General features: G+C 45.2%; 1 protein-coding gene across 1 annotated transcript; it reads left to right on the top strand.

Moving 5' to 3' along the window:
* The first annotated feature begins 6,212 nt into the window (after positions 1-6,212).
* Positions 6,213-55,712, top strand: LOC137372312 (melanoregulin-like). Its single transcript, XM_068036128.1, has 5 exons — positions 6,213-6,544; positions 36,714-36,876; positions 41,527-41,617; positions 52,438-52,598; positions 55,387-55,712. The coding sequence occupies exons 1-5, from the start codon at positions 6,456-6,458 to the stop codon at positions 55,462-55,464; spliced, it is 582 nt and encodes a 193-aa protein (XP_067892229.1). The 5' UTR covers positions 6,213-6,455; the 3' UTR covers positions 55,465-55,712.
* The last annotated feature ends 88,467 nt before the right edge of the window (positions 55,713-144,179 follow it).

Here is a 144,179-nt window from a genome sequence, read left to right on the forward strand (position 1 = left end):
CAAGTCTCGAGAGTGCTCCCCATTCAGCAGCTCTCGATGCCCCAAGACTCAACCCAGAAAGGCCCACAGCAACTGAAGGTCACAAAGCCAATGGGCAGGCCTGCCATGGGCAGATAAACACACAGTGTCTGGGCTGAAGCTGATCAATGGAATGACATGCCCATGCTAGCATGCACACACGATATACACATGCAAATAGGGATGAAAAAGAGCAGAAGAAAAATAAAATGGAGACGTTTGAGGCAATATCAGAAGAGTTCTGGTTTACTGTGCTTTTGTAAGTAGTCTGGCGGAACCCAAACTGAACATTGGTGATCAGGTTGATTAAGTGCTGCTTGATAGCACTGTTGATGACACCTTCCATCACTTCACTGATGATTGAGAGTAGACTGATGGGGCAGTAGTTGGTTGGATTGGATTTATCCTGCTTTTTGTGGACAGGGCACACCTGGTCAATTTTCCACATTGTCGGGTAGATGCCAGGTAGCTGAACTGAAACAGCTTGGCTAAGGCCGCAATTAATTCTGGAGCACAAGTCATCAGTATTAGAGCCAGGATGTCATCACGGCCCATAGCCTTTGCAGTATCCAGTGCACTCATCTGTTTCTTGACATCACATCGGAGTGAATCGGATTGGCTGAAGACTGGCATCTGTGATGCTGGGGACCTCAGAAGGAGGCCGAGATGGATCATCCACTTGGCACTTCTGGCTGAAGATGGATGCAAATGCTTCAGCCTTGTCTTTTGCACTGATGAGCTGGGCTCCCCCATCATTGCGGATGGGGACATTTGTGGAGCCTGCTCCTCCTGTCAGTTGTTTAATTGTCTACCACCATTCGCAACTGGATGTAGGAGGACCTCAGAGCTTTGATCTGACCTGTTGGTGTGGGATCATTTAGCCTTGCCTATTGCATGCTGCTTCCACTGTTTAGTGTGCTTGTATTCCTGTGTTGTGACTTCACCAGGTGGGCACCTCATTTTTAGGTATTCCTGGTGCTGCTCCTGGCATGCCCTCCTGCACTCTTGATTGAACCAAGGTTGGTCCCCAGCTTGATGGTAATGGTAAAGTGGGGGATATGCTGGGCCATGAGGTTACAGATTGTGGTTGAGTACAATTCTGCTGCTGCTGATGACCCACAGCACCTCACGGATGCCCAGTTGTGCATTGCTAGATCTTTTCTGAATCTATCCCATTTAGCACAATGGTAGTGCCACACAACACGATGGTGGGTATCCTCAGTGTGAAGACGGGACTTTGTCTTCACAAGGACTGTGCGGTGGTCACTCCTACCAATACCGTCATCGACAGATGCACCTGCGACAAGTAGAATGGTAAGGATGACGTCAAGTAGGTTTTTCCTTCTTGTTGGTTCCTTTGTAACCTGCTGCAGATCCAGTCTATCAGCAATATCCTTTAAGACTCAGCCAGCTCGGTCAGTAGTGCTGCTACTTCTTTGAAGCCACATTGAAGTCCCCCACCTGAGTACATTTTGTGCCCTTGCTACCCTCAGTGCTTCTTCCATTTGGTGTTCAACATGGAGGAGTACTGATTCATCAGCCAAGGGGAAGGGGGCAGGCGGTTTCCTTGCCCATGTTTGACCTGATGCCATAAGACTTCATGTGACCCAGCGTCAATGTTGATGACTCCCAGGGCAACTCCCTCCTGACTGTATACCTGATAATTAGTTGAGTTGATTCTATGATTCATGATGAAGGAAGGAAGGAAGGAAAAGAAAGAAAGGAAACAACAACAACTTGTGTTTATATAGTGTCCTTAATGTAATAAAATGTCCCAAGACACTTCACAGGAGAGTTAGTGAACAAGATTTGTTATGGAGTCACATAAGGAGATATTAGGGAGGATGACCAAAAGCTTGGCCACGAGGTAAGTTTTAAGGAAAGTCTTAAAGGAGGAAAGAGCGAGATGGAGAGAGGTGTAAAGAACTTTAGGGAAGGAATTCCAGAGCTGAAGGGACAACCACCTATGGTGGAGTGATTAAAATTGTGGATGATCAAGAAGCCAGAATTGAAGGATTGAAGAGATCTCAGAGGGTTGTGGGGCTGGAGGAGATTACAGAGCTAAGGTGGGGAGAGACCATAGTTGGATTTGAAAACAAGAATGTGAATTTTAAAATTGAGGTATTGCTGGATCGGGAACCTGTGTCACACATCATCCTGACTTGGAAATATAACTTTGTTCCTTCACTGTCGCTGGGTCAAAATCCTGGAACTCCCTCCCTAACAACACTGTGGGTCTACCTACAACAGGTGGACTGCAGCAGTTCAAGAAGGCATCTCACCACCAACTTCTCAAGGGCAATTAGGGATGGACAATAAATGCTGGCCTAGTCAGCAATGCTCACATCCCAAGGATGAAGAAAAAAAATATCCCTCTCCTTGACATTGATTCAGTAGAATAACCCTGAGCCGGTTGGTTTTGAGGATTAATCTCGAATTGATGCCAAAAGAGAAACGATATTAACAGATGGGTTTCGTTTTCGCTTGCTTGCCAGGACATCAGTTTGTCAGTCCCACTATTGCTTGTGTCAAGTGATACTATCTTAGCTGAAATGTGCTTTTTTTCTTTCACAATGTGACATGTCACCATTTTTGTTCTTTATTGTACAGTTTACTCTCTTCATGTTTCGTAACACTCTCAGTAAATGGAGCTTGTCTGCTGTGATCCCCAAGCTTCTTGTTTGTTGTCATCTGCCATTACAGAGTTACTTGCTGCACAAACTTACAATGATCCCACTTGCAGTAGAGTCTCAAGCTACCTTACTTTGATATTAAACGTAGCTGAGATTTCACAGGGTGAAATAACTAAAATGGTCATTGCAATGAAACGGGATTCTGAAGCACAAATGTCAATGAAATACCACGAAGTGTATTATAAATACAAGAAAAGTCTCAAATGGGTCAATTATCTTTCAGAAGAATGTCTGTTTGGTATAAAAAGAACACCTTTGATAATTGTTGGAACAGTTCTGTCTCTGCGTGGTAAACTATGCCATAGGGGAGCACGATTTGTATTTTATGTTTTAAAGTGTTGGTAACCTGATCACCAGCATGAACAGGGTAGTTAGCAACAAATGCCATTTTCAGACAACTCCCATTCCACTTACAACAGGTGGGCTGGGGGTTTAAAATTGGCCCTTGTGCCTGTAAACATTTGTTCCACAAACCTTAAATTCAACAGATGGAGAAGACTTTAATCTATCAATGGGGTTTAAATTGAAACCAAAATTATATGGCTTGAAAGGCCAGTGTCAAACTCGCCGTTCCAGTTAATCCCTCCAACAACCTTTATTCAAATGTACAAATTTATAATCTGTCGTATTTGGTATCACAAAATCTACAATCCTTGCTAGTTCCTTTTGTGAAATGAAACTATGTATAAATAGCATTTAAATCTGAAGGAAATAGCAGTTGGGCGTTCACAGAAAACGACAGCAGTACTATCAAAAGAATGAATGGGGAACAAAGGCTGCATACAACATAAACCTAACATTCCTTTATAGCTGCTGACGTATGTATCATGTGAAAGGAACCTGCTCGTGGAAGTGAGAAAGTTTAAATGTGAGTTGATGCTTAAAGGGAAACTCCAGTGCAGTACTGTGGGAGTGCTGCACTGTCAGAAGTGCCACCTTTCAAATGAGATATTAAAGCTGTCTGCCTCTCAGGCAGATCTAATAAATTCCTTGGCACAACTGGAAGAAGAGCAGAGGAGTTCTCCCCAGTGTCCTGGGTCAATATTTCAACCCAAATCACTAAAAACAATCTTCTGGTCATTACCATATTACTGTTGTGGGAGCTTTTCGTGCACAAATTGGCTGCCATGTTTCCTATGTTACAACAGTGATTATACTTCAAAAGTATTGTCATTGGCTGTAAAGTGCTTTGGGAGCTCCTGAGGTCATGAAAGGCGCTACAGAAATGCAAGTCTTTCTTTCTCTTTATCTCACTGTGAAAGGTCTGAGATCGAAAGGGACTTTTTAAGTTTCTTAAAGTTTTTCTTACACTCAATATATGAAACAAGTGCTCTGTTTAAATTGCTCAGCGAGCAGTGAGCTTTAAGATGCAGTAGCATTGTTGCTCTTGTGATTGTGCAAAGTACAGAAAGGGCAGTATAACTCGAGAGGCTACCATATGCACTATAGTCATGGGGGTGTGAGACCCTCGCGAAGAGTCCATTTGACACTACTTTAAGTCCACACTATAATCTGACAGATCACAGTAGCACTGCAGTGCACCACTACATTTGTGTTCTTAGTATGTCATTGTTGATTTCCAGAAGAGAAATTCTGCGCATAATGTAGCATGAAGCAATGCTCCCTCTAATTTCCCTTTACTGTGCATGGCCTGTTTGATTCACTGCATGGCCCCTTTAAGATTGCCATGCTGCCGCACATCTTAAAGGGACCGCTGCTTGTGCATGGCCTATTTGTCCCATGCGTGGCACATTCCTGATTGCTGCACAGCACCGTGACATAAGAACAACAGAGACATGTGGAGAGGAGAGAGCTTATCCTCCAACTTACTGAAAGCAATGCCATGGGGAAGACCACTAGCGTTTAGTTGTCTTTGTTGGAAGCGGTATGTAGTAGACTGTCAACAGGAGGCTCGCAATATTAGCAAGGCCACTCCAACTGATAGAGAGATGGTGCATACAATAGCTGTAGCAGGCGTGGAGTGTCAGGACATCGCAAGGGAGTGACACAATGATGGATTTGGTCATTTTCAATGCAAATGACACTCCATTGACCAGAAACATAACTGGACCAGCCACATAAATACTGTAGCAAATCAGAAGGTCAGTATTCTGCAGTGACTAACTCACCTACTGATTCTCCAAAGCCAGTCCACCATCTACAAAACACAAGTCAGGGGTGTAATGAAATATTCTCCACTTGCCTGGATGAGTGAAGCTCCAACAACACTCAAGAAGCTCGACACCAGCCAAGACAAAGCAGCCTGCTTGATCAGCACCCCATCCACCATCTTAAAATATTCACTCCCTCCACCACTGGCACACAGTGGCAGCAGTGTGTACCATCTACAAGGTGCACTGCAGCAACTCACCAAGCCTCCTTCAACAGCACCTTCCAAACCCACGACCTCTACCACCTAGATGGACAAAGGCAGCAGATGCATGGGAACACCAGCGCTGCATGTATCCCTCCAAGCTGCACACCATCCTGACTTGGAACTGGATTGCTGTTCCTTCACTGTCGCTGGGTCAAAATCCTGGAGCTCCCTCCCTAACAGCACTGTGCGTGTACCTACACCCCAAGGACTGCAACGGTTCAAGAAGGCAGTTCACTACCACCTTCTCAATTAGGGATGGGCAATTAATGCCGCCTTGCCAACGACACTCACATCCCATGAACAAAATGAAATTCAGCTGCAGGTGCCCATTGCAAAAGATTTCATTTAACCTCCAGCTCCCCCTAATTATTGTCTTTAATGGTAGTCATCAGAAGTAACACAAGACCAATAACAACTTGCATTTAAAGAGTGTCTTTACCATAGCAAAATGGCCCAAAGTGCTTCACGGGAGGGTTTTCAGACAAAAACTGACACCGAGCCACACAAGGAGATATTAGGACAGGTGACCAAAGCTTGGTCTAAGGGGTTGGTTTTTCAGGAGCATCTTAAAGGAGGAGAGAGGGATAGAGGTGTAGGGAGGGAATTCCAGAGCAGCTGAAGGCACGACTGCCAGTGGTGGGGTAGACAAAATCAGGGATGCACAAGAGGCCAGAATCGGAGGAATGCAGAGATCGCAGAGACTTAGAAGTCTGGAGAAGATTAAAGAGATAGGGAGGATCAAGGCCCTGGAGGGGATTTGAACACAGAGATGAGAAATTTAAAATGGAGGCATTGTCAGACCGGGAGCCAAAGCAGGTCACAGTGAGCATAGGGGTGATGGGTAAATGGGGCTTGGGGTGGAGTTTGGAGTTAGTAGGTGGGCAGCAGATCAAGATAAGACCCAAAAAAATGAGCAGAAGTGATTTATAAAGATGGGCTATTCCAAATGGTCCTATGGACTTCCACTCCAATCCGATTGGATCATTCTCAGATGAAATTGCAAGGGGCAAACTACTTTCGGAATGTGAACTTTCCATGTGATTCCCTCCTTGTCATTTCTAGTCAGTTTCAGTTTGGCTGCAGCAGCAATCTGCGACTGCGCCCTTTGTCACATTGCACATTGGACCCTGCAATCCTATCAGTGCCGGAACACAGCTGGGAAGCCGGGTTTTCAGACCCAGAACACAGTTAAATCCCTTTTACAGACACCTCGACTTCTTGCGGGAGGGGTGTACCGTCCTCTTAAGTGTCTGGATCTCAGCTGAGTGACAAGTATTGGCAAGTTACTGGGAGGCACAATCTTTCCTGCCACTCTCTTAAGGAGTGCATAGCAGGAAATCAAGTATTTTAATTTTAGTTCCGCGAAGATGATGGGGCCGAGAGAGTTTTTGTGCTCGATCTGTTGCTGTCAGTGCCTGGGTGCCATGAAGACACAAGCAAAGCAGCCGCTGCTCAGGTACTGTAACGAGTTAGGGAATGTCTGTCTGCGCCCGGAAGCATGGTGTGACAATGATATCAGAGCAACTTTGTCGCATTGAGTCCAGTATTACTTCGCTGGGACTGTGAGGCGGGCCAAAACTTAATTAAAAACTAACTCTTTAACCTCCTGGAAAATCCATTTGATTTTCAATCTTCATTTGCCCAATTGTGTTGGATTGGTAGCTCCTAGTTGGGGTACTGGATTGCAGAGATGATTTTCGAATCGAGTTAAGTTAAATTGAATTGTGTATTTGCTGAGTGTGGGGTTTTTATTTTAAAATTCTAAATTAATATTCTGCTTCTCATAAAAGAACGATCAGGACAATTGTCAATCAAAGTGACAACAAGGACTTATTTCATGAATATCGTTAGAATCACAGTACAGAAAGCACCCAGCTCTGTGAAGGAGTTATCCAATTCGTCCCACTCCCCTGCCCTTCTCCTCCCTTCCCCCTCCCCCTGCGCGTTTTTCCCCTTCATGTATTTATCAAATTCCCTTTTGACTTTTACTATCAAATCTGCTTCCACCACCCTTTCAGGCAGCATATTCCAGATCATAACAACAGCACACACTGGGAATCCAACTCAGGACATTTCTAGGCTGAGCTATTAACTGCATTAACCAGCTAAGCTAATGGATGCAAAGCTAATTTTTAAATCGCGTTGTTAAATTGCACTTATGTTTAGTTCAAAATGAGTGCTCTGCTTCTTTTAAGTGAGGGAGCTTGATAATGGACAACCAGAGTGATAAGAACTGATATCATGGCTATCAGGGAACGTCATAAAGCAAGGGCAAAGCATAAAACCAGATCACTATCATTGTAAATCACTCTGGGCCAATTGTTTCATCTATCTCCACGTCACATAGCTGTCACACATGGTTCAGAGTGGACCATTCTCGCCTCCTGAATCAGAAGGTTGTGGGTTCAAGATGCCAGTCCAGGGACTTGAGCATATAATCTAGGCTGACACTCCCTGCAAATAAAGTAGCTAAGCATACAAACATCAATGAAGAGCAGCACAACTGTATTAGCAAGCTAGCAAGAAAAACAGTATGCAATGTCAATGTGAATTACTTTTGTTGACAGAATACTGAGTTAGCTACACCATGTGCTAACATTGCATTAGCATGTAGCCAGCCAGCTAAATCATTACACAATACAAACCAGGACTATGAAAAGAAACTTTATGTCATTCAACCAGTAAAATAGCAAATAATTTTCCACACTGGAAAAAGCGATTAGCTAGCTGTCCTAGTTAGCCAGCCAGCTAATAATAATAAATTGAATGCACTTTAATGTTTTCGATTCCGAATGTACCTCACCAGCGCAGCTACATTGAAGTCCTTTGTGCTCATTGTTGCAGTTGCAAAACATAGACAAGCATCAACCCGACAGTTCTCCAGGTGATTCCTTGTGGATGTTTTGATTTTGTTCAAGTGGCTGAAGCCTCGTTCGCAGCAACATGTATTAGGGCTCAGTGTCAGTAAAAGAAGTGATAGTCTTGCCAGTTCACTGTATTCATCCTCACTTGACTTAAACAAAAGACACTATAATTTGGTAACAACTCTGCCACAGTGGTCTGAGTTGAAAAGTGTTTTGACAGCCTCATCTTCACAGTACAATGTATATTGCATTTCAACTTTGCTGGAGCCAATGTGCTTTGAATTTCTGAGACTGGTGGCATTTGGTTGCAGAGGTCCATGTAAAGCATGCATTTCACCAGTTCTTTTTCAGGAAATCTGGCCTTGAATGCCCATTCAGGTTTTTTTGCATATTCAATAAACATTGCTCTTACCTGGACAATCTCCGTTTCTGGCAAGTAGTGCTGCTCTTTACATTCCCTCAGCATCTCTGTGTCCTTGGCACTGGGGATAGACAGGTAGCTTGGAGATACAAAAGATTCCAGTGTAGAATCTTCATTTGAAGGCTGTTTAAACGGCTTCAAAATGTCCTAGAAGTTCTTCTCCAGAGAGCAGTATGAGTTGTACAGATCAGAGTTCTCTTTCTGCAGTGCCAAATTCATTGATGCAAGAAGTGGCAAAACCCAGTTCAAGAAACTGAGATACAGAATGGAATTTGGAGATTGTAGCATGTCATGGATATTCTGGCAATTTTTTCTGTAATATGGTGATTCCTGCTCAAATGCCTCACTCTCAAAGTAGTGCACTAGAGAATCCCGCAGTGGCTTGAACCTCACAACACAGGCAGTCGAACCTAACCAGTGAATTTTTTTGTAGCCAACCAGACTTGAGTATTCCTCTTCATTCAGCTCACAAATCTCTCTAAATTCCTTTTTTTCTGGACAGCTCCCCTGAAATGTCTATGTATTGCTTTTATCATGTCTTCCACAAGGTATGACTGATTCAGCGTCGTTAGACGTTAAAGCTTGGCAACATGTCATTCAGTGCTGGATGAATAAATCTTCACATTGATCTTTCAGTCGCCTTGAAACACTTTCACGTTGGACTAGCATTACAGATGGCCGTCCGATGTAAATCCCACAATTTTCTCTACCGGGTATTTGTTTTGGTTATTTTCCAAACAACCAATGCTGGCTGCACTCAGATTTTCTGCACAGCTATTTCAATTAAGCTCAAAAACTCAGAGCAAATTTCCCCTTTGTCAACATTCACAAAATAATGGTAAATAATAAACTGACTCTTGTCACTGTAGTCAGCGCTCTCACCACGCATTAAGTTTACAAATGGAGCATCTATGCAGCTTGAACTGTTTCCCTGTAATTGTAGTAACCTCAGTCCTCGGGGCTTCTTGCCACAGTTCTTGCAATGCACTACAGTCTTTGAAAAGGAGCAGACTTTGGGTCTTTTTTTTTAGCAATTTCATTGGAAATGACACCTGCTGAAAATGGCAGTTTGGTTTTTGCTAAAATGTAGGCAAGGCAAAGATCATTCTGTGTATCTTTGAGATCCTGGTTAACCAAGGTGGCCTTTAACATTACCTGGCCTTCTCTATTGGCTTTGGTTTCCTTGATGAATCTATCCTTCTCCGAGCTCGACACGTTTGCAGTCTTAGACACTTTTTGCACCATTTCTCAGCATGGTCGCGAGATACCGTTCACTTGAGCTGTTTCATTACTTGGTCACATCTTGCGCACTCCATAAAACAATCTGTAGGTCTTTCAAAAATGAAATATTCTCGTTCCCAAGCTAGGTTGAATGATCTTTTTTTCGAATTCGACCCCATGTTTTTGCACAGGTAAGAAAAATAAGGGAAAAACCTGAACTGTCATTAGTATCCAGATATCTATCAATTTCTGTCTTGAACATATTCAGTGACTGAGCCTCCACCACCCTCTGGGGTAGAGAATTCCAAAGATTCACCACCTCTGAGTGAAGAAATTCTGAGACTATGTTCCCTGGTTCTAGACTCACCAGCCAAGAGACAATGTGTTCTAGTCCAAAAGTTCAACGAGATATGACTGTGTAGATTGATGTCCTTTGCAGAGTCTAACACCAGAACCTGCGTAATATCGCTGAGGTCTTTGTGAAACGGCTCGTTTACTCAACTTCTCATCCTCCTTCTTTCTATTATGTTAAACCAGTATTTTGGGGGAATTTCTGGTTTGTTTCGGATGGAGGTGCTTTTTTTAATAAAGGAATTGTTACCTTATGCAATAAGCTCTGGATCACTTGCTCTCCCTCTTTCCAGCAGGTTCTGTCTCACACACACCCCCACCCAGGACTCTGTCATGCCCTCTGCATATTTTATTCTGCGACGTACTTGAGCCAAGCCTTCTTGTCATTTTCTGTTGGTTTGTCAATGATGTGATCATGAAGCAGCTGATGCCCTGATGATCCCGGTCATTTCGAATCATTTCGCTCCTGGTCATTTTAAATGTCTTGTTCCAAGCCTTTATCCGAGTTTTAAAGGCTTGGAGAAAGACATTTAAAATGACCATGGACCTCAAAATGTTTACCACGGCCACAGGTGTCCACATTGCTGACCCTGGGCCAAATCCAAAATCCTGTAGAAACTGTCTTCCTTACATTTGCAGCTGAAACAGTATCAAAACAATTGTGCCTGTCCGAGCTTGGCCATCCATTTGTTTACCTTTAGTTCTGGTTTGTGACTGGCCGCTCTACCTCCCCCAGTGGCTGGAGGAGCAAGAGGGCAGCACAGAATTGCATCATGGCCTGTGTGGGTCAACTGAGATACTCAGGTCTGCCAGTGACCAGAAAACTAGGCCCATTCTAACTCTATAGAAAAGTCAAGTTCTGTTTATGTTGCTTTTGAGCAGGTGGAAACTTACCTGACTTCAGACAGTTTATCTTATCCCAGTATCACACCTGATCTTATACCCGATTTCATACCCTGTCTCACAGTTTATCTTATCCCCTATCTGGTCCCATGTTTGGGCCTATTGTATACCCAGTTTGATGTCATATACTTTATCTTATCCCATGACCTATTTCATACTTTAGTCCATAGCGAATCCCAAACCCTATCCCATACCCTTTCCCATGCCATATGCCGAACTCAATCCCAAACCTTATTCTCTACCCTATTCCAAATCCTATCCCAGTCCCTATCCATTACATATCCAATGCCCTGTTCTATAGCGTAAACCATCACTGATGCAATGCTCTATTTTAGACCCTATTAATATTCTATGCCATGCCTTATTCTAAAGCCTATCCAATGACATATTGTATACCCTAACCCACCTTAGGTGGAGAAGAATAGGAAATTAGACACAGGGCTAGCACAGAGCAAACAGGAGCACCTTTTGACTTTGAGGCCTCACATGGTATTGTTTATAGTGGAGTGAGAGAACAGGTGATTTACAATATTACCAAGAATTCTGCTTTCATCCAAGAATAACCATTGCCTGAAGAGGAACTCGCTTCACTTGAATTTCTAGTTAGATATTTCTTGTGCGCATTGTAATGTATCTCAATTCTAATTTAATTGAGGTGTTCAAATTAGCGCCTCCAGTAAAGTAATAGAAAAGGAATTTCAAAGTGATGTGTTAGGCATTCATACACTAATATTTTAATTTCAAAGTACCATGCTTTTAGTATTGCTAATCAGATGCCGCCCTAGAATGAGGCATATTGCACATAACAAGAATAATAACAACTACTTGCATTTATATAGCACAATTAATGTAGTAAAACACCCCAATGCACTTCACAGGAGTATTATCAAACAAAATTTGACACTGAGCCAAACAAGGAGATATTAGGGCAGATGAAAGAAATAGATTTTAAGGAACATCTTAAAGGAGGAAAGAGAGGTAGAGAGGTGCAGAGCTGTAGGGAAGGAATTCCAGAACTTAGGGCCTTGGCAGCTGAAGGCATTACCGCCAATGGTGGAGAGGTTAAAATCAGGATGTGCAAGAGGCCAGAATTGGAGGAGCACGGGTGTCTCAGAGGGTTGTAGGGCTGGAGGAGGTTATGGTGGGAGGGACGAGGCCACGGAGGGATATGAAAACAAACATGAGAATTTTACAATCGAGGCGTTGCTCAACCAGGAGCCAATGCAGCTTAGTGAGCACAGGGGTAAGGTGTGAACAGGATTTCCTGTGTGTTAGCATATGGGCAGCAGAGTTTCAGATGAGCTAGGCTTGTATTGAAATAGCCAATAGAGGTAACAAAACAGAGTACAGTACAGCAACACCAGGAAGGAAGGGTTATTCACTGAGGCACAGCAATATTGGCAAGGCACTGTGTGCACTGGCAAGGCACTGTGTGCTGCACAGATATCTTAAAGCTAGTATCTTGGATGAGGCTACTAAAGGCATGTGACCATTATGAAGATAAGCCACCATTTGAGCAGTGTAGACTTAGAGGCGATGTGATAGAGGCCTATAAAATAATTCAAGGGCAGGATAGCGTCCCTATTGATGGATTATTCCGGTTGGACAGACTGGGGAGGACCAGGGGGTACATGAGTCTGAACTGTGTAAGAGTAGGAATTGACTGGATGTTAGGCAGTCCTTCTTTTCCCAGAGAGTAATGAACCTCTGGAATACATTGCTGACTGGTGTGGTGGCTGCTGACTCTTTGTACGCCCCCAAGAGAGCTGCTTCATATAGAAGGTAAATGTCTTTTTGGATACCACTTGGTCTCTTGGACTGGTATTTGATCATCTGAGGTGATAGGTGAGAACATTTCATGAGTATTTTTCCCCTATTGGTCCTGGGTTTTTCTCTGGGTTTTTTTTTGCCTCTTTCTGGAGATTACACGGCTGTGAGAGGCATGGGGGTGGGGGGTGTAGGAAATGTTTAGTCATGTCATTCCAGGCAGCATGCTGAGAGGCAGTCTCAGTGGGGCAGCTGGTCTTTTCCTGCTTGTCAATTTTCTATGTTTGTATGTGAAATGAACAGCAAAGCAACTGAACAATGAGGAGAGAACAATCAGCAGGGAAATACCCAGAGAGATGAATCCAGCTGAAAAGTCCATTATCTTGAAATGGAACTTCTAGCCTGCAATGTTATTTCAACTTCTGGGTGGTTACATCCTTCACATTCTCTCCAAGGGCCTAGCCCCTGGGCTGTACTCCCACAATAAATGCGTATTCTCCAGTCTCTCAATCATCTGGCCATTACCTACAGGTGAGCTTGGACATTGAACGTTAGCAGGCTATTCAACCATGTTGTTGAATACACCCGAGCCCGATCCTGTCCTCACCCAATGTCTGTGCCGACGCTTCGAGAAAAGTGCGCAGGATAGCAAACCGTATTGGCTTTTCCCTTCCCCAACTGAGGTGCACTGGGTCCAAATATAATGGTCCTTTCATTGGCCTAAGGTCAGCTAACCAATTCAGACTGGTGTACCTTCTATAATGCTCAACTGGGCCTTTATAGCTCTGCAGAGATCTCCTGAGCTGCTTCGTAACACTCATCGTTCGGAATGTGCAGGACTTTTCCAACAATCTTGTCAGACCTGAAAATTGTCGGTTGTTTTGAGCCTTGATAGTTTGATACAAGGAAGTTATTCTAAATCTTTGTAAATCACTAGTTAGACCTCAGCCAGTGTATTGTGTCCCAATCTGGGCACCACAGTTTAGGATGTCATGGCCTTGGAGAGGTGCAGAGGAGATTTGCTAGAATTGTATCAGGAGTGAGGGACTAGAGAAGCTGGGGTTTTTCTCCTTTGAGCAGAGAAGGTTAGGGAGAGACTTACTTGAGGTATTCAAAATTATGAAGGATTTTGATAGAGTAGGAAGGGAGAAACTGTTTCCACTGTCAGGAAGGTAAGAAATCAGAGAGAAAAGATTTATAATAATTGGCAGAAGAACCAGTGAGGAGATGAGGAGATAAAAACAGAAAATGGCTGGAATGACTCAGCAGGTCAGGGAGCATTTGAGGAGAGAGAAACAAAGTTAACGTTTCAGGTCGATGACCTTACGTCAGATGAATTTTTTTTAAAGTGGCAAGTTGTTATGATCTGGAATGTGCTGCCTGAAAAGGTGGTGGAAGCAGATTCAGTAACAACTTTCAAAGGGAAATTGGATAAGTACCTGCAGGGCTGTGGGGAAAGGGCAGGGAGTGGGACTAATTGGATAGCTCTTTCAAAGAGTCAGCAGATGCGCACTGGGCCGAATGGCCTCCTTCTGTACTGTAAGATTCTATGATCCTCTGTATTGGAAGGGTTGATCAGATTGTAAATACCAATGCCATTTCTATGAAGCGGTATTGCAGGAATGATTGCAAGTCATGTTAGAACTCTATATGTTGCTTTACCAAGTGGCAATAATGGGTGAGAATGTTACAATTGTTTGGGGATTAGAGTTTAAGCTTCTTGTGAAACTGACTGCGAGAAACAGTATTGATTGGAGGAACATGGCAAAGATCCAACAGCCTTTCAACCACTCCTGTTTTTAATTTGAAAAGTTGATTTGTTTGTTTTATGTTTTGTTGAAACTTCAGTATAAAAATGGAACAGGTATCTCATAATAAAAAAGCCTTTGCAGGTAACTCTGTTATCCTGGGAAACCATATAGTAAGACACTAAAGATTCTTTACTTCTGATGAATTAAGCTGGAGCCGTCCAATTGGCAGCTGACATGGATTACTGGTTGGTTCCCATGTTCTAATCTAATTTTTAATGTTAAAATAGAACGTTATTAGTTCTTAGCTATCAAGGAGGATTATGGGGGAGGGGGGTGGCGCAGGGGAGGAAGGGGGATTGAAATGCTGATTGCAGACAGCAACAAAAGGGTTCAAAGAACCTTTTAAACAAGTCTATTGCAGGAATAGGTGAAATAACTTATTGTAACTCAACCCTAGTGAACTAATCTTTTTGTTTCATGTCATCTATATGTTGTTATATTAATATTGCTGTATATACTGCTGCCATATTAGTTATAAATCACATAAAATAATGGAGGAGACCGAGAGGGGATTATTTGAAATATGGGCTACTAAGTCTCAGGATGCCTGGATTAAGTCCCTGTTTTAAGTCTGCCCCAAAATCAGAGGGTGGAAGTCTTCCATCTCTCGACATACTTTGTTCAATCACATTGGGTTGCCAATTCATGATAAATCAGCAGACTTGGAGATCAATGCTTAATATATATATGTGCCATAGAAATACATAGAAGTTACAACAGAGAAACAGGCCATTCTGCCCAACCAGTCCATGTTGGAATTTACTCTCCACACAAAGAGCCCGAATCACATTTGCCCACCTTGATCCCACATCCCTTCAAGCGTCTTTCCTTCATCCATTTAACCCATCTAACCTTGAATATTGGCGTTTTTTGCTGTCTCCACCCCGAACCCTGAAAGTGAATTCTACAACCTTACAAAACTCTGATTAAAGAAGTTTCTTCTGCCCTCTGTTTTAAATCTTGTGCATTCAATCTTGTATCTATGGCCCCTCTTTCTAAACACCTCAACTACTGGAAAGGGACTGCTTCGATCGATTCTGTCTCGTCCCTTCATAATGTTAAATGCTTCTATCATGCCTCCCCTTAATCTGCCTTGTTCTAGCAAAATAACCCCACTTTTTCCAGTCTTTCTTTATATTTGTATTTCCTCATACAGTCCCAGAGGCAGCTGTTTATATTGGCCAAGAAGTGACAACCATTAACCATTTGATATAATGTCAGTTTCAAAGGTGTCAGATGTAGCGTCTTATGTGTTCCATTTTATTATGGCAGAAATAGCTGGATTAAGGGTCTCTGACACTTTAATGGATTGTTCTCTTTCTTTTTCACACTGATCATTGTGAAACTTTATTTCAATTAAGCTCATAATGCCTCAAATGCAATTAGGAGGATTCATTGAATTACAGGATTAAAATTTAGCCTCTTTGGTCAATAGTTTCTCTGTTGAGAAACCTCTGCCACTCAAAGCGAATCTGCAACGATATTTTTTTCAAAATTAGTCTTGTTGTAGCTAAACCTTTTGGGCAATATTAAAACAACTGGAGAATATCCATTTAACCAAGGGATGTTACTGCAGCTCATTTGTAGCGAGTGAGATGTGACCTGGGCCAGGCTGTGTGTCATGGGTTTCATTGTGTTATCTTCAGCAGCACAATTAGGTGTGTGGATTCTAGTTCATTGAAGATCTCTAAAAGGTTTATTAACAGCTAAACTAGCATATGCAATACAGAGCAAACTATTTACAGAACCTTTCTCTCAGGTGTTACAGTTGCAGAGAGACTATGGCTTCTAGTCACATGGCTACATCTTGGTACATAGCTCATTAGCATACTGAGTTCTGAAAGGGTCATCACTTTTAAGGTGCTCATACAACACTGTGAACAATAAACTGCGCAGGGAGAAGAAACAGGGACAATGTCACTGAGCAAAAAATGGTTCCAAACATCTGTAATAGGATCATGCCAGCAGATTTAGTCAACGACCTGTCTCAAAAAGCAGGACAAGTCCCACCCGGCCAATTACCGTCCCAACAGTCTACTCACAATCATCAGTAAAGTGATGGAAGCTGTCGTTCACGGTGCTATCAAGCGGCACTTACTTAACAATAACCTGCTCAGTGATGCTCAGTTTGGGTTCCGCCAGGGCCACACAGCTCCTGACCTCATTGCAGCCTTGGTTCAAACATGGACAAAAGAGCTGAACTCAAGAGGTGAGGTGAGAGTGACTGCCCTTGACATCAAGGCAGCATTTGACCGAGTATGGCATCAAGGAGCCCTAGCAAAACTGGAATCAATGGGAATCGGGGGAAAAGTCTCCGCTGGTTGGATTCGTACCTAGCGCAAAGGAAGATGGTTGTGGTTGTTGGAGGTCAATCCGCTCAGCTCCAGGACATCACTGCAGGAGCTCCTCAGTGTAGTGTCCTCGGCCAATTAGCTTCAGCACCTTCATCAATGACCTTCCCACCATCATAAGGTTAGAAGTGAGGATGTTCGCTGATGATTGCACAATGTTCAGCACCATTCGTGACTCCTCAGATACTGAAGCGGTTCGTGTAAAAATGCAGCAAGACCTGGACAATATCCAGGCTTGGGCTGATGAGTGGGAAGTAACATTCATGCCACACAAGTGCCAGGCAATGACCATCTCCGACAAGATAGAATCTAACCACCTCCCCTTGACATTCAATGGCATTATGATCACTGAATCCCACACTATCAACATCCTGGGGGTTACCATTGACCAGAAACTGAACTGGAGTAGCCATATAAATACCGTGGCTACAAGAGCAGGTCAGAGGCTAGGAATCCTGTGACAATTAACTCACCATCTGAATCCCCAAAGCCTGACCACCATCTACAAGGCACAAGTCAGGAGTGTGATGGAATACTCTCCACTTGCCTGGATGGGTGAAGCTCCAACAACACTCAGGAAGCTCGACACCATCCAGAACAAAGCAGCCCACTTGACTGGCACCCCATTCACAAACATTCACTCCCTTAACCACGATGCACAGTCGCAGCAGTGTGTACCATCTACAAGATGCACTGCAGCAACGCACCAAGGCTCCTTAGACAGCACCTTACAAACCTGCGACCTCTATCACCTAGAAGGACAAGGGCAGCAGGTGCATGGGAACACCACCACCTGCAAGATTCCCTCCAAGCCACACACCATCCTGACTTGAAACTATATCGCCGTTCCTTTACTGTTGCTGGGTCAAGATTTTGGAATTCCCTTCCTTACAGCACTGTGGGTGTACGTACCCCTCATGTATTGCAGCGATTCAGGAAGGCAGCTCACCACCACCTTCTCAAGGGCAATTAGGGATGGGCAATAAATCCTGGCATAGCCAGCGACACCCACATCCCATGAACAAATAAAAAAAAATTTCTGGCCCTTGAAATGTAGGTTGGAGACAATCTACTCCTTGGGATCTGGAGAGAGAGAGTGGGAGAGAGTTTGAGTTGTTTCTGGGCATTGCCTATTATACAGTACTATCCTATTTTACTGACCATTGCACATAGCAGGCAAATCCCATGCATACCAAGTAGCATCCCAGTCAAATTGTCCTGCAACCTCACTAAAGCCACACTATCAGAGAACCATAAAACCATAGAAAAATTACAGCACTGAAGGAGGCCATTCAGCCCATTGTGTCTGTATCAGTCAAAATCTTGCCACCCGATCTAATTCCACCTTCCAGCACCTGGTCCATAGCCTTGCCGCACTTCAGGTGCATGTCCAGGTATGTTTTAAAAGAATTGAGGGTTTCTGCCTCCACCACCATTCCTGGCAGTGAATTCCAGATGCCCACCACCCTCTGGGTGAAAAAGTTTTTCCTCATGTCCCCTCTAATCCTTCTACCAATCACCTGAAATCTGTGCCCCCTGGAAATTGACCGCTCTGCTAGGGGAAACAGGTCCTTCCTATCTACTCTATCGAGGCCCCTCATAATTTTGTACACCCCAATTAAGTCACCACTCAGCCTCCTCTGTTCCAGGGAAAACAACCCTAGTCTATCGAATCTTTCCTCATAGCTGCAAGTTTCAAGCCCTGGCAACATTCTTGTAAATCTCCCCTGCACTCTCTCCAGTGCAACTATGTTCTTCCTGTAATGTGGTGACCAGAACTGTATGCAATACTCGAACTGTGGCCGAACCAGCGTTTTATACAGTTCCAGCATTACATCCCTGCTTTTATATTCTATACCTTGGGCACTAAAGGAAAGCATTCCATATGCCTTCTTCACCACTTTTCCTACCTGTCCTGCCACTTTTAGGGGTCTGTAGACATACACTCCAAGGTCTCTCACTTCTTCTACCCCTCTCAATATCCCCCCGTTTATTGTGTATTCCCTCACTTTATTTGTCCTCCCCAAGTGCATTACCTCACACTTCTCCGGAGTGAATTCCATTTGCCACTTTTCCGCCCACTCAACCAAACCATTGATATGTTTCTGGAGTCTACAGCCATCCTCTTCACTATCAACTACTCGACCGATTTTTGTGTCATCAGCAAATTTCCCAATCATGCCTCCCGCATTTAAGTCCAAATCATTAATATACACCACAAACAGCAAGGGACCCAACTCTGAGCCCTGTGGAACGCCACTGGAAACAGCTTTCCATTCACAAAAACATCTGTCGACGACTACCCTTTGCTTCCTGTCACTGAGCCAATTTTGGATCCAACCTGCCACATTCCCCTGTATCCCATGGGCTTTCATTTTACTGACCAGTCTGCCATGCGGGACCTTACTAAAATCCATATAGACCACATCCACTGCACTACAAATCATCCATCATCCTTGTTACTTCCTCAAAGAATTCAATCAAGTTAGTAAGACATGACATTCCCTTCACAAATCCATGCTGACTATCCCTGATCAGTCCATGTCTTTCTAAGTGGCAGTTTATCCTGTCCCTCAGAATTGATTCTAATAATTTACCCACCACCAAGGTCAGACTGACCGGCCTATAAGTATTTGACTTTCCCTCGCACCCTTTTTACACAATGGTATAATGTTTGCAGAGCTCCAATTCACTGGCACCTCACCCGTATCTAGTGAGGATTTGAAGATGATCCTCAGCGCATCCGCTATTTCCTCCCCGGCTTCCTTTAACAACCTGGTATACAATCCATCCGACCATGGTGATTTATCAAGTTTCAAGGATGTCAGACCCTCTAGTACTTTCTCTCTCATTATGCTCATGGTATCTAATATTTCACAATCCTCCTCTTTTACTACAATGTCTGCATCATCCCTCTCCTTTGTGAAGACAGAGGCAAAAAGCTCAATAAGAACCCTGCCCACTATCATCTGCATCCACGCATAAGTTACCTTGTACAACTCTGATAGGCCCTACCCTTTCCTTAGTTATCCTCATGCTCTTAATGTACTGATGAAACGTCTTTGGGTTTTCCTTGATTTTGCTAGCTAATATTTTTTCATGTCCTCTCTTTGCTTTTCTAATTTCCTTTTTTACTTCACCCCTGCACTATCTATACTCCTCTAGGCGTTCCAAAATATTAAGTTTTTTGTGATCATCATAAGCTTTCTTTTTCTGCTTCAACATATCCTGTAAGCCTCTAGATAACCAGGGGGCTCAAGATTTGGCCATACCACCCTTTATCTTTGTAGAGAGATGCCTACACTTTGCCTGTAGAATCTTGCTTTTGAAAGTGTCCCGTTGGTATTCCACTGATTTCTCTTCCAGTAGCTGTGTCCTGTCCACTTTCACCAGATCGCCTCTCAGTTTTGTAAAATTTGCCTTCCCCCAATTTAGAACTTTAACTCATGTCTTATCTTTGTCCTTTTCCATGATTATGCTAAAACTAACTGTATTATGGTCACTATTTCCAAAATGGTCATCCACTGCTACTTCATCTACTTGCCCAGCTTCATTATTGAAGACTAAGTCTAGAATTGTGCCCCCTCTCATTGGGTTTGTTATGTGCTGGCTAAAAAAGTTCTCTTGAATGAAGTTCAAGAGTTTTGTGCCCTCTGTGCCCTTCACATTGTTTCTATCCCAGTTGATATTGGGGTAGTTGAAATCCCCAACTATTATTGCCCTATAATTTTCACACTCAGAAATTTGCCTACTTACTTGTTCTTCTTTATCCCTCTCACTATTTGGGGGTCTATAGCACACTCCTAGTAGTGTGGCGGCCCCTTTGTTATTTCTGATCTCCATCCATATGACCTCATTTGATGATTCAGTGAGCATATCATCCCTTCTCACAGCCGTAATTGATTCCTTAACTAATAATGTTACACCCCCTCCTTTTTATCTCCCTCTCTATCTTGCCTGAAAACTCTATATCCAGGGATGTTGAGATGCCATTCTTGCCCCATTTTAAGCCAAGTTTCCATTATAGCAACAGTATTGTATTGCCATGTGTCTATCTGTGCCCTCAGCTCATCAGCTTTATTTACGATACTCCTTGTATTTAAATAAATACCTTTTAACACTGCCAAATTCCTGTGCTGCACACTTTTTAACCTTTGCTTCTTCTGTCTTTCTGAGTCACTCGCTGATTTTCTGCCTTCCATTCCCTGGCCTGAAATTGTCCTATCTGAAACTGCCCTCAGGTTCCCATCCCCCTGCCAAACTAGTTTAAACCATCCCCAACACCACTAGCAAACTTGCCTGCAAGGATATTTATCCCAGTCCTGTTCAGGGGCAGACCATCTGGTTTTTAAAGGTCCTACCTTCCCCAGAACCGGTCCCAATGGCCCAGAAATCTGAAGCCCTCCCTCCTGCACCATCTCTCCAGCCACGCATTCATCTGGTGTGCTCTTCTATTTCTATACTCACAAGCACGTGGCCTTGGGAGTAATCTGGAGATTACTACTCTTGAGGTCCTGCTTGCTAATCTCTTTCCTAACTCCCTAAACTCAGCCTGCAGGACCACATCCCTCTTTCTTCCTACATCATTGGTACCAATGTGAACCAGGACTTCTGGCTGTGCACCCTCGCCCCCCAGAATGCTCTGCAGCCACTCCTAGAGTGTGAAGTACTGCACACAGTACTCTAACTGAGGTCTTATTAAAGTTTTATATAGGTGTAGGAATCAGGCAGATCTCAAATACCAGGTAACAGGGACTGGTGATTTTATTCAGTTCCTAGCATTGATCTTCCTATCACAGTCATAGTCATAGGGTTATACAGTGCAGAAACAGGCCCTTCGGCCCATTGTGTCCGTGCCAGCTATCAAGCACCAATCTATTCTAATCCCATTTTCCAGCACTTGGCCCGTAGCCTTGTATGATATGGCATTTCAAGTGCTCATCTAAATACTTCTTAAATGTTGTGAGGGTTCCTGCCTCTACCACCCCTTCAGGCAGTGTGTTCCAGATTCCAACCACCCTCTGGATAAAAAACATTTCCTCAAATCCCTTCTAAACCTCCTGCCCCTTACCTTAAATCTATGCCCACTGGTTTTTGCCACCTCCCTTAAGGGAACAAGTTTCTTCCTATCTACCCTATCAATGCCCCTCATAATTTTGTATACCTCAATCAAGTCCCCCCTCAACCTTTTCTGCTCTAAACAAAACAACTCTAGCCCATCCAGTCTCTCTTCATAGCTGAAATGCTCCAGCCCAGGCAACATCCTGGTGGATCTCCTCTTCACCCTCTCCAGTGCAATCACATCCTTCCTATAGTGTGGCGATCAGAACTGTACACAGTACTCCAGCTGTGGCCTAACCAGCGTTTTATACAGCTCCATCATAATCTACCTGCTCTTATATTCTATGCCTCGGCTGATAAAGGCAAGTATCCCATATGCCTTCCTAACCACCTTATCTAACCTGTACTGCTGCCTTCAGTGATCTACACCAAGGTCCCTCTGATCCTTTGTACTTCCTGGGATCCTACCGTCCATTGTATATTCGCTTGCCTTGTTAGTCCTCCCAAAATGCATCACCTCACACTTCTCAGGATTAAATTCCATTTGCCCACTGCTCCGCCCATCTTACCAGCCCATCTATATTGTCCTGTAATCTAAGGTTTTCCTCCTCACTATTTACGACACCACCAATTTTCGTGTCGTCTGTGAACTTACTGATCATACCACCAATATTCAGATCTAAATCATTAATGTACACTACAAACAGCAAGGGTCCCAGCACCGATCCCTGCGGTACACCACTGGTCACAGGCTTCCAATCGCAAAAACAACCCCCGACCATCATCCTCTGCCTCCTGCCATTGAGCCAATTTTGGATCCAATTTGCCAAATTGTCCTGGATTCCATGGGCTCTTACCTTCTTAACCAATCTCCCATGTGGGACCTTTTCAAAAGCCTTACTGAAGTCCATGTAGACTTCATTAACTGCTTTGCCCTCATCTACACACCTAGTCACCTCCTCGAAAAATTCAAATTTGTTAGACATGATCTCCCCCTGACAAAGCCATGCTGACTATCCCTGATTAATCCCAGCCTCTCCAAGTGGAAATTAATCCTGTCCCTCAGAAGCTTTTCCAATAGTGTCCCTACCACTGATGCTAGACTCACTGACCAGTAATTACCTGGTTTATCCCTACTACCCTTCTTGAATAATGGTACCATATTCACTGTCCTCCAGTCCTCTGGCACCTCTCCTGTGGCCAGAGAGGATTTGAAAATTTGTGTCAGAGCCCCTGACATGTCCTCCCTTGCCTCACATAACAGCCTGGGATACATCTCATTTGGGCCTGGGGATTTATCCACTTTTAAGCCCGCTAAAACCGCAAATACCTCCTCCCTTTCAATGCTAATTTGTTCAAGTATATCACAATCCCTCTCCCTGATCGCTACACCTACATTGTCCTTCTCCATAGTGAATACAGATGAAAAGTAATCATTTAAAACCTCAGCTACGTCCTCCAGCTCCACACACAGATTGCCAGTTTGGTCCCTAATGGGCCTTAGTCTTTCCCTGGTTATCCTTTTGCCCTTAATATACTTATAAAATGCTTTAGAATTTTCCTTTATCTTGCCCGCCAGTGTTTTTTCATGCCCCCGCTTCGCTCTCCTAATTACATTTTTAAGTACCCCCCCCCACCCCACCACACACTTTCGATACTTCGTCCAGGGCCTCTGCTGTTTTCAGCCCTCTGAAGCTGCCATAAGGCTCCTTTTTTTCCCTTATCCAATCCTCTATATCCCTTGACATCCAGGGTTCCCTGAACTTGTTGGTCCTACCCTTCACCATTAACATTTCATGTATACTTCATTCCACATTCTGAAACAAGTGGCCCGAATTGAAGTGTTTTATGACTTTAACCCCATATAGGGGCTAAACCAAATCTGGAGTACATCCCTATGAATCTCCTTTAATCAAGTTCAAACCAGACAAATTCTCAGACACTTATTTGCATCCAAAGAATTGCACTAGCTGTCCCTCAAAGAAAGAAAACCAACAGAGAATTTTACCATCTTTTGGATAGCCTATTTCTAATATTTTATGGCTAAGTCATAAATATCCCAAATATTATAAGGGTCTGGGAAACTCTCTTCAATAAGTATCTCTCCACTTAAAGAGACTCAGAGACACAGGTTCTTGTGGTTGTATACAGAATACTACATGAGACGATTTATTAACTTTTATATATTTATGAAAGAATTTAACATACAATAAACTTCTTAAGTGGATAAGTATATCACAATATCAAATATTAGTGAGAGATGTAACACGTATTCTTATTTCTAACATAGAATCCAAAAGTTTAATGTTACAGCAAAATTATCTTTGAATATCCAGAATATCCATCAAAATTTAAAGTAAGCTTATACCTTAAATCCCCGAATAAGGCATGGGATGAGAAGTGTTGTTTGAGGATACAACACCTCTAAGTTTTTGTTTCAAAACCTTGTATTTTTATACAATTTCTAAGGTGACTTTTGCATTAGATGTGACCTTCCCGTGTTCCTTTTAAAATCCATATCTTTAATTACCATTTCCACTTAATGTTTTACTGGAATTTGAAGTTGTGCATTTTTTCTGGTCAAAATGTTTATAATTGTGTTTACTTGACCCCTTGTTCCTGTGAGTACATTTCCATTTATTGTTAATTGCCCTTTCCATGGTACCCACAGCAACCTCCGGAGTTCAATAAATCACTGAGTTAACTGATATCAGGTCGAGCAACAGTTAAAGGGCTGCTGTAACTGGCCTCATTGTCATCAAGTTAGAAAGGGGGAAATTCAGCTCCAGTCCAAGTTCTCTGTTTAGTCCCAGCGACCCCTGCTGGAACTGCTTGTGTGTGGAAATCAAGGATCAGATATGGCTCACTGGTTGAATAGCCTGCAGATACTGTCAAGGCTCACACACCAGACATTAGATTTTTTTTTTAGATTTAGATATACAGCACTGAAACAGGCCCTTCGGCCCACCGAGTCTGTGCCGACCATTAACCACCCATTTATACTAATAATCCTACACTAATCCCATATTCCTACCACATCCTCACCTGTCCCTATATTCCCCTACCACCCACCTATACTAGGGGCAATTTATAATGGCCAATTTACCTATCAACCTGCAAGTCGTCTGGCTGTGGGAGGAAACCCACGCAGACACAGGAAGAACTTGCAAACTCCATACAGGCAGTACCCAGAATTGAACCCGGGTCGCTGGAGCTGTGAGGCTGCGGTGCTAACCACTGCGCCACTGTGCCGCCCATTAATGGCCACTTGAGCCAGACACCAGAACTCAACCAGCAATGAATCACTGCCTTCAGGAGAGGAGAGGGGAGGGGAGTAATGGAGTGAAGGGGACAGAAAATGGGCTGAAAGAATTTGTGAGGGCAAACCTAGGGTCAATTACCCAAAATTGATTAAAATAATAGTCAAGGGCTTAGCTTAGAGATACAGCACTGAAACAGGCCCTTCGGCCCACCGAGTCTGTGCCGACCATCAACCACCCATTTATACTAATCCAACACTAGTTCCATATTCCTTCCACAGTTGTGTAAAACAAGCAGCCATGCTTTATGTGGTTGCCTGATGTTTAGGATTAGCATTTTGCATTGATGTAACCTTGCAATTTTATGGAGCATCAGCCAGAGTTCCATTGAAGTCATTACGCTGGACTGATTCTTTGCAAATTAATCACTCCTATTGCCATCCATTAGGAAAAGAGTTTAGATTTTGGGCACTGACCCAACTCATTATGAATTTGGCTTAAGATGCATGATTGCATTCTTCTGGCAGTGAGGTATTGCCAAGGAGCAACGATTTTCACAAAGCTTTTCTTTTGCCCTAACTATTTATGTGAACTGTGGCAGTCCTCTAGCCAGTTGGAAAAGGACCATGCTGTTGAGATCAGAATTCCATTCAACAGAGTCTGGGCAATGGACATCAATATCAGGGTACCTCAGGAGATGCCAGGTGAATGTGTGCCAGTGGGGAGGAAGGTTTTGAAAGAATTAGCAATTGGATTTGGCAAGTATGGAGAGCAATTGTGGGAGTTGGAATCTGGAGAAACGTAGAGGCAGGCAGTGGGACGACTGAAGGGTAGAGTTCTGGTAAGAATTACAGACTGTGAATGGAAGGACTGGCTGAAAGGAAGGAAGCACAGGACAGTAAAATGAGGTAAAGAGCAGCAAACCTACCAATCGGTGGGTGGGGGTTGGGGTGGGTGTGAAAGGAGTAACTATGTCACAGGAAAGAGAGTAACTAGCCGATAATGGGCAAAGAATAACCAGGTCACAATGGGGAAGAGAAACTAGGTCACATTAGGGGAAGAGTAACTAGGTCACAATGGGGAAGAGAAACTAGGTCACATTAGGGGAAAGAGTAACTAGGTCACAATGGGGAAGAGAAAGTAGGTCACATTAGGGGAAAGAATAACCAGGTCACAATGGGGAAGATAAACTAGGTCACATTAGGGGAAAGAATAACCAGGTCACAATGGGGAAGAGAAACTAGGTCGCATTAGGGGAAAGAGTAACTAGGTCACAATGGGGAAGAGAAAGTAGGTCACATTAGGGGAAAGAGTAACTAGGTAACAATGGGGAAGAGAAACTAGGTCACATTAGGGGAAAGAATAACCAGGTCACAATGGGGAAGAGAAACTAGGTCACATTAGGGGAAAGAGTAACTATGTCACAATGGGGATGAGAAACTAGGTCACATTAGGGGAAAGAATAACCAGGTCACAATGGGGATGAGAAACTAGGTCACATTAGGGGAAAGAATAACCAGGTCACAATGGGGATGAGAAACTAGGTCACATTAGGGGAAAGAGTAACTAGGTAACAATGGGGAAGAGAAACTAGGTCACATTAGGGGAAAGAATAACCAGGTCACAATGGGGAAGAGAAACTAGGTCACATTAGGGGAAAGAGTAACTATGTCACAATGGGGAAGAGAAACTAGGTCACATTAGGGGAAAGAGTAACTATGTCACAATGGGGATGAGAAACTAGGTCACATTAGGGGAAAGAATAACCAGGTCACAATGGGGATGAGAAACTAGGTCACATTAGGGGAAAGAGTAACTAGGTCAAAATGGGGAAGAGAAACTAGGTCACATTAGGGGAAAGAGTAACTAGGTCACAATGGGGATGAGAAACTAGGTCACATTAGGGGAAAGAGTAACTATGTCACAATGGGGATGAGAAACGAGGTTACTTTAGGGGAAAGAGTAACTAGATCACAATGGGGAAGAGAAACTAGGTCACATTAGGGGAAAGAGTAACTAGGTCACAATGGGGATGAGAAACTAGGTCACATTAGGGGAAAGAGTAACTAGGTCACAATGGGGAGCAGAAACTAGGTCACAATAGGGTATAGAGTAACTAGCTAACAATGGAGGAAAGAGCTTTTTATTTGTTTCATGGGTTGTGGGCATTGCTGGCAAATCCAGCATTTGTTGCCCATCCCTAATTGCCCTTGAGAAGGTGGTGGTAAACTACCTTCTTCAACTGCTGCAGTCCATCTGGTATGGGTGCACGCACAGTACTGTTAGGGAGGGAGTTCCAGGATTTTGACCCAGCAACAGTTAACATGCAGACCACACACCTGCCAAAAATGAGGCATATTAATCTTGTCATATGAACATTGATTTTAAACTGTTGCTGGAGCGAGGAAATTACTTATTAAACAGATCAGCCGTGGCTAGAAAAAATATTTGCATACTAACAGACAGTGCTTGGAGGGTTATTATTTGCTCCAATTTAACCCACAGTGGACTTTGAGCACCAGGTATTGTGCGTAAGGAGAGACATTCCAGGGTCGACTAAGGCAAGAGAACCCTCAAAGAGACGTGGTCAGACCAGCTAGTCACATGACTAACCTGCATGGCAACCTGGGTTTTTCTGAATTGTAGAAAGAGTTTGAACTGAAAAAGACTGTTTGCTCATAGAGTGAGAAGACCTCTCCTGTCTGCTCCCATCACTTTCTCATAAGCCTCTGGACTCACTGAGGCCACATGAACTTCAAAAGGGAAAAGTTTCGTACATCGAACAAGGTTTAAGAAGAATACTGGGCCCCAATGAAAAGCAAGACCTAGCGACAATCAAGGACTTTACAGCGAGCACGAAGAACAGTAACTAAAGCCATCTTCAGATATTGCCTCAAACGTTTCCACTTTATTTTCTTCTGCTCTTTTCTATCTCTATCTGCATGTGTATATCACATATGCATGCTAGCGTGGGCGCGTTGCATATCCGGAGGCATTAACCGAATTAGAGTTTAAGTTTAATAACGTTCAACTTTTTTCTTTAACCCAAAGAAAACCTGTTTGGCTAGTTACTTTGCTTTATAATTGGACGTTAGTGATCAAGGATTTACTAAGGGGGAGCTAAAAAAAACCGGTGTGTTTAAAAATTAAACCCTATTACGGTAAGACTAGGTGAAGGCTGAGAGGGAACCCTAGAGTCCTTTCTCACCTGGTCGTAACGGACATTTGGGGGCTACCATCTGGGATTTTACCCACAGACAAATGAGAGAACTTGGAAGTGGGAAGCCAAATTGTTCCCAATCAAAAAAGAGCAAGATTTCAACACAGGTTTTCTTGTGGTTGTGTGTGCTTGAATACTAACATGTCTGCAACTGAAGCTAGTAGCTCCCCAAGCCATGGTGTAGTAACTTGGGATAAGTTAAAAGCACTGTCTATGGAGGAGTTGAGGAAAATGGCTGAGCAGTGTGGGGTCACTGTACATGGCAAGGCAAGAAAGTCTGAACTCCTAAGAGAAGTGGCCAACCATTTTTCCCTTGAATCTGAAGAAGCAGAAACAGGGTTAGAAGTAGACTCCGACAGGGTATTGTTAGTAAAGATACAATTGGAACAAAGGAATCTTGATTTGAGGGAAGGGAAAAAGATAGAGAGAGACAGGCAGGAGAGGGAGAAAGAAAGAGCCTTCCAGAAGGAATGTGAAGACAAAGAGAGGGAGGAGAGAGAAAGAGAAAGAACCTTCTGGAAGGAATGCAAAGAGAGCCAGCTGAAGCGACTTGAGTTAACTAGGGGGCAACAGAGTAACCCCAGTGAAAGCATGGCCAATATGGAGGGGCATAATTCAGGGCTGGGTACAGAATTGCTGAAACCAGCTCAACTAATCCCAAAATTCAATGAGGAAGATGTGAAGTGTTTTTCGTGTCTTTTGAGAAACTGGCAAGGCAGCTAAAATGACCAGCTGAGGCTTGGACTCTGTTGTTACAAAGCAAGCTAACTGGAAAACCCCATGAGGTTTATACCCTGTTGCCAGATGAGAGGCCATCAAGTTATGAACTGACAAAAAATGCTATCCTCAGGACATATGAATTAGTACCCGAAGCCTATTGCCAAAAATTTAGAACCCTCAAAAAGCAAGCTAATCATACTTATCTGGAGTTTGAAAGAAGTAAGCAGCTGGCTTTTGACCAGTGGCTGAGGGCTCTTAAAATTCAGCTCAGTTATGAGAATCTTAGAGAAGTAATTCTGTTAGAGGAATTTAAACACTCTCTCCCACTCTCCATAAAGACCCATGTAGAGGAGCAGTGGATCCAGAGACCCGACAAGTGGCCATTCTGGCTGATGAATTTCCTTTAATTTATAAGTCGGTTTCCCAGGGAAGAACCTTTCCTAATCATCCCCATAAATCTGAAGTCCTGGGAGAGAAAGAAAAGCAGGAGACACTGGGGGCCCTCCTCAAGCCAAAAGGGAAGGTGCTGTGAGCAGGAGTGAGAGCCGGAGACCTGTGTGCTTCCATTGTAATAAGGCAGGACATCCAAAAGCTGACTGCTGGAAACTAACGGGAAAAGCTGTAGGGTTAATCAGGGCACACCAGCTCAGTGAAGAAGGGACCCTGATGGAAAGCACAGCAGAACAAGTTGTGGCTTTAACTGCAGTAAGAGTGAGACCCAGGAGGCTTACTACTACAAGTGCAGGAAAAGTTAATAGGATTCCTGAAGGTTATCAGGGTTTTGTGTCTGAAGGGAAAGTAACCCCATACCCCTCGAGTGGGGCAAGCAAGTCCATAGTAATTCTCAAGGACACAGGGGCCACTAGATCCCTTTTACTGGAAACGGCCTGACCTTTCTCCCAGGGAGTGCAGTGAAGACCTCCATATTGGAGGGCAGTGTATGCCTGGTGTACCTGGAGTGCAACCTAGTTTCGGGACCGGTGACCGTAAGGATTATCCCTAGTTTGTCTGTGGATGGGGTTGACCTGCTCCTACTAAATGATCTGGCAGGGGTGAAGGTGGCAGCCACTGCAGTAGTGAAAGAAAGACTGCAGGAGGTCAGAGAGACAGGGCAGTGACAGGAGACGGGCCCCTACAGTTTCCCTGAATGTGTGGTGGATCAGGCCTTGATCTAACCAGCTCCCCAGAGGAGACTGCAATGGCACTGCAGGCAGATGATCATGAGGTCTGTGTGTCTGAGACTTTCTTTGGAAAATTAGAAGACCCAGGGAATGAATTAAATGGGTTTTCCCTAGCTGAGGCTCAGCGAGCCGACCCAGTACTGCAAGAGTTAGCACAGGCTGCCCAGTCTGAAAGTGAAGCAGAGGGAGTCCCTGATTGCTACTTTTTAAAGAATGAGATACTGATGAGGAAATGGAGTTCTCCTCACAGACCTGAGAGCAAGGGGTGAACAGTAGTTCACCAGTTAGTGGTGCCACAGAGGTACTGGAAAGAAATATTAAGAAGGGCCCACAAGACTACAGTAGCTGTACATGCCAGTATACGAAAGACCAAAGCCCGCATAAGATGGCAGCTTGACTGGCCAAAACTCCACAAAGATGTGGTGGAGTACTGCAGGAGTTTCCACATGTGCCAGATTGACGGGAAACCCCAACCTATAGTGAAACTTGTACCTAAATCCTGTACTGGTATTAAGAGGACCCTCCAGCAGAGGGCTGGTGAACCGTAAGGGACCCCAGCCAAGAACAAAAGGGGACAGGCAGGCACACAGCTGGAAAAAGGTTAGAAAGGGAAGAGGAAAAAGCGACCAAGAGAGCAGTTTAAAGGAAGTCTGGGAGGAATTTCGGATGAAAACCTCAACTGTCCGGTCATCCAACCCAGAAAAAATTGAAAGGTTAGACCCCACATCCTCCTATGTAAATGCAGACACTGAAAGCACCCTACCAGAGTTGCTAACAGCATTTACAGGCACCTGCAGAGACAAAGAAATACCTCAAAGGGGCAGAGAAACCATGAGGGTGATACCTTATCTAGTCAAAGTGCCACAGTGGCGTGCAGTAGAGTCTGCACAAATACCTGCAGGTAGGAGTATCCCAGAGGACAAAGGGGAGATTAGCAAAGAATCCTCCCCCATAGTCAGAAAAAAATAGAACTACCCCCGTCCCCTGAAGTCAAAAGCCTTTGCATGACTCAGCATAGCACTGCAAGAGAGTTCAGGATAGACGTGCCCACTACTGACACCTGAGGAAAAAAACATTCCAACTTAGGGCTAATTAAATCCCCCCCCCCCCACCCCACCCCCTTTGCAGACCTCAACAGGAACAAAGACCCTAGGCAGTCATGGAAATGGGCAAACTGAAGAAAAACCTCCCCAAAGAACCACATGTTTATTGGGATGCCAAAAGGGGGTAGCGTTGGCACCAAGAAAAGACAGGCTGTCATAAGTTTTAGGATTTATAAATGGATGTGAATGAATGAGAGAGCGAGACGCATGCCTTTTTCCTGTATCTTATATTTTTTCTCTTGAACCCTTTTAATGGAATGTGCTTTTCTCAAATCGCATTTCATTCCACTGGGTGTGGAGATGTCATGCAGTCCCCCCCCTACCTACCAAGAATAAGGCATATTAATTTTGTCATATGAACATTGATTTTAAACTGTTGCTGGAGTGAGGAAATGACTTGTTAAACAGATCAGCCGTGGCTGGAAAAAACATTTGCATATTAACAGACAGTGCTTGGAGGGACAAAGGGGCTATTCTCTGCTCCAATTTAACTTGCAATGGACTTTGAACGCCAGGTATTGTGTGTAAGAAGAGACATTCTAGGGTTGGCTAAGCCAAGAGAATCCACAAGCAGATGTGGTCAGACCAGCTAGTCACATGACTAACCTGCATGGCAACCTGGGTTTTTCTGAATTGTCGAAAGAGTTTGAACTGAAAAAGATTGTTTGGTCCTGGAGTGAGAAGACCTCTCCTGTCTGCTCCCATCACTTTCTCACAAGCCTCTTGACCCACTGAGGCCACATGAACTTCAAGAGAGAAAAGTCTCCTACATCGAACAATGTTTAAGAAGAATACTGGGCCCCAATGAAATGCAAGACCTAGCTACGATCAAAGACTTTATAGCGAGTGTTGTTGGAGTTGCACTCATCCGGGCATGTGAAGAGTATTCCATCATATTCCTGACTTGTGCCTTGTAGATGGTGGACAGGCTTTGGGGAGTCAGGAGATGAATTACTCGCCGCAGAACCTCTGACGTGCTCTATTAGCTACATTATTTATGCAACTGCTATAGTTCAGTTTCTGATCAATGGTAACCCCCAGGATATTGACAGTGGGAGATTCAGTGATGGTAATGCCGTTGAATGTCAAGGGGAGATGGTTAGATTCGCTCTTGTTTGAAATGGTCATTGCCTGGCACTTGTATGGCGCGAATGTTACTTGCCACTTATCAGCCCAAGCCTGAATGTTGTCCAGGTCTTCCTTCATATGGACATGGGCTGCTTCAGTACCTGCGAATGGTGTTGAACATGGTACAATCATCAGCAAACATCCCCACTTCTGACCTTATAATGGAGGGAAGGTCATTGATGAAGTAGCTGACAATAGTTGGGCCTAGGACACTCCCCTGAGGAACTCCTGCAGTGATGTCTTCGGACTGAGATAATTGGCTTCCAACAACCACAGCCATCTTCCTTTGTGCTCGATATGACTCCAACCAGAGTTTTCCCCCGATTCCCACTGACTTCAGTTTTGCTAGGGCTCCTTGATGCCACACTCTGTCAAGTGCTGCCTTGATAGCAAGGGTAATCACTCTCACCTCACATCTTGAGTTCAGCTCTTTTGTGCATGTTTGGACCAAGGCTGTAATGAGGTCAGAAGCTGAGTGGCCCTGGTGAAACCCAAACTGAGCGTCAGTGAGCAGGTTATTGCTGAGCAAGTGCAGCTTAATAGCACTGTCAATTACACCTTCCATCACTTTACTGATGATTGAGAGTAGACTGATAGGGCGGTAATTGGCCGGGTTGGACTTCTCCTACTTTTTGTGTACAGGACATATCTGGGCAATTTTCCACATTGCCGGGTAGATGTCAGTGTTGTAGCTGTACTGGAACAGCTTGGCTAGGGGCACAGCAAGTTCTGGAGCACAAGTCTTTAGTACAGTGTCACAGTGGCGCAGTGGTTAGCTCTGCAGCCTCACAGCTCCAGCGACCCGGGTTCAATTCTGGGTACTGCCTGTGTGGAGTTTGCAAGTTCTCCCTGTGTCTGCGTGGATTTTCTCCGGGTGCTCCGGTTTCCTCCCACAAGCCAAAAAAGACTTGCACGTTGGTAGGTAAATTGGCCATTATAAATTACCCCTAGTATAGGTAGGTGGTAGGGAAATATAGGGACAGGTGGGGATGTGGTAGGAATATGGGATTAGTGTAGGATTGGTATAAATGGGTGGTTGATGGTCGGCACAGACTCGGTGGGCCGAAGGGCCTGTTTCAGTGCTGTATCACGAAACTAAACTACTATTGCCGGAATGTTGTCAGGGCCCATAGCCATTACAGTATCCAGTGCCTTCAGCCGTTTCTTGATATTACATGGAATGAACTGAATTAGCTGAAGACTGGCATATGTGATGCTTGGGACCTCAGGAGGAGGCCGAGGTGTATCATCCACTCAACACTTCTGGCTGAAGGTGGATGCAAATGCTTCAGCATTTTCCTTTGCCCTGATGTGCTGGGCTCCCCCATCATTGAGGATGGGGATATTTGTGGAGGCTGTTAGTTGCTTAATTGTCCACCGCCATTCATGACTGGATGTGGCAGGACTGCAGAGCTTTGATATAATCCAATGTTTGTGGGATCGCTTAACTCTGCCTGTTGCGTGCTATTTACTCTGTTTGGCATGCAAGTAGTCCCGTGTTGTAGCAGGTTGACACCTCATTTTGAGGTATGCCTGATGCTGCTCCTGGCCTGCCCTCCTGCACTCCTCGTTGAATTAGGGTTGATCCCCTGGCTTGATGGTCATGGTAGAGTGGGGGAATATGCCGGGCCTTGAGGTTACTGATTGTGGTTGAATACAATTCTGCTGTTGTTGTTGGTCCATTGTGCCTCATGGATGCCCAGTTTTGAGCTACCAGATGTGTCTGAACCTATCCTAACCAGTATGGTGGTAGTGCCACACAACACAATGGAGTGTACCCTCAATGTGTAGACAGAACTTCGTTTTCACAAGTATTATTCAGTGGCCACCCTACCAATACTGTCATGGACAGATGCTTCTGCAACAGGTAGATTGGTGAGGACATGGCCTAGTAGGTTCTCCCCTTGTTGGTTCCCTCACCACCTGCCGCAGGCTCAGTCTGTCAGCTATGTCCTTCAGGACTCGACCAGCCCGGTCAGTAGTGGTGCTACCGAGCTCCTCCTGTTGACGGAAATTGAAGATCGCCACCCAGAGTACATTCTATGCCATTGCCACCCTCAGTGCTTCTTCCAAGTTTTATTCAACATGGAGAAGTACTGATTCATCAGCTGAGGGAGGGCAATAGGTGGTGATCATCAGGATGTTTTCTTGCCCATGTTTGACCTGATGCCATGAGACTTTATGGGGTCCACAATCAATGTTGACAACTCCCAGGGCAACTCCCTTTCGACTGTAAACCACTGTACTGCCACCTCTGGTGGGTTTTTCCTGCTGGTGGGAAAAGGCAGTGTAACGAGGTCACAATGGGAAAAGAGTAACTTGGTCACATTAGGGTAAAGAGTATCTAGGTTATAATGGGGTTTAGAGTAACTAGGGTCAGAGTGGGAGAAGAATAACTAGGTCTCAATGGGGGAAAGAGTAACTCAATCATAATAGAGTAAAGAAGGTCTAATGTGGTTTACCTGCTACATGAGGTGGATGGTAAAACCCTAATAGGTTGCTTTGTCTTGTACTTTACTATGCCAATTGCATTCAGAGTATTTTATATTGTATTTCCAATCTCAGTTGTTGTAAAGGACAGTTTCGCTCTGGGGCTGCTTAACAGGCACAAATGTAAGTGTGCAAGCTAATCACGCCTGAAATGAATTGTGTCGAGCTGATTGAACATCAGCTTGAAGACCTGAGTTTGCCTGAAATAACTGGATCTTTTTCCTCAGTATAAACTGTTCCTTTATAAATGGCATTGATGGAAATTGCAAATGGCTACTGCTAGCTGTCTAGTGTAAACAGTTGCACCCACCCCCACCCCCATTACCATGGGTGGTAGAAGTGGTGGCGGCTGTATTCCATTGGGCTCAAGCTTGCTAAGGCAGAAGCTGAAACAGACCCCTAGTTGGTTGTTCGCTAATGGCTCATGTAAACGAAAAGAACTTGTATTTCTTTCACACTTTTCATGACACTGTCCTTTTGAAGTATAGTCACAGTTGTAATGTAGAAGACTGCAGCCAATCTGGCTACAGCAAGATCCCATAGACAACAATCTGACGCTGACCAGCTAATCTGTTTTAGTAATAAATATCGGTTAAGAAATTAATATTGGCCAGGGCACCAGGAGAACTCCCCTGCTCTTCAAATTGTGCCACGGGATCTTTTGCATTCACCTAAGAGATAAGACAGTTTAATGTCTCATCCAAAAGACAGCACCTCCGATAGTGCAATACTCCCTCAGTACTGCACACAAGTGGCAGCCTGGATTATGTATTCAAATCTCTGCAGCAGAACCAGAACCAACAACCTTCTAACATAGAAGCAAAGTGCTAGCAACTGAGTGACAGCTAACACGCATCTGTAGAATGGAATTCAACAATAAGTGAAGCAGATAGGAAGCTAGATTATTATCAAATCAGTTGAGTTCACATTGCAGAGGTCTTGTTAAGACTGTACAGTGCCGAGGCTATAACTGGGGTACTGGGTACAATTGAGGTTGCAGTGGCTTAAGGGGGCCAACAGGCCACAGAAGTAATGCATTAGAGGGCAATGATGCTGACCTCCATTTGCCAGTGGGAAGAGCTATAAGGAGTGGGTTAATAATCTGGGCTCTTCAACTTCAAAAAGTGACATCTCATAATGATGAATAAGGTACGTTACAGGATGGAGTAAACATAAAACAATACTTTCAAATGTTCCAGGGCAGAAGGATAAGAGGGGACAGGTTTGGGAATTCAGTGGCCTAATTTAGGATAGATGTTAGGATGTATTTCTATATACTGAAGGTGGTCAGTTGGTGTCGGGATGGGTGGTTGAGGTTAGGACACTGGCCTCATTTAAGAAACAAATAGCTGCCCAACTGGGAAGATAGTAGGGCCGATATTTTGTAAGAATGAGATCACGTGGGCTGATCCCATTCTTGAGCCAAACCTATCTTGTTATTGTTTGAGGGCTGCTCACTGGAGCGTGATGAGTGACAGAGACCAAACCAGAAAGAAGAGACAGAGCATGAATTATATGGATGGAAAATCATGAGCAACGATCCCACATGCTCCTGATACGAGCCGCTAGCAGATGAGAGGTACCTGCCCACAGGAGTAGGGCTCAGGGTATCAGGCCTCATTATCTGACTTGGAGAATGTTGCAATTACCCCATTAGGATGCCTTCCATGCACCGCAACTAACATTGCTAACGTTCGGGAGATGCATTAGAATACAACTAGACCTGTTATCACTGAGTCCTCACAAGGTATGGGTGTTTTTATTTACACACAGGGATGGCAGAAAGAAGATTATGTACAGCGCACTGGAAAGTCCCTGGGACTATGAAAGGAACTTATGGAGCTCTCCACGTGACTCATCTCACACTCAAGCAGATGATGACTGGGAACTGTTTAATCTGCTTACCAAAAGAAAGCAAGCAGACAAAGATTCAGAGGTACGTGTGCTGCATTAACCCAGGAGTGAAAACTGAGGGAAGGAAAAGTAATTGCAGCCAGTCATGAGTTGCTAATGAATCTCAGGATGTGAATGTCACTGGCACACTGAACATCCCAAAGCCGTTTACAGCCAATGAAATGTCTTTGAAATGTAGTCACTATCGTAATGTAGGAAATGTGGCAACCAATTTGCGCATAGCAAGCTCCCACAACGAGCAATCAGATAAACGGGCAGAAAATTAAAAATAGAAAATGGTGCAAGCAACATCTGTTGAGAAAGGAACAGAGTTAACGTTTCAGGTTTTTAACCTTTCATCAGAACTGGATGAAGTTAGAGGTGTAACAGGTTTTGAGCAAGTACAGAACCAGGGAAAGAGGGCCAGAGAGGCAAGAACAAAAGGTCAAAGGCAGGAGAGCTTAAATGACAAAAGGGATAATGGTACAAGACAAGAACGGATAGTAATGGGACATGTGAAGAAATGAAACATAGATCTAGAAGGGGTGTAAATGGCAACAGCAGAACCGTTCTAGAAGAAATGGAAGCAGTCGTTATGACCTGAAATTGTTGAACTCAATGTTGCGTTCAGTAGGCTGTAAACTTACTAATCGAAAGAAGAGTTGCTGGTCCTTGAGCTATCGTTGAGCTTCATTGGGATAGCGTTAGAGGACAAGGACAGTGAGGTCAGAGTGGGAGTGGCGTGGGGAATTAAAATGGCAAGCAGCCTGAAGTACAGGTTCAGCTTGCAAACTGAATGGAGATATTCAGCAAAGTGATTGCCCAGTCTGCATTTGCTCTCCCCAGCATGGACCACATTGTGAGCAGCGAATACAGTATACTAAATTGAAAGAAGTACAGGTAAATCGCTGTTTCACCTGGAAGGAGCATTTGGGGCCCTGGATGGCGGGAAGGGAGGAGGTAGAAGGGCAGGTGCTGCATCTCCTGTGCTTACATGGAAAGGTGCTGTGGGAAGAAAGGAGGTATTGAGGGGTCACTGAAGAGTGGACCAGGGTGTTACAACATGAACAATCCTTTCGGAATGCTGGAAGGAGAGCGAAGGGGAAGATGTGAAAGATGCCACCATCAAACATCCCCTCCCTTCACAAATAGAAATGGACGATGACATGAATGTTGTATTCTGAAAGAAAGGCTTGCATTTATATAGTGCCTCTCTCAACCTCAGGATGTTTGAAAGCACTGTATGACCAATCATGTACTTTTGAAGTGTGGTCACTGTTGTAATTTTTGGGCACACAGTAGCCAATTTTCACACAACAAGGTGCCACAAACAGCAATGAGGCAATGACCAGATAATAAGTTTTAGTGATTTCAGTTGATCAGAGTGGGAGGAGGCTCATGTGCAGTCTAAACAGTTTTGTACAAATGGCTTGTTTCAGTGCTGTAGATTCTACGTAACTCCTTTCCATTGTGAGGTTTTTAATGGGCAGTCAATCTGATCAACCCTTATTACACTATCGACAAAGGCTAAAACGGCTTCCAATGTGCTGGGGTCAGGAAAGCCAATGTAAGGGTGGTGTGATGGATAGAGGTGGCTGCATTTTGAAAAGGTTGTAGTCTGTGCAGTATGTCAAATGGGAGGCCAGAAAGGAAGGCGTTGGAATGAAGGCATCTGAGAGGTGGCAGAGGCACGGATGAGGGTTTCAGCAGTGGAGCCTAGACACACAATGTTGCATGGGTGGAAATAGGTGGTCTTGATGAAAAAGAAAGACTTGCATTTATATAGTGCCTTTCACCGGACCTTAGAACATCCTAAAGTACTTTACATTAGATGAGGTACTTTTGAAGTGTAGTTACTATTGTAAAGTAGGAAATGCAGCAACCAGTTTGCACACAGCAAAATGCTGCAAACAACAATGTGATAATGACCAGATAATCTGTTTCAGCAATGTTGGTTAAGGTGTAATTTTTTTTTTTAATTGGTCTTGAGATGTAAGTACCAAAGGCTAGAATTTATTGTCCATCCCTAATTACCCGTGAGAAGCTGGTAGTGAGCTGTTGCCTTGAACTGCTGCAGTTCATGGGGTGTAGGTATTCCCACAGTGCTGTGAGGAAGGGAGTTCCAGGTTTTTGACCCAGCAACGGTGATATAGTTCCAAGTCAGGCTGGTGTGTAATTTGGAGGGACACCTGCAGGTGGTGGTGTTCCCAAGCATCTTCAGCCCTTGTCCTTCTAGTTGGTAGAGGGCAGGAGTTTGGAAAGTGCTGTCAAAGGAGCCTTGGCAAATTGTTGCAGTGCATTTTGTAGCTGATACACACTGCTGCCACTGTGCATCAGTGCTGGAAAGAGTGAATGTTGAAAGTGACAGATGGGGCACTAATCAAGCGGGCTGCTTTGTCCTGGATGCTGTTAAGCTTCTCGAGTGTTGTTAGAGCAGCACCCATCCAGGGAAGTGGAGAGTATTCCATCACACTCCTTCCTTGTAGGTGATGGAGGCACACTGGGGAGTCAGGATAGGAGTTACCACAAATTCCTAGCTTCTGCCCTGATCTTATAACCACAGTATTTATATGGCTGGTCCAGTTAAGTTTCTGGTTAATGGCAATTGCCAGGATGCTGATTCATATTGGGCAGGATACTGAAGAAGGCTCTTCATCAAAGTTGCACCATTGGATCTTTTACATCCACCTGAGAGAGCAGACAGGACATTGGTTTAACATCACATCCCAACCACAGCACTTCTGACAGTGCAGTATTCAATCCGCACTGCACTGGAGCATCAGCCTAGATTTTGTGTTCAAGTTACTGGAGTAGGATTTGACTCCACAACCTTCTGGACGTAGAAGTCAGAGTGTTACCAACTGAGCCACAGATGATACCTACATCACGTGAGAGGAAGGAGAAGAAATCCTCAGCTTGCTATTTGTAGAGCAACTGTAAATGCAAGTGCAAAGAAAATTTATAACTAGCAGAGAGCAGGAATCCTCTCACCACATCCCCTAGCACCTCCCTTCCCTTCCCTTGCAAAACAGGATGATTCTATTTCCGAAGACTGACTTCAGTGTCTAGTACTTTTTCTCCTTATCTGGTGAGAAATCATGAGCTAAGGAATTTGGTTTCCATAGTAACAGGTCACATGCAGCTTCTTGAGGGTTTGTAACTATCCCTATAAAATCTGTGGTTCTGTTCCATAAATTTGGCAAGTGCTGAGTGTGTATTGTCATACCAGCTGCTAAGTGTGTTTGAGAGAAGTAAAACAAAAATACAACTTGCATTTATATAGCACCTTTCAGGACATCCCAAAGCACTATACAACTATACAACCAATAAAGTATTTTTGAAGTGTAGTCACTGTTGTAGGAAACACGGCATCCAATTTGTGCACAGCAAGATCCCACAAATAGCAATGTGATAATGACTAGATCATTTGTTTTAGTGATGTTGGTTAAGAGGTTCTTCAAATAGTGCCATGGGATCTTTTACGTCCTCCTGGGAGGGCAGACAGGGCTTTGGTTTAATGTGTCATCTGAAAGACGGCACCTCCGACAATATATCACCCCATGTCAGTACTGCCCTGGAGTGTCAGCCTAGGTTAAATGCTCAAGTCTCTGCAATGTAACTTGAACCCACAACTTTCTAATGCAGGGACAAGAGTGCTACCTGCTAAATCACACCTGACACCTAAGCCTGAGCCTGAAACTAAACTTGAGTAGCACCTAAAGTGGGAAAAAATCAGTACATGTAAGAGTATTTTGGGTCACCTGCAAATTTTGCTGACAGTAGCTGTATGCTTTAATCCCTAATCAGTTTCTCATTTCCTCACATCTATGCTAAGATGCTGTTAGGTTAGAAGTGATGATCAGACTGTCCCCTCACCCCCTTGCTCCCTTTCCCAATGTGTGCCCCTAACACATCTCTTTCCATTATATTTGCCCGTTACAAGTTATTTCGGGACAGGAGGAGGCCATTCAGCATGTTCTGCCATTCAATTAGATCACAGCTAATCTAACCTAAGGCGTCAATGTTGTTCCACCATTAGATGTCTCTGGTGAGCAACTTATAAATTGCATCATATACTAAATTCTATCTAATGGTGGCTGGTTCCTCTACTGATGGCATGCTGTATCACTAAACCCTATCGGACCAGATGAGCCTTGATTCACTCCCCAGTGTGAACAGATCTCAGTATTTGGGGTGCTACAATTAACCTGTAGCCTCAAGAGGGGAAATATTCAGCCAGGGTTACCAGTGACCCTCCCCACCCTTCCTGGAAGTGTTATATGTGGGATATAGAGAGGATTCTGCTTGGCTGTGATGGCACCCATAACCCATGGCCGATTGGCCTGCCCATACTCATTATCCAGACTCGCACATGGACAGTGGTCACTTAGACTCATTTGAGGTACAAGAGGTGGCAGTCAGGAGAGGTAAAACAAGACTTGAACACTGGAGGAGTGAAGGGGAGCAGGCCTGGGCATTGAGTGAGGATTGGATGGCTCTTGTTCCCCATGGTTGAAAGCACTATTCTGATTTCCCAGTGGGTGTGGCTCTGAACCCGGACAAGGTCCTAACATGGACAGTCCGCTCAGTGTAGGGGGTCCACACTGCCCTCTTTTACTGTCTAGTGGCGGATAGTTCATTCACTGGACATATGGCTACGTGGTGGTGACTATTCCCATTTTCTCTTAAACAGGAGTGGCAGAAACTTAACTATGACATTCACACTTTACGCCAGAATCGACGACAACTGAGAAACCGCTGGAAACGGATCTTAGAAGATTTAGGTAAGGCCCTTCGTGCTAAGTATAAGCCTCTTGTTGCTCCATGAACCGTTGCTGGAGCCACATTAACCTCAGACTGTGCCTCACTCCCAGCATGGTCATAGTGATCAGAATGGGGCCCACCCCAGGCCTGCCTCTGCGCCCTACTTTTGTTAGGATGAGTCCTGCGTGGTGTGTTGCCTCCCTGGTGCCAGGGTAAAGGACGTCACGGAGAGGGTGCAGAATATTCTGCAGGGGGAAAGGAGTGAGCCAGAAGTTGTGGTACATGTTGGTACCATTGACATAGACAGAGCAGGTATTGAGGTCCTACGGTCAAATTTTCAGGAGCTAAGGAAGAAGTTAAAGAGTAGGACCTCGATGGTAGTGATCTCTGGATTACTCCCAGTGCCACTTGCTAGCGAGAGTAAAAATAGGAAGATAGGAAGGATCAATGTATAGCTTGAAGCATGGTGCAGGAGGGAGGGCTTCAGATTCTTGGGTATTGGGACCAATTCTGGGGCAGAGGGCACCTATTCAAAAGGGACTGGTTGCACCTGAACAGGACTGGGATCAATGTCCTCATGTGGAGGTTCACTAATGAGGTTGGGGAGGATTGAAACTAAATTGGCAGGGGGTTGGGGACCAGCATATAGAAGTAGAAAAGAGGAATAAGGTGCATAATGTGAAAGTGTTGGACAGTACTAGAGATAGCAGCAGACTGAGAAGGGCTATGAGGAATGCAAAGACAGGATTACAATGCATATATGCAAACGCAAAAAGTAGGTGAGCACAAATAGCAGTATAGGAATATGATGTAGTGGCAATAATGGAAACTTGGCTTAAAAATGGTGAGGACTGTGCACTTAATATATAAGAATATAAAGTGTTCAGAAAAGATACAGAAGGGAAAAAAGGGAGGTGGTGTGGCAGTACTGATGAGGGAAGACATTGTAATGTTGGAAAGAAAGGATATCCTTGATGGGGCAAGGACAGAATCGATTTGGTTAGAGTTGAGAAGCAAAAAGGGCACGATCACTGGGGGTATTCTATAGGCCTCCAAATAGAGAGAGAGAGATAGAGAGAGAAAGGAGCAAATCTGCCAGGAAATCACAGAGATGTCCAAGAACTATAGAGCTGTGATATTGGGGGACTTTGATCACCTAAATATCGATTGGGATAATGTTAGTGTAAAGGCTAAGGAGGAGGAGGAATTTCTGAAATGTGTTCAGGAGAACTTCCTTGATCAGTATATTCTCAGCCCGACTAGAAAAGAGGCATTGCTGGATCTGGTGCTGGGAAATGAGGTGGACCAAGTGGACCAAGAGTCTGTGGGGGAGCGTTTGGGTAAGAGTGATCATCGTATCATAAGGTTTAGATTAGTAATGCAGAAAAGCAAGGAACGATATAAGGTAGAACGTATAGATTAGAAGAGGGCTAATGTCAATGCGATGAGAAGGGATCTAGCCAGGATAAAATGGAACCAAAGACTGACAGGAAAAACTGCAACAGAACAATGAGTTATCTTTTAGAAAGATATGCTTCAAGTACAGGCTAGATGCATTCCAACAAGGACAAAAGGTAGGGGAATCAAAAATCAGGGCTCCTTGGATAATGAGGGAGATAGAGATTATGATGAAATAAAGGATTAGGGTGTATGATGCATGTCAGGTGCATTCTTCAAGTGAGAACTAGGTCAAATACAATATGTTGAGAGGGGAGGTGAAGAGGAAAATAAGACTGGCAAAGAGAGGATATGAGAATAGAATGGCAGTCAACATAAAAGGGAACCAAAAATCTGCTACCAGCATGTAAATAGTAAGCAAGTAGTAAGAGATGGAGTGGGGCCTATGAGGGGCTGAGAGGGTAATATATGCTTGGAGGCACAGGGTAAGGCTAGAATACTTAATGAATACTTTGTATTGGTGTTACTAAGGAAGGGGAATCTGACAAAATATCGGTAGAAGAGGAAATAGGAAGGTAGGAAGGGTAAATATTGAGAGGGAGGAGGTACTGGAAAGACTGGCTATGCTTAGGGTAGATAAGTCACCTCATCCAGATGTCTTGCATACCTGGTTGCTAAAGAAAGTGAGGATGGAGATAGCCGAAGGGCTTGTCATAATCTTCCAGTCGTGCTTGGATGCAGGGGAGGTGCCAGAGGATTAGAGAAAGGCAAATGTGAAACCCTTATTCAAGAAAGGGTGTAAGGAAAAAAAAATTGCCCCTAGTGTAGGTAAGTGGTAGGAGAATTGAGGGAAGGTGGGGATCTGAGAGGGAAAAATGGGATTGATAATGGATTAGTATAAATGGGTGGTTGATGGTCGGCATGGACTCGATGGGCCGAAGGGTCTGTTTTGGTGCTGTATCTCTCTATGACTATATGACAGTCATAGCAACAACAGGCCAGTTTAACATCAGTGGTGGTAAGGTTTTAGAAACAATAATCAGAGAAAATATCAACAGGTACTTGGAGAGGTTTGAGTTAATTAAGGAGAGCCAGCATGGATTTGTAAAAGGCAGATCATGCTTGACTAACCTAATTGAATTTTTTGATGAAGTAACAGAGAAGGTCGATGAAGGGAATGCGGTGGATGTTGTTTATATGGATTTTAAGAAATTGCTTGATAAAGTACCACATAAAAGGCTGGTTAACAAAATTGAGGCTCATGGACTAGGAGGGTCAGTGCCCAATTGGGTAAAAAATTGGCTTAAGGACAGAAAACAGCGAGTTGTAGTAAATGGTTGTTTTTTAGCCTGGAGGACGGTATACCGTGGTGTTCCCCGAGGGTCATTGCTGGGACCACAGCTTTTTTTGCTATATATAAATGACTTGGATATTGGAATACAGAGTAGAATTTCAAAATTTGCCAATGATACCAAACTTGGAGGAGTGGCAAACAGTGTGGATGGTACAAATCACCCACAACAAAACATAAATAGGCTAGCAGAATGGGCAGACAAGTGGAAGATGGAGTTTAATACTGACAAGTGTGAGGTGATGCATTTTAGCACAAGGACTATGGTGAGGCAATATAGATTTAATGGCACAGTTCTAAAGAGTGTGAAGGAACAGAGGGACCTGGGGGTGCATGTGCATCGATCTTTGTAGGTGGTAGGACATATTGAGAGAGTGGTTCGCAAAGCTTTTGGATCTTGGGCTTCATAAATAGAGGCATTGAATACAAAAGCAGGGATGTTATGCTGAACTTTTTTAAGTTAGACCCCAACTAGAGTATTGCGTCCAGTTCTGGTCATCACACTTTGGGAAGGATGTGAGAGTCCCTGAGAGGGTGCAAAGGAGGTTTACCAGAATGGTTCCAGGGATGGGAGAGTTTACTTACAAGGTTAGGTTGAAAAAGCTGGTGTTGTTCTCCTTCAAGCAAAGGAGATTGAGGGGAGATTTGATAGAGATGTACAAGATTAATACTGGCTTACATAAGTTAGACAATTAAAAACTGTTTCCATTAATTGATGGGTCTAGGGGACACAGATTGAAGGCACAAGAGATGCAGGGGGGAATGTGAGGAAGAACCTTTTTACACAGTGAGTGGTAATGACCTGGAGCTCGCTGCCTATGAGGCTGGTTGAATAGGAAACAATCAATGATTTCAAAAGGAAATTGGATGGGCACTTGAAGGAAATAAACTTGTAGGGCTACGGAGATCGAGCAGGGGAGTGGGGCTGACATGGACTCAATGGGCCGAACGGCCTCCTTCTGTGCCTTAATGACTCTATGACTCTCGGATGGTTCTTCCCTCCTCTTCTCTCCATCTTTCACTCTACTTTCCATTTCTTCCCTCTCCCCTTCTGCCCACTCTTGCAGGGGTTCTGTTCTGTTCTGCTGCCACCACTAACCATCCCTGGGCCTTGCCTGAGCCCGAGTGGCTACCCTTCAGGTGGGAGACTGAACAACGGGTTTTCAGTGGGCGAATCCACTATGGGGGCCATCATGGCCCACCCCAAACCTATTTTCATCTTGCGGGATGGAATCATTGAGTAACTATATGGACCATGAGCCTGAGGTGATGGAGTTAACAGTCACACTGACATCTCAGAACAAATGTAGAATCAAAGCTGGGAGTCTCCTGGCCTGTATGGCACTGCCTTGGAAATTGCATCAAGTTGGCGTACTAGTTTAGTGCGAACGGGTCTGGCATTTAGCATGCAGACTGGAGTCGGCTCTGATAATCCTGGCCCCCCCCCCCCCCCCCCACGTTTGAGAGACCTATTCACATTCATCATCTGGGCACCCACACAACGGGTGGTTGTTCAGACTAATGCGAGGGGGAGGGAAGAGTGGCTGGGGCTGAGGGGAGAGGGGCTGATGAGGGATTGGGGGATAGGTGAGTAATGTCGTCAGCCACCATTTCACTTTACTACTGCCGCTGTTTTGCTCTCTCTCTCCCGCTCTATCTTCCTCAGGCGGGAAACAAAAGCACCCCTCTCCTGTACCGTGCTGCACCAGTATTGCAGCACTGCCTTCTGTATTCAGGGCATTCCCAGAGGTAACGTGGTGTATGTAATTAAGCTGCAAAACTGTTCTGTGTGTTCTTGTGATCACAGAAGAATCATTGGCATGAAGCCTACTTTAAGTGAGATACAAGGAGTAGTGAGTAATGGCGCCAGCATTCCATTCCTGGTATTCAGCAGAAATGGCAGTTAGTGATTGTCCTGTGTGGTGGGGAAATGAGGGGAGCCACAGGGTGTGCGAACAGCCCCTACCCCGATGTCACAAGGACTGTCTTCAGATGTCCTGGCTGCTGCCAATAAAAACAGGGATCATTATTTAGAAAAGCAAGACTTGCATTTATATAGTGCCTTTCACGGCCACCAGATGTCTCAAAGCACTGTACTGCCGATGAAGTACGTTTTGAAGTGTAGTCACTGTAATGCAGGAAACGGGGCAGCCGAGAAGGAGGCCCCCTCCCCCGACCCCGACCCCGCCCCTGAGCTCTCTCTCTCTCTCTCTCTCTCTGAATGAGCTCGCCACTTTGTCCCATTCCCACAACCTTTTCTAGTCACCCTTTTAAACTTTTCTTTTCAAATGATCTCTCCACATCCCCCTGAAAAGCATTTATGGGGCCTGCTTCCTCCTGCAATTTTAAATGAAAGCTCTCTAGTTACCTACTCACACTGACCAGTGGAAATAAATCTTTCCCATTCATGCCATCGAACACCTCATCGTGTTAAACACCTCTGCCACTTGTCCTCTTGACTTCATGTTGCCATGGTGATGCCATGTTTGTTCTTAGGTAGGAAAAGCTGATGGTCTTGTTGAGCCTCTTCTGGCATTCCTTGCTAATGGAATGCTAGACTTTAACTCAGCACTGAAGTACAAGTGGCTGGAGGTTGTATAAAGCTCTGCTTAGATCCCATCCTTAGGATTGGAGGTCTGGGCACTGCACCTAAGAAAGGATATATTAGCCTCGGAATGGTTGTAGAGCAGATTCACCAAAATTACACTAGGGCTTAGAGGGTTAATTTATGAGGACATGTTGAAAGGCGAGGCTTGTATTCCTTTGAGTATAGAAGATGAAGGCCTGATCTAATTGAGATGGTTACGATGGTTAAAGGATTTGATAGGGTAGATATATTTGTATTTTATAAAAGCCTTTGATAAGGTACCACATAGCAGACTCATGACTAAGGTTAGAGCATGTGGAGTCAGGCGACATTGAGCAGATTGGATAGCAAGCTGGTTACAACACGGAAGACAGACAGTAGGAGTTATGGGCAGTTACTCAGTCTGGTAAAATGTGGGAAGCGATGCTCCACAAGAATCAGTGCTGGAATCAGTGCTGTTCACTATTTATATAAATGATTTGGACTTGGGAATCAGAAGTACAATTGCAAAATTTGCAAGCGACATCAAATTGGTGGGTATAGTTAATACAAAGGAGGAAAACCACAAAATACAAGACATTAACAAGAATAGGCATGTAAATGGCAAATAAATTTCAATATAGACAAGCATGAGGTGGTGGACTTTGGAAGGAAGAATAAGGAGGCCACATGCTAAGAGTCTAAATGGGGTAGAGGAGCAAAGGGATCTCGGGGTACAGATATGCAAACGCTAAAAGTAACAACGTAGGTTGACAAGGCCATTAAAGGAAAAGCAAACCAAGCACTGGGATCGTTTCTAGAGGGATAGAGTTGAAAAGCAGAGAAGTTAAGCTAAACTTGTATAGAACCTTGGTTAGACTGCACTCGGAGTACAGTGCACAGTTTGAGTCTCCATGTTATGACAAAGCTATAAAGGTACAGCAAAAAGATTCACAAGGATGATACCAGAATAGAGATGTTATGGCTATCAGGAAAGATTAAACAGGGGGCCTTTTTCTCTGCAAAGGAGGAGGCTGAGGGATGACCTGATAGATTTAAGATAATGAAAGAGTTTGATAGGATAGACATGCAGAAAATGTTTCCACATGTGGGGAGTCTAAAACTAAAGTTCATAAATATGCGATAGTCACTAATCAATCCAATAGGAAATTCAGGACATCTTATTTACTCAGGGAGTGGTTAGAATGTGGAACTCACTACCACATTGAGTGGTTGAGGTGAATCGTACAGATGCATTTAAGAGGAAGCTAGATAAATACATGAGGGAGAAAGGAATAGAAGGTTATGTTGATAGATGAAGAGGGGTGGGAGGAGGCTCATGTGGAACATAAAGACTGTCACAGATCAGTTTGATTGAATACCCTATTGCTGTGCAGAAAACTGTATCACTGCAAAATTTGATAACCTCCCCACAATGTGCTCAGTGATCACGATGCACAATTAACCCACACCATTGCTTCTGATGTAGGCAGCGTGTAAACGTCATGCTGCCTGCTAATTTGGATGATTCTAGTGTGCAGCCAGCACTAAGCACACTGGTAAGTGGCTGCACGGCTAAGAAGGGGGCACACAATCATGAGAGGCTAGAATTTGTTAAAGCCAGCCTGCACTATTAAAAGCCAATGTGTCCCTCTTAAAGGGGAGGTGCATTCTGGCTGGAGCAGGTGCTGGAAGTCATTGATTCTGACCTGCGAAAGACATAAAAATGGCACAACATGAAAGATAGAGTGGGCTCCAAGATTTTCTGATGCTGCCCTGGAGGTCTTGGTAAGAAGGTGGAAAGGGAGAAAGATGTGCTCTGTCCATAGGGCGCCCTTCAGACAAACTTTGTGAAAGCAATGGGACCAGATATCTGGGGCGGTCAATGCCAGGAGTGAAGTCCCATTGCAGTGCCGTAAGAAGTTCAATGACCTCAGACAAGTGGTCAAGCTCAGTGAATGTATCTTCAAATGCCCCATTGCGCCAACAGCACCAGTAGCCTCTGCTCAATGCACCACATCCCCATCAGTCACGAACCAACAATCACCATCAATCACAACTCATACCTAACATTCACAGCTTCATCTCCCTCTCACACATTTAGCACTGCTGCAAGTCGCACAGCCACATTCTCACAGCTTGAACACACTGCCAGTTATGCAACTGTGGCAAGCACATCACCCAAACACTGACTGACACACTTCCCTCTCTCTTGCAGCACAAGGTGACACACAACTGGGGGCAGCAGGAGCTAACCGGCAGGGGACAGGCATGACTGCATGTCCTTACCCAGATGGAAGAGATGGTGATGGCCATCATTGGAGTGGCCATTTCTGAGACCATTGCGTGTGGTGGGGTTAAAACCATCTAAGATGATGGTATCCTCATGCCTAATCCTCCTTCTCACATCCCACTTACCTCTCATCCCACAATCTCTTCTGATTTACAAGTTGCAGATGGTTTAAGGATGCACCTCTTGATTTCTCCCCTCCCCTCACTGCAACCCTACACTTTCAGATACCCAAGAACCACAACCTGGCCAGGTAGTGCAGCAGAACCAAGAAGTGGAAGAAGAAGAGACTGATGATGATGAAACACTCACACGATCTCACACTCACAGCCATCAGCTCAGATACTTACACTTTGTGTACTTTAGAGGGGAGCTTAGAAGTGGGATCTGCATGTGATGAGACACTGTGCACGAGTGGCCTGCAGTCAGGGCAAGGGTCAAGGGTAGCACCCTTGTTGCCAGCTCCCAAGGGCGAGGCCACATATGTGTTCTGCTGCAGAGGACTCAGGTGAGCACTTTGATGGGGCAATCTACAGAAGGAGGCTGATGAGTATTGTTATAATCCAGTTAGAGACCAGTAACTTTTTAAAAAGGAATTTGAACTCCTAGTTATTATTCAAAGAATTATGCCACAAGATTTCATGTCTTAAACAAAAAAAAATTTACTGTACAAGAGTTAAACAAAGCAAGCACCAGCAATTTAAAATGACAATTTGTAATCACTTATTTTTTAAACTTAAAATCTTAACAGAACATGAAGATATATACTTGAAACTCTAAATCTCAACAGAACACTCCCTGTTTGACTTTTACCTCACCCAAGAGTTCTCCTATACTTTACAGGATCTTGGAGGTTCATTCACTTCTCCTGAACTAATCCAAAGCATACCACAGCTCTTAGAAATTCACTTGGATTTTTATAGTTTCCCAGCTATCTTCTGAGATATGAGATTTCTTGGGGTTCTTCCATAGCATCTGCTAGGTAAACCCTCCAACTCTCCAAAATGCACCTCACAAATTTAGGTTTCCCAGCCTGAGCATAGGCCTCACTCAAATCAAATATGCCCTTGGGTCCTGATAGCCCTTTGCTACTGAGTCTATCTGCTTCCAAAGCCAACTGACGTCCTGTCAGAGAGCTCAGAGATAAAACACCTGACCAACAGCCGACTCCCTGCATTGCCTATCTCCATAGTAATGTGGTACATCAGGGATGTCCCAGATAGTAATTTAAGCTAATTACCTCCAACTCCAAAACATCTCTTTTGATTTCAGATACTCCCATGAATATTTTATAGTGCCAACAAAGACAAGGCAATTCTCTTCAGACTTACTGGCTTCAGTTCCCCAACTAAAAAGACCACCTGCTGTTTTGTGGCTCTCACCTCTCTAACCGTCTCTGGAAAGATCTTTGAAGTGCAAATATGAGGTGGTCCTGCAGCCTTTTGAATTCCTGAATTTAAACTACCTTACATCTACCAATTTAATTGCCCCAAAACTAAAAGTGGCCTCTAAAAATATTAATACAGACCGTGAACTGGATGATCATAACAGTATGCACAATGAAATGCTTGGTGCATTACCAGGCCTGTCAGGAAGCCTATGTGCATTGTAAAGGAGCATGGAGGAGTCTGGCACTGACTTTGCACAGGACTTTGCACAGAGCTTGGAGCCCATCCTTTCTAACGTTGAAGAGGTGGCCAACTCCATTAGCACAGTTGCAAACAGGACTACGATACAGTGTTTGATGCCCGACCTCTCAGCTTCCATTGCAGCAGAAGCAGAAACCACCCAACATCTGGAGCGGCAGCACAAACTGAAGTCATGTAATCTCAGCTTTCTGCCAAGAAAGATTAGATTGCTGCTCTCATTGCTGCAGATACCAGCGTTCAAGGTGTCACAGCACTTCTGCAATCTGATCTCCATCACATTACTAGGATTGCTGAAATGCTGCCTGGGGGTGGGGGGGAGCGGCAATGGATCTCTGGGGCACGAACATGCTGCTCTATCTCGAGGTGACAGCATTCATCCTCCCACCACTGCCATTCCACCAGTCCCCTTGCTGTTGCCTGTCAACTAGCCAGCCCAGGGCTGCCACCACCTGTGCAGTGATGGTGCAGTCTGAAGCCAGGCCTTCCAGGGCCAGAGCTGCTCAAGGGCGTCCTTGAAGGCTCCCCACTGAAAGTCAGCAGCCTTCCACCAGCCATTCTATAGCTGGTGGGTAGCACTGTGGAGGAGCACTTGGACGGGGATAGGCACATGGAAGAAGGAACTAAGGGAACGCACAAGGGTGGTTAGTTGACATTTGTAAGCAACATGGCATGCTTTGTTTTTTAAGTTTGGTTTGAAATGTCTATTTTGTGTTGGCTTTTATTTTGCATTGTGACTAAGTGGAAGCTGTGATGGTCAGCAACAGAGGGAAGGTAAGGTGTGGGACAGCCTGGACAGAAAGGAGCTGTGTTGGTTGCCTTTACCCTTCCTCGTCCTCTTCCTCCTCCTCAGATGCTCGCCATTTGACCGGTGGCTTTGCCCTCATGATGACAAGGTTGTGCAGCATTTTGGCATGCAACCCACCGAGAACTGCTGGGCTTCTCTAGAGTGGTCCAGGCAGTGGGAGCATTGTTTAAGCATCCCAATGGTCTCCCATATGTCATTTTGTGCAGCAGCATGGCATTCTCTATAGGCATGCTACACATTTTCGTGTGGGTTGTGCACCAGAGTTGAAAGATAACCCTTGTCACCCAGTAGCAGAACTCTGTTTTTTTTTTGTGGTGGCTCAAATGCCGATGGCACAGTGAACTGCCGCAGAATGAAGTCATCGGGCATTAACCTACATGTTACACAATGTATGAACATGCACCAACTGGACGTTGAGGGATGTGTTCAGTTGTGCGAGGTTAGGAGAGGATGTTAGCTGGAGCACTGAGCTCTTAAATGGCAGCACCGGAGTCAAACCTCTGCATGCTTCCAGTGGGCGCTCCCTGCGTGTGATCTAACACCCTCACCAAAATGGCATCTGACGTGGCTGGCACCAGATGTATGCGCCTGTGCCACGGAGGGCATTTTGGAGGCAAAATGGCACCTGGAGTGCTGATAGATTTTTGTGCGGTAAGGGTATTAAGGGTTAGTAGATGGAGTTATGTTAAAGATCAGCCTTGATTTACTTGAATGGCAGAACAGGCTCAAGGGCCTGAATGGCCTCCTCCTCTCCCTGTGTTTGAGTCATCTGTTTCTTCAGGTTTTCAGAATGAAGCTGATAATTTGCTGTCTGTGACCGAATCGAGCACAATCCACACTCAGAACCTGTATACGGCCCAAGAGATGTTACAGAGACTGACGAAAGAGACCAACATCTTTCCAAATGAATGTCAAGTGCCAGAGAGATATCTTTTTGTGCTGGTGAGTAATTTTTATCGTTAAAAACTTATCTGGAATAGACAAACAGAGAGCTACTGAAACCTGTTGCTTGTAAGGTGTCAGCCATGGTTCAGTGGGTCGACCTTTTGCCTTTGCATCAGAAGGTCGTGAGTTTAAGTCCCACTCCAGAGACTTGAGCGCAAAAGTTAAGCTGACAGTCCAGTGGAGTGCTGCATTGTCAGAGGTGCCGCCTTTTGGATGCGACCTTAAACCAAAGCCCCATCTTCCTTCCCAGGTAAGATGTAAAGGATCCCCAGCACTATTTCAAAGAAGAGCAGGAGAGTTATAAAAACAAGAAATGCTGGAACCACTTAGCAGGTCTGGCAGCATCTGTGGAAAGAGAAGCAGAGTTAACGTTTCGGGTCAGTGACCCTTCTTCGGAACCGGAGAAGAGTTATGCAGGAGAGTTATTCCTGGTATTCCGACCAATATTTATCCCTCAATCGACATCACTGAAAAGATTATCAGCTCATTATCACAGTGCTGTTTGTGGGATCTTGCTATGCGCAAATTAGCTGCTGCATTTCCTACATTACAACAGTGACTAGTCTTCACGAGTACTTCATTGGCTGTAAAGCGCTTTAGGATATATTGAGATTGTGAAAGGTGCTATGTAAGTGCAAGTTCATTCTTTTTGTTTCTCTTTCTATAAATATTTGGAAGTCACTCACTGAAGGGGAAATGGAAAATTGATTTGGAAATCATTGAGCTGACAACAATGTGATGATTCAGGGAAGATGATGATGGGTAATGACTCTTGCTGGAAGAGGTTATCAGTTAACTCTTAGTTTAATTACCAAAATGGGTGTATGTCAAAGCATGCAACATTGAATATTCTCTCTCTGGTTATTTGCTATAACAGAACAACATTCAATTGCCACTTCCCAGAGGCAGGAGAAAACATGGATACCCAGTCAAAGGAAGAGGGCTTAGCAGGGTGGCCAAAGGCTTGGTAAAGAAGTAAATTTGAAGGAAGATCTTAAACCAGGAGAGGGAGTTGGAGATGTAAGCAGGGAGATGGGCAACGTTGTGGAGGTGAAAGTAGTGGCTGTTTGTGTTGGAGAGGACGTGGCGTCAGAAAGTCAGGCTGAGGTTGAACAGGACACCAAGGTTGTGAATGGGCGGGGGACAAACTCTTTAACAGCACCCCAAATTCAACTGTTGTGCAGAATCGTTTAGGGTGCTTCTGCCTCTTGAATGCAGCAACATCGATCCATCCGGTTTGTGCTGATTCGAATAACTGTGACACAACCTGTTGATGTACTTCATAGAATCATTCTGCATAGAATGTGGCCAATTGGCTCATTGTGCCATACCATCTCTTTGAAAGAGCTATCCAGTTAGTCCCACTGCTGTCCCACCTCCCTCCCCCCCACCCCCACCCCCCACCCATCTCTGTGGCTCGTTTGGTAACACTCTTATCTCAGAGTCTGAAAGGTTCAAGCCCCTCTCCAGGCCTCGGGCACAAAATCTAAGCCGACACTGCAGTGTAACCCTGTGGGAGTGCTGCACTGTCAGAGGTGCTGTTTTTTTGGATGAGACGTGAAACCAAGGCTCCCGTCTGCCCTCTCAGATGGGCGCAAAAGATCCCACGGCACTATTTCAAAGAGCAGTAGAGTTATTCCCGGTTTCCTGACCAATATTTATTCCTCAGTCAACATCACAAAAACAGATTATCTGGTTCTTATCACAATGCTGTTTTGTGGGATCTTCCTATGCTTAAATTGGCTACCGTGTTTCCTACATTACAACAGTGACTACACTTCAAAATTACTTCATTGGCCAAAAAATACTTTCGGATGTCCTGTGGTCATGAAAGGCACTACATAAATGCAAGTTCTTTTTTTTTCTTTCTCTGTAATCCTGCAAATTACTTTTTTTCAAATATATATCCAATTCTCTTTTAAAAGTTACTTTAGATTCTGTTTCCACCACCCTTTCAGGCGGTGCATTCCAGATCAGAACAACTCGCTGCGAAAATAAATTCTCCTCATCTCTCCCCTGGTTCTTGTAGTGGTCATGTCACTGGACTAGTAATCCAGAGGACCAGGCTAATGTCTTGGGTGACATGGGTTCAAATCCCACCATGGCAGCTGGTGGAAATTCAATTAATTAATAAAAAATCTGGAATTGATGACAAGTCGCAGTCGTGGTGCTATGAAACTATCATCGATTGTCAATCTTCTGGTTCATTAATGTCCTTTAGGGAAGGAAATCTGCTGTCCTTACCTGGTCTGGTCTACATGTGACTCCAGACCCACATGGTTGACTCTTATCTGCCTGTTGTCAAGGCAATTAATGATGGGCAACAAACGTTGGCCTTATCAGCAACACCCAGATCCCATGAAAGACTGTCTTGAAGAGCAGCGGAGCTCCCTGCTCCAGTGTCCTGGCCAATAATATATCCCTAAATCATTACCTCATTGCAGTTTGTAGGAGCTTACTGTGCATAAATTAGTTGCCACGATTTCTACATTACAACAGTGACTAATATACTCGAAAATACTTCATTGACTATAAAGCACTTTGGGGCATCCTGAAGTCATGAAAGGCGCTATAAAAATGCAAGTCTTTAATTATTGATGTATGTAGCGTTTGCATTTATGAGTTGTGATTTTTTTATGAATGCAAGGTTTCAATTGTAGATTAGATCACAACTTCAGCAACACAGTGAAGTTCCCACGATGTCTATGTGCACTGCTGTACTATGAATATGCTGTATGCAACCCAAGGACAACTGTAACTTAATAAAATGTGTTACTATTCACAGGACCGGCTGTTGGCTCTTGATGCTGCCGAGGACTTCGTTGGGAAGGCTAGCCAAAGATATCCCAAGGACAGTGAATAGACTCTCCCTGCAGGAATGCCAGATCTCGTTGGCCGCACAGCTGTCCAACTTTCCAAAGGTGTGGCCAAGAGAGACGGCCTCTTTGCCAGTGACATGGTGTGACTTGTCTCAACGGCCCAAGAGCTCAATGAAACATCAAGTGAGATGCCTTCATAACAAACATCAGCTGCTTGGATACAAAAGCAAAATACTGTGGAATGCTGGAAATCTGAAGTAAGGGCAGAAAATGCTGCAAATACACAGCGGGCCACCCAGCATCTGTGGAGAGAGAAACAGAGTTAATGTTTCAGGTCGATGACGTTTCATCAGCCGCTCGAATGTTGCTTTGAGCTTGTAAAACATTCCCACATTAGAGGATCTGGGCACCAGTCGACTCGTGGATTTATCATGAATGTCTCTCTCCTTCAGGATCAACGCAGTCTGCTTCTTGCCACTGCCACCTCCCTTCTCGTCGAGTCACAGGCCTGAAAATTCAGATGAGGGTATACACGTCGGGCGGCCTTCCCCTTGCGATTTGGACTCAATCCTGTCCTGTGTAGAAAGTACAGCAGTTTCCACAGGGAAGGAGTGAGTCTAGTGCCTGAGCTGTCCGCCAACCCTCCCCCACCTCGCACTTAAATCAAGGCACTGATTTAGAAGAATGGAGGGCATTTGGGGAATGAGTCCAGGATATCCTGGTATGCCACCCAGAATCCACCAATCTGCTAAGAACTGACATCCAGGGGTGATGCATAGGTGTTAGCTGTGGCTCAGGGAAAGCATACTTACCTTAGATTCAGTAGGTTCAAGTCCTCACTCCATAATTCAGGCTGATGTTCCAGTGAGTACTGTGCTGTCTTTTGGATGATCCCTCAACCAACATCAGTGAAACAGATTACCTGGTCATTGTCATGTTGCTGTTTGTGGGATCTTGCTGTGTACAGATTGCCAGCCGGGCTTCCCGCTTTAAAACGGTGACTGCACCTTAAAAGTACTTCACCGGCGGCAAAGTGCTTTGGGACATCATGAAAGATGCCCCATAAATGCAAGTCTTCTTCATAATTTACGTGTTGACTTCATAAGAGGCGTTGGAGAAACTATTTATTTCAGTGTGCAGTGACTCCACATGGCCACAGGGTGGCACTGGGTGATCATTCCGCTGATGGTGACAGCACAGTACAACAACAAACAGCAACAACTTGCATCTGTATTTGATGTAGTAAAACGTCCCAAGGTGCTTCTCAGCAGCGTAATCAGATAAAAACTGACACCGATCCAAGGAAGGCGACAATAGGATAGATGACCAAAAGCTTAGTCAAAGAGCTAAGTTTTAAGAAGTATTCTAAAGGAGAGAGTGGGGGTTTTGAGAAGGAATTCCAGAGTTTAGAGACTAGATGGCTGAAGACCCAAACACCAATAGTGCAGCGATGAAATTGGGGATGGTCAGGAGGTCAGAACTGGAGGGGCACAGATATCTGGAAGAGATTACAGAGATAGGGTGGGGTGAGGCCATGGAGGGATTTGAACGCGAGAATGAGAATTTTTAAATCGAGGCATTTGCTGGACTGGGAGCCAATGTAGGTCAATGAGCATAGGGGTGATAGTTAAATGGGACTTGGTGCGAGTTAGGATACAGGCAGAGCCTTGAATGAGCTCAAGTTCTTTTTTTTATTCTTTCATGGGATAAGAGGCTTTTCTGGCGGGGTCATCATTTGTTGCCCATCCCTAATTGCCCTTGGCAACTGAGTGGCTTGCTAGGCCATTTCAGAGGGCAGTTTAGAGTCAACCACGTTGCTGTGGGTCTGGAGTCACATGTAGGCCAGGCCAAGTAAGGACAGCAGATTTCCTTCCCTGAAGGACATTTTTTTTTATTTGTTCATGGGATGTGGGCGTCACTGGCCAGGCCAGCATTTATTGTCCATCCCTAATTCCCTTGAGAAGGTGGTGGTGAGCTGCCTTCTTGAACCAGTGCAGTCCTTGGGATGTAGGCACACCCACAGTGCATTAGTGAACAATTAGGGTTTTTATGACAATCGATGATTTCATGGCACCATTACTGAGACTAACTTTACAATTTTGTATTAATTAATTGAATTTAAATTCCACCAGCTACCATCTTTATCGAGCCTGTCTTTTCCTGTTAATATCTTGAAGACTTCGATCAGATCACCCCTTAACCTTCTAAATTCTAGCGAAAACAGACCTAATTTGTGTCATCTCTCCTCGTAATTTATCCCCTGTAGTCCAGGTATCATTCTTGTACATCTACGTTGCACTCCCTCCAAGGCCAATATAAAGGTGTGGTGCCCAGAAATGCTCACAGTACTACAAGTGGGGTCTAACCAGGGTTTTGTACAGCTGCAGCATAACCTCTGTGTCTTTATACTCCAATCCTCTAGATATAAAGGCTAGCATTCCATTAGCCTTTTTGATTACTTTCTGCACTTGCTTGTGGTATTTTAAAGATCTATGCACCTGAACCCCCAAGTCTCTTTAGACATCCACTGTACTTAACCTCTTCCCATTTAGAAAGTACCCTGCTCTATCCTTTTTTGGTCCAAAATGGATAATCTCACACTTGCCCGCATTGAAATCCATCTGCCACAGTTTTGCCCATTCACCTAGTCTGTCAATATCTCTTTGCAATTTTTTTCTATCATCTAGACTGTCTACAATGCCGCCTAGATTTGTATCATCAGCAAATTTGGATATATGACTAACTATGCCATCATCCAAGTCGTTAATGAATAATGTGAATAATTGAGGCCCCAACACAGATCCCTGCGGAACATCACTAGTTACATCCTGCCAACCGGAGTACTTACCCATTATCCCCACTCTCTGTCACCTACCACTCAACCAGCTTCCTAACCATGTCAATAATTTGCCCTCAACTCCATGGGCTTCTACCTTAGTTAACAGTCCCTTATGTGGGATTTTATCAAATGCCTTCTGGCAGTCCATATAAATAACATCCATAGACATTCCCCTGTCCACTACCTTAGTCACCTCTTCAAAAAATTCAACGCGATTTGTCAGGCATGACCTTCCCGTCATGAATCCATGCTGGCTGTCCCTGATTAACTGAAATTTTTCTCGGCGTTCAGTCACCCTATCCTTGATTATAGACTCCAGCAACTTGCCCACCACAGATGTCAGGCTAACTGGTCTGTAATTTCCTTGGTTCCCCCTTTCACCCGTCTTAAAAAGTGGAGTGACATGTGCAACTTTCCAATCCAGAGGGACCACTCCTGAATCTAGGGAACTCCGAAAGATTATAGTTCAGGCGGAATAGTTAGGAATAGGAGGGCGTCACGGATAAATCCAGAGGTGCCGGTGCGGAAGCAGGAAGAGAAACCATTGCAAGAGATTCTCTGACTATGACTGGACAGGTAAGTGCGACAAGCTAGGTTTGGCACACTCAGCTGAACAGTGAAGGAAAGGCATAGGAAGAGGATAGTGTAGTCAGCCGTATCGCTGGCAGGGAGGTGGAGAGGGATTAGGAGGGACTGTGCACCACGGTGACTTTGGATTGGGCTATTTCAGTGGGAGGGGCAGAAATGATTCAAGCATGGAGTTGTGGAATAGATTGGCACATGTAATGAGTTTGGAGAAGAAAGGGAGGCTGAAGATTGGATGGTAGTTCGTGTGGACAGAAGGATCGATGATGGGTTTTTGAGCAGGGGGTGATGCGCCTCATATGAAAGTGGAGGTGTTTAGTACTTCCAAGAGGAATTCATTTACAATCGGCCTCCTAATAGACTAGGATATGAATATACTACATGTCAACACGATGTAACCAACGAGACACAAAGAGAATTCAAAGAAAGAACTTACATTTATATAGAACATATCCCTGCTGCACATTCAAATAAGTGTTATTAAAAACAAAACTTGTGGCTGTGGTCTGCAACTGTCCCTTTATGGACTGCTATAAACCCAGCATCAGCTGCATTCAGGGAAACCCAATGTTATAGAGAGTGCTGCAAACAGGTGTTAAGCGTCCTTGTGTACTTAACTAGCTTCCCCTTAAATGCAACTATACTATTCATCTCAACTACTTCTTGTAGTAGCAAGTTCCACATTCTCACCGGGTTCTGCATAAAGATGTTTCTCTTGAATTCCCTATTGGATTTATTAGTGACCCCTAGTTTTGGATTCCCCCACAAAGTGGAAATATCTTCTCTGCATCTACCATATTGAATCTTTTAGCTCTGGTATCATCCTAGCAAATCTTTCTTGCATTTTCTCCAGTTCTTCTATGTCTTCTTTGTAATATGGAGACCAGGACTGTTCACAGTACTCCAGGTGTGGTCTCACCAAGATTCTATACAAGTTTAAGGTAGCATCTCTGCTTTTCAATTCTATTCCTCTAGACATTAACCCCAGTGTTTTGTTTGTGCTTTTTATGACCTTGTTAAGCTGTGTTGTCAACTTGAATGATTTGTGAATCTATACCCCTAAGTCCCTTTACTCCTTGACTCCATTTAGACTTTTATTTTTCAACGAGTATGTACTTCATTATTCCTCCTACCAAAATGCACTACCTCTCACTCATCTATATTGAAATGCATTTGCCATTTATGCCCATATTCTGTACGTTTGTTAACATTTTTTTTGTCACTGTATTAACTCTGTATTAACTAGACCACCCCCACCCCCCCACCCCCACCCCCCAATTTGGTGTCATCTGAAATTTTTGATATAGGAATTCCAATTCCCAAGTCCATATCATTTATGTAAATGGTGAACAACAGTGGTCCCAGTACCCATCCTTGTGGAACACCACCTCCCACCTTCTGCCAATCTGAGTTAACTACCTATAACCCTTACTGTCTGTTTTCTGTTCTGTTGGCCAGCTTGCAATCCATTCTGTTACTGACTCCACATGTTCAGACCTTAGTCATGAGACCTTATCAAAGGCCTTTTGAAAGTCCATGTAGTAGTTGTAACAAATTCTCAATGGTCAGCTTTGCAGTGATGATGGGGCCAAGTGAATTCCCATTCCCTCCATTGTTGTTGGTTCTGAACTAGCCCAGGCCACTTCAGTCATCAGTATCCCTTTCTGGGGTACATCACTCTTGCCTATCCGGTGCTTCCAAGGACTTCCTCAGCTTCCTGTTTAATGTATCCTGTTTAACGTTCAAGCCATAAAACATATTCTAGCTGTTTCCATTCCGGACCAATGCAGTCATCTTTTCTGGCCTGGTAGGATTAGTATAAAATGGGTGGTTGTTGGTCGGTGGGCCGAAGGGCCTGTTTCAGTGCTGTATCTCTCTATGTTGATGTCTATGACACTGCTCACATTTGAGAGTTGTGTTGGGGGGGGGGGGGGGGGATGGTCAATTCTGTGGGTGGAAATTTGTTGAGACTAAGGGTTTGATGGATGGATGTAAAAGATGGAGGAGTCTTTGGCTTATTGTAGTTAGGCATGTAACTCTTGTCCAAAAATGTTGTGATCTTTCAAACAACAGAATTAGCTAGTGCCCAGATTCTATATTTCTCTATGGGGGATAGCTCCAGGCCTGTACATTTCTGGTCAACAAAATAAAGCAGCTTAATAATTCATATCTGGCCTCATCCCACTGAGGTGTTTTTAAGTTCATCTTCAGAGAGGCAAAATGAAGCTGAGATATTGGGCAGCATTGGCCCACTCCTAAATGTAAATCATTTCCTAATGGAAATGACCAGCTGTGTAATATGAGAAAATATGCAAGAAAAGATCTGCAGCTGGTAACAGCCTGACTCAGTAGCATGAACATGGAAATATTAAGGAGATCTCGACCTTAATTTGAAATGAGACTAGTTTCAATTTTCGATTTGCTCCTAAATCCTTCTGCCAACTGGTTTAAATTGTGTTGTGAAGGAACATGAATTCTTTTCTTCCCTTCAGTCTCATTATGTTATTGTGGCCACAATAATACATTCCACCTGGGTCCCCTCTCATTGGGAAACTAGGCCCGAGTGAACTAATGAGAGCCGCAGGCAGCAAGCTGTGTATTAATGGTTCATGTTGGGATAAACACAGCAGCACATTGCTCTGACCACTTGGGTGGATTTCATTCAATTAAAGCATGCTATTGTTTGGAGGGTGGGGGAGAGGACTTTTATCTACCTACTCTCTCTGTGGTTGTGCTGACCACTATCCAGTCCCCCACCTGAGGGGGTCCTTCTTCACGAGTGAGCTGAATCAGTTGAGTGGGTTATTCACTGTATCAGAGCTGAGAGAGATCCCATTCTCACTGAATGTCCACACATTTACACACACACAGGCACACACGTACACACACATTTACACACATGCACACACTTACACACGCACACTTACACGCTCTCTTATACACATGCATACTTACACACACACGCACACTTACACACATGCACACACACTTTTCACCCTATCTAAAGATACCATCTCCGCTCTCCTCTTTAGGGTCCTCTTGTATGCACCGGCCCTTCAACCTTGCTGTCTGCTCCCAAGCTTTGAATGTTGCTCTTCCAGAGCTGTCTACTTTGAACCATGGAAGAGCTGCTGAGAGTGATGGGCAGACGTAACTGGCTGATTTTCCTCCTGGCAGCTTCCCCAGCTGAGAGCAGCTAATTCAACACAGTCTAGGACTGGAAGGTTTGGCCTTCTGCCACACTGCTTAGTGCCTTGGCTGGGCTGCCAAGGACATGCTCCTCTTAACTATGACTATCTAACAATAGGCAGAGGATTGGAGGCTTTGGTTACTGACTGAGCCAAGCTCGGTGGGCTCAAAGTTAGTTGCAGCAATGCGAAATGTTCATTAGCGACAATTGGGAAAAACGTAGATGAGTCCACAGAGGAGATCTCCCATGTGCAGAGGCCACTATAAGCTCAGGCATGTGAGGGTCTTCGTGGAGAGGGAGGGCGACTGCTGCTTGAACATGGACTCTTAGATATCAGCTCAACTACGATGCCCTCTACGGATGTCCCGCCAACACTCAATGTCCGAGTTCGTGCAAGAAGAGTGGGGCGAAGAACTTTAAGGTGATTGGCAAAAGAACTAGAGGGAGATTCGAGGAGAATTTTTTTTACACAGCGAGTTGTTCTGATCTGGAATGCACTGTCTGAAAGGGTGGTGGAAGAGGATTCAATAGTAACATTCAAAAGGGAATTGGATAAATACTAGAAAAGGAAAAATGCGGGGCTATGGGGACAGAGTAGGGGAGTGGGACTAATTAGATAGCTCCTTCAAAAGGATTTACTCTCTTAATAGAACCAGATTGTCTGGAAACTAGTCTGAACTCTTCATCAGAGGACATGTAGGAAAATTGAAAGGGCAGGGCATGTTAGTTCTAATTTTGGAAAAGAATTTCCATTTATGTAGTACCTTTGACTTAGTAAAGGGCCCCTAGCATTTCACAAAGGAGGAAGTGACTCTTTGGGCTCCAAATTTGATTGCCCACGAAAACAGGCGGGGGATGGTGGGGAATCACAATGCATGATTAACCCGCGCCCGTTCAAAGTAAAGCAGGCAGCTCACTAATGTCATGCTGCCTGCTAATTATAATGGTGGTAGCACGCAGCCCAATGCTGAATGTGTTGTTGAGTGGCTGTGTGCAGGGAGGGGGCCATGTTCCTGTGAGGCTAGCACCACTTAAAGCTGGCCTGCACCACTTAAAAACAGATGGCACCTTTTAAAAGCAAGCTGCATTCTAGTTGCAGCAGGGGCTTGGAGATGATTGGAAGACCTGGCGGAATAGAACAGAGAGTGTGCTCCAATGTTCTCTGATGCTGTGCTGGACTGCTTGGTGCAAGGGGTGGACAGGAGGAGAGAGGTGCTCTTTCCTCAGGAGGCCCTCCAGGCAGATGCTCAGATGGCAGTGGGAGCAGATAGCCGTTACAGTCAATGCTAGCATTCTAGCCCTGAGGTCCTGGATGCAGCGCCACAAGAAGTTCAATGACCTCACACAAGTGGTACTTCTTCAAATGTCATATCCTACCAACTGCACCACGCGCCTCACACACTGCTCCATTTACCACACCCCCTTACTCATCCACCAACAATCTCTATCAAACACGACTCATCCCTCACCTTCATAGCCTCACCTCACCCTCAGACACCTAGCACTACTACAAGCTGCACACTCACATCTCACGGCTTGAACACACTGCCAGCTATTCAACTGTGGCAGACACATATTGCATCACACTCACTGAGATACTTCCCTCTCTTTTGCAGGACAAAGTGGCCCATAACTGGCCAGGGGCAAGCATGGCTGATTAGTGGAGTTTTGTATGAAATACTGGATTAGTTGTTGGATAACATTGGTATGGAATGGTTGCTTTGTGTGGTTTTAATTTCAGGATTCGTGGCCAAGAGGATTCAGTGATGGTCCACAGCAGAGGGATTGTAAGTGTGGGGGGGGATGGGGTAGTTTTGAACAATGGAGATCTGGGGTTTCATTCTGGGGAACTGGACCCGAATGACCCACTCACGGACAGCCCGTCCAGAGCACAGATGTGCCGGCTGCCTTTTTCCTTGCTGCCCCTCCTCACTCCTCCTCCTCCTGAGGAGGTTCTCACCAAACCCATGGTGGTAAGGGCTGCACCCTCATGCTGGCCAGGTTGTGGAGGATGCAACAGACCACCACGAATTGGGACACCTGCTCCATCAAGTACTGGAGGGCTCCTCCAGAGTGGTCCAGGCAGCAGAACCGTTGTTTCAGCCCCCAGTCAGCTACTCAGTGACATTCCTTGTGGTAGCACAACTCTGGCCATGTGTGGTGGAGTTGCAGTGAGGAGTCATCAGTCAGGTGTCGAGCAGATAGCCCCCGTCACCTAGTATACACCCTCTGGTTTGATGTGGTGGCTGAAAGATTGCTGGGACAGCGGACTGGTGCAGAATGCATGCATCGTGACTGCTGCCAGGACAGCGGGATTTCATCAGCAAGATGTGCTGGTCATGCTCACACACCAACTGCACGTTCAGTGAGTAGTATCCCTCACACTCTCGTTCCATCTCACCATTGAGATTAGGTCCCCACAGAACGATATGCGTGTAGACGATTTTCTCTGTTTGGAGGGAAGACAATGCAGTCCCCTATCCTGGCGTACAGAGCCTCAATGACCTCCCAGATGCAGCAATAGACAGCGAGCTGCGAGAAGTCTACAATGTACCTGTTCCAGCCTAGAAGGAAAAGAATTTAGGGCCACGGTTACCTTCACAGTCACTGGCAGTGCCATCCTCACCCTGCTCTAAGGGTGCAGGTCTGGTTCCATGTGATGGCAGAGTTCTGTAAGCACGTCCTTGGTGATACGCAGCCACCTCCTGGCTTAGGTGCAGATAGGAGAAGAGTTACCTGAAGATCTTCCCTCGTCCCCCTTCCCTCTGTGAGCAGTTTGTCCTCTTAGCTGCCTCTGCTCCGTCTCCCTCTGTTGTTGCAGCCCCAGGGGGACAGCAACTGTAGCCCCCATGTCTGGGAGCAAGTGGTGTAGTCAGCAGCCTAGCAGTAGCAACCAATGCCTCTCCACATGTAGTACTACTCCCTGTAGACTTTACCAACTTTTCTGAGCTCCTGCAAGCACCCAGCACTTCCTCAAACTCAGCAAGAGGCAATAGAAATTATTGAGTAACTAATCTGAAAGTTGTTGATGATCCCTTTAAATAGCACTGGAGGAACCCCTCATGCTGCTGAACGTGTGTTCAGTTATGCACGTTCAAGAGACAGCATTAACTAAAGCAGCGAGGTCCAAAGTGGCAGGTCGGGTGTCAAATCAGCATTAGAGACTGACTGACATTACAATCTGCCTACTCTGCTTTTTTCTGGCACACACACGTAACGCCCACACTAATGCCCTCAACAACATGGAGTTCAGCATGGACTGAGCTGGACGTGGACGAGAGCAACCCAGATGCCATTCTTCCCCTAAACCGGCATCTGTAGCGTCAAAACCACCGGCAATACAGAGCCGAATTTTGCGGCCTCTGAGTGATCATGGGAGTCTGGTTGCAAAGATTCATCTCCTCGGTGAACTTGATACAGTCTTGAACATGCAACGTCCAAACATGGGTGTGTAGGTGGGGAAAAGCCTGCCAAGAAAAGTGGACGAAAGGGAATCTTTTGAAGTTAGTTTTGGATGGCACTCTGCCATCAAGATAAAAGTAACACTTTTGTACCCGGCATACATTGGCCAGACGGATGTCAACTGCCAGGGATTAGATACAAACAAGCTTAGTATATGTGTAGCAAGGCGCTGAGCCAGGGGTTACAGCGGGGTCACGTGCATGAGACTTTTATAAGGCATTCCTACGCCTGTTTTGGATGATGTGACATAAGCACAAATATTGACACACTGCCCAGTGAGCTCCCTGAAATGTAAAGGCTCATTTCTGTCTGATTTGCAGGAGGAAACAGGCTGGAGATAATAGGGGTTTGATAGACCAGGTCAAGGCTTTCAGCCTTAGCCCATGAAGAAGGTTAAAAGCATAAGGTGGGTAGGTGGTGGGGGGGGGGGAGGAGGTGGCGTGCGGGGTGCAGGGTGGCTAAGTTCATGAAGGGATTTAAACAGAAGGATGAAAGCTTTAAATTTGAGGCCTTTGGCAACTGAGAGCCAATGTAGGTCACCGAGGGCAAAGGTGAAGGGTTAGCCAGGAGTGGAGCACAGCAACCAGCAACAGTCAAGAGTACGACGTATCCAGAGTTCCTCAGGAAGAGCGGGCCTACCTCAAGAGGTCTTCAGTACAGTGACTCTGACTGAATCCCACCGAAGAGACGTTGGACTTAGAATTAGCCTGGTGGACAAGATGGGGGTGATGTGTTAAAGTTGTTACTTTTTTTAATTGTCAGACTTGCTTTCAGTCAAATTGAAGGGAAAGGTGGGGCTCACAAGCGGGATACCCCAAATCTCTGCTGAAGTCCAATTGTTTGGCCCGTGGGTCTGTGGTGGAAAATCCCAGGGGGCTGCAGGGGTTGAATGGCAGGAGATGCTTTGCTGTGTCTTTGCTCCAACATCCCCATTTTCTTTGTGCTCCATTGGGGTAGAATTTCCTTTCCCCGCCAGTGTTCCCCCGATTCCTTGGGACATGCTCCAAATAATTAAGACACTGTTTAGCATGCAGCATCTCAGCAGGATAGAACCTTCCGAGAAAAGGCAGACGCTTCAGACACCAGATGGTAGACCCCTTTCAAGATGGCAATGGCCACATTGCCAGTGTTAATGGGGTGGGGGAGGGGGAGCAGGGCAGGGGAGAGAAATGAGACTACGGCCACCATTTGGAGCCCATTAACACTAAGCAAAGGAAGCAAAAATCGAGCCCGCTGAATTTCAGACCAGGCTGATACCAGAGACAAAAGATCAAAAGATCAAGTGACAGCAGGAAACTGAACTCTGGATCCAAGTTTCACCCAAATTATGCGGTTTGTGGTCAATTGCCTACTGCCTGGAGTTAGCCAGGTTCTGCTCATGTTAGCTGCAGTCCTTGACCCTGACAATCCTCTGTCTTTCTGAGTCTGTGCTGGGATACTGCCCCATGTGCCCTTTTCCCTTTGATCCACCAGCTATGCAGTGATCATACAGGTGAGGCCAGATAGTGAGTATGGGTGGGGTATCTCAAGTCAAGCTCAACCCTGTTTTTATTTGGGGACAGGACGAGAGGAAAAAAAGGGGCCCAATTCAGGCATTGGGGATTGGGTGACAAAGAAGGCAACTTTTATTCTGTTCCTGGGATGAACTTGGCACGACCAATATTGTAACCTGTCTATACACATACCAATCCAGGGACGATGATGATTTTAGTTACTGGGTTGGTGAGCGGAAAGAAGGGATTTCATCCATGGGAAACATTGAACCAGAGTTTTCATAAAACGTAGCTGCCTAGTCATAACTTGCTTCTTTGTAACATTACATTGAACCGAAGGACAATTTTACTGGATGGATATAGAAATGGATTAGCTGGGCGAGCAATTGGAAAATCAGCCAGGATTCTAGCTTCTGATTGCAATCCAGTGACACCCAGTATGGGTGTGTGTGGACATGAAGGAATAATTCTGTGATTCCACGTTGCAAGGGTGGATCTTACATTGGAGAATTGGAGCCATAGTGTTATACCTCTTGCCTCCAACCTGCAGTCACTTAGGGGACAGGATCTTGGAATTAACCCTGCAGAGTGAGAGCAGGATTCGACTCAATTGCGAGGCCTTCCACAGGCAAATGGCTTGCTGCTGTTGCTCCCATGCGGAGAGAGGCTACTTGGGCGATGTGCCACAGAGGGCAACCAGCACCTGTGAAGACATGCCCCAGCCAGAGTGGAGGAGGAAAAGGAAGAATTTGCAGTAAAGAAGTGAAAGAGGACCATATGGCGGTGGTGGGGGGTGGGGGATGGGGGGGTGGAATTGCTTTGCTGCTCTCCTATAGGGAGCTGATGGTGACTTCAATGTGCCACTAGCAAAGGAAAATGACAATATTAAACGAAGAGCAGAAGAAAATACTTGTCAGGGAAGATTGCGTGGAAAATTGTGGCTATCTGATAAGGAGCTCATGGTGAAAGAATGCAGATTTCGAGAGACAGAGCAGTGCATCCAGTTAGGCTGTGACGTGACGGGAGTCAGCCAGGCTGGGCAGCAGCTGATAAAGCAGAAATGTGCTGAGATTGGGAAACACTGAAAGAGTGACCAGAAGGAGTCATTTGTATTAAAATGAACGGCAGTCAGCTAAAAACAAAGTGAAAAGCAAGAACTTAATAAGAGAGAGCAAAAGACTTGCATTTCTACTGTGCTTTTCATGACCTTCGGACGTCTCAATGGGCTTTACAGCCAATGAAGTACTTTTTATAATGTTGGAAACATGGCAGCCAATTTGCAGAGGAACAGCAATGTGATAATGCCCAACGCATCTACCTTTTAGTCATGTTGGTTGAGGGATAAATATTGGCCAGGACACCAGGAAGAACTCCCGCTGCTCTCCTTCGAAATAATATCATGGGATCTTTTACATCCACCTAAGAGGGCAGACATCTCACCCAAAAGACAGCAGCTCTGTCACTCTCTCCATACCACATGGATTAGCAGCCTAGATTTTAGCTTCAAATCCCTGGAGTCAGACTCAAACCAACAACCGTCCGATGGCGGAAGCACAAGTGTGAGCCACGGTAGCAGAGCCTACATCTCTAACTGTTTGTTCTTTAAAAAGGCAGAAGAGTTTCACAAAGGCCTTGGAATATATTTAAGAGGCGCAGATATCAGGTTTACTATCTGCAGAATCCTGATACTGGGGCCATCTCTGAAACAGTCAGCAATGTTGGGAGGATGCAGCTCGATGCAATTGTCAGTCTTACGCTGACAGCTTGGAAAACAAGCTCAGATAGGAATGAGTCATTCAGTAACATCAACCATCTCATCCATTCAAGCAATGCATTCGAACCTAAAACCAACTCTACTATGGAGATAAGGGGAAGATTGAAGTAAGATAAAACAGTATCTTCAACAGGCTTCAAGGGCCAAGAGCAGCAACAACTTGAGTTTATACAGGGCCTTTAAAATAATAAAAATGTTCTTAAGTGTTTGACAGGAGCATTATAAGACAACAATTGAAACCAAGCCAGATAAGGAGCAAGTTAAAGGAGGGGAGAGAGAGGAAGAGAAGTGGAGAGGTTTAGGGAGGGAACTCCAGAGCTTAGGACCGAGGCAGCTGAAGGCATGGAAGGAATGTTTAAAATCAAGGTTGCACAAGAAACCAGAATTGGAGGAGTGCAGAGATCTCAGAGAACATGGAGGGATTTGAACATAATGAGAATGTTAAAATTGAGGCTTTTCCCGACTGGGAGTCAATGTAGGTCAGCGAGTACAGGGGTGATGGGGGAACAAGATTTGGTATGAGTTTTAGATGAGCTCAAGTTTATGAAGGGTGGAAGATGGGAAGCCAGCCAGGAGAGCATTGGAATAGTCAAATATGAAAGTAACAAAGACATGTATGAGGGTTTCAGCAGCAGATGAGCTAAGGCAGGGGTGGAGACAGGTGATGGTCCAGATAAACTATAGCGGTGGAATGGTAGTTAAGAAGTGAAAGATATCTGGATGGTTTAAAACGGCTTATCTGTAAGCTTTGAAAGCGCCTGATGTGAAGAGGAGTCTTTTTAAAAAGAGGAATAGAAAACTAGTTTTCACACCTTACTTGTGATCTGAAACCTGGCAGTTTACCCAAAACCTTGTAACCAAAACCTTCCGAAGAAGGGTCACTGACCCGAAACGTTAACTCTGCTTCTCTTTCCACAGATGCTGCCAGACCTGCTGAGTGATTCCAGCATTTCTTGTTTTTGAACCAAAACCTTATGACTGCAATTCAGACTCACTATATAAAGCCAAAAAGGAGATTTTATAAATGCTGCAAAATTGAGAAAAAGAAGCTAAAATTGTAACATATCAGTTTATCTGTATCTATAGGAACTACATCTATACATGGACAAAATATCATTGCTGAGGCCTACAGGCATTCTCACTGCCCATCATCACCAAACCCCTGTCTTCACTGTAGAATGTCTCTGCTCCCCAACTCACTCTCTACCTTGCAATTCTCTCCCTGCCTTTAAAGCCACTTCAGACCTTTTTTGCATTAAATTAAAAGATATTCCTTTATGCATTTAAGAATGGTAACCTAATGCAGTTTGATTAATACAGCTGAAAATGGGTTTATCACCAAAAAATGATCATTTTTAATAATAGGGCTGAATTTTACAGACCCCCGATGTGGTGAGGCGGCTGGAAAATGCCTCCGGGTGAGGGCCGCCACGTACCCCGACGGTGGGAGGGCCTAGCCTGATATTGCCTCATGGCAGCCCCATGCCCACTGCTCGGCAACCAGACTGGCATTTAAATATTCAAATAAATTAAAAGCAATGAATTAATTATATTTACATTCCCACTGTCTGTCCCGGTGTAATCTTCGTGCCGATTGCTGACACCACCCCGCGCCTTCAGATCCCCGTCCGGGGAAACGAGGCAGAACACTGGTTGGGAGTGGGGAAGGAAGGAAGTTTTTCAGTGCAGACGATGGGGGAACGGGGTCAAAATAACATCATTATGTAGGGAAGGGTTTAAGGTTCTAGTTTATGCACTTTTGGGGGAGGGAAAGGGTCAGGTGGACATGGTAAGTGTTTGCTGGGGAGAGAGGGCAAGTAATTCATTTTATGGTTATGGGGAGGTGGGAGAGGGGCAAAATAAATGTATTTTTTTTATCAAGTATTTCTTTAAATATTAAAATTTAAAGGTAGGGCTCCAAACCCCTTAAAAATGGTGTCAGCGCCTGCGCACAGGCAGCTGATGCCATTGCCAGGGATGGACAGCCCACCCCCTCCACGTGATCGGTGAGGGGGTCGGTGGGGGGCTCGCCCCGTCTACTTAAATGAGCCGCCGTGGGCTGCCACGGCGAGAATATCAATTTCAGCCCATAGTGTCTAGCCACTAGCTGTGACTTGATTTTAAATCACTGAAAATGACATTAAACAAAAACTAGACTGAACCTTTTACAAGTTTTATTGGTGTGCGCGAGTCAGATTCTTAGTAAATTAAATATTTTTCGACATGTAAAATCTTTTAAAACATGCCGGAGAAACAGCTTAATTTGAAAAGCTTCATCAAAGGTTGCGTAAATGGACCCAGTCGACAGAAACTCGCCATCCTCATTATTTTGCTCCGTGGGTGGGGCCAGTATTGTGGGCGCGGTTGGCTTCCAGCATGATGTTTCTTCAATCAACGTTAATGATCGCGGAAACTTACGCTTATGTGACTTATGCTTGAGTCGTCGCAATCTTTTGCACTGGTTCAGTCGATTGCCCACAGACTGTGCTGATAAAACCAGTGGAAACTCTAGACCACTGTGTTAATGCCAGCTGTTGTCTAGCATTCTCTGTTCTTGAATACTGAAACACAACAGTTGCTTAAATTAACAGAACAGATTACTTTCCCATTAGTAATGAAGTGCTCTCCAATCCCCTCAGAGTTTATCCTAATGATACGTCACTGCTGATTTCATCACCAGTGTATGTTCTTCTGACACGACATCTCGGGTGTGATAAACTTTATAACATATCAACTCATTAAAATTTGGCTTATAGCATATCACAAATAATATTCCGGCCTTGAAGTTAACCATGAATGTAAAAGAAAGATGAAACTTGCAATTTTATAGCATGTTTCATGCCTTCAGGACATCCCAAAGTGCTTTACAGCCAATGCCTTTTGAAGTGTAGTCACTGTTGTAATGTAGGAAATGCAGCAGCCAATTTGCACACAGCAAGCTCCCATAAACAGCAATGTGATAATGACCAGATCATCCATTTTTTGTGACTGTTATGATCAGGTGAGGAGGTGTCGAATGGCTCCCCTCTTTTCCTTCTCCTTGTTTGACTGCAACAGATTTATTTCCTTGTTAAGTGGATATTCTTGCCAATTCAGTGAATGTTTAACTTGTTTACATGCCGTGATCATAAAAAGTGCCAATCGGACAAGTTTTCTCCAGCTTAACAAAGAAAGAGGTTAATTTTATTATACTTAAACCGATCTAAGTAAAAATAGTAAAATACGGCCCAACTTTCACGCACACACAAATCGAGTACAGATTGGGGAAGGTTAGATTGGTTGAATTAGAGTCCAGAGAAATAAAAGAGGTATACAGTGTGTGGACATTGGTGACTCGGCTGGTTTCAGGCTGAATTCGGTGGTCCTGAGGCTTCCAGTTTGAAGACATGGATGCAGTGGTTCTCCGGCCTCCAGTTTGAAAATGTGGATTTTGATGCAATGGTTCTCCGAGAGATGGCAATAGGACTGAATTCCTTCGAGGGAGGTCTCTGTTCTTTCCGGAAAGTTCTCTAAATTGTATAGCTGACAGAGGCTTTTATCTGTTCTTTCCAGAAAGCTCCCTTCCCACAATAGCTCTCCCATCAGGCTTAATTAAGTAAGCACAATCAGCAGACAGAGTTCGAAGCTTGAGTGGTTCGTCTCCACAAGTTTAATATTCAGGTTTCCAGCCGATGGATTAAAAAAAATCACCCTCCGACCGAGCACGTTTTCGTGACAGTGCCGATGATTGAGGGATAAATATTGGTTAAGACAACAGAGTGGAATCCCCTGCTCTCCTTCGAGTTAGTGCCATGGGATCTTTTACGTCTGCCTGAGAGAGAAGATGAACGTTGGTTTAACGTCTCCTCCAAAAGAAGGCACCACTGACAAGCGAGCATTTCCTCAGTACTGCACTGGAGTGTCAGCCTCAGCCGAGGAGGTTTTCCCCAAGGGGCAATGTTCCCTCATTCCTGACTTTTGCTGGGAAGCATGGCTGTCAAGCAAGGGAAGGATCGGACTCAACTGTGGCGCTCCATGTGGTTGAACAGCCTGCCCACATAGCTTGGACTAAGTGCCAAAGAGCCCCCAGCATCTCTGGAACTGTACCCCAGGAAGAATCAGCTTCTCTGGGAGACAAAGGGGGGGAATGGAGGGAGTGTGGCAAAAGCAATTGAGACACATTTCTAAAGTAGAAAACTGTGGGGATTTATTTTTTTAAGTTAAACTTATTTAATTGCTTCTATTTTCTGTTTTACTACTGACATTAACTCCCAAGCTGACCTTTGAATAACGATTAAACCCTTGATTAATTGCTGCACCAACAAATTCTACGTCGTACCCACAGCCCCAGACATGTCTAGAATTTAGCAACCACTAAACTGTTTATGTTTATGTTTATTCATCCAGCCCATGTGCGCTCAGTACCTCTCCTTCCCTCAGTTAATTGAATCCCCATCTACCAGTTCTCCCATGACCTGAGAGAGGGAGATCAGAGCGAGAGAGAAAAAAATGCAGAGATCAGCAACAAATTCCTTACTATAAACCTGTCAGAAATTCTTTACAGGTGGTCAGGTGAGCCCCAAAGGACTTCAAACTATTAACGATTTTCCAGCATGATTTGCACTTCTAAGTTACAGGTAGTGTTGCCAAGGCAATACTGCTTAAATAAAAACAAAATGGTCTCCAGTGACCAATTAAGTTTTGACTGCCAGAGTCTGCCTTGTTACCTCCCTACCCTTTGAAGTTAATGAATAATTCTGTCATAATAATAAGTACAGTAAGGTTCCTTATCTGATTAGGATTTTTTTTTGAAAGTGAGGCCAAGGGTCAGGGCCGATCATGCGGGACACTAACTGAGACCATGAGTCTGCAGATGGAAGGACAAAGACTGAAGGTGTAAGGAGTTTTTAAGAAGTGAGACAGCCACCAACTGAGTACAGCAGCTGCTAATTTCCCCATTCCCCTCTCCTGCCTACAGCCAAAAGCTCCTCTCCCTTAGCATAATTCCATTGCCCTATCCTGATTGCTCACTCAGGCTGAAGCAGACTGCGCAGAACCTCCGTGTCTTGATGGATCCCCAGTGGTAGGTTTTGAACCTTATATCCTGTTTGCTGCCAAGAATGCTAACATCACCAAACCAACACAAAAACAGTTGGCCCAACTTCACTTCCACTGCCACTGAAACTCATATCCATTGCCTTTGTCACCACTACACTTGATTTCTCCAATGCCCTCCTCACTGGACTCCCATCCTCAGCCTCCATAAACCTGCATAGAAAATAATGATTTACCTCCTAACTTTCGGTAGGTCCTGCTTGCCCAGCACCTTGACCATCACTCATTTATATACACTGGCATCCTATCCACCAATATATCAAATTTAAGATCCTCGACCTGAGCTACACACTCCTCACAGCCTCAACAAACCCGAGCTCTACAACCATCTACAGCCTAGCCTACCCTCCTGTGTCCTCCAGCTCTGACGCAGACTTTGACTGCAACCCTGCCTCCCTCTAGTCCTATTCTGTGGACACTTTAAAAACCTCCTGATAGCCCAGCTCCTTGATCATAAGACTATAAGAACAGGAGGAGGCCATTCATTGTATAAGGCAGTAGTTTGGCCTCAGATGGAGTATTGCACCCAGGTATGGGCGCTACACTTTAGGAAAGATGTGAGGGCATTGGATAGAATACAAAAAAGATTCACAAGAATGGTTCCAGGGAGAAGGAATGTCAATTATGAAGATAAATTGGAAAAGTTAGGACTGTTTTCCTTAGAGAAGAGAAGGCTGAGAGGTGATTTGAAAGATGAATTCAAAATCATGAGGGGTCTGGTCAGAGTAGATAGAAACCGTTCCCACTCGTGAAAGCATTGAGAACGAGAGAGCACAGATTTAAAGGAATTGTTAAGAGAAGCAAAAGCGATATTGGGAAAAATGTTTTCACGCCGTGAGTTGTTAAGGTCTGGAATGCACTGCCTGAGAGTGTGGTGCAGGCATTCAAAAGGGAATTAGACTGTTATCTGAAAAGGAAGCAAGTGCTGGGTTACAGGAAGAAGGCGGGGCAATGGCACCAGGTGAATTGCTCATTCGGAGAGTTGGTGCAGACATGATGGGCCAAATGGCCTCCTTCTGTGCTGTAACAATTCTGTGATTCTGAACCCCTCGAGCCTGTTTAGACATTAAATTAGATCATGACTGATCTTTATCTTAACTCCATTTATTCTATACCTTTTAATACTCTTACCTAACAAAACCCTATCACGCTCAGTTTTGAAATTTTCAATTGATCCCCCCTGCCTGAACTGCTCTTTGGGGGAAAGAGTTCAAGATTTCCACTACCCTTTGTGCAAAGAAGTGCTTCCTGACATCACTCCTGAACAGCCTGCTCTATTTTTAAGGTTATGCCCCCTTCTTCTGGACTCCCCCACCACATGGGATAGTTTCTATCTACCCTATCAAATCCTTTAATCATCTTAAACACATTGGGATAGAGTTTCCACTTGACTATGCTAGTTTTGTTGGCACAGTTCGCCCAAAATCACAAATTACATTCAGCGCATATCGAAGTTTCACGATCTTTTGCACGAGTTAAAAAAACATAGTGCTAGAAGCTGGCACCGCCCATAAAACTGGCCACGCCCCCAGGATGAACTAATTACTATTGGGAGTTTCTGCTATCACTGTGCTTGTTTGTAGGCCTTCACTGAGGCTATAAGATATACCCTGGATGTTTTGGCCACAAAGACACTAAAACACATGTTTTAAAAGCTTATTGAATGTAATATTTTTTTTTATTTACTGAAACTCATTACAGTCCCCAAGCGCGCTGGTACGTGACAGATTTTGCATTTGACGATATGCAAATGAGGTTGAGCAGAAACTAGAGAGAAAAAAAAATCACTTTTCAAAACTGGCACAATTTTGGACGCACTTTCCTCCTGGATCATCGATTGCGGCCAAAGCAGAATCTCATGTCCTCAATTAGATCACCTTTTAACCTTCAAGGGGACACAGGCTTAGTCTACACAACTTGGCCACATAATCTAACCCTTTTAGCTTCGGTATCATTCTGGTGAATCTGTACTGCACTCCCTCCAAATCTAATATATTCTTTCTGAGGTGTGGTGCACAGTACCGAATTCAGTGCTCTAAATTGGATCTAACCAGAGCTTTATACAACGGAAACATAACTTCCACCCCTTGGTATTCCAGCTCCCTTGAGTTAAAGGCCAACATTTATGAAATGACTATTTTGCATCAGTCTATACTCCTGTAGATGATACTTATGTTCCAGATGTGTGGGGTTGGCGGGTGGGGGGCAGTGGTCTGTATTCAATAGCATTGTTAGTATTAAAATAGCGAGTAATGTTATTTTGGATAGGCTAGGTAAGCTCAGAATTGATAGGGCTTCGGGTCCAGATATTATCCATCTAAGGATGGTTAAGGAGATGGGTCGAGTGCTCTGTAAGCCTCTTACCCAAATCTTCAATAAATCAAGAGAGTCAGGGATGGTTCCCTTAGACTAGAAGCTCGCTCATGTAGTTGCTATCTTCAAAAAAAGGGGACCAATCAGAGGCAAAGGTAACTATAGGCCTATAGGCCATTATTAGGTAGATGCTAGAAGGGATGAGAAGAGATGCCTTCCAATGATCACTGGGAAAGGGAAGGGGCCAATAGAAATTCACAACACGACTTTCAAAAAAATAAGTCATGCCTAACAAATTCGATGGAATCTTTTGAGGATATCACGAGGGTAGCGGCTGAGGAAACCTGGTAGACATTCCCTAACTGGACTTTCAAAAAGCCTTTCATAATGTACCTGCTATTAGGTTACTTCACAAGATGGAATCTTTTGCGGGTCAACTGAAATTTGAAACAATAGATTAGAAATTAACTCCAATCCCACAGCAAACAGATGTGCTTCAGATCAGAGACATGTTACTCACAGTGTCCCCCAGGGATTGGTCCCAGGCCCTGCTACTCTTCATGGTCTTTATTAACGGCCTGGACAGCGGTGTTGGGAGTATGTCAGTAAGTTTGGCCAGCAAGCTTGCAAATGACACCAAAATCTGTTCAAGGATTAAGACGGTAGAGGAATGCAATCAAATAAATTAAATGCAAAAAGATTCTGATGTGCCAGGGGAGTGGGCCACATATTGGCAAAAAGTATTTAGTTTAGATAAATATGATGCCATGCATGTTGGTTGGGCCAACAGTGAACACACACATATCATTTTCAGGGCAAAATACTGAAAATGGTTGAGTGAGAAAAAGGTCTATATGTTATTGTGCATAAATCACTAAAGGTTCAATATAGAAAAACCACAGCTAAAGCAAACAAAGTATTGGGTTGCATAAATAGAATCATTCGTATAAGTCAAAGGACTTATTTCTGTCCTGTCCTGACCCTGCTCAGATCACTGGTTAGACTGCATCTTGAGCGCTGAGGCCAGTTTTGGTCGCCCAGATTTCTACAAGAATGATTTCTAGTTTAAAGACCCTCAGCTACTCAGATAGGCTCAAGGAGTACGGTCTATTTATGTCAGAGCAGCGTAGGCTTAGAGGTGACAGACCAAGGTCTATAAAATAATTTAAGGACTGGAGGGCATGCCGCTTGATAAATTATTCCAATTTTACAGCGGAGGACCAGAGGACATGGGCACCCAATTCAGATCAGTTGCACCACGGGACACAGTGCGACTGAATCCAATCTCCCTTGGGGGTTTGAGCGCTGTGCCACACCTCTCCAGCACAGCCCGCATGTCACACCATCTTCAGAAGGGCACTTGCATGGACATCCCTTGCATGTACCGGAAGCAACTGAACTCATCCTATCGTGAAGTCTTACAGTCCAACTGGTTGATGTGAGACCCATTTACTAAATTTGGACCAAGCAGGCCCATTTAACAAATTCACACATTACTCATCAAACATCAAACATTCAGCTGCAAGAGGGACCCTGCACCAGTGCTACTAAAAGGGCCAGGCACCCAACTTGCAGGTAAGGTAATTTTGAAGAACTTTTAAAAAATTCTTTCATGGGATGTGGACATCGCTGACAAGGCCAGCATTTGTTGTCCATCCTTAATTGCCCTTGAACTGATTGGCTTGTCGCCCTTTCAGGGGGGCAGTTGAGAGCCAACCACATTGCTGTGGGTCTGGAGTCACATGCAGGCCAGACCAGGTAAGGGCAGCAGATTTCCTTTCCTGAAGGACATTAGTGAACCAGATGGGTTTTTATTGCAGTCGTTGGTAGTTTCATGGGACCGTTACTGAGACCAGTTTTCAATTCCAGATTTTCTCATTAATGAATTGAATTTAAATTCCACCAGCTGCCGTGGTGGGATATGAACCTGTGTCCCCAGGGCATTAGCCTGGGCCTCTGGATTATAAGTCCAGCAACATTACCACTACACCACTGTCTACTATTGCAAAGTGTCTGGAAGTACTGTGGAATGTTGCTGGACGTGCTGTGGGGAGTTGTTGGATTTGGCAGCAACAGTTGGTGGTCTGGCAAGCCAGTGTGCATGTCCATCTGAGTTCTCCTGTATGCTGACTCATCGAGGTCCTCATCTGAGTGCCCTGTAACAGAACTCGTCTGTGACTTTGCCCTTCAATGAGCTAGAAAACAAACCATCCTTTACACCTGGCTTGGCTGCATGCTCAGTGACTCACCATATGCTGATCCCAGCTCTATACCAGCCTCCAAGGTACGTGCAGTGCCAGTATCTGAGCTGGTGGTTGCACGTGCCAGATCAAGTGATGGTGTTTCTTTATTAATGATGTGCTGTTGCTTTCTCTCCATCTCCTGGGGCTACTGTGGCTGGGCAGGCAGCAGTTTATGGGTGTCTGAAAGCAGGATCTGAGAAGAGGGAGGTTAGTGTGAGGGAAAGGGGATGGTGTGGGAAGCAGTGCTCATCACACCAGATAGCAGGATGAGGGTGAGTTGCGAGTTCAGAAGGGGCACAAGGCAGGAACATGTCATCATCCTCAATGTTCCCCACCAATTCTGCTCTGTTCCCTTCTATTGTGTGCCACTTTGTCCTGCATGATAGAGGGAAGAATGTCAGTGTTATAGTTGCACTGTGTTTGGATGATGTGCCTGTCATAGCTGAATAGCTGGAGGTATGCAGAGACAGTGAGAGGTGGGTGTGAGGCTGGCAGCATTGGCAGGTGTGTGAGCGTAAGGCGGATTATCTGGATGTAATTCATGAGTCCTGAGTGCCAGGAAGTGCTGCTGGGAGAGTGATGGGTGTGTGGTGCATTGAACAGCATAAGTAGTTGGTGGTGTGACATTTGAAGATGCTTTCCCTGCAGATCCCTGGGGACATAGGTTCAAATCCCACCACGGCAGCAATTTAGATTCAATTAATTAATAAATTCAATTAATTAAAATAAAATATGGAATTGAAAGCTGGTCTCAGTAATGGTGCTACGAAACTATCATCAATTGTCATAAAAGCCCATCTGGTTCACTAATGTCCTTTAGGGAAGGAAATCTGCTGTCCTTACCTGGTCTGGCCTACATGTGACTCCAGCCCCACAGCAATGTGGCTGATCTTAACTGCCCTCTGAAATGGCCTAACAGGCCACTCAGTTGTCAAGGCCAATTAGGGATGGGCACCAAATGTTGGCCTTGCCAGTGACGTCTGTATCCCATGAAAGCATTTTTAAAAAAATCACTGACCTTGACTACCTGCGTGAGGTCATTAGACTTCTTATGGCACTTTTACCCCCCTGGATACCTGCTCCCAATCCCTTCTGAGGCTTGTCTTTGAGTGCTTCCTGGCCCTCTGTGGAACAATGGTATCTCTCCTCCTGTCCACCTTCATCACTAAAACCTCCAGTGCTGCATCTGTGCCCCGGATGCCTCTGTCTGCCTTGTTGTTCCATTTTCCTTTTTTAGAATTGCAGCAATGGTATTCAGCAGCACCTCCTGTCATTCAGTGCAGCTTCCCTTTAAGAGAGACAGACTGCCTTTTATAACAGAAGGCTGGACCACGTGCTAGTAGCACAACGCTGGCCTCCTGCTGAGCGCAGAGGCAGCCAGCAGTGTGGGATTGCTCAGCCCAACATTACATTCAGGTAAGTGAGGTGACAGCATCAAATTTGCATGCTGCCCACCTCCAAAGAACCGATGAGGGCAGGTCACGAATGGTGACCCACCCACTCCATAATAACAATGTAATCCAATTTTTATCCGCATCAATTTAAATTGTAGGAATAGGAATAGACTGAGACGGTTCTGCTTTCCCCAGAGAGCAGTGCCTCTCTGGAATACACTGTCAACAGGTGTGGTGGGTAGTGTCTCTCTATATGCCATCAAGAGGGAACTAGACCAGTTCTTGACTGAAGCAGAGATTGCATCATGTAGAAGGTAAGTGTCCTTACAGCCAACACTTGGTCCAGTTGGATGGTTTAGATCGCCTGAGGGGGTCGGAGAAGAATTTTACAGAGTACTTTTTCCCTATTGGTCCTGTTTTTTTGCCTCTCCCAGGAGGTTACATGCCTGCAGGGTTGGGGGAAGTGTTATTGGGAGCCAGGGGGAAGGGAAGGAGTGTTGAGCCATGATGGTCCAGCCATTGTTGTGTGGGTAGGTTTGATGGACTAGCTGGTCTTATCTTGTTGTCATTTTCTTATGTTGTATTCTATTAGCCTTTTCAATTATTATTTGTACCTGTTCATTAGCTTTTAGTAATTTCTCTACTTGGATCCCTAAATCTCTCTGCTCCTCCACAGTTCCTGGTTTCTGAACAAGGCTTTGGACAACGGTCTTAAGCTACCGCCCCCACCTCGCCCCCCACCCAACTATATCAATTCCTATTTTCCTATTTGAAGAAACTTAGAATATTCCATATTGAAGATTCTGTTTAAAAGTAAGTTGTTGTCATTGATAATTTTACAGTTGAACTGATGGCCTGAGAGGTAACAGTGAATCGAGAAAGGCAAGGAGTTCGAGAGTAAGATGAAGCAGGAAAAGGAGGTGTATAACTTAGATTTGGGTGTACAGGGTACAAGTTCAAAATTTCCAGATGACACTAAACTTGGAAGTGTGGCAAACTGTGAAGAGAATGCTGATAGACTCCAAGAGGACATAGACTGGCTGGTGGAATGGGCAGAAACGTGGCAGATGAAATTTAATGTAGAGAGGTGTTAAGTGATATGTTTTGGTAAGGCAATATAAACTAAAGGGTAGAATTCTAAATTGGGGTGCATACCCCTGTGGGTCTCTATGCACCAATCATTGAAGGTGGCAGGGCAGGTTGAGAAAGTGGTTAAAAAGGCGTACAGGATCCAGGGCTTTATAAATAGAACCATAGAGCACAAAAGCAAGGAAGTTATGATGAAATAAAACCAAGAAATGCTGGAACCACTCAGCAGGTCTGGCAGCATCCGAAGAAGGGTCACTGACCCGAAACGTTAACTCTGCTTCTCTTTCCACAGATGCTGCCAGAGCTGCTGAGTGGTTCCAGCATTTCTTGGTTTTATTTCAGATTTCCAGCATCCGCAGTATTTAGCTTTTATTTTAGAAGTTATGATGAACCTTTATAAAACAATGGTTCATCCTCACCTGGAATATTGTGTCCAATTCTGGGCAACACACTTTAGGAAGGATGTGAAGGCTTTAGAGAGGGTGACGAAAAGATTTACTAGAATGGTTCCAGGGGTAAGGGACTTCAGTTACATGGATAGATTGGAGAAGCTGGGGTTGTTCTCCTTAGACAAGAGAATGTTGAGAGGAAATTTGATAGAGGTGTTCAAAATCATGAAGGGTCCAGACAGAGTAGATGGAAAGAAACTGTTTTCAACGGCAGAAGGGCCAAGAACCATAGAACACAGAGTTAAAGTGATTGGCAAAAAAAAGACGACATGAGGAAAATCTTTTTTATACAGTGAGTGGTTAGGATCTGGAATGCACCGCCTGAGAGTGTGGTAGAGACAGATTCAATCATGGCTTTCAAAAGGAAATTGGACAAGCACCTGAAAGGAAATAATTTGCAGGGCTCTAGTAAAGGTGCAGGGGTGTGGGACTAGCTGGATTGTTTTTACAGAGAGCCAGTATGTGCTCAGCAGGCCAAATGGCTTCCTTTTGTGCTAGGACCATTCTATGATTTCTGTAATTCAATTAATTTTGTGCAACAAAAGTGAACAGCTGCCTACACTAGAGGAAGCATTTGTGAGGTTAGTGAAGGAGTTAAAAGTATGAGATTTTTCAAACTGTTGTTTAAGCCATCGTTTTTCAAGATGGGGGTGTCACTGGCAAGGCCGGCATTTATATCTCATCCCTAGTTAACGCATGAGAAGGTGGTAGTGAGCTACCTTCTTGAACAGTTGCAGGCCGTGTGGTGAAAGTGCTCCCATTGTGCTGTTAGGTAGGGAGTTCAAGAATTTTGACCCAGGAACAAAGAAGGAATGGTGATATATGTCCAAGTCAGGGTGCGATGTGACTTGGAGGGGAACTTGGAGTTGGTGTTTCTATGCAACTGCTACCTTTGCCCTTCTAAGTGGTAGAGGTCAGTGGTAGGGAGGTGGAGTCAAAGAAGCTTTGCTGAGTTGCTGCAGTGCATCTCGTAGATGGTACACACTGCTGCCACTGTGCATCGGTGGTAGAGAGAGTGGATGTTTAAGGTGATGAATGGGGTGCCAATTAATTGTACTGCTTTGTCCTGGGTGATTGTATGGTCCAATTCCTTTGCATATACAGCAGTCGTAAAACAGTCTGGCAGAATGCAACTATAGATTTTCAAGAACGATTAGTCATAGAAGTTGAAAGGATTGTACAAACCTTGGAGGAGAAACAAGTTTCCATTAGATGAATGTGCACTCATGTCTCTGAGCTCAACTGTCCTTCTATCCAAACACAACGTTTGCTAGGGATTTTCATTCGTTCCTTTTCCAACTTTCTCCTTTCTTTCACAGGCTAGTCTTTCAGGTGGCAGCAGTCCTCCAGTACTTCCAGCATCATCTTAGGCAGTGAGTTTTGAAGAGACTGTTTAATCTTAACAAGGGTTAGTAGGCAGCCCTCTGACCTCTGAGTCAGAGAATTGTGGGTTCAACACCTACAGACCCAAGATCCAGAGAGGTACCACATTTTGGATGAGACGTTAAACAGAGTTCATATTACATATATCCACTCAGGTGGATGTAAAATATCCCATGGCACTATTCCCAAGAAGAGCAGTGGAGATCTCCTGGGACCTTGATGTACATTGGCTGCCGCATTTCACTACATAGTAATAGTCGTTCATCACTTTGAGATGTCCTGAGGTTGTGAAAGGTGCTATATAAATGCAAGTTCTTTCTTTTATCGGGGTTATCGCAATCAACTCTAATCATGTCCTTGTCTGATATCTGCGCACTTCAACTTGTCAGCGAGGGTCACTGGATGTAATCAGGAACGGGAACCCATGTCCTCCCTCCACAACCCACCCCCCCCCCTCCCCCACCCTGTCCTGGGGAAGTCCTGGGGAAAATTGATGTACAGAGAGATTTGGGTGTTCAGGTCCATTGTTCCCTGAAGGTGGCAACGCAGGTCAATAGAGTGGTCAAGAAGGCATATGGCATGCTTTCCTTCATCGGACGGGGTATTGAGTACAAGAGTTGGCAGGTCATGTTACAGTTGTATAGGACTTTGGTTCGGCCACATTTGGAATACTGCGTGCAGTTCTGGTCGCCACATTACCAAAAGGATGTGGATGCTTTGGAGAGGGTGCAGAGGAGGTTCACCAGGATGTTGCCTGGTATGGAGGGCGCTAGCTATGAAGAGAGGTTGAGTAGATTAGGATTATTTTCATTAGAAAGGCAGAGGTTGAGGGGGGTCCTGATTGAGGTGTACAAAATCATGAGAGGTATAGACAGGGTGGATAGCAAGAAGCTTTTTCCCAGAGTGGGGGATTCAAATACTAGGGGTCACGAGTTCAAAGTGAGAGGGGAAAAGTTTAGGGGGGATATGCGTGGAAAGTTTTTTCCGCAGAGGGTGGTGGGTGCCTGGAACGCGTTGCCAGCGGAGGTGGTAGACGCAGGCACGATAACGTCTTTTAAGATGTATCTAGACAGATACATGAATGGGCAGGAAGCAAAGAGATACAGACCCTTAGAAAATAGGCAACATGTTTAGGTAGAGGATCTGGATCGGCGCAGGCTTGGAGGGCCGAAGGGCCTGTTCCTGTGCTGTAATTTTCTTTGTTTTTCTTTGTTTGTTTTCACCCACCAATCCAGGGATACTGAGGTCAACTGTGGTGTTCCAACTGCTGTCCTGGCTTTGATCAACTGCCTCAACAATGAACACAGTGACTTACTGATCAGTATTCCAATTTAATAACGGTCCTGTGAAGAGCCTTGGAACGTTTTATTGTGTTAAAGGTGCTATATAAATGCAAGTTGCTGTTGCTGTATCAAACCTTGGTTTGATCACACTTGGACACAGTTCTGGTCTCCATATTACAAAAAGGATACAGAAGCACTGGAGAAGATGCAAAACAGATTTAAAAGGATGATACCATAACTAAGAGATTACAAGTACCAGGAAAGATTGAATAGGCTGTTGTGGGATGACCTTAAGAAGAGATTACCTTAAGAACAGACCACCTTAAGAGCTGCAAGTGAAGATCACCAGAAGAAATTATGTCCTGTCCCACATGATCGGACAGTTGTGGTTGGAGTCTAGCAGAGTGAGAGGTATTTAGATCTAGCTCATGCGGTAACTATTTGTATATATACATTCCAGTTCAGTTATAATAAAACCTACATTTTATTGGGATATTACTTGTAGCCTTGTGAGGCTTACCACAGATCATACACCATAGAGACAAGTAATATTACACAGGCTGAGGCTCTTTTCTCTAGAAAAGAGAAGGCTGAGAGGTGACCTGATAGAAGTCTTTAAAAGTGTAAAAGGGTTTGATAGAGTAGCTTAGACAAGTTGTTTCCACTTGTGGAAGATCAAAACTAGGGGCCATAAATATAAGATGGTCACTAGCAAATCCAATAGGGAATTCAGGAGAAACCTTTTTATCCAGAGAGTGTTAAGAACGTGGAACTCATTAACACAAGGCAAATAGTATAAATGCATTTTGGTGGAAGCTAAATAAGTACTCGAGGGAGAAATTAATAAAGGATATGTAGATAGGGTGAAATGAAATAAACAAAGTGGGGGAGGCTCGTATGGAGCAGAAACGCTGGCTGAATTTTGCAGAATGGCCCGTTTCTGTGCTGTAAATTCTTTGTAATTCTATGTAACTGAAACCAGTCAGTGCCTCTGCTTATATTCAAAAGGGGCAACTTTGCAGGTAAATTCAGCGGCCTTGGACTCCTGGGTTGAAGCTTCACTAGAAAGGAACACCTGACTGGAATAGGGCTACAGCACTAAAATGGCAATTCTCTGACACATGCTCCCAAGTGCAGCTTCCCATCAGGGTAACTCATCTTGAATACTAATTTCCACGCTCCTGTTGCAGCCTGCTACCTCCAGCTACCTTCCAGGCACCAGTCAGAGACGGTAACATCAGCCAGTATCACTGCATCACCAAACTGAGAGGTACTCGCTTTTACAACAAGGTAGACTGTTGTGTCGGGTTTTTTTCCAGGCAAAGCTTGTAATGCGCACATTTTAAGGGAATCAAAAGTTACCCAACCATTGGAAGGGCAGATGGAATGAAAGCTTGGCCCCAAATATAGTTGACTGCAAATCTGCGGAACCTTTATCCCCTTCAGGGAAGGGTCAACAATGACACACATTAATGAGGCAAAACTATAATAGAGCAGGCCTCTTCCTGACGTTTCCAACATTTGGCCCACTCTGAGGGTGCCCATCAGTATAACCAGTAGCGAATCTCTAGAATAGTTGTAGCATGCTGCATAATATCACCATTGGAAGGGATATGTGCATGGTTGCGAGCTTCAATAAGCCAGGCCCAGGAGGAAAGTGAGGAACAACATGATTGTAGGGAACCTGTCACTTGCCCGACGGATTGGCAGTGAATTGAAAGCCACATGTTCACGTCTGTATCTCTGCTTGCATATCATGGTGTGAAATCACTTGATACAGGCCACTAAGCTTTGTAGGCCGATATGACTCCCCTGCTACCAGATCTATCAGTCCCTTCCTGATGGCTATCCTGATAGTGTTGCTAGAAACATTAAACCTGGACTTTGTATCACATCTTCAACTCATTGTCCTCTACAGAAACCTCTTTTCAAGCAGATTGCCCACCAACAGACCACAGAGCAGACATTGAAAACAGGTTTGGGGCCCAACAAGGGAGACTGTGATATCTGCAGAGGACATTGTGAGGGAGACAATAATGGAGCACCAAGAATGGAAGCATAGTGATAATGTTATCAAAAGCCTTACTGAAGTCCATGAAGACTACATCAACTGCTTTACCCTCATCTACAATTCTAGTCACCTCCTCGAAAAATTCAGTCAAGTTTGTTCGGCACGATCTCCCCCTGACAAAGCCATGCCGACTATTCCTGATTAATCCCTGCCTCTCCAAATGGAGATTAATCCTATCCCTCAGAATTTTTTCCAATATTTTCCCTATCACTGATATTAAACTCACTGGCCTGTAATTACCTGGTTCATCCCTCCTATCCTTCTTGAATAATGGTACTACATTCGCTGTCCTCCAGTCCTCTGGTACCTCTCTTGTGGCCATAGAGGATTTGAAAATTTGTGTCAGAGCCCCTGTGATCTCCTCCCTTGCCTCACATCACAGTCTGCTGGCCTTTTAGAATTTATATTTACATAATGCCTTTCAGGATCTCAGGGTGTCTCAAAGTGCTTCACCATTAATGAAGTGTAATCACCAGTGTAGTGCAGGCAACGACAGCCAATTTGCAAACAGCAAGATCCCACAAACAACAATGAAATAAGTGCCGACATAATCTGTTTTAGTGATGGCAGATGACGGATAAATATGGGCCAGAACACTGGGGAGAACACTCCTGCTCTTCTTCAAAATAGCACCTTGGAATGTTTCATGACCACCTCAGAGGGCAGATTGGGCCATGGTTCAACATCTCATCTGAAAGTCAGAACCTCCTACAATGCAGCACTCCCTCAGTATTGCATTGATGCAACAGGACATAGATAGGCTAGCAGAATGGGCAAAGAGGTGGCAGATGGAATTTGATACAGACAAGTGTGAGGTGATGCATTTTGGCAGAAGGAATAGGGAGAGGCCATATAGACTTAATGGCACAGTTCTAAAGAGTGGGCAGGAACAAACAGACCTGGTGGTGCATGTGCATCAATCTTTGAAAGTAGCAGGACATACTGAGAGAGTGGTTAGCAAAGCATGTGGGATCTTGGCCTTCATAAATAGAGGCATTGAGTACAAAGAGCAGGGATGTTATGCTGAACCTTGAGAAAGCTCTGATTACGCCCCAACTAGAGTATTGCATCCAGTTCTGGTCACCACACTTCAGGAAGGATGTGAGGGTCCTCGAGAGGGTGCAGAGGAGATTTGCCAGAATTCAGGGATGCAGGATTTTAGTTACAAGGTCAGGTTGGAAAAACTGGGAGTGTTCTCCCTGGAAAAAAGGAGATTGAGGGAAGATTTGATAGAGCTGGAAAAGATTGACAGGCTTAGATAAGTTAGACAAGGAAAAACTTCCCATTAACTGATGTTACAAGGACTAGGGGACACAGATTGAAAGTTTTTGGGCAAGAGATGCAGGAGGAATGTTAGGAAGAACTTTTTTACACAGCGAGTGGTAATGATCTGGAACTCTGCCCAGGAGGGTCTTGGAAGACAATCAACAATTTCAAAAGGAAATTGGATCAGCACTTGAGAGAAATAATCTTGCAGGGCCATGGGGATTGAGTGGGCCTGACTGGATAGCTCTATCGAGAGCTGGAATAGACTAAATGGCCTCCTCTGTGCCATAAACAGCTCTACGATGCCAACCTAGATATGGGCTGAAGTGGGACTTTGAACCCACAACCTTCTGACTCAGGGGCAAGACTGAACCATGACTGATACCTATGTAGTGAACTAGGTCGATCAATAAACTTTGCGCACCTTTTGTTACATTGCAGAGACAGGAGACCAAGGAGAAATAAACTGGTCCCCGTGATAGTTTTGACAAAGGTTTGCAGAGCCTGCCGATAGGGCTGGCGTCTTTAGGCAACCTGCCTGGCACAGGGATTTGACTCTGGAGAGTGTTTTCTAACAATTTTATCTCTGGAAAAAACTCACACATCCCGCAGTTAGTTGCTGCAAGCCAATGATCGCAGCTGCCAGTAAACTGTGTTCACAAATCAGGTGAGTTAAAGGCAGTTGGAGCAGCATAATTGGTCTCGGAGCCCCTAGATTGTGAGGGGTGGGAGGGGAAATCAGCAAGGGTTACCATTCCTGAATGCTACCCTTACTGGCAAGCTGAGGTTTGTAGCCAGCAAGTAACGACAGGATTCACACTGTCTGCAATAAACCCTATAAAAGGATGAACTTGCATTTATATAGCACCTTTCATGATTTCTGGACTTCCCAGAGCGATCAACTAATGCAATGTAGTGAAACACGGCAGCGAATTTGCATGCAGCAAGGTCCTACAATCAGCAATGTGATAAATGACCTGATCATTTGTTTTACTGATGTTGATTGAGGGATAAATATTCACCAGAACACTGGGGAGGACTCCCTGCTTTCCTTTGAAATAGTGCAATTGAATCTTTAATATGCAACTGAGAGATCAAACAGACCCTCAGTTTACCATCTAAGCCAAGAAACAGCAGCTTTGGCAGTGGAACTCACCCTTAAGTACTGCAGTGAGGTGGCAGCCTTGATTTTGTACTCAGGGCTCTGGAGTGGGGTTGAACCTACAACCTTCTACCCAAGAAGCAAGAATGTTATCCACTGAGCCAAAGTTGGCATTGGTACTTAGCAATCTTTTCAAAACTCATTGCTTAGGGTGATGAGTTAAGTGTGCCTGATGTACTGGAAGAATGCTGCCACCTGAGACACTGCCCCAGCAAAAAGGGGAGGAAGTTGAAAAAGGATCAAAGCAGAAAATCCTCAGCTAACCTTTTGTTTGTGTGGAAGGGGAGCTGAGCTCAGAGATGTGTGTACATTACTCCCAACTTTGCCCAACTAATCAAAGCCAATGGAAACTTGTTTCCATCCCAGCGTTTGTGCAATCTTTCAACTCTTATGACTAAGTTTCCTTGAAAAACTAGAGTATTTGGCCGAGTAACATTTGTGGCTTTAGGCTGTGCAGTCCATAAGTGGACTCTATAGCAGAGGAATTTGTGGAGGATTTTCTTGTGTTCGGCTTAAAGATTTTATACCCATTGATCAAACCATAATAGTAACTTTCAAAAGGGAATTGGATATATATCTAAAAAGGAAACATTTGCAGGTCTGTGGGGAAAGAGCAAAGACATGGGACTAATTGGATCGCTCTTTCACAGAGTTGGCACAGGCATGATGGGCTGAATGGCCTCCTTCTGTGCTGTAAGATTCGATGACATTGATCAGAACGGCAATAGTGCTGTGATCAAGCATCTATCCTGTGGCCTAACCTTTCGAAGGCAGCCTGGTACCATTTGCTGGCTGGCTGACTGATGAAGTCTGTGTTGATGTGTAACCCTGCACCAAGTGTAATGACATAATATCCTGTCTCAAACATCTGTGGTGATTGCATTATTTATTAGACCATGCAATTACTAAGTCTTAGGGCTGACATGAGTCACTCGTACCTGTGGTCTAACTGCATGACATGTGTAATTGGCGGCCAAGCTTTGGGTGTGTTAACCGCCTGTGTAAGCAAGCTACAGTACTGCTTCTAGTGTCAGTCCATGAACTGGGCAAAGGAAACAGCACATAGAATATACAGCACAGAAACAGGCCATTCTGCCCAACTGATCTATGTCTATGCTCCATACAAGCCTCCACTCACCACTCTTCATCTGACTCTCTCACCATAGCCTTCTATTCTTTTCTCCCTTGTGTTTATCCCGCTTCCCCTTAAATGCATCTATGCTATTCCCCTCAACTACTCCACGCGGTAGCGAGTTCCAAATTCTCACCACGCTCTGGGTAAAGAGGCTCCTCCTGAATTCCCTATTGAATTTACGAACATACAAACAATGACAGAGAGGAAAAGACCCTTTGATCCCCGCAGCTTGTCCCACACAACAATGATACCTTGAATATCACAACATATATCGAGGGCCGAAGGGCCTGTACTGCGCTGTAATGTTCTATGTTCTATGTTCTATCTCCTGGGAAAAGCAAAAGACCAGATAAAAACCCAGGCCAATTTGGGGAAAGATCTGGGAAATTCCTCTCCCACCCATCGTAGCGATCGAAACTGGCCCTGATAATTCCCTTATATTGCCTCAGTTCTGTAATAGGTAATCTCCGACACAGGCAGAAACAGGTCCAGCTCTCGCTTTAAGGAATTCAGAGAATGATAGTCTCACTGCACAAGACAGCAGCCTGTTGCATGGGTCCACTACTCTCTCGGAAAAGAACAACCTTCTGACATCTAATCAAAATCTGGCCTTCCATTGCTTAAAATTGTGACCCCTGGTCCTCCCTAACCTATTTAATTGGAAGAAATTGTCAACTGGAACCTGATCTATTCCATTCATCATCATACAAGCCTCGATCAGATCACCCCTAAGTCTAAAGTGTAGACTCCCAACTCTTTTAACCTATCTTGATAACCAAGATGCTTTATACTGGGAATTAGTTCTAATCGTCTTCCTTTGCACCCTTTCTAAAGCCACCAAGTGAGGTCTGACCAAAGTGTTATACAAGGACAAAATGATATGTCTTGTCTTATAATCGATTGCCCTATGATTGCACCTCAACACCCTAGTCACTCCAACTAGTGCTTCATGGCATTGTTCAAGTGCCTTTAGAGATGTATGTACTATAATGCGCGTATCTTTTTCTTTCTCAACCTTCTTCAATGCTTTTCCCTGATGGGTGTATACATGAGAGCCTTGCCCATGTGCATAAAAGTGCACTTTTCCAAATTAAACATCATTTTCCAGTCATGAACCCAATCCCTCAACACATCAAGATCTGCCTAAAGACATCAAGCATTGTCGACAGTCCTAACACTCACACAAATCTTAGCATCATCTTAAAATTTGCAGATTGTGCTCCCAACTGGTGACTGAGCTCCAAACAAATCCAAATCCATCTTTAACTACTTTCTGCCTATGTCCTTCCATCCAGCTCCCCAGTCACGCTCAATATATTACCACTAATACCAGAGGCTTTGATCATGCAGAGAACCTTGTGCAGTACCTTGTCAAAGGCTTTTCGCAAGTCTAAGTAGATAACCTCTACTGGGCTTCCCTCATACATCATCTTGGTGACTTCGTCATAAAATAGAATCAGATTTGTAAGATATGATCTCTGTTTTATGAAGCCACGTTGGAAATCCCTAATGATTCTCTCAAGGATCTTTCCTATTACTGATGTTAAACCAATAGTTCCCCGGGTCCATCTTATCACCTTTTTAAAGATGGGGACGACATTAGCTTCCTTCTGGTCTACAGGAACAATTCCAGTGTGCAGCAAGTTATTCAAAATATGGGCGAAGGGTTCATACAGCAGGTGTCCCATCTCCCTGAGGACCCTTGGGTGGATATCATCTGGCATGGCTGCTCTATCTATTTTCAGGTTCAAAATAATATATTATTACTAGTTTTATTATTAAAATCATCATTAAAATCTAACAGTCGAGCATCTTCTTCATGAGTGAAGACTGATACAAAGGACTCATTTAATATTCCCCCAGGGTGGCGCAGTGATTAGCACCGCAGCCTCACAGGTCCAGCGACCCAGGTTCAATTCTGGGTACTGCCTGTATGGAGTTTGCAAGTTCTCCCTGTGTCTGCGTGGGTTTCCTCCGGGTGCTCTGGTTTCCTCCCACAGCCAAAAGACTTGCAGGTTGATAGGTAAATTGGCCATTATAAATTGCCCCTAGTATAGGTAGGGGAATATCGGGACAGGTAAGGATGTGGTAGGGATATGGGATTAGTGTAGGATTAGTGTTAATGGTTGGCACAGACTCGACAGGCCTGTTTCAGTGCTGTATCTCTAAATCTAAATTTTTTGTAACCTGTTCTTGAAATTCCATGATCCAATATAGTCTTTGACAGTTCTTGGATTCTTCAATTAACTCTGCTTATTTGAGTATTAGCTGCTTTGAATTTATGGAAACATTTTTGTTTACATCTTGTCCTTGTACATAACCAGTCAGTCACCTTGATTTTTCCTTAGCACACTCCCTTCTTGAGTACATATTTGGCTTCCACATTTTTTAAATCTTTGTTCTTAAAAACGTTCCATTTGTATTCTACAACATTGCCGCCCAGTAAGGTTAACTAATTAACCTGTTCCAAATAGTCTGCCATTTTAGCGAAGTTTGCCCTTCTGAAATCTGGTACGAGTTGGAGATTTTCAGTACTCTTAGTTCTGCCAGCCAATTGAAACCATATAATGTTGTGGTCACTGTTGCCCAGATGGTTCCCGACATGGAGGCCTGATACAATGTCAGACTGATGACTAAACATCAGATCTAATATATGATTATTCCTGGTGTCTTCATTGGCATAGAAGGAAACAGTCTTGCATATTCTCAACAAATTTTCCAGCTGCACTTCCCACCACAACATAGAGGAAATCGTCGTGTCGCTCAATACCAAGAAAATTAAAGTCACCCATCAAACAAAGGTGGCTTACTTTTAAAGCATTAGCAATCTGTTTGCCACAGACTCCCCAGGCTGACTGCAACTTGTGCGGCCTGGCTGAGCTTGTGTTCCACATCTACATGGAGTTTGAGGGGTTGCAGCCTCTCTTCGAGGATTTTAAGGGGCTGCTCCTCGATTTGTTTTTGATGGCACTTCAGACCCAAGCTCCTGATCTTGGGCCGCCCAGCACAGGGGTGAGCGGGCAAGTTGGAGGACCTCCTTGTAGGACTGCTCCTGGGCCTGACTAAGATGGCCATTCATAGGTCCAATCAGTGAGGCGGCGAGAGGGTCATTCAGCCTGACTGCCTGCCCCTCTTCCATGGCTGCGTCTACACCCGGTGTCCTTGGAGATGAAGCATGCATGAGGCCTAGTGTGACTGGTGAGCACCAGGAGTGTGGGTGGGGGTGGAACTGGAGTGCACCATCACCCCGGGAAAGACACCTTAATTTGATTAAGTTTCCTTTTAAAGTTTTGATGTTTTTGTTTTGTTGCGGCTTATTAGTGGTGACCCTTTAAGAAAATGGCTCTAATTACCTGTTTAATCAGTAGAAACATCCAATTGGTTGAATATAAAAGAGTTAGCCCCCTGTTTCCATAGTAGCTGATCATGTTCAACAGTCTGACCTGGGGTCTATAATCAAATACCAATAGTTGCTGCTCATGAGCTCGGTTCACTTAGCCCAGATAACCTCAACTGTACTGAATGAGGCAGAAATCAAGTCTCCCTCTAGCTGTTAGTTTTTCATTGATAAAAATAGCAACCCCATCCCCCTTTGACCTATTTTCATAGAATGGTTACAGCACAGAAAGAGGCTATTTGGCCCATTGGTTTCATGCTGACTCTCTGCAAGAGCAATTTAGCTAGTCCCACTCCCTAGCTCTTTCCCTGTACCCCTGAATTTTTTTTTTTTGCTTCAGCTGCTTATCTTTTTGAAAACCACAATTGAACCTACCTTTCAGGCAGTGCATTCCAGATCCTATACGTTCGTTACGTAAAAAATTTGTTTCCTCATTTCCCCTTTGATTCTTTTGCCGATCACTTTAAATCTGTGTCCTCTGGTTCTTAATCCTTCCACCAACGTGAACAGTTTCTCCCTATCTACTCTGTCTAGACTCCTCATGATTTTGAACACCTCTATCAAATCTCCTCTCAATCTTCTCCTCTCGAAGGACAACAATCCCAGCTGCTCAAATCTATCCATGTAACTGAAGTCCCTCATCCCCAGAACCATTCTCGTAAATCTTTTCTGTCCCCTTTCTAAAGCCTTCACATCCTTCCTAAAGTGCGGTGCCCAGAATTGGACACAATAGGACACAGTACTCCAGTTGATTATCCTTTCTCCTTTATCCTTTCTCAGTCCCTTGTAGCCTTTTTGGTGAATTTCTGTCCCATCACTTTCATTTAGCCTTGTATCAGAAATGCACAAACCAATTAATTTTTCCAATGCAGCATACTATTGCACTTCTAACAATTTGTTTCTAACAGTCCTCACATTTACATCAAAACAATTCAAAGGTTTCTCATCTACCTTCTTGGGTTATTTATTCTTGTATATCTCCCTACCTGGTTTAAATGCATGTGGAGAATGTTCAAAGTCGGTAAAGCTACCTGATCTAGTTTAAATGTTTTCTAAAAGTAAGCTTAACCACCTTTGCCAGGCTGAGTGCTCCCTGGAAGTTTAGGTGGAGGCTATCCCTCCTCAACAACTCACCTCATCCAGTGAACACCTCCCGAAGCCAAATGTTGAATCCTATAATTCAGCTGTTCCTCTCTTGTGATCTGGACATGACTGGTAGCAGCCTGGAGATTATTCTGGAGATCAGCAATGGGTTCATAGCAGGAATTCTGCAAAATAAATGCATTTCTATCCATTATATCATTCGTACAAATATGGAAAGGTACTGAAGTACCTTGGAACCCACCTTTCATTAGGTCATCCACACATAGAACCATAGAAAGGTTATGGCACAGAAAGAGGCCATTCAGCCCATCATGTCTGCACTGGCCAAAAACTAGTTGCCCAATCTAATTCCACCTTCCAGCACATGGTCCGTAGCCTCGCAGGTTACAGCACTTCAGGTGCAGGTCCAGCTACGTCTTAAAGAGTTGAGGGGTTCTGCCTCCACCACCGATCCGGGCAGTGAATTTCAGACACCCATTAACCTCTGGGTGAAAAAGTTTTTCCTCATGTCCCCTCTAATCCTTCGACCAATCACCTTAAATCTGTGCACCCTGATAATTGACCTCTCTGCTAGGGTAAACAGGTCCTTCCTGCCTACTCTATCTAGTCCCCTCATAATTTTGTACATCTCTATTAAGTCACCCCTCAGCCTCCTCTGTTCTAAGGAAAACAATCCTAGCTTATCCAATCTTTCCTCATAGCTGCAATTTCCAAGCCCTGGCAACATTCTTGTAAATCTCCTATGTAGAGCAAATATGTCCTTCCTGTAATGTGGTGACCAGAACTGTACGCAATACTCCAGCTGTGGCTTAACCAGTGTTTTACACAGTTCTAGCATTACATCCCTGCTTTTGTAATCTATACCTCGGCCAATAAATGAAAGCATGTCATATGCCTTCTTCACTACTTTATCTACCTGTCCTGCTACCTTCAAGGACCTGTGGACATACACTCCAAGGTGTATGTCACTTCTTCTACCCCTCTCAGTATCCTCCTGTTTATTGTGTATTCCTTGCTTTGTTTGCCCTCCCCAAATACATTACCTCACACTTCTCCGGACTGAATTCCATTTGTCACTTTTCTGCCCACTCAACCAAACAATTGACATTTTTCTGGAGTCTACAGCTGTCCTCTTCAACTACATGGCCATTTTTTGAGTCATCTGCAAATTTCCCAATCATGCCTCCCACATTTAACTCCAAATCAGTAATATATAACCACAAACAGCAAGGGACCCAACACTGAGCTCTGTGGAATGCCACTGGAAACCACCTTCCATTCGCAAAAAAACATTCGTCAACCTTTTCCCTTTGTTTCCTGTCACTGAGCCAGTTTTGGATCCAACTCGCCACATTCCCCTGTATCCCATGGGCTTTTACTTTTATGACCAATACGCCATGTGGGACCTTGTCAAATGCCTTACTAAAACCCATGTAGACAACATCCACTGCACCACCCTCATTCAATCCTCCTTGATACTTCCTCAAAAAATTAAGTTAGTAAGACATGACCTTCCCTTACAAATCCATGCTGACTATCCCTGATTAATCCATGCCTTTCTACGTGACAATTTATCCTATCTCTCAGAATTGATTCTGGCAATTTGCCCACCACCCAAGTTCAGACTGACCGGCCTATAACTATTTGGCCTACCCCTTGCACTCTTTTTAAACAATGGTACAATGTTTGCAGATCTCCAATCCTCTGGCAGATCGTCTGTATCTTGTGAGGAATTCAAGATGATCCTCGGAGCATCCACTATTCCCAACCTGGCTTCCTTTATCAGCCTGGGATACAATTCATCCAGCCCTGATAACTTATCCACTTTCAAGTATGGCAGACCCTCTAGTATATCCTCAGTCATTATGCTTACTGTATTTCATATTTCAAACTCCTCTTTAACTACAATGTCTGCATCATCCCTCTCCTCTGTGAAGACAGAGACAAAAAACTCATTAAGAACCCTGCCCACATACTCTGCATCCATGCATAAGTTACCTTGTACATCTCTGATAGGCCCTACCCATTCTTTAGTTATCCTCTTGATCTTAATGTACTGATAAAACATATTTGGTTTTCCTTGATTTTACCTGCCAATATTTTTTCATGTCCTCTCTTTGCTTTCCTAATTTCCTTCTTTATTTCACCCCTGCACTTTCTATACTCCTCTAGGCTTTCTAAAGTATTAAGTTTTTTGTGACTGTCATAAGCTTTTTTTTTCTGCTTTCTTTTTTTCTGCTGTGTGCTTCTAGATAACCAGGGGGCTCTAGATTTGGCAGTACCACCCTTTTTCTTTGTGGGGACATGCCTACACTGTGCCTGTAGAATCTCGCTTTTGAACGCCTCCCACTGGTTTGTCACTGATTTTCCGTCAAGTAGCTGTATCCAGTCCCCTTTCGCCAGATCACCTCTCAGCTTTGTAAAATTTGCCTTCACCCAATTTAGAACTTTTACACCTGTTCCATTCTTGTCCTTTTCCATAATAATGCTAAATCTAACTGTATTATGGTCACTATCTCCAAAGTGGTCACCCACTGCTATTTCATCCACTTGCCCAAATTCATTACCGAAGGCTAAATTTAGAATTGCGCCCCCTCTTGTTGGGCGTGTTACGTGCTGACTAAAAAAAAGTTCTCTTGAATGCAGTTCAAGAATTTTGTGCCCTCTGTGCTCTTAACACTGTTTGTGTCCAGGTTGGTATTGGGGTAGTTGAAATCCCCAACTATTATTGCCCTATTGTTTTTGCACTCAGAAATTTGTTCTTCTATCTCCCTCTCACTATTTGGGGGTATATAGTACACTCTCAGTGGTGTGGCTGCCCCTTTTTTATTTCTGAACTCAACCCATATGGCCTCATTTGATGATTCATTTAGCATATCATCCCTCCTCACAGCTGTAATTGATTCTTTAACCAGTAATGTTACACCCCCTCCTTTTTTTGTTAACTCCCCCCTCTCTATCCTGCCTGAAAAGTCTTTATCCAGTGATGTTGAGCTTGATCCTTGAGATCGGTCATCTTGACCCCAAAAGCCAATAGACTGCTCTTGACAGAGCCTTATCTCAACATAGAATGACTATCTTATATTTATGGCCCCTTGGTGCCCCGCCACAAGGAGACACGCCATTAGAAGGGAAACTGTTTGCAACATGGAGGATGGGGGAAATGAGATGGATCCACAGCTGTTGGAGCTTGATCTTCTGCCTTGTGTATGGTTAAGCTGGGGGACCGAAACCTGTTCCACTGCAAATAACACTACACTCACTTTCTCATCACCTGGGGGCAGCGACATGGGGAAGGGATCAAATTCAGTTTCACACATGGAAAGATCGAACAACTTTCACAGATTTATTCACTCACCAACTATTTCACTGGACTGGATTTTCCTAGTTAATTTCCAGTAATCTCTCATATCAAAACCAGTGCAAAATTGGGATCCGTGTGCAACAGCTGTTACCATTTTTTGATATAAAGGGAAAACAGCAAGTGATATTATTTCCAAGCAAAATCTGCCAGAATCATAATCTCACTATTACAGTATTTTTCTCCATCTACAAGGCACTGGGCAAGCTGCTTGTTCTTAATTCCTGTGTTTATAGACCATGTCATATTTTATAACAAGTTGGTACTGTCTGTCCGTTGTGAGGTATGGATAGGATCCAGAGGAAAACTTGACTACAAGGATGTAAGGGAGTCTGACTTATCTGGTGAACTCAAAAAGCTCCATAAATCCAGCTCAAGATCCAAGCCCCTCAGACCTTTCAACTTGGCTGCATTTCAAGGGCAACACCTTCATTACTGTGAGAGGAAAGAATATCACCCATTCACAGCCTTCCTGTTCCACTTAAAGAACATTAACTTACCTCATTTCTCAATCTTCTGGTTACTTTCTCCAACAAGTTGGGTTAAATGAAGTGAAAGATTTTAATTGCCTTATTGCCAGGCTGGACTATGGCCCCTGGAATTCCTGGTTAAAATGGAAAAACAATTTCCATCTAGGAGGGCAGTGATTTGGGGAAGTTCCCTAGAGTTGTGTCTCACTTACAGTGTTGCTTTAAAATACAATGGGCTGGGGTGAGTGGTGTGGGTGCTAATAGATTTTCCACCCATCTCCCACACAAAGTTGGTGTGTCTGAAGATTCTTAGATTACTCCAAGCAATTCGATTCATTTTGTCCTCATATAGCCTAGGGAGAACTCAGAGCAGAGGAGAGCTGAAAGCTGGCATGAGTCCCACTGAGGGCCATATGTAGGCCCCAAACCTAAGGCAAATGTAATTGATTCCGGATTAATTAGAAATAGGGATCTGTGTTCTTGAATAAGGATTCTATTTCAACACACTTGCACTGGTGGAGCAGGATCTCAGGACTGTTGATTGTAATCATATGGGCAATTCTTTCCCCAAGCACCCCTCTCTTTTCCATACCATAATTAGCCACCAACCAATCCATAAAACAATTTGTCACTCCACACTTGGCCTTCAGCTGCCTTGCCTGGGCTGTGAGCTCTGGAGTTTCCTCTCTAAACCTCTCCGCCTCTCTCTCCCCTTAAGATGCTCCTTCAAACCTATCTCTTGGATCAAGCTCTTGGTCACCTGTCCTCAATAACTCTTTATGTGTCTCAGTCTCAAATTTCGTCTGATAACACTCCTACGAAGCATTTTGGGGCTTTTTGTTACGTTAAAGGCGCGTCATATAAATATAAGTTTTTTGTTGTTGGCTTGACGGGACAGATGTGTCAGAGGCTGTCTAGTCCCGCCAAACTTCTCAAGGCCTGCAGCTTCTCCCTGGTAATTTCAGCACTCTTCTCAGTCTCTACCACCATAAAACAGCCCAAGTTGGCTAACAAAACGTGTTAAAGAATAAGACTTGCTGATGAAATCAACTGGACTCTCCACTTCCCTCTCCTCCTTAAAGCACGCCTGTTTGAGCAAGCTTTTGGTCACCCCTCCTAATGTCTCCACCTCTGACTCAGCATCTGTTTTTCTTAAGCCTCTGTGAAAGACCGTGTGAGATCATCCTCATCATCAACATTGGAAGAGCAATCTTTTGGCTGAAGATGTTAAACCGAGGCCTGGCCTGCCCTCTCGGGTGGGTGTAAAAGAAGGGAAGGGGAGTTCAGTCCAGTGTCCTGCCCAACATTTATCCCTCAACCAACATCGTAAAATAAAACAGATAATGCGATCATTATTTTATTATTATTTGTGGGACCTTGCTTGTGCAAATTGGCTGCCCCATTTGCTACATTACAACAGTGACTGCACTTCAAAAAGTATTTAATTGGTTGTAACATACTTTGGGATATCCTGAGGTCAGGATATAAATACAAGTCTCTCTTTTCTATTGTGTTCTTTGCCTTATAAAGTTAGAGAACTTCCATGGCTGACAGGACTTGGTATTCCCATATTCCACTCTCTGGCCCAACTAGGTATCCATTTGAGTATTTCTTTCTTCCAAAGGTGCTTCAGCACATCTGTTCTGACCCTTTATACCTTTACATATTTCAACTCCTGTATAGTCAGCTCCCTCTAGTTGCTGATCTACACCATCAGGTACACAACACTGGTCTGGGAATTTCTGGGGCTCCTCTTTGTCGCCCTTGTAAGGTGGAGCTGAGTGATCCTGAGGCCTTTTGGAGGACTTGGTCCTCCCACTAGAGTCATTCCAATCATAGAAGGAAATGAATGGGGGCTTGAAGGAAAGGTACTGCAATAATTGTGGCCAATTTTAATCTTCATATAGATTGGACAAATCAAATTGGCAAAGGTAGCCTGGAGGATGAGTTTGTAGTGTATATTAGGGACAGTTTCTTAGAACAATAGTTTCTGGAACCAACCTGGGAGCAGGCTATTTTAGACCCGGTAATGCGTAATGATTCATAAATAACCTCATAGCAAGAGTGACCATAACATGATAGAATTTTACATTCAGTTTCAGGGTGAGAAATTGAGATCTGAAACTAGTGTCTTAAAGGTAAATAAAGGCAATTACAAGGGCAAGAAATCAGAGTTGGGGGACAGGCAGGAAAGTAGGGTAAAGGCCACAGTCAGATCAGCCATGATCTTATTGAATGGTGGAGCAAGTTCATGGGGCCAAATGGCCTACTCCTACTCCTATTTCTTATTATCTTATGATCTTATAATTAATGCTCTGAAGGACCTTAGCCTAAGTTTGCCAACCCTTCAGGATTGGCCTGAAGTCTCCAAGAATTGGAGATTAATCTCCAGGACAGTGGAGTGGACAACCAGAGAGAAAAGTCATGTGCCATTAAAAAAGATTGTGTTTTTTTGTCTTTTTGTAACATCTTTGCTTCTTATAAAAATATTGGAGATAAGGAGGAAAAGATTGTTTGACTGAGAGTCAAGAATCATCCAATCAGGTCATGAACAGTCTGTTCAATTCCCAATTAGACCGGGGCAAGGATGGCCATGTCAGGTGACCAATGGCATGAGAACAGGGGTGGGGCGGTTAGAGGCTGGTAGTCGTGTGATGAAATTGAGTTAGCTACCTTACCTTAACCTAATGAAGGGTTGGGGCCCCTAGAAGGCCTGAGGGGGTTTTACAGCAGTGTGAGTTCTACTGAGGCCTTTTGAGGGCCTAAATGGATGCATTTTCCAGGAAAGCTCAGGAAGTCTGCCCAGCATGTTCCCTTTAAAGAGTAGGGGAATGGTCGGAAGATCCAGCAATGGTACCTCCCCCTCCCCCCCCCATCCCCCTCACCCCAGTCCATGGGGGTTAGGCAGAATTCTGGCAGAGCTAAGACATGGACCATATTCCAAAGCTGCTCCAGATATAACGCTGAGATATCTGCCATCTCCAGGCATTAGGGTTTCTGGGGCACTGTATTCCAATATAGAAGATTTTTTCAGCAAAAGAACAATTGCATGTGCACAGGTCAATCCAGGCAGCAGCAGATTTTTGGGGGAAACTATAACAGCGACCTGTACAGGAAGGATTAGAGCATCCAGCCAGCATCCAGCTGACAAAGGTATCCAGCATAACTCCACCTTCTGAGAAATGTTTCAGCAAACTCCAGTGACAATTCACTAGAAATAGGGGAGGGGAGGGAATTTCACAGTTACCAGAGATGTAATCCCATCTGGAGTACTGATCTCAGTTCAAGGCACAGCATCTCGGGAAGAATATATTGGCCTTGGAGGGGGTCATTCTCAGATTCACTAGAATGATACCAGAGCTCAAAGGGGTAAAGTTTGAGGACAGGCTGCACACACTAGGCTTGTATTCCCTTGAATATGGAGGTTAAGGAGTGATCTAATTGAGGTGTTTAAGGTGATTAAATGAGTTGATAGGATTGATAAAGTGAAACTATTTCCTTAGGTGGGGAGGTCCAAACCAAGGGGGCATAGAACCATAGAAAGATTACGGCACAGAAGGAGGCCATTCAGCCCATCAAGTCTGCGCTGGCCAAAAAAACTAGCCACCCAATCTAATCCCATCTTCCAGCACCTGGTCTGTAGTCTCGCAAATTACAGTACTTCAGGTGCAGATCCAGATAACTGCTGAAAGAGTTGAGGGTTTCTGCCTCCACCACCATTCCTGACAGTGAATTCCAGCCACCACTATCCTTTGGGTGAAAAAGTTTTTCCTTATGTCACCTCTAATCCTTCTACTAATCACCTTAAATCTGTGCCCCCTGGTAATTGACCTCTCCATTAGGGGAAACAGGTCCTTCCTGTCTACTCTAACTGGGCACTTCATTATTTTGTACATCTCAATTAAGTCATCCCTCAGCCTCCTCTGTTCTAAGGAAAACAACCCTAGCTGATCCAATATTTCTTCATAGCTGCAATTTTCAAGCCCTGGCAACATTCTTGTAAATTTCCTCAGTACTCTCTCCAGAGCAATTATATCCTTCTGGTAATGTGATGACCAGAACTGTACGCAATACTCCAGCTGTGGCCTAACCAGCATTTTATACACTTCCAGCATTACACCCTGCTTTTGTATTCCATGAAAGAAAGCATTCCATATGCCTTCTTCACCACTCTGTCTACCTGTCCTGCCACCTTCAGGGACCTGTGGGCATGCACTCCAAGGTCTCTCACTTCTTCTACCCTTCTCAATATCCTTCTGTTTATTGTGTATTCCTTTGCTTTGTTTGCCCTCCCCAAATGCATTACCTAACACTTCAATTGAATTCCATTTGCCATTTTTCCACCCACTCAACCAAACCATTGATATCATTCTGGACTCTACAGCTATCTTCTTCACCATCAACTACATGGCCAATTTTTGTGTCATCAGCAAATTTCCCAATCATGCTTCCCATGTTTAAGTCCAAATCATTAATAGCCTCATAAACCAGCCTCCCACTGGTTTGCCACTGATTTTCCTTCAAGTATCTGTATCCAGTCCACTTTCACCAAGTCATCTCTCAGTTTCATAAAATTTGCCTTCCCCCAATTTAGAACTTTCACTCCTGTTTTATCTTTGTCCTTTTCCATGATTATGCTAAAACTAACTGTATTATGGTCACTATCTCCAAAATGGTCATCCATTGTTACTTCATCCACTTGCCCAGCTTCATGACCGAAGACTAAATTTAGAATTGCACCCCCTCTCGTTGGGCTTGTTCCGTGCTGGCTAAAAAAGTTCTCTTGAATGCAGTTCAAGAATTTTGTGCCCTCTGTGCCCTTCACAGTTTGTATCCCAGCTGATGTTAGGGTAGTTGAAATCCCCAACTATTATTGTCCTGTAGTTTTTGCACTCAGAAATTTGCCTACATATTTGTTCTTCTATCTTCCTCTCACTATTTGTACAGTCCTAGTCGTGTGGCTGCCCCTTTGTTATTTCTGAGCTCAACCCATATGGCCTCATTTGATGATTCATTTAGCATATCATCCCTCCTCACAGCTGTAATTGATTCTTTAACCAATAATGCTATACCCCCTCCTTTTTTATCCCCCTCGCTATCCCGCCTGAAAACTCTATGTCCAGGGATGTTGATATCCAGGCATAACCTTAAAATTAGAGCTAGGCCATTCAGGGGTGATGTCAGGAAGCACAAAAGGAACTTTCTCCCACAAAACACTGGTGAGGCTGAGGATAAATTAAAAATTTCAAACCTGAGTTGGGTAAGGATATTAAGGGATATGGAGCCAAGGCAGGTAGATGACAGAACAGGCTCAAGGGGCTGAATGGCCTCCTCCTGATCCTATGTTCAATTGGAAAGGGGCCATATATCTTCAACACTATTTTTTTTCAGTCAGAGGCAAAGTAAATGGGGTATAATGCAGTGTTTAATGACACAGCATTAACAAGACATACATCCTGATGAGCACCCTCCGTGGTGGCTAATCTGCGGTTGCATGGTGTTTTACAAGACAGCTACATCTGGTTTCCTAGACATTGTGTGACGTTTTCAGGCAGCTGTAAATCAAGGAAAAGAAAGATCTTGTGTTCTTTGTACCTTAAATGACCTCAGGCTATTCCAGATTGCTTCACAGCAAAGCAAATACTTTTGAAATGTAGTTACCATTATTGTGAAACACCGCAGCCAATTTGTACACAGTAAGGTTTGACAAACAGCAACTCAATAATCTGTTGTTAGTAGTGTGGGTTAAGGGGTAAGTATTGAGCAGAATACTGGGGAGAACACCCCTGCTCTCCTTTGAAATAGTGCCATGGAATCTTTTATATCCACCTGAGAGGCCAGACAAGGCTGTAGTTTAACATCTCATCCTAATGACAGGATCTCCAACAGTCCAGCATTCCCTCACTACTGCACTGGAGTGGTAGCCTGGATTTTATACCCAGGTCTGTGGAGTAGGTCTTGAACCCACAACCTTCTGACTCAGAGAGGAGAGGGCTTCCCAGTGAGTCACAGCAGACACCATCCATTTATTGCATGGATTCATTTGGCAACACATTAGAAAAATGGAGAAATTGGGTAACAAGTGCCAAAGTCATATGTTGGTGTTGGACGCCATGTCAATTGGTTTGTTTCAAATGCAGCATAATGTTTGTCAGTTCCAGCTTCCTAAAGGTTGTTGTCATCTTCATTCCAAGCTTGTTGCCACTTGGGATTAACACATCTGTTTTTAAACCTCATGAGGATTTGAGCCAGTTTTACGTATCTCACTATATTTTTATCAAGTAACTCTCTGCCATTAGAGTTAGGTCTCGTGTGGTGAAAGAAAGAAAGGCTAAAATTTCTGCAGCATCCTGTTACATGCTCTCAGAAACTTCACAGCAAATTACTTAGGACTGCATTTGCTATTGTTCCGGATGGGACCGTGGTGGCTATTTTGTGGAAAAGATAATCCCATTTCATCCACTTTTGGTGGTGTTTGTGGGGTTTTGCTGTGCGCGGGATGGCCACCACAGTCTCTTCTGTTCGTATACAGCAAGACCCCAGCAGCAGCAATGTGATAATCTGTTTTAATGGTGCCAGTTGAGGGATATATATTGGCTGGGACACTAGGGAGCACTCCCCTGTTCTTCTTCAATATAGTGTCGTGGGATCTTTTACATCCACCCGGGAGGGCAGACGGGTCCTTGATTTAACATCTCATCCTGAAAGACAGCACCTCTGAAGTGTAGCACTCCCTCAGTAAAAAGAAATAAAGACTTGCATTTCTATAATACCTTTCATGGCCTCAGGCCATCCCATAGTCTTTTACAGCCGATGGAGTACTTAGGAAGCATAGTCCCTGTTGTAATGTAGGAAAATGCAGCAGCCGACTTGTGCTTAGCAAGTTCCCACAAACAGCAATATGATAATGACCAGCTAATGTGATGTCGAATGAGGGGAAAATGTTGGTTAAGGCACCAGGGAGAACTTTCATGCAGGACTGCAATGGAGTGTCAGCCTCGGTTTTGTGCTCAACTCTCTGGAGTGGGATTTGAACCCACAACCTTCTGACTCAGAGGCAAAAGTGCAGCTGCTGGCCCATGCTTTATGCAAGAGCTAACCTCAGTGTTCCCAAATCACTATTTCCTGATTGATCATGATCTTTTCTATTCCTTTTAAGCACTGTGGGAGCATGCTGCGTGCCACCACATAAATTTTTCTTTGCAAATAGAAAATCCCCTTAAAACCTACTGCATACAAGGACAGCTCCCCCATGACAGGGAGCCTGCTGGTTTAAAGCAGCGTATGGTGAGCAATGCTAGTAAGTGAAGAGAAGCTCCAGAGGTCAACAACGGAAGAAATGCAATTCTGGGCAAATTGGTCTGAAAAGTCAAACCGCCTTTCAAGAGGGAGAAGAGCAAAGGGTTCAGGAAGCATGTCCAGTAGGCAGAGATAGTTGAGGGACGTCTGATATTACACAGCAAAATAACGTCTGAAAGAAATACTTGATTTTTTTTTTGTGGCTCCTCATGTTGCTGGAACATCTGAAAGCACTTTGCACTCAAGCCATGATTTGGAGCTTAGGAAAATAGAGGTAGCCTAATTCATTCTGTATTTCTGGATGAATCATCAAGGGGATGTTTGTAAGGAAGGCAGTTAATATCTCAACATTAACACCTACCACATGAAAAATCTCTCTTTAGCCTAAATAACTGCCCTAGGCTGCTAAACATCAGTTCTGAATCCACATCTGGCCTCACTGCAATTGACTGGAGATGACATCACTCATATACAACATTGCATTGTGAAGGACAAGGACTGTTTCGTCCAAACAGTCTGCCAAGAGATGTCTATGCTGGCATACACTAGTTGGACCGAATGGCTTATTGCTGAGCTGTAAATGCTGTGTAAAAGCTTGGTTTCTGAACAAATTGCATAAGAGACACATTCTAGAAGACAGTACTTTAACACCTAATTTTATCTTTATTGTTTCAAGTGCTGTACTATTAGTTATTGCGGTGTCTTACTACTTCTGTGTAAATATGGCAAATAAATCCATTTGTTTAGCATTAGTCTGACAGTGAGGTATTTGCTGCCTTCTGGAGGAGATAGCAGGATAGGGTGGCCTTCCATGTGCTCTCCATCAATGGGGGATAATTGGTCCCATGGAATGCTGTTCAAAACATACAGACACAAGTTGTGGCTCACAAGAGATTTGGTCTGTTTATGGAAAGTGTTTCTCTGCCAACAGCACAGCCAGTCCCTCAGGCTAGCTCTTTGGCTCTCTATATTAATTCCCTGAATTAGTCTATCTGGCCACACCATGAAAAAGCAGCTAACCTTTTCCAATGAATTTCTTTCCCTTCACAGTGGGTTCTCATCCATCTTTAAAAAGAAAATATTTACTGCAATATTAGTACCCATTCAAGTAGGAGTTCCTCTGATTCCATGTGTGAAAGTGTTTTGAAAATTTCCCTTCGTTTCTAGTGAAGTCATCAACACATTCTTTTGGAGCATTGATCTATCACAGACAGAATGGGCTGAATGGCCTCCTTCTGTGCTGTGAACTTCTATAATTCTACAAATGTCAATCTAACTAGCCTGGAGATATTTGCAGACAGGTCATTGTTAGTCATCACATTATTTCACATCCCCCAAGATCTTTAATCGCATCGTAATATTTTTCTCCTCAGTTTATATTCAGCATGAGTACCTGATCTCAGTCAGGTCATTTGCTAAGCTTCCCACACAATGGAGGAAAACAATGGGAGTGAAAAAATTAGCTAGATTCACCAACCTGATGTCTATCCAGGTCCCTTTGTCTGCATCTACATGAATATGTGCAGTGTAGCAAGGTGAACAGTTAAGGTGAGGCAGCTCACAATGATCTCAGATGTAGATTCCTAGTGCATTGCCATTTGGTGTACAGGATGAGCTTTGACGGATGGCATTGTCGTCCTTAAGAAGACAGACACCAGCCTGTGAGCGAAGGGGATTTTGTCCATTTGACTTTGGTCTATGGCTTTCTCTTCCCACCACTTGTCCTTTATCTTCCGGATTTGTCTTTGAACGGCAGTCTTGAGCTTTTGAAATGCTGCCTCCTTGACTTGCGACCTTGGGTGATTCTGCCAGGCAATGAAGGCTACTTGTTTTTGGCTCCATTCAGCATCATTTTCGTCAAACAAGTCCCGGTGACGACGATGCTCAAACCCAATGGTCTGGACACAGGAGTCTAGTACAGCTGACTTTATTTGTTCTCACTGTTCTAAAATTGAGTTGGATGTGTGAAGATTTTCCAGATTGGTTGTGAGCCGCACTTGGATAAGGGCTGAGACATTGATCTTCTTCCTCTTGGACTTTTGGGTCTTGCGATTCCTTGGTGCTAGGTGAATGTTGATCACTGATCAGTAAGTCGATGATCTGTCCAGCAGGCACCAGTTCCCTGCATGGATCGAGTGATACAGACATGACTTAGATCTTTGACCCGAACAATGCCATAATCCAGGAGATGCCAATGCTTTGATCTATTTTGCCTCCATGTGGTTTTGTATTTGTCCTTCTGGTGGAAGAGGGTGTTGGTTATTATGAGACCATGTTGAGTACACTTTGTCAGCAGGAGGATACTATTTGCGTTGGCTTTTCCCACCTCCTTTTTCCCAATGGTTCCTCTCCAGACATCGGTGTCATGGCCAACCCTGGCAGTAAAGACCCCAGAAGGATGATCTTCTTTTCTTTTGGGATTGCAGTGAGGACTTCATCAAGGACAGAATAGAACTTTTCCTTAACATCTTCATCAGAGTTAAGGGTTGGGGCATAAGCGCTGACGACGATGGCATATTGATTACAGCTGAGCTGTAGGTGAAGTGTCATGTCCCTTTCATTTATGCCATTGGGGAGTTCTGACAGTGCATCAAAAATCCTATTCCGGATGGCAAAACCAACTCCGTGCACACAAAGGTTGCTATCAGCCTTTCCTATCAGCCAGTAGAAGGCGTATCCCCCTGATTGTTCCTTCAGCTGCCTCTCCCAGGAAGATGGGTCTCACTGACGGCAGCGTTGTCAATTTGGAATCTTGATAGCTCACACGATATGACATAATTCTTCTTCCCGGACGATCATTCTTGAAATTATCCACGAGTGTTCTAACATTCCAAGCTGCAAAATTTAAAGTTTTCTATTTTTGGCTATGAAGATGGTGATCCCGCAGGGTGTGGTTCCCCAGCCAGGACAAAGTGGGACAGACTATTTTTAGGGCACCTGTTTTAGCCCCCTCTCCATTTGGGGTCAGCAGAGGGTTTCCTGAAGAGGGCTGCTCAGTTACAGGTGCTGCTGCCCAAAGACACTGCTGTCCCAACACTGGGGTCCATTGACTTTCATTCATCTGTCGCCTGTGTGCGGATTCTTGACTAGGGATTCCTAGGTTCACAGCCCTGTCCCCCTCGCCAATCGTCTATCACCACAGGACTTGGCAAATGGATCCTGCTCAAAGCCTGCATGTGGCTTTGTTTAATGGGGAGCCATCATTGTCCCTATGAGCTTGACAGATTGGTGGCCAGATTTCGGTTACATGTCAGAGCACAATGACCAGGACCAACTGCCTTCTTCCGCCTTTGCAGCCAGTGAGATGCACAGTCTTCCTTCGCCTTTTCTGCCGTTGAGGATTTTTTGGACCACACTTTGTCTGGCACCTTCCCCTCAACGTTGCCATCATGGGTGGCCCTACCAGGAGCAAGGAGTACCTGATTGTATCGCTTAAGGGATCGTCGGAGCACACAAGCCTCTCCAGCACATCACGATGGCGATCCACGCTGGAAAAAATATTTTCAACAACTCCCCAACCATGAATCCACAGTGGCAGCTGATACTCTTCAGGCTATGACCTGTACCCTGTGGTAGAATCCATGGATGAACCAACGTAGCTGCAACAAGCAATCAAACGGATAAAAAACAACAAAGCTGGCACCCCAATGATATTCCAGCTGGGGTCTTCAAAGCTGGTGGTTTTTTGTTCACATCAAGACTCAATGCACGCATCCTACAGATTTGGGAGGAAAAAGAACTCCCCACTGCACCTCCCCCACGCCCCCCCCCCCCCACCCACCACACTCCTCACAGACTTCAGGAATGCGGAAACTGTAACTATCTCCAACAGGGTTGTCCAACCTTTTCGTTTGTGTGTGTGGGGGGGGTCGGGGTCCATCTGCCCCACTTTCTCTCTGACTCGTCTCCCTCTCAGTCCCTCCTATTTCTCTGTCTCTCTGCCCCCTCGCTCTCTCTTCCCCTTCTCTCTTTTCCCCCATCTCTCTCTCTCTGCCACCCTCTCTTGCTCTCTGTTCCCCCATCTCTCTCTCTCTGCCACCCTCTCTTGCTCTCTGTTCCCCCATCTCTCTCTGGGCCCCCCTCTCTTTGTCTGCCCCTCTCTCTTTTCCCCTCTCTCTCCGCCCCCATACTCTCCCCCACTCTCTCCCCCTCTCTGTCTCTCTCCTTATCTTTCCCTGTCTTGCCCCTGTCTCTCTCCCTCTCTGTTCACCCCCTCCCCTCCCTGTCTCCCTGTCTCTCTCTCTCTCTGACAGTTGCAGTGAGTGGGAGCACTCAGCACAGCAGCTTTGTGGGTGGTCAGTTTCACAGCTGACAAGTGATGACATTGGGAACAACATTTTCCCAACTTCGGACAGACTCGGGGTTTGCCGGTGGGCTTTTAAAAAAATGTCGGAACCCGCCAGAAAACTCCAAATCTGTCCATCGTTGGAAAAATGTTGTGCCCAATGTCAGCACTTGTCAGCTGTGAAACTGACAGTGTAATTTTTTTTTAAAAGCCGGTCTAAAAGAAGTGAGCCAAATGGAAATCTTTGGCGGGCCAGATCCTTGCCCACGCGACGTATGTTGGACAACCCTGATCTTCAAGAAGGGAGATAAATCATGCTATGGAAACTGTCGAGGTATTTCCCTCTTGTCCATAGCAGGGAAAATCTTGACATGCATTCTCTTGAATTGCCTACTTCCTTTGGCTGAGGAAATCCTCCCAGAGACTTTTAGATCTTCCAGATGAACCTCCGACATGGTCTTTGTTCCCCGACAAATCCAGGAAAAATGTCGAGAACAGCACCAGGAACTCTTCATTGCGTTCATTAACCTAACCAAAGCATTTGACTCAGTAAATCGCGAGGCTTTGTGGATTGTGTCCAAAGATTTAGACCAAGAAATTTCATCAGAAACCTGCAATTGCTCCATGATGATATGACTGCAACTGTTTTGAGTGGGAGATCTGAAACAGACGCCTTCAAAATCCGGGCCAGGGTCAAGCAAGGCTGTGTGATAGTCCCCATACTATTTACAATCTACCTGACAGTGACAATTCACCTTGTGAAAGATCAGCTGCCCTCTGGTGTGAGTATTAAATACCACCTAGATGGAAAACTCTTTAAGCTCAGTCAGCTCCATGCCAAAACTAAACTGACCGCCATAAACATACATGATCTACAGTTTGCAGATTTGCAAGCAGGTCTCGATCTCTTCAATTCTGCATACAAGAGGCCATGTTCTTTGGGAACTGGGCTGACCGATCCTTTGTCCCCTTCACCGTCAGGTCAGACTACCTGAAGGTGCTGGGGATATGGTTCGGAAGGGCCGGGGCATGCACCAAAACCTGGGAGGAGCGAGTAGCCAAGGTACAACAAAAGTTGAGCATGTGGGGGCAGCGATCTCTCTCCATTGTGGGTAAGAAGCTGGTCATCAGGTGCGAGGCGCTCACGTTGTTGCTCTACGTGGCGCAGGTCTGGCTCATACCCCACTCCTGCGCTGTGGCGGTCACCCGAGCCATTTTCCACTTCATCTGGGGATCTAAAATAGACCGGGTCCGGAGGGACACGATGTTCAAATCTCTGGACATGGGCGGGAAAAATGTACCCAACGTGGCCCTCATCCTGATGACCACCTTCGTGTGCGGCTGCATCAAGCTGTGTGTAGATCCCCAGTACGCAAACTCCAAGTGTCACTACGTGCTGAGGTTCTATCTGTCCCCAGTGTTGCGAAGGATGGGCCTGGTCACATTGCCGCGGAACGCACCATGCAGTTGGGCGGCGCCGTACCACCTATCCTTCGTGGAGCAGTTTCTGCGGAAAAACACCTTTGACCACCGGTCCATCAGGCAGTGGTCTGCACAGAATGTCCTCAAGGCCCTACGGGAGAAGGAAACGGTGGATCCTGTCGGATGGTTCCCCGAGCAGACCGTCAAAGTCATTTGGCGGAATGCCTCATCACCAGAACTTTCAAACAAGCACCAAGACGTAGCTTGGCTGGTGGTGAGAAGGGCCCTCCCCGTCAGATCCTTCATGCACACCCGAAGTCTCGCCCCCTCCACACAGTGCCCCCGCGTTGGCTGTGGTGGGGAAGAGACGGTCGCCCACCTCCTCCTGGAATGTGCCTTTGCAAAGCAGGTGTGGAAAGAGATGCAGTGGTTTTTGTCAAGGTTCATCCCAAGCAGCTCTGTAACACAGGAGTCTGTGCTCTACGGGCTGTTCCCAGGGACGCACACCGAGACAAACATCAACTGCTGCTGGAGGACTATCAATTCGGTGAAAGACGCCCTTTGGTCTGCCCGAAACTTGCTGGTCTTCCAGCGCAAAGAGTTGTCCACCACCGAATGTTGCAGACTGGCACATTCCAAGGTCCAGGACTACGTGCTGAGGGACGCACTAAAGCTTGGGGCAGCCGCAGCAAAGGTTCAATGGGGAAGGACCACAGTGTAAGGTTCCCCCACCAAGCTGGACTGAGGGGCTGGATCAATGGGAAACCCCTCGAACTGTATCGTTAATATTCTCAATTGCTGTAAATGTAAAACTGTAATTGACATGACAATTGTGTAACGGAAGGGTTGGGAAGAAACTCATGACAGTCTTGAAGGAAACTGATCTCCCTTGCAATGTTTGTATTTTTTGGTGCTGTTTGGAAACTGTTTGGCAATGTAATTTTTACAGATTTTTATGAATAAAGTATATTTTGGAAAAAAAAAAATAGCTGGTGTGAAAAAGACCCTGCTAAGCAGAGCAGAGGAGCAGCTTGTAATAACCTCCCTGCCTCCTCACATAAGGACCCAAGCCATCATCCACCCTCGCACAGGGTGAATTGAAGAGACGGAGGGGAATATGTGGGGTTTGGGGGAGAGAAACTTAGCTGGTTGGGGGTGTTAAAAGGAAGGAAAGAAACATGCGACAAGTGCAAAGGAAGACTCAACCTGATGGGAGGGGAGCTTTGAGTCACATTTCCTGACTGCTTTCATCATCTGACAGCTCTGTTGAAACATAAACACCGCTGAGCAAAGGTTTCCACAGAATAAACGAGGCTCTTTGCTGACCATTACCAACGCCCTTTTCACAGAGCTCAATCTGCATTGGTCGAGGAATACATGTCTCCAAATTAGTGTGGGTACAAGTTGCAGCCATAATGTCAGCTGTAACTGGACTACCAGGTCCTTGTTTCACTGACATTGGTTGACATCCTTCCATCTATGAAAGATGATGGGCATGCAGCAAACAATTCATTTAGGAGGGGTGTGTTCCCTTGCTGCACCTTTGCTGATGGCTGTGAAGCCTGACATTATTCCGCATGTAAATCTAGGGTTACCCACACTGGTTCAACGTATTCCTGGAAGTTTCGTCACATGACCTCCCCTCTCCCAACCGCCTCAACTGGTCAAACAGCATTGGCCCCCATCTCCAATAACTTTATAACAATAAATGGAAGTGTTCAAAGATAATTTTTAAAAAACAATATTAACGCCCCTATATTTTTTTCTTAGCAGCAGTGTCCAGGAGATTAATTTTAATTCCTGGGCACTTCAGGACAATCCTGGAGGGTTGGAAATCCTATGTGGATCCATTCGAGGTTGTGAAATTTCCTTTGAGTTTCTTCTTTTGTGCAGTCACAGGCTTCTTGATATTCACAGGGGGTAACTCAACGCTGGGCCCCTCATTTCAATGGCAACCCACCACCTTGGCCAGTCAGTGCAGTGTGGCATGAGGTGCGTCTGTACCGGAGGGTCTGTCTGCAAAGCTATCTCACAGTTTGGGACTGACAGAGCCCAGATGGCTCCTCCGCTCTCATTAGATTAATGGGAGTCAAGTCTGGTCTGAATCAGTATGTGTTAGTCACCATTTACTGGAACTTTTCAGGCTCCTCTCCCCTCCCTCCCCCCCAGCCACAATCTCCAACACATCTCTAACCCAAGACATGGATAAGAGCACTGATTCCATTCTTTTGGTTTGTACTTTGTTGGAAGTACAGCAGGCTTCTTGTTTTATTTCTCTTCTTGCTGCCCTCCTCATGACCTCAGCACATCACCAACTGGTTCACAGCCAATAAAATTCTTTTCGAATTGCGGTCACTGGAATGTAAGAAACGCTGCAGCCAATTTGTCCACAGCAAGGTCCCAGAAATAGCAACCTGACAACGACCAGATTAAAATTGGCTACATGAGTTAACCACCGAGAAAGGGCAGGGCCACCGCAGTGTTTGGTTAAGCCACGCCCGTTCATTGAGTACAGGCATTGTGTTAAATTTGTGCTGCCTGCTTATTTAAATGATTGGGAGGTGAAAGGGGAGGGGTAGCTTGGCTGCCAGAACGGTGGGAGTTTATTGTAAAGTAAATCAGAGCTGTGATATTTTGAGGAATGGACAAATATGTGAGAGAGACCACACCAAGGTTTTCGGACAATGCACTGGAGAATGCAAGAGGTGGAAGGAAAGAGAGACGTCCTATATCCACAGGTTTAGGAGGCAGTCCAGACCTGTGCATGCAGCATAAAACCACAAATCACAATACACTTTCAGCCAAGCTGCAGTGCTCCTCTGGCATAGTCCAGGCAGTGAAACATTACTCAAGGATGCCGATGGTGTGCTCTATATTATTCCGTGCGGCGGCATGGCTCTCATTGTAGATCTACTGCGCATGTGTACGCGGATTCCAGACCAGAGTCATGAACCATATCATAAGTGGGTAACCCTTGTCGCACAACAGCCAGCCTTTGACTTGCCATGGTAGGTCAAACACAGCTGGCACAGAGACACTACCACAGAGTGAAGGAATTTTGGCAGCTGCCAGGATACTGGGCATTCACCTGCATGATACGCAGCTGTAGTCACACAGCATCTGAGGGACAGGAATCCCTTTTGGTTTATGAGACACATGCAAAGCAATGTGCGTGCGTTCAATGAAATTCTGCACTGTGGTGAAGCCTGCAATCCATTAAATCCCTCATGCTTGCACCGCCCACTTGTCTCTGGATTGAGGGAATAAGATTAAACTTTTCCTGTGTATAGACAGCCTCAGTGACATCCCTTATGCAACAATACACTACAAACTACAAGATGATGCTTATATCTCCTTCAGCAGCAGCCTGTAAGGAACCAGACGCATAAAGATTAAGAGCACCAGCCAGACTACCCCAAGTAGATGACTCAAACTTTAGCAAATCTTCAACATCTTCAAATCTTCAGCCAGAAGAAATAATACAGCAACTGACTTGTACATAGTTCATGGACCCTTTAAATAGTGCTGGTGGGTGGTCCATCATTCTGTTTAATGTCATGCTCAGCTGTGCGAGGTTAAGTCAGGATATGGGCTGGAGTGCACAGTTGGAAAATGGCCTGCATACTGCCGTTGTTTATTAGTTGCACGCGCCTAGATAGCGTCCAACATACTTCCCTTCAAAAGTGCATGGGCATCTTGAATCCCATTTTCAAGGGTTAGGTAGCCAAGTAACACCTAAATAACAGGCACCACACAGTCCAATTTACCCCCAATCTGTTTTAGTGGCGTCAGTTCAGGATAAATATTGGACAGGACACATGGGAGAATTTCCCTGCCCTTCTTCAAAATAGTGCTATGGAATCATTTGCACCCACCTGAGAGTTTAACATCTCATCTGAAACACAGCACCTCCAATAGTACTGCACTGGAATGTCAGCCGAGATTATGCACTTGCATATCTCAAGTGAGATTTGAACCCACAACTTTCTGACTCCAAGGTAAGATTGCTACCAACGGATGCCAAGGCATTGTTGCTTATATGGGTGTTTCAGCAGAAAGTGGCACACTTGGCAGAGGCTCCACCTTAAACCTCACAGGAATAATGTCACCAACTAAGAGTTAAAGAATTTGGTAAGCTCTGCAATTTCAGATGACCCCAGTTTAACCCCGTGGAGTTTCTATCCTGTACCCTCTAACAAAATAGCCAGGGATATTGCAGCCCCTCAAAACAAACAGAACTCTGAGATCCAGATGATGTCTTTCTTTTCTTGATGGTTTGGCACACAGCTGCCATTGCCTGTTTAAATGCTTTTCTGATATAAGGCTCCCTTGTGCCTTGCTTGTGGGTGGAAGTGGATGAAGCGGCAGGAGGCATCCATTACATCAGTGACTTACTACTGTACTGGCTGCTTTATTAAAGGGGCACCCGCGCATCAACACAAGCAGAATTTCTCGTCCACAGCTGTTACAAAAATTTCTAAATTCACTTGTAACAGCCCTTCAAAACACTCCCACAGGGGATGCTGAGACCAAGTGGGCCCACATCAGAGACGCCATCTATGAGTCAGCTTTGACCACCTACGGCAAACGTGTGAAGAGAAATGCAGACTGGTTTTAATCTCATAATGAAGAGCGGGAACCTGTCATAGCCGCTAAGCACATTGCACTGTTGAACTACAAGAAAGCCCCCAGCGAGTTAACATCCGTAGCACTTAAAGCAGCCAGAAGCACTGCACAAAGAACAGCCAGGCGCTGCGCAAATGACTACTGGCAACACCTATGCAGTCATATTCAGCTGGCCTCAGACACCGGAAACATCAGAGGAATGTATGATGGCATTAAGAGAGATTTTGGGCCAACCATCAGGAAGATCGCCCCCCTCAAATCTAAATCAGGGGACATAATCACTGACCAACGCAAACAAATGGACCGCTGGGTTGAGCACTACCTAGAACTGTACTCCAGGGAGAATGTTGTCACTGAGACTGCCCTCAATGCAGCCCAGCCTCTACCAGTCATGGATGAGCTGGACGTACAGCCAACAAAATCGGAACTCAGTGATGCCATTGATTCTCTAGCCAGCGGAAAAGCCCCTGGGAAGGACAGCATTACCCCTGAAATAATCAAGAGTGCCAAGCCTGCTATACTCTCAGCACTACATGAACTGCTATGCCTGTGCTGGGACGAGGGAGCAGTACCTCAGGACATGCGCGATGCCAATATCATCACCCTCTATAAAAACAAAGGTGACCGCGGTGACTGCAACAACTACCGTGGAATCTCCCTGCTCAGCATAGTGGGGAAAGTCTTTGCTCGAGTCGCTCTAAACAGGCGCCAGAAGCTGGCCGAGCGCGTCTACCCTGAGGCACAGTGTGGCTTTCGTGCAGAGAGATCAACCATTGACATGCTGTTCTCTCTTCGTCAGATACGGGAGAAATGCCGCGAACAACAGATGCCCCTCTACGTTGCTTTCATTGATCTCACCAAAGCCTTTGACCTCGTCAGCAGACGTAGTCTCTTCAGACTACTAGAAAAGATTTGATGTCCACCAAAGCTACTAAGTATCATCACCTCATTCCATGACAATATGGCGGCACCTCATCAGACCCCTTTCCTATCCTGAGTGGCGTGAAACAGGGCTGTGTTCTCGCACCCACACTTTTTGGGATTTTCTTCTCACTGCTGCTCTCACATGCGTTCAAGTCTTCTGAAGAAGGAATTTTCCTCCACACAAGATCAGGGGGCAGGTTGTTCAACCTTGCCCATCTAAGAGTGAAGTCCAAAGTACGGAAAGTCCTCATCAGGGAACTCCTCTTTGCTGACGATGCTGCTTTAACATCTCACACTGAAGAGTGTCTGTAGAGTCTCATCGACAGGTTTGCGGCTGCCTGCAATGAATTTGGCCTAACCATCAGCCTCAAGAAAATGAACATCATGGGGCAGGACGTCAGAAATGCTCCATCCATCAATATTGGCGAACACGCTCTGGAAGTGGTTCAAGAGTTCACCTACCTAGGCTCAACTATCACCAGTAACCTGTCTCTAGATGCAGAAATCAACAAGGGGATGGGAAAGGCTTCCACTGCTATGTCCAGACTGGCCAAGAGAGTGTGGGAAAATGGCGCACTGACACGGAACACAAAAGTCCAAGTGTCACAAGCCTGTGTCCTCAGTACCTTGCTCTATGGCAACAAGGCCTGGACAACGTATGTCAGCCAAGAGCGACGTCTCAATTCATTCCATCTTCGCTGCCTCCGGAGAATACTTGGCATCAGGTGGCAGGACCGTATCTCCAATGCAGAAGTCCTCGAGGCGGACCACATCCCCAGCTTATACACACTACTGAGTCAGCGGCGCTTGAGATGGCTTGGCCATGTGAGCCGCATGGAAGATGGCAGGATCCCCAAAGACACATTGTACAGCGAGCTCGCCACTGGTATCAGACCCACCGGCCGTCCATGTCTCCGCTTTAAAGACGTCTGCAAACGCGACATGAAGTCCTGTGACATTGATCACAAGTCGTGGGAGTCAGTTGCCAATGTTCGCCAGAGCTGGCGGGCAGCCATAAAGGCGGGGCTAAAGTGTGGCGAGTCGAAGAGACTTAGCAGTTGGCAGGAAAAAAGACAAAAGCATAAGGGGAGAGCCAACAGCCCCGACAAACAAATTTTTCTGCAGCACCTGTGGAAGAGCCTGTCACTCTAGAATTGGTCTTTATAGCCACTCCAGGCGCTGCTCCACACACCACTGACCACCTCCAGGGGCTTACCCATTGTCTCTCGAGATAAGGAGGCCAAAGGAAGGTAAGGAACCTGTCAACAAACTGGGGAAAGAATACACCTCTGCACCATTCCTGGTCTTCACCCTGGGGAAATGCAAGTTTAACTTAGCACACTTTTAAACCATCAGATCTATACGCATGTTTTTTTTAAAGAGATACAGCACTGAAACAGGCCCTTCAGCCCACCGGGTCTGTGCCGACCAACAACCACCCATTTACACTAATCCTACATTCCCAACCACATCCCCACCATTCTCCTACCACCTACCTACAATAGGGGCAATTTACAATGGCCAATTTACCTATCAACCTGCAAGTCTTTGGCTGTGGGAGGAAACTGGAGCACCGGCGGAAACCCACACAGTCACGGGGATAACTTGCAAACTCCACACAGGCAGTACCCAGAACTGAACCTGGGTCGCTGGAGCTGTGAGGCTGCGGCGCTAACCACTGCACCACTGTGCTGGCCCACAAAGCTTATCTTTTAATCTCAATTGTTTCGTGTGGTTGTGTGTATCTGTGGGTGGAATTTTATGCTCTCCCCCACGATGGGTTTGGAGGTGGGGAGAGCATAATATCGGTTGGGATGGTGGCAGGGGAGGCGGGGAGCTGGAACATGCGTCCTGTTATCCTACAGTTTAGTTTGAAGTAGAGTTACAGACAGGTGGGAAATGATAGGGATGGTTTCCCGTTTTTCACCTCTCGACTGACCGAAGACAGTTTTAAAAAAAATATAGAAATTTAGTCCGAGGCGGGAAGGCCTACGAACGGTCTTCCTGCCCCACGGCAAATTGAGGCCTTCAACTGGGTAATTAATCCCTTATGCTCTCTCCCCACCTCTCCCCACCGCAGTCACAATTACCTGTGCAGCGGGCAGCCTTGTGACCGCACTGGAACCATGGCACAAAAAACCATGCAGGCTGCTGCCCAGCTGTGGGGTAGGTGGGTGGGGAGGGTCCCTCGTTCAAAGGCATTTAGTGCCTGAATGAAGGACCAAGCATCAGGAAGGGGGAGGACTTGCTGTCGACTACCCCTCCCACCTTCCCCTGCACCCCCCAACCCCGCGAGACACCTCCCGCCCTGATCTATCTTAAGTTGGTTTCAGTGCCGCACCTCGACGTCTGGTCGCTGCAGTTACAGCAGCAGCCACCGTCTCTGCAGTTGCACTGCAGCTGCCGGCCTCTGACTGGCTGGCTGCTCTGCAAGGCCGGGACTTCCAGGGGTGGGGTCCTAAATCCTACGGAAGGCCCGCCGCTGTTCCGTTAAATGCCTAATTGGCACTGAATTAAGTGGGCCATCCGTACATGAGCTGGCACAGAGATCTCAGTGTCAGTTTCCCCCGCAACAAGACCCCCGCCACCAGCATAACATTCCACCCAAATGTGTGTGAGAGAGTTGAGTACATTTTCAGCTGTTGTATAATAAACATTTATTTTTCTTTTAAACCTATGAGAAAACCTGTCATTTTCTGTTTGCTCAACATTAAAATGCTCAGGATAAAACATATTTATTTTTTATTCGTTCATGGGATTTGGGCATCGCTGGCCAGGCCAGCATTTAATGCCCATCACTAATTGCCCTTGAGAAGGTGGTGGTGAGCTGCCTTCTTGAACTGCTGCAGACCATGTGGGGTAGGTACACCCACAGTGCTGTTAGGAAGGGAGTTCCAGGATTTTGACCCAGCGACAGTGAAGGAACAGCAATATAGTTCCAAGTCAGGATGGTGTGTGACTTGGAGGGGAACTTGCAGGTGGTGGTGTTCCCATGTATTTGCTGCCCTTGTCATTCTTGATGGTAGAGTTTGCAGGTTTGGAAGGTGTTGTCTAAGGAGCCTTGGTGCGTTGCTGCAGTGCATCTTGTAGATGGTACACACTGTTGCCACTGTGCGTCAGTGGTGAAGAGAGTGAATGTTTGTAATTGGGGTGGCAATCAAACGGGCTGCTTTGTCCTGAATGGTGTCAAGATCCTTGAGTGTTGTTGGAGCTGCACCCATCCAGGCAAGTGGAGAGTATTCCATCACACACTTGACTTGTGCCACGTGGATGGTGGGCAGGCTTTGGGGAGTCAGGATTCCCAGCCTCTGACCGGCTCTTGTAGCCACGGTATTTATATGGCTGCTCCAGATCAGTTTCCGGTCAATCGTAACGCCCCAGGATTGTGCGATGGTAATGCCATTGAATGTCAAGGGGAGATGGTTAGATTCTCTCTTGTTGGAGATGGTCGTTGCCTGGCACTTGTGTGGGGCAAATGTTACTTTCCACTTATCAGCCCAAGCCTGGATATTGTCCAGGTCTTGCTGCATCTGGACATGGGCTGCTTTAGTATCTGAGGAGTCGCGAATGGTGCTGAACATTGTGCGATCATCAGCGATGATCTCCTGACCTTATGATTGAAGGAAGGTCATTGATAAAGCAGCTGAAGATGGTAGGGCCTAGGACACTACCCTGAGGAACTCCTGCAGTGATGTCCTGGAACTGAGATGATTGGCCTCCAACAACCACAACCATCTTCCTTTGCACTAGGTATGCCTCCAACCAGTGGAGAGTTTTTCCCCTGTTTCCCATTGACTCCAGTTTTGCTAGGGCTCCTTGATGCCATACTCGGTCAAATGCTGCCTTGATGTCAAGGGCAGTCACTCTCACCTCACTTCTTGAGTTCATCTCCTTTGTCCATGTCTGAACCAAGGCTGTAAATGAGGACAGGAGCTGAGTGGCCCTGGCGGAACCCAAACTGAGCGTCACAGAGCAGGTTAATGCTTAGCAAGTGCCGCTTGATAGCACTGGTGACGACACCTTCCATCATTTTACTGATGATCGAGAGTAGACTGATGGTGCGGTAATTGGCCAGGTCGGATTTGTCCTACTTTTTGTGTACAGGACATACCTGGGCAATTTTCCACGTTGCCGGGTAGATGCCAGTGTTGTAGCTGTACTGGAACAGCTTGGCTAGGGGTGTGGAGAGTTCTGGAACATAGGTCTTTAGTCCTATTGCCTGAATATTGTCAGGGCCCATAGCCTTTGCAGTATCCAATGCCTTCAGTCGTTTCTTGATATCACGCGGAGTGAATCGGATTGGCTGAAGACAGGCATCTGTGATGCTGGGGACGTCAGGAGGAGATAGAGATGGATCATCCACTTGGCACTTCTGGCTGAAGATTGTTGCAACTGCTTCAGCCTTATCTTTTGCACTGATGTGCTGGGCTCCCCCATCATTGAGGATGGGGATATTTGTGAAGCCACCTCCTCCAGTTGGTTGTTTAATTGTCCACCACCATTCACGGCTGGATGTGGCAGGTCTGCAAAGCTTAGACCTGATCCGTTGGTTTTGGGATTGTTTAGCTCTGTCTATCGCATGCTGCTTATGCTATTTGGCACACAAGTGTTCCTGGGCTGTAGCTTCACCAGGCTGACACCTCATTTTGAGGTATGCATGATAGTGCTCCTGGCAGGCCCTCCCGGACTCTTCATATTTTTTCAAACACTGTCTTCAGTCAGTTGACAGGTGCAACAGCAGAAACCATCCCTATCATTTCCCACCTGTCTGTAACACTACTTCAAACTAAACCGCAGGATAACAGGGCACAAGTTCAAGTTGGTGAAAACAACAACAACAATGGGCATTTAAATAGCACCTTTGATGTAATAAAACATCCCAAGGTACATTACAGGAACATTGTAAGTCAAAATGTGACGCCAAGCCACAGAAGGAGATATTAGGACAGGTGACTAAAAGCTGGGTCAGAAAGGTAGCCTTCTCTCTTCTCTTCTTCTTTGACCTCCTTGTCTCGAGCGACAATGGGTAAGCGTCCAGAGGTGGTCAGTGGTTTGTGGAGCAGTGCCTGGAGTGGCTAGAAAGGCCAATTCGAGAGTTACAGACTCTTCCAGAGGCGCTGCAGATAAAATTGGTTATCGGGGCTGTTACACAATTAACTCTCTGTTTACACTTCTGTCTCTCTTCCTGCCAACTGCTAAGTCTCTTCAACTCGCGGCTCTTTAGCTCCGCCTTTATGGCTGCCCGCCAGCTCTGTCGATTGTTGGCAACTGACTTCCACCACTCGTGGTCAATGTCACAGGACTTCGTCATGTTTGCAGCCATCTTTAAAGCGGAGACATGGACAGCCGGTGGGTCTGATACCAGTGGCGAGCTCGCTGTACAATGCATCCTTGGGGAGCCTGCCATCTTCCATGCGGCTCACATGGCCAAGCCATCTCAAGTGCCGCTGGCTCAGTAGGGCGTACATGCTGGGGATGTTGGCCGCCTCGAGGACTTCTGCATTGGAGATACGGTCCTGCCATCTGATGCCAAGGATTCTCCGGAGGCAGCAAAGATGGAATGAATTGAGTCGTCGCTCTTGGCTGACATACGTTGTCCAGGCCTTGCTGCTGTAGAGCAAGGTACTGAGGACACAGGTTCGAAACAGTCGGACTTTCGTGTTCCGTGTCAGTGCGCCATTTTCCCACACCGTCTTGACCAGTCTGAACATAGCAGCGGACGCCTTTCCCATGCGCTTGTTGATTTCTGCATCTAGAGACAGGTTATTGGTGATAGTTGAGCCTAGGTAGGTGAACTCTTGAACCACTTCAGAGCGTGGTCACCGATATTGATGGATGGAGCATTTCTGACGTCCTGTCCCATGATGTTCGTTTTCTTGAGGCTGATGGTTAGGCCAAATTCGTTGCAGGCAGCCGCAATCCTGTCAGTGAGTCTCTGCAGACACTCTTCAGTGTGAGATGTTAATGCAGCATCGTCAGCAAAGAGGAGTTCCCTGATGAGGACTTTCCATACTTTGGTCTTCGCCCTAAGACGGGCAAGGTTGAACAATCTGCCATCTGATCTTGTGTGGAGGAAAATTCCTTCTTCAGAAGACTTGAACGCATGTGAGAGCAGCAGGGAGAAGAAAATCCCAAACAGTGTAGGTGCGAGAACACATCCCTGTTTCACACCACTCAGGATAGGAAAGGAGTCTGATGAGGCGCCTCTATGCTAAATTGTGCCTTTCATATTGTCATGGAATGAGATGATGATACTTAGTAGCTTTGATACTTAATAGCTTTGGTGGACATCCGATCTTTGCTAGTAGTCTGAAGAGACCACGTCTGCTGACGAGGTCAAAGGCTTTGGTGCGATCAATGAAAGCAACGTAGAGGGGCATCTGTTGTTCGCGGCATTTCTCCTGTAGCTGACGAAGGGAGAACAGCATGTCAATGGTCGATCTCTCTGCTCGAAAGCCGCATTGACTAAAAGCTGGGTCAGAAACGTAGCCTTAAAGAGTATCATAAAGGAGGAGAGAGAGGCAGAGAGGATTAGGGAGGAAATTCCAGAGCTTATGGCCAAAACAGCTGAAGACATGCCCACCAATGGTGAGGCGGAGGAAATCAGAGATGTGCAAGAGGTCAGAATTGGAGGTTTTACTGAAAGAATGAATGAGCTAAACTAGGATGCAGAACTTTCCTTCCTCGTCCACATTTAACAGCTGGATTTGGACATTCTTTCGGAGCTTCTCCTGATCCCCCATCACAACTCCAGAGGGAGCATGCGGTGAAACGGTGTAGACGGCCACTTCAAGCCATCTCTGCAGGGTTTACATCGATCTCTCACTGACACTGTGACATGAGAGGAGGGGAACTCCACCCCATGATCTCATTCATAGAATGCCACTGCTTCAAATGTGCACAGAAAGGATAAGTTATCACCAAGTCCGCTCGAATCGAAAGTCACTTTGATTAATACATAACTGAAGTGTGACTGCATGTTTCTGCTGGTAGCATTCTCCATTTTGGGTCAGGAGGTTGTGGGTTTTAAACCCCAGACCAGGGCCTTGGAGCTCAGGGCCTAGGGCGGCACAGTGGCGCAGTGGTTAGCACCGCCGCCTCACAGCTCCAGCGACCCGGGTTCAATTCTGGGCACTGCCTGTGTGGAGTTTGCAAGTTCTCCATGTGTCTGCGTGGGTTTCCTCCGGGTGCTCCGGTTTCCTCCCACAAGCCAAAAGACTTGCAGGTTTGTAGGTAAATTGGCCATTATAAATTGCCCCTAGTATAGGTAGGTGGTAGGGAAATATAGGGACAGGTGGGGATGTGGTAGGAATATGGGATTAGTGTAGGATTAGTATAAATGGGTGGTTGATGGTCGGCACAGACCCGGTGGGCCGAAGGGCCTGTTTCAGTGCTGTATCTCTAAACTAAACATAAAACAGGCTGAAAAATCCTGGTCCCTTTGGAGAAGATCCTCACCCAAGGCCCTGTCAGCCTGCAGTTTCCAAAATATGATTGAGAGAAGAACAGGGCATTCTCCCAGTGTTCTGGCCCGCATTCCTTGCTTAGACAACACCATCAAATCCACAGTGATTGGTATTTCATCACACTGCTGTTTCTGGCAGGTTGATGCGTGTAATATGGCTGCTGTACTAAAATGAAAATTATGATGAAGTGCTTTGAGACATCTAAATTTGATAAGCTGTTATAATGCAAGTTTTATGATTTAAAATAATTCATGATTGAACTGATATAAATTAAAATAACAAATGGAAAATTGTCTGGAGTCAACTAATCTTGCCTGCAGTGATGTTACCATTTATAATCGTGTTCTTATCCTGACAGTGATGTTACTTTTGTATTTATCTATCCATCTGTTTATCTATCATTTTATCGATGATCTATATATCATCCAGCTATGTGTCAATCCTCCACCTATCTATCTATCTATCTATCACCTATCTCTCTTTCGAATACCATGTGACATGACCTCACAGTAGTGTCCTAGGTCCAACCATCTTCAGCTGCTCTATCAATGACCTTTCCTCGAGCATAAGGTCAAAGGTGAGGATGTTCATTAATGATTGCACAGTGTTCAATCCAATTCGCAATTCCTCAGATAATGAAGCAGTCCCTTGCCGTAGCAATATAGATCAGAAACAGCAGAGCCCTAATACTGACCACTAAGGAACAGTACTGTGTTTTTTCCCTCCAGTCTGAAAAACAACTGTTTACCACTACTCTCTACTTTTTATCCCTTAGCCAATTTCGTATCCACATTGTCACTGTCTCTTTAATATCATGGGCTGTAACTTTGCTAACTAGTCTATTATGTGATACTTTGTCAAATGCCTTTTGACAGTCTATATACTCAACATCAACCGTACTATGATCATTAACACTCTCTGGTACTTCATCAAAGAACTCAATCAAGTTAGTAAAACACCACTTGCCTTTAACAAAAGCAAAATACTGCAGATGCTGGAAATCTGAAACAGAAACAGAAAATGCTGGAAATACTCAGCAGGTCAGGCAGCATTTTTTTTTATTCATTCATGGGATGTGGGCATCGCTGGCCAGGCCAGCATTTATTGCCCATCCCTAATTGGCCTTGAGAAGGTGGTGGTGAGCTGCCTTCTTGAACCGCTGCAGTCCATGTGGGGTAGGTACATCCACAGTGCTGTCAGGAAGGAGTTCCAGGATTTTGACCCAGTGACAGTGAAGGAACGGCGATATTGTTCCAAGTCAGGATGTTGTGTGCCTTGGAAGGGAACTTGCAGGTGGTGGTGTTCCCATGCATTTGCTGCCCTTGTCCTTCTAGTTGGTAGAGGTTTCAGGTTTGGAAGGTGCTGTCTAAGGAGCCTTGGTGCATTGCTGCAGTGCATCTTGTAGATGATACACACTGCTGCCACTGTGCGTCGGTGGTGGAGGGAGTGAATGTTTGTAGATGGGGTGCCAATCAAGCGGACTGCTTTGTCCTGGATGGTGTCGAGCTTCTTGAGTGTTGTTGGAGCTGCACCCATCCAGGCAAGTGGAGAGTATTCCATCACACTCCTAACTTGTGCCTTGTAGATGGTGGACAGGCTTTGGGGAGACAGGAGGTGAGTTACTCGCCGCAGGATTCCTAGCCTCTGACCTGCTCTTGTAGCCACGGTATTTATATGGCTACTCCAGTTCAGTTTCTGGTCAATGGTAGCCCCTAGGATGTTGAGAGGGGAGTATTCAGTGATGGTAATACCATTGAATGTCAAGCAGACACAGTGAGAATGTTTCCACTTGTGGGAAGAGCAAAACTAGATTTAAGATTGTCACAAAGAAATTAAATTGGGAATTCAGAAGAAACTGCTTTACCCAGAGAGTGGTGAGAATGTGGAACTTTCTACCAGACAGAGTGGTTGCAGTGAATACAATAGCATTAAAGGGGAAGCTAGATTAGCACATGAGGGAGAAAGGAACAGAAGGATATGCTTATAGCCTTAGATGAGGAAGGATGGAGGAAATGTGAGTGCAGCATAAATGCTGTCCTGGACTGGTTGACCTGAATGGTCTGTTTCTGTACTGTCTATTCTATGTAATTCTGTCTAGTTCCTGCTGAGTTTGCTTGGTACAGCAGCCAGGTCCACTTTCACGACCTTATTCAGCCAAAACATCCCTTGCAAGAACCAATTCTGAGGTGAGCTCATCTGTGGATATAAACAGAGATTGCCAGCTCCCAGGCTGCACTGGCTGCACAGGAAACCACAGAGATCCCTGAAGGTTGAGAGTCTGACCTATGACCTCTGAGAGAATGCATGACCATATTAGGCAGCAGCCTGAGCTGGATCTTCAGCAATATGTTTGGCTGCTCCACTAAAACTCTATGAGTCGCCGGTGTTGAGGTTCATGTGCCTGTTGAGGCACTGCCCTCTGTTCAGTCAGCTCACCTACAAGATAGGCTAAATAGCCACATTCTGTTCTGTATTATTCTATGATTTCTATAGTACCTTTAATGATCTCAGGACGTCCCAAAGCACTTCAGAGTGTTATCAGAAAGAATTTGTCACTGAGCCACCTCGGAGATATTAGGACAAAAGAATGGTGAAAGAGTTGGTTTTAAAGAGCATCTTCAGAGAGGTTTAGAGAAGGAATTGCAGAGCTTAGGGCCGAGAGAGACGAAGGCACAGCCACCAATGGCAGGGCAATGGAAATCGAGAATGGACAGAGGGTCAGACATGGAGGGTTTTCCACATTTATCTGCTGCATCTAGACTTCCCCTCAGAGTTTCTCCTGACCTCCAGGGCAATTAGGGATGGGCAATAAATGCTGGCCTAGCCAGCGACGCCCACATCCCTGGAACAGACAAGTCATGTGATTTTGTGTTAAAGTGCAGATGGATATCATCACTGAGCAGCCAGCCCTGTTAGGAGTGCACACTGGGAGCTGAAGAATGCCAAACAGCTGGCTCATGTGCATGGAAACAGGAAAATCACCCCGTGTTACTTTTTTTTTATTCGTTCCAGGGATGTGGGCATCACTGGCAAGGCCAGAATTTATTGCCCATCCCTAATTGCCCTTGAGAAGGTGGTGGTGAACTGCCTTCTTGAACTGCTGCAGCCCATGTGGGGTAGGTATACCCACAGTGCTGTTAGAAAAGGAGTTACAGGATTTTGACCCAGTGACAGTAAAGGAACGGCGATATAGTTCCAAGTCAGGATGGTTGTGTGGGGAACTTGCAGGTGGTGGTGCTCCCATGCATTTGCTGCCCTTGTCCTTCTAGGTGGTAGAGGTCGCGAATTTGGAAGGTGCTGCATAAGGAGCCTTGGTGCGTTGCTGCAGTGCATCTTGTAGATGGTACACATTGCTGCCACTGTGCGCCGATGTTGGAGGGAGTGAATGTTTGTGGATGGGGTGCCAATCAAGCGGGCTGCTTTGTCCTGGATGGTGTTGAGTTTCTTGAGAGTTGTTGGAGATGCACCCATCCAGGCAAATGGAGACTATTGCATCACACTCCTGACTTGTGCCTTGTAGATGGTGGACAGGCGTTGGGAAGTCAGAAGGTGAATTATTCACCACAGGATTCCTAGCCTCTGACCTGCTCTTGCAGCCATAGTATTTATATGGCTACTCCAGTTCAATTTCTGGTCAATGGTAATCCCCAGGATGTTGATAGTGGGGGTTTCAGCGATCATAAGGGCTGAATGTCAAGGGGAGATGGTTAGATTCTCCCTTGTTGGAGTTGGTCATTGCCTGGCTTGAATGTTACTTGCCACTCATCAGCCCAAGCCTGGATATTGTCCGGGTCTTGCTGCATTTCTACACAGACTGCTTCAGTATCTGAGGAGTCACAAATGGTGCTGAACATTGTGCAATCATCAGTGAACATCCCCACTTCTGACCTCATGATTCAAGGCAGGTCATTAATGAAGCAGCTGAAGATGGTTGGGACTAGGACACTACCCTGAGGAACTCCTGTAATGATGTCCTGAGGCTGAGATGATTGACCTCCAACAACCACAACCATCTTCCTTTGCCCTAGGTACGCATCCAACCGGTGGAGAGTTTTCCCCCTGATTCCAGTTTTACTGGGGCTCCTTGATGCCATACTTGGTCAAATGCTGCCTTGATGTCAAGGGCAATCACTCTCACCTCACCTCTTGAGTTCAGCCCTTTTGTCCATGTTTGAACCAAGGCTATAATGAGGTTGGGAGCTGAGTGGCCCTGGCAGAACCCAAACTGAGCGTCACAGAGCAGGTTATTGCTAAGCAAGTGCCACTTGATAACACTGTTGATGACACCTTCCATCACTTTACTGATGATTGAGAGTAGGCTGATGGGGCGGTAATTGGCCGGGTTGGTCTTGTCCTGCTTTTTGTGTACAGAACATAGCTAGGCAACTTTCCATATTGCCAGGTAGATGCCAGTGTTGTAGCTGTACTGGAACAGCTTGGCTAGGGACATGGCAAATTCTGGAGCACAGGTCTTCAGTACTATTGCCGGAATATTGTCAGGGCCCATAGCCTTTGCAGTATCCAGTGCCTTCAGTCATTTCTTGATATCACGCGGAGTGAATTGAATTGGCCGAAGACTGGCATCTGTGATGCTGGGAATTTTAGGAGGAGGCCGAGATGGATCATCAACTCGGCACTTCTGGCTAAAGATGGATGCAAATGCTTCAGCCTTATCTTTCGCACTGATGTGCTGGGCTCCCCCATTATAGAGGATGGGGATATTTGTGGAGCCACCTCCTCCAGTTAGTTGTTTAATTGTCCACCACCATTCACGACTGGATGTGGCAGGACTGCAGAGCTTAAATCTGATCCGTTGGTTATGGGATCGCCTAGCCCTGTATGTCACATGTTGCTTCGCAGTTTGGCACATAAGTATTCCTGTGTTGTAGCTTCAGCAGGTTGACACCTCATTTTGAGCTAAGCCTGGTGCTGCTCCTGGCATGCCCTCCTGCACTCTTCATTGAACCAGGGTTCGTCCCCCAGCTTGATAGTAATGATAGAGTGGGGGATATGCCGGGCCATGAAGTTACAGATTGTGGTTGAGTACAATTTTGCTGCTGCTGATGGTCCACAGCACCTCAGAGATGCCCAGTTTTGCATTGCTAGATCTATTCGAAATCTATCCCATTTAGCACGCTGGTAGTGCTACACAACACGATGGAGGGTACCCTAAATATGAAGGCGGGATTTCATCTCCACAAGAACTGTGCAGTGGTCACTCCTACCAATACTGTCATGGACAGATGCATCTGCAGCAGGCAGATTGGTGAGGACGAGGTCAAGTATATTTTTCCCTCTTGTTGCTTCCCTCAACACATGCTGCAGACCCAGTCAGCTGCTATGTCCTTTAGGACTCGGCCAGCAGTGGCGCTACCGAGCCACTCTTGGAGATGGACATTCAAGACCCCCACTCTCAGTGCTTCCACCAAGTGCTGTTCAACATGGAGGAGTACTGATTCATCAGCTGAGGGGGGGGTGCGGCGGTAGGTAGTAATCAGCAGGTTTCCTTGCCCATGTTTGACCTGATGGCATGAGACTTCATGGGGTCCAGAGTCGATGTTGAGGACTCCCAGGGCAACCCCCGCCCGACTACCACTCTGCTGCCACCTCTGGTGGGTCTGTCCTGCCAGTGGGTCAGGACATACCCTGGGATGGTGATGGCAGTGTCTGGGACATTGTCTGTCAGGTATGATTCGGTGAATATGACCATGTCAGGCTGTTGCTTGACTAGACTGTGGTACCGCTCGCCCAACTTTGGCACAAGCCCCCAGATGTCAGTAAGGAGAACTTTTTTAGATTAGATTAGAGATACAGCACTGAAACAGGCCCTTCGGCCCACCGAGTCTGTGCCGACCATCAACCACCCATTTATACTAATCCTACACTGATCCCATATTCCTACCAAACATCGCCACCTGTCCCTATATTTCCCTACCACCTACCTATACTAGTGACAATTTATAATGGCCAATTTACCTATCAACCTGCAAGTCTTTTGGCTTGTGGGAGGAAACCGGAGCACCCGGAGAAAACCCACGCAGACACAGGGAGAACTTGCAAACTCCACACAGGCAGTACCCAGAATCGAACCCGGGTCCCTGGAGCTGTGAGGCTGCAGTGCTAACCACTGCGCCACTGTGCCGCCCCCTTTTCAGGGTCAGGTTTGCCTTTGTTGTTTCCAGTGCCTAGGTTGATGCCAGGTGGTCCATCCAGTTTCATTCCTTAATGATTTTGTGGAAGTTAGATACAACTGAGTGGCTTGCTAGGCAGGGCATGTAAGAGTCAACCAGATGCTGTGGATCTGGAGTCACATGTAGGCCAGACCAGGTAAGGACAGCAGATTTCCTTCTCTAAAGGGCATTAGTGAACCAGATGGATTTTTACAACAATCGACAATGGTTTCATGGCCATCATTAGACTAGCTTTTCATTCCAGATGTTTTTTTAACTAATTGAATTCAAATTCCACCTTCTGCTGTGATGGTATGCGAACCCAGTACAATACCCTGGGTCTCCAGTGACAATCCCACTACACCAGCGCCTCCCTTTGTCGGAGCTGTGACTGCGAATTTATTGAATTTTAATCAATTTGTTTTTCTCAAGGATTTTTCTTTTGTTTTCCCTACTTCTCTTTCTCCCTGCTCCTGACTCTTGCTTTTGAACATTTTCCCTAATGCTCCTCATGTGTGGGCCTAGACACTATCCGTTGCCTGGCAATTCCACTGAAGGAGGCTTCACAGTCAAACCCGAACTCTGTCCTCACTCGAGTAGCAATCTTGCCTGGTCCATTTTTTCCATGCTGCACTGAGGACAGTTGTAGAATGAGCTCAACACACACTAGGGATCAATTCCGGAACTTTCTGATCTGCGTGGGTTAGTAATTGCAAACTGCTTTTACCGAAGTAAACCTTTACGGAAAATCCAGGGCGAAGTGTTTCAGCGTCTGGCAGCTCAAGCTGCAGTTATCTCATGCATTTTTTTTTCCCTCATGAATTTTTGAGGTCAAACAATCATTTCAAGCATGATGCTGTATGATATTTTCAGTCATTGCTTCAATTTATCACACTTAAAAAATGTTCAGACCAGTTATATTAAGGGGATCATTTAACCGTTTCAACACCCTCAGTGGAAGATCAATCTGGAAGATTTAAAGTGCAGTTCCAGTATCACTGTTGAATTATGGCGAGTTGACTTTAGGTTCACCATGACACAAAAGTGGCAGTTTAACTCTGCAGGTGTGTCCCAACCCTCCTCGGGAGTGACGCAGGTTACAAGGTCAGCGCAGAGACCAGTTGTATACTGAACACTATATGGCTCTGTAGTGGGAGTAAACACATTTTAGCAATTGTACTTCAAGGCCTCTGTTGCCTTCCTTTTTTATGCTTTGATGGAATAGCCTAGAGGGGCTGAAAATAAAAGCAGCTAGCTATTACCGCACCAATTTGAGTGTTTGTGCAGACAGCGACAGAATCAGGCTGTACCCCTGTGTCTGACTTGCACTGGCAACCAGGGTGGTGTGAAGTCAAGTTCAAAGCATGCTCAAATGACCTGTTAGATATAGGATGCTTTTAAAGCATTCACTGACTCGCAGTGTAAGAATGCACCCAGAGGTTACTCACAAGAAGGAGGGACGTTAATGGTGTGACACTAGCTGTGATTCGAGCACCCAGCCCCAGACCAATCGTGCATTGGGTTGCCAACCCTGGTTGGAGACACCCCTGGAGGTTTCATCACATGACCTCTCACCTCTAATCGCCCGGTCCCACACGAGAAATGAAACCAAACCTTTTTTAATGCCCCACTGATTTTTCTCCCAGATTTTTCCTCACAACGGCGAGTGGGAGATTATTGTTACTTTTCCTGGAAGCTCTAGGATAATCCTGGAGGGTTGGGAATCCTAGGACTTGTGCACACGAAGCCAAAGTTTAATTCCCCCATCCGCAAAGAGTTGGCATCCAATTTCAGATCTCAAGTTCGGAAACTATTCCTCAATCTACGTCTTGTTCCTCACGATCAGGGCCATGGCATCGGGTGATCCTGCATTTGCTGTGCATGGAAAATGGCCTCAAGTGCTTCACAAAGGACTTGACGTAAAAGTCCCAGCAGCATTTAATTTCTCAGCTGTCAGCCGTGGCTAGCAAAAGGGTATCCTTGCACACAGTCAAGCAAGTGACTTGTCATCACTCAGATCTGCTCGCAGTCATGCATTTATATAGCGCCTTCCACACTCTCAAAACATCCTGGAGCACGTTATAGCCAATAAAATACTTTCTTGATGTGTAGTCACAGGTGTCATGTAGAAAACATGGCAGCCAATTTGCACGCACAAGCTCCCACAGTCATGTGATAAATGGCCAGATCATCTATTCTTTGGTGGTGGTTGATGGGTAAATATTGGCCAGGATACCAGGAAGAATTTTTTGAATATTGCTATGGCGATCTTTTACGTCCACCTGAGAGGGCAGCAGGGCCTCTGTCACCTGCAAGACAGCAGTTTTGGCAATGCAGCACTCCCTCAGTACTGCACTGGAGTATCAGCCAGTATTATGTGCCTAAATCTCTGGAGCAGGATTTGAACCCACAACCTTCTGAGTCAAAAGTGAAAGTGCAACCAACTGAGTATATCATCAGCACTATTACCAAACTGAACAGACCCAGGTTCAATCCTTGATCTGGGCAGCTGCAATTGGCCTAGGGTTAGGCAGGGTTAAAATCACCCAGGGTCCCTGCTCCTGAATTCTACTCAGTGACCCACAGCTGAAATGTGTTTCGATGTGGCTATTTGAGCGATGAGAGAATTAAGCTCGGCCTTGATGACTTTGAGTGTCAAATAGCCTGTCAGCGCTCATCGTCTAGGTTCACCTGAAAAATGTCTACTTGGACATGATACCCTGTACAACCGTATCCCAGCAAGAGTCAGCACCCTCAGGGGAGGAAGGGGAAATGGGCAGAGATCAAAGGGTAGGTTTTCCTGGTCTCTTCCCGGCCATGGTGCTAGACAGGAACAGAACAGGTTCAATTTTGTGGTTCACTTCCAGTGCATGCGTCATGCTCACCATATTGGATGCATAGGTGCCCACTTTATGCCTGAGAAACAGGTACGGTGCCATCGAATTTCTACACCAGTCAGTCAAGATGGTGGGTCAAGGTCCATAGTGCAGGACAACACCAAGGATGAGGAAAGTCAGGAAGTACTGATTAGGTTGTGTCCTAAAAGACTGAAAACTGTGAAAGAAAGGAAAGACAGAGGGAGAGAAGAACCACCATGGATTTGAGAAAGCATGAATTATATTAGGAACCTGTGTGTCAAAATCCTAACACGCTGAAGATGTCGGGGAGAGCTGGTGTGTGCAGATCTAGATAGGCATGTAGGCCGCGCCCCTGACGTAGGGCTCCATGGTGGCGGACGATGTTTCCGACAGAGGCCCGCCACGGACCTTGACGCCGGGAGGGCCTGGTCTGATTCTCCCGGCAGCGGTGAGGCTCCATGGCGGCACCCCCGCTACTTGGTGACGGAATCTGAATTTCAATATGTAAATCAATAGAATGAAGAAATTTAAATGCACTCACCTCCAATCCTCCGGGCCTGCGACGATCTTCAGAGCAGCGGCCAGCACCCCCGTGCCTTCACTTCCCCGTCTGGGGAATGCCAGCATGACAATGGTGGAGGGGTGGTGGGGGGGGGGTGAATTAAGATTTCTAGTGCGGTGGGGGGAGGGGGGAACGGGGTCAAATAAACGTAATGATGTAGGGAATGGTGGGAAGGGGTGAACTTTAAACTTTGTACGGTCTTTTGGCGTGGGGGGGCGGGGGAAGGTCAGATTTCAGAGGTAAGTGTTTTGGGTGGGAGAAGGGCAAATAGTTAATGTAATTGTTACTGGGGAGTGGGAAAGGGGCGTTACAATTTTATTTGGTAGTTTTTGGGGAGGAAACTACTTTAAAAATTCAGATTGACCGGCAGGGCTGGCTGCCCTTTAGAAATGGCTCCAGCGCCTGTGCACAGGCAGCTGACGCCATTGCCAGTGTTGGACAGCCCGGCCCCCCTCCCCGGGACTGGCGGGGGGGCGGGCTGTTCCCCGGCTATTTAAATGAGCCGCTGTGCGGGAGATCGCGGAAATGGCCCGCCACCAAGAGCAGCGGCAGGCTCTTAAAATCCAGCCCGTAGGGTGAAAATGTACCAAAGCACTTCACAGCTAATAAGTTATGCCTGAAGTGTAGGCTGCATTTACCTACATTGTAACCATGGTTACACTTCAAAAAAGAAGCATTTTGGGAGGTCCTGAGGTTGTGAAAGGTGCTATATAAATGCAAGGTTTTCTTTTAAAGGTGCAATGAATCATCATCAATGGTTTAAATTTCAAACATAATGGGTTGTAGAATTGCACAGTGAGAACTATCTGCCAGCCAGTGTGCTTTGCCTCTAACAGGGAGCCCACAGAGACAATGGTTGCAGGAAAATAGCAAAGGTTCTGCATCTGCATAAATTTGCCTTGTGGAACATAGGAACAGGAGTAGGCCACTCAGCCCCTCGAATCCATTACATAGGAACAGGAGTAGGCCATTCAGCCCCTCGAATCCATTACATAGGAACAGGAGTAGGCCATTCAGCCACTCAAGCCCATTACATAGGAACATGAGTAGGCCATTCACCCATCGAATCCATTACATAGGAACAGGAGTAGGCCATTCAGCCCCCTGAATCCATTACATAGGAACAGGAGTAGGCCATTCAGCCCCTCGAATCCATTACATAGGAACAGGGTAGGCCATTCAGCCCATCGAATCCATTACATAGGAACAGGGTAGGCCATTCAGCCCATCGAATCCATTACATAGGAACAGGAGTAGGCCATTCAGCCCCTCGAATCCATTACATAGGAACAGGGTAGGCCATTCAGCCCATCGAATCCATTACATAGGAACAGGAGTAGGCCACAGCCCCTCGAAACCATTACATAGGAACAGGAGTAGGCCATTCAGCCCCTCGAATCCATTACATAGGAACAGGAGTAGGCCATTCAGCCCCTTGAATCCATTACATAGGAACAGGAGTAGGCCATTCAGCCCCTCAAGCCCATTACATAGGAACAGGAGTAGGTCATTCAGCCTCTCGAATCGATTACGTAGGAACAGGAGTAGGCCATTCAGCCCCTCAAGCCCATTATATAGGAACAGGAGTAGGTCATTCAGCCTCTCGAATCGATTACGTAGGAACAGGAGTAGGCCATTCAGCCCCTCGAATCCATTACATAGGAACAGGAGTAGGCCATTCAGCCCCTTGAATCCATTACATAGGAGCAGGAGTAGGCCATTCAGCCCCTCAAGCCCATTACATAGCAACAGGAGTAGACCATTCAGCCCCTCAAGCCCATTACATAGGAACAGGAGTAGGTCATTCAGCCTCTCGAATCGATTACGTAGGAACAGGAGTAGGCCATTCAGCCCCTCAAGCCCATTACATAGCAACAGGAGTAGGCCATTCAGCCCCTTGAATCCATTACAGAGGAACAGGAGTAGGCCATTCAGCCCCTCAAGCCCATTACATAGCAACAGGAGTAATCCATTCATCCCCTCAAGCCCATAGTGTAGGAACAGGAGTAAGCCATTCAGCCCCTCGAATCTATTACATTGGAACAGGCGTAGGCCATTCAGCCCCTTTAATCCATTACATAGGAACAGGAGTAGGCCATTCAGCCCCTCGAATCCATTACATAGGAACAGGAGTAGGCCATTCAGCCCCTTTAATCCATTACATAGGAACAGGAGTAGGCCATTCAGCCCCTCGAATCCATTACATCAGAACAGGAGTAGGCCATTCAGCCCCTCGAATATATTACATTGGAACAGGCGTAGGCCATTCAGCCCCTTGAATCCATTACATAGGAACAGGAGTAGGCCATTCAGCCCCTTGAATCCATTACATAGGAACAGGAGTAGGCCATTCAGCCCCTTGAATCCATTACATAGGAACAGGAGTAGGCCATTCAGCCCCTTGAATCCATTACATAGGAACAGGAGTAGGCCATTCATCCCCTCAAGCCCATAGGGTAGGAACAGGAGTAAGCCATTCAGCCCCTTGAATCTATTACATTGGAACAGGAGTAGGCCATTCAGCCCCTCAAGCCCATTACATAGCAACAGGAGTAATCCATTCATCCCCTCAAGCCCATAGGGTAGGAACAGGAGTAAGCCATTCAGCCCCTTGAATCTATTACATTGGAACAGGAGTAGGCCATTCAGCCCCTCAAGCCCATTACATAGCAACAGGAGTAATCCATTCATCCCCTCAAGCCCATAGGGTAGGAACAGGAGTAAGCCATTCAGCCCCTCGAATCTATTACATTGGAACAGGCGTAGGCCATTCAGCCCCTTTAATCCATTACATAGGAACAGGAGTAGGCCATTCAGCCCCTCAAATCCATTACATAGGAACAGGAGTAGGCCATTCAGTCCCTCAAATCCATTACATAGGAACAGGAGTAGGCCATTCAGCCCCTCAAGCCCATTACATAGGAACAGGAGTAGACCATTCAGTCCCTCAAATCCATTACATAGGAACAGGAGTAGGCCATTCAGTCCCTCAAATCCATTACATAGGAACAGGAGTAGGCCATTCAGTCCCTCAAATCCATTACATAGGAACAGGAGTAGGCCATTCAGTCCCTCAAATCCGTTACATAGGAACAGGAGTAGGCCATTCAGTCCCTCAAATCCATTACATAGGAACAGGAGTAGGCCATTCAGCCCCTCGAATCCATTACATAGGAACAGGAGTAGGCCACTCATCCACCTTGAATCCATTACATAGGAACAGGAGTAGGCCACTCATCCACCTTGAATCCATTACATAGGAACAGGAGTAGGCCACTCATCCACCTTGAATCCATTACATAGGAACAGGAGTAGGCCACTCATCCACCTTGAATCCATTACATAGGAACAGGAGTAGGCCATTCAGCCCCTCAAGCCCATTACATAGCAACAGGAGTAGACCATTCAGCCCCTCAAGCCCATTACATAGGAACAGGAGTAGGCCATTCAGCCCCTTGAATCCATTACATAGGAACAGGAGTAGGCCATTCAGCCCCTCAAGCCCATTACATAGCAACAGGAGTAGACCATTCAGCCCCTCAAGCCCATTACATAGGAACAGGAGTAGGCCATTCAGCCCCTCAAGCCCACTACATAGCAACAGGAGTAGGCCATTCAGCCCCTTGAATCCATTACATAGGAACAGGAGTAGGCCATTGAGCCCCTCAAGCCCATTACATAGGAACAGGAGTAGGCCATTCAGCCCCTCAAGCCCATTACAGAGGAACAGGAGTAGTCCATTCAGCCCCTCAAGCCCATTACATAGCAACAGGAGTAATCCATTCATCCCCTCAAGCCCATAGGGTAGGAACAGGAGTAAGCCATTCAGCACCTTTAATCCATTGCATAGGAACAGGAGTAAGCCATTCAGCCCCTCGAATCTATTACATTGGAACAGGCATATGCCATTCAGCCCCTTGAATCCATTACATAGGAACAGGAGTAGGCCATTCAGCCCCTTGAATCCATTACATAGCAACAGGAGTAGGCCATTCATCCCCTCAAGCCCATAGGGTAGGAACAGGAGTAAGCCATTCAGCCCCTTGAATCTATTACATTGGAACAGGAGTAGGCCATTCAGCCCCTCAAGCCCATTACATAGCAACAGGAGTAATCCATTCATCCCCTCAAGCCCATAGGGTAGGAACAGGAGTAGGTCATTCAGCCCCTCGAATCTATTACATTGGAACAGGCGTAGGCCATTCAGCCCCTCAAATCCATTACATAGCAACAGGAGTAGGCCATTCATCCCCTCAAGCCCATAGGGTAGGAACAGGAGTAAGCCATTCAGCCCCTCGAATCTATTACATTGGAACAGGCGTAGGCCATTCAGCCCCTCAAATCCATTACATAGGAACAGGAGTAGGCCATTCAGTCCCTCAAATCCATTACATAGGAACAGGAGTAGGCCATTCAGTCCCTCAAATCCATTGCATAGGAACAGGAGTAGGCCGTCCAGCCCCATGGCTGATGTGTCCCTAAGCTCCATTTACCTGCTTTGATTCCATGATTCCATCTCCTTTAGTATCCTTCTCTAACAAAAATCTTATCAATCTTAGTTTTGAAATTTGAAGTTTTCAATTGATACCACCCCCGTCTCCCCCTACCACCCCACCCGCCCCGCAGACTCAACAGCTTTTTGGGCAGAGAGTTCCAGATTTCCACTAGGCTTTGTTCGAAGATGTGCTTCCTGACATCACCCCTGAATGATTTAGCTCTAGTTTTAAGTTTATGCTCCCTTGATCTGGACTCCCCACCCCCGCAACCGCGCCCCCCCCCCCCACCCCCCACCAGGGGCCTACTCCTGTTCCTATGAAATAGTTTCTCCCTAATGACACTATCAAATCTTTTAATCATTCTAAAACATCTCAATTCGATCACCCCTTAATCCTCGACAAAACTTGTGCTGACTGCAAGTTATCTTGTCATTTAGATGGGAAAGCCACAAGGAGGAGCTCTGTGTTCAGAGTCTGTCAGAGTTATCCTTTGAGCTGCTTGCCTCAGCAAACCGAACATCAGACCTGTTACACGCTTCCTGGGGTCTGGGTTCAATGGGAAAACACACTCCAGTTCTTGACTCTGAAAGGAAACATCTCATTAGCGTTCAGGCCATGGTCTGCTGGTTTGGAATGCCAAGGGAATACATTTCCCTCACAGAAACAACTGGCATAGGCAGAGACAGAATCTGTAAAATCACTGAGACCTTTATTTACCACAGTCAGGGAAAAAGAAACCGCAAGAGCAAAGGTTGTCTGATTTAGTTCAGTCTTTCTTGTGATCAACAAGTCTCTACGATTGACAGTGGGCTCTCACACCCCATTCCCATGAAGTCATTCATGACCACAATCCCAGGTTATGTTTCTCTTTCAGGGAAAAAAAAATAGAACTGCCATTTCTATAGTACCTTTCCCAACCCCGGGACCTCCCAAAGCACTTTACAGTCAACTAAGTATTTTTGAAGTGCAGTCATCAAGAAACACCGCAGCCACATTTTGCACAGCAAGATTCCAAAACCAGTAATGTGATAATCTTGGCCAGGACACCAGGGAAAACTCCCTTGCTGTTCGCAATAGTACCGTGGGATCTTTTACCGAGAGGGACATACGAGCATACCAATTAGGAGCAGGAGTAGGCCACTCGGCCCCTCGAATCTGCTCCGCCATTCAATAGGTTCATGGCTAAACTGATTACTCCACATTGCCACCTAACCCCCGATTAACTTCCACCCATTTGCTTATCTATCACTGCCTTAAAAATATTCAAAGACTCTGCTTCCACTGCCTTTTGAGGAAGAGAATTCCAAAGACTCATGACCCTCTGAGAGAAAGAATTTCTCCTCATCTCTGTCTTAAATGGGCGACCCCTTATTTTTAAACAGTGACCCCTAGTTCTAGATTCTCCCACAAGGGGAAACATCCTTTCCACATCCACCCTGTCAAGACCCCTCAGGATCTTATATGTTTCAATCAAGTCGCCTCTTAGTCTTCTAAATTCCAGCGGATACAAGCCTAGCCTGTTCAGTCTTTCCTCATAAGACAGGCCAACCATTCCAGATATTAGTCGAGTAAACCTTCTCTGTACTGCCTCCAACACATTTACATTCTTCCTTAAATAAGGAGACCAGTACTGTACAGAGTACTCCAGATGTGGTCTCACCAATGCCCTATATAACTGAAGCATAACCTCCCTACTTCTGTATTCAATTCCTCTCGCATTAAATGATAACATTAGAACATTAGAACATTACAGCGCAGTACAGGCCCTTCGGCCCTGGATGTTGCGCCGACCTGTGAAACCATCTGACCTACACTATTCCATTTTCATCCATATGTCTATCCAATGACCACTTAAATGCATTCTATTAGCTTTCCTAATTACATGCTGTACCTGCATACTAACCTTTTGCAATTCATGCACTAGGACACCCAGATCCCTCTGCATCTCAGAACTCTGCAATCTCTCATCATTTCGATAATATGCTTGTTTTTTATTCTTCCTGCCAAAGTGGACAATTTCATACTTTCCCACATTATATTCCATTTGCCAGGTCTTTTCCCACTCACTTAACCTATCTATATCCCTTTGTAGCCTCCTTATGTCCTCTTCACAAGTTACTTTCCTACCTATCTTTGTGTCATCAGCAAATTTACCAACCATACCTTCGGTCCCTTCATCTAAGTTATTTATATAAATTGTAAAAGGTTGAGGCCCCAGCACAGATCCCTGTGGCACACCACTCGTTACATCTTGCCAACCAGACATGACCCATTTATGCCTTGTCTCTGTTTCCTGTTAGCTAACCCAGCAGAGCATCAGTTTAAAATCACATCCGAAAGGCAGCACCTCTGGCTTTACTCATTCAATATTGCACTGGAATGTCAGCCTTGTTTATGTGCTGAGTTCTCTGGACTGGGTCTTGAATCCATGATCTTCTGACTCATTCTCAACACAGTGGTGAGACATTGGTCTGCTCCTGCAATTCTCTAAGGGATAGGAGATAGAATTGCCTGGTTACTATCTTTACTGACACTGTAAATGGGTTCATGGGGGTTTCAGCTGCTCGCTGTTTCTTGTGAAGTCTAGCTCAATGTGTTACTCAGTCTCACCTCTGATTCCTGCTCAGCGCTGTATTAGTTCATCTCAATTGGCGTGGTATTGGAGATGCGACATTAGCCTCAAGCTCCTTTCTAGAGATGGAAACATCAGCTAGGGTCCCCACTCCTGATCACCATGTGGTGAGCACTGGAAAATGCGGGACTGTCCATATCAAATCTGAATGGCATTATTTTCAGCGATGATGTCCCCCAACAGTCAAGTAGCTTCCTTGTAGAAACACTGAATGTCACTTGATACTGGCAATCGTATCCATGGAATTGTATCTCCAGATGGAAGGACAAGATCTCAAAGTTCAAAAGCCTTGAGCCTTTGTCCACATCCAAGGTGCAAATTTCAATCATGTTTAGGAACTGGTGTTACTTTTGCAATTGTCGTAATGCTAATGTTTTGGTGAGTGTAGACTTTTGGAGACTTTAAAAGGTCACAGTGACTTGCAAAAACTTTAACTTGGCTGAGTTGAGATTCCGATGCAGTGATCTAAACCAGACGTTGGCTGAAAAAACGTTTGGTTTGACTATAGAATACTTGGCTTGGCCATCTCTACCTCAGACACACTTCAGAGGCCACTTTCAGTTAATTCTGTCTAGACAAAACCAGTTACTTCTAAAAGGGACAATGATACAGCAAGGTTATGCAAGAAAAGTGCTGTTGGCAAATACAACAAGCCGAACTTTGGTAACTGCAGGTTAAGGCAGAAGTCGAAGAATGAGATAGCAGATTATCACATGGCGTTATGTACCGATGTATTCCAATAACTTTGTAATCCTGCAATAATCTTTCTTCCTCTTGCCATTTTACTTTTCGAGCTTCTCTCCTTGCCTGAAAATATTTGCCCCATTGATAAGGGGGACTTGGCCAGTACCAAACACTTTCCAACTGCCCGCTATTTACGTGTACATCTAAGACAGTAATTGCCGCTGTCAACTAGCTTGTCGCCACTAACAGGCCGAGTGTGGGTGTTCTGAGGTCATTGGAACACAAGGTTGAAAGATCTTGCATTTATATAGCACCTTTCACCACCCAAGATGCTTTATAGCCAATGTAGTACTTTTGAATTGTAGTCACTGGTGTAATGTAGGAAACACAGCAGCCAATTGGAACACAGCAAACTCCCACAAACAACAAAGCTCAATGCGGAGAAATGTAAAGTGATTGATTTTGGTCGGAAGAACATGGAGAATTAATATAAAATAAAGGGTACAATTCTAAAGGGGGCGCAGGAACAGAGGGACCTGGGTATATATGTACATGAGTCATTGAAGTTGGCAGGACAGGTTGAGAGAGCAGTCAATAAAGCATACAGTATCCTGGGCTTTATTAATAGGGGCATCGAGTACAAGAGCAAGGAGGTTATGTTGAATAGGGACAGGTGGGAATGTGGTAAGAATATGGAATTAGTGTAGGATTAGTATAAATGGGTGGTTGATGGTCGGCACAGACTCGGTGGGCCGAAGGGCCTGTTTCAGTGCTGTATCTCGAAATTAAATTTAAAACATTTTTTTAAAATTAAAATTATATAGGACACTAGTTCGGCCTCAGATGAAGTATTGCGTCCCATTCTGGATGTTGCATTTAAGGAAAGATATGAAGACACTGGAGAAAGTGCAGAAAAGATTCACAAGAATGGTTCAGGGATGAGGAGCTTCATTTATGTGGATAGATTGGAGAAGTTGAGACTGTTTTACTTGGAGAAGAGAAGGCTGAGAGGAGATTTGATAGAGGTATTGAAATTCACAAGGGGTCTTCACAGATTAAATAGGGAGAAACGGTTCCCACTCATGAAAGGATCAAGAAGGAGGGGCACAGATTTAACATAATTTGCAAAAGAAGCAATGGTGGCATGAGGGAAAAGTTTTTCACGCAGCATGATGGGCTGAATGGCCTCCTTCTGTGCTGTAACAATTTTGTGATTCTGTGATAATAACAAGACAATCGGTTTTAGTGATGTTGGTTCAGGGAAAGATATTGGCCAAAATAATGGGGGGAACTCCCCTGCGCTGCTACGAAATAGTGCCACAGGACATTTTATGTCCATCTGAGAAGGCAGATAGGGCCTCGGTTTAATATCTCATGTGAAAGATAGCACTGCTGACTGCGCAGCAGTCCAGCTTTTTAAGGAGAGAGTTCCAAATTTCCAGTGAAAAAGTGTGTCCTGGTTTCACTCAGAAATGGCCTTGCTCTAATTTTAAGATTTGGCCCTTGTTCTGGATTCGCTCAAGACAGGAAATAGTTTCTCACTATTTACCCTTAATCATTTTAAGCACCTCAATTCAACCATCCATCAACTTTCCAAACTTAGGAGCATGTAGGCCACATTTAGCTCCGTAGAAAAGTTACGGCACAGAAAGAGGCCATTCAGCCCATTGTGTCTGCACCGGCACGCCAAGTGAGCAATTCATTTATGCAATCTGTCCTCAGAATTGAACCCTCTAATCCCTGTTTCATCAACAACGCCTTGTACTTTTTTTTTAGAGATACAGCACTGAAACAGGCCCTTTGGCCCACCGTGTCTGTGCCAACCATCAACCACCCATTTATACTAATCCTACATTAATCCCATATTCCTACCACATCCCCACACCACCTACCTACACTAGGGGCAATTTATAATGGCCAATTTACCTATCAACCTGCAAGTCTTTGACTGTGGGGGGAAACCGGAGCACCCGGTGAAAACCCACACAGTCACAGGGAGAACTTACAAACTCCGCACAGGCAGTAACCAGAATTGAACCTGGGTTGCTGGAGCTATGAGGCTGGGGCCTAGGCAGCTGAAGGCGCAGCTGCCAATGGTGGAGTGATTAAGACCTGAGATGCTCAAGAGGCTAGAATTAGAGGAGTGCAGATATCTCAGAGGGTTATGGGGCTGGAGAAAATTACAGAGAAAGGGAGGGGTGAGGCTACAGATGGATTTGGAAACAATTTTAAATTTTAAAACCAAGGCATTGCTTAACCGGGAGCCACATAACACAGTGAGCACAGGGGTAATGGGTGAACTGAGCTTGGTGTGAGTTAGGATATGGGTCACCTCAAGTTTACGGAGGATAGAATGTAGGAGATCAATCAGGAGTGCATTGGAATATTCATGTCTAGATGTAATAAAGGCATAGATGAGGGTTTCAGCAGTAATGAGCTGAGACAGGGATGGAGTAAGGCGATACTACTGGAAATTGGCAGTCTTTGTGATAGCGTGAATATGTGGTCAGAAGATCATCTTATGGTCTAATATGACACCAAGGTTGCAAACAGTCTGGTTCAACATTAGACAGTTGCCAGGGAGAGGGATGGAGTCGGTGGCTAGATCTTGTGAATCTGCACTGTACCCACTCAAAGGTTAATATTTCCCTTCTAACTGTACTCCAGATGTGGTCTGGCCAAGGCACTGTACAACTGAAGTGTTTATTCCTCAATTTTGAGTTTCAACCTCTTTGAGATAATGGCTAACGTTCCATTTACCTTTTTGATTCCTTCTCG

The sequence above is a fragment of the Heterodontus francisci genome, chromosome 7 (genome assembly GCF_036365525.1).
Source record: "Heterodontus francisci isolate sHetFra1 chromosome 7, sHetFra1.hap1, whole genome shotgun sequence".
Taxonomy (NCBI): domain Eukaryota; kingdom Metazoa; phylum Chordata; class Chondrichthyes; order Heterodontiformes; family Heterodontidae; genus Heterodontus; species Heterodontus francisci.

Coding starts and splice junctions, on each gene's coding strand:
- LOC137372312 (XM_068036128.1), top strand. CDS start 6,456: ATGATGGGGCCGAGAGAGTTTTTGTGCTCGATCTGTTGCTGTCAGTGC. Junction 41,618..52,437: donor ACGGATCTTAGAAGATTTAG/GTAAGGCCCTTC, acceptor CTGTTTCTTCAG/GTTTTCAGAATGAAGCTGAT. Junction 52,599..55,386: donor AGAGATATCTTTTTGTGCTG/GTGAGTAATTTT, acceptor TACTATTCACAG/GACCGGCTGTTGGCTCTTGA.